At 47.8% G+C, this 109,926-nt stretch overlaps 1 protein-coding gene across 5 annotated transcripts; it reads right to left on the reverse strand.

The window, feature by feature from the left end:
* Positions 1-28,769: 28,769 nt before the first annotated feature.
* On the reverse strand, positions 28,770-54,826 carry TLR5 (toll like receptor 5). Of its 5 annotated transcripts, XM_069544638.1 has the most exons (4): positions 54,355-54,429; positions 47,848-48,128; positions 43,378-43,531; positions 28,770-32,669 (listed from the first exon to the last, which is right to left on the reverse strand). In XM_069544638.1, exon 4 carries the CDS (start codon positions 32,663-32,665, stop codon positions 30,089-30,091), a length of 2,577 nt encoding a protein of 858 aa, XP_069400739.1. In that variant the 5' UTR covers positions 32,666-32,669; positions 43,378-43,531; positions 47,848-48,128; positions 54,355-54,429; the 3' UTR covers positions 28,770-30,088. The 5 variants fall into 5 exon arrangements, with proteins under 5 accessions (XP_069400739.1, XP_069400736.1, XP_069400735.1 ...); XM_069544635.1 differs by lacking the exons at positions 47,848-48,128; positions 54,355-54,429 and adding an exon at positions 54,533-54,826; XM_069544634.1 differs by lacking the exon at positions 47,848-48,128 and having other exon boundaries at positions 54,355-54,460.
* Between the last annotated feature and the right edge of the window lie 55,100 nt (positions 54,827-109,926).

A 109,926-nucleotide genomic window follows, 5' to 3' on the forward strand; every position in this document is an offset into this window, starting at 1 on the left:
GGGTCCGGGAGGGTAGATGGGTGGGGGCAGGTGGAAAGGAGCCTGGGTGACCAGAGGTGACCGTGACCCTGGTGGATGGACAGCACCTGGAGTGTGACCTCAGCCGCAGGAGCTCAAGTGCCCTGCATCCCGTCTTGGCAGTCACTTCCTTCTTTATAAAGACATAGTTTGCTTTTTTGTGGCCTTGGGAAGCCAGCAGATGACAACGCGGTCACAGGCTCTGCAAGGTCTGGGTGACATGTCTTTGGCCCGGGGCAGCATATCTAAGGACATGGGTGCGGCGTGGGTACGCTGCGTCCACCAGCAGCCCGCACGTGAGATGCGTGCCTGGGTTACTGCCTCAGTTCTAAAGGCCATGGCTTATTTATTCAACTGTCGTTAAAAGTCTCCGAGTTCATCGGCGCTGTGTTAAAAATTTACAGCTCAACAATTAGCCTTTAATGTATATTTTTTCCCCTCACAATTTGTTAGGTTTAGGGAATGCTATTTTTGATGTCTTCATGGTCTCTTGTGAAGACATCAGACACAGTTAAATAAAAACAAGCCTCAGATTAGAAAATCAGGACAGCCCTGCAGAACCAATTTGCTTAATGTGATCGGATGGGAGATGAATTAACTTGAATCAACTGCTGCTGCTGCTAAGTCGCTTCAGTTGTGTCCGACTCTGTGTGACCCCATGGACAGCAGCCCACCAGGCTCCTTTGTCCACAGAATTCTCCAGGCAAGAACACTGGAGTGGGTTGCCACTTCCTTCTCCAAGATAAAGACTGCTGCTGCTGCTAAGTCGCTTCAGTTGTGTCCGACTCTGCGATCCCATAGACAGCAGCCCACCAGGCTCCCCCGTCCCTGGGATTCTCCAGGCAAGCACACTGGAGTGGGTTGCCATTTCCTTCTCCAATGCGTGAAAGTGAAAAGTGAAAGTGAAGTTGCTCAGTCGTGTCTGACTCTTAGTGACCTCATGGACTGCAGCCTACCAGGCTCCTCCATCCATGAGATTTTCCAGGCAAGAGTACTGGAGTGGGGTGCCATTGCCTTCTCCAGCATCTCCCATATCTCCAGATGTGCTCTTGGATTTTGCAAATTGCTTGTGTGAGCAGGTGGTGCAGTGGTAAAGAATCCTGCCAATGCAGGAAACACAAGAGACATGGGTTCAATCCCTGGGTCTGGACGATGCCCTGGAGTAGGAACTAGAACTGCACTCCAGTACTCTTGCCTGGAAAGCTCCATGGACAGAGGAGGCTGATGGGCCCTATAGTCCACCAGTTGCAAAGAGTCGGACATGACTGAGCACAAGCATGGGAGTGAGTGAGCAGGAGGCTTGTGCTTCTTCCTACGATGCCTTCGTTTCCTTCTTTGTTAGCTCTTCCCCTAAACTGATTGGAGCTGAAGCATCCTAAAAGACCTGAAACAAAGCAACGGAAGAAACAAAATGTGCGTGTGCGATCTTAATACTCACTAAGTGCCTTCTGGGATTCAACTAGGATTCCCTCTGGGACTCTATTCATTTAAACACTGTTGGCTCGTTCATCTTTTTAGCTTCTTTCCCCATATGGGTCATTACGGAGTATTGATAACAGTTCCCTCTGCTATACCGCAGGTTCTTATTAGCTATCTATTTTATATATAGTAATGAGTATATGCCAATCCCAATCTCCCAATTTATCCCTCTCCCCCTTTCACCCTTGGTAACCATCAGTTTATTTTCTACATCTGTACCCCTATTTCTGTTTTTATAGAAAGTTCCTTTTAGATTCCACATATAAGCAATATCGTGTGATGTTTGTCTTTCTTTGACTTCACTCAGTATAACAATCCCTAGGTCCATCCTGGTTGCTGCAAATGGCATTATTTCATTCTTTTTTATGACTGAGTAATACTCGTTTGTATATATGTACTACATCTTCTTTATCCATTCCTATGCTGATGGACATTTAGGGTGCTTCATGTCCTGGCTATTGTAAATAGTGCTGCTGTGAGCATTGGGGAATAAATATCATTTCAAATTATGGTTTTCTCCAGATATATGCCCAAGAGTGGGGTTGCTGGATCATATGGTAGCTCTATTTTTAGTTTTTTAAGGACTCTCCATAGTGTTCTTTACCAGTTTACATTCCCACCAACAGTGTAGGAGAGTTCCCTTTTCTCCATACTTTCTCCAGCATTTATTGTTTGTAGATTTTTAAAAATGACAACTATTTTGACTGAAGGTGACACTTCATTGCAGTTTTGATTTGCAAAGAGTGAATGTATGAATATGTATAATGATTCGCTTTGCTGTACAGCAGAAACTAACACAACATTGTAAAGCAACTATGGTGCTGGTGCTAAGTCGCTTCCGTCGTGTCTGACTCTTTGCAGCGCTATGGACTGTAGCCCATCAGGCCCCTCTGTCCATGGGGATTCTCCAGGCAAGAATACTGGAGTGGGTTGCCATGCCCTCCTCCAGGGGACCTTCCTGACCCAGGGACCTACCTGCACCTCTTTTGTTTCCTGCATCGGCAGCTGAGTTCTTTACCACTCGCGCCACCTGGGCTTTTTCTTGCACATCCACTATACTCCAATGAATTTTTAAAATTGTTATTTTCTAAATAAAAGGAAATAGTTTATATCAATTAAAAGAAACACCACTGAAAAGCGCACTCTCTGTAGCTAAGGGAGAGCTGAGAGACTGTCCCCCTCCACCTACCCTGCCCCGGGATAGTGTTGGATTCCAGGGACCCACTGCAGTTCTTTTTCTTGGTTCCCTTTTTATGCACAGACATGTGGGCTCAGGGTTCGACAAACATGTCTGGGGTTGAACTGCATTCAGCACACACGTGTGCACAGTCACTGCCCTGGGCAGAGTGCAGATTATTAAGACCCACTAAGGGGATGCGGTTCTCACTGGGTGAAGCCAGTCAGCTCCCAGGGACAGTTGGATCAGGCTTAGGACAGCTGGTTCCATGAGAGATGACTTCCCCCAATGGAAACCAAGTCTCTTTGCCCCTTTTAAATCCAACCATTCTCAAGATTAAATATAACTTGCACTGTTAGCCTATGTATTTCTTCCAGTTGGCTCAAGATGGCTCATAAGCATTCAAGGGTATGGACAAGATGGTCCATGCACACAGAGGAGTTGGGTATTTTCTCCAGCTCAGAGTTCAGAGAAGCTGAGTGGCCCAGGTTCACTAGCTGATGTGGGCTGGGCTGGGCTGGGACTGAATCTGGGCTGAGAGCAGAGTCCGCACTCCTTCAGTACCCCTCCCTGGTCCTGAAGGGTCCCTTGGGCATCCAGGAATGTCCCTAAGGCATCCCCTCCCTGGCCAAGTCTTCCAAACTCCACAGTTCATCATCCAACCACAGCAACCCCCAGTGGAGCTGTGCCCCACTGGGCTTGGCAGGCCCTCCACAAAGTTTTGATAGGAGTGATGTTAACATATCAGGAGTTTATGTAATTATTATTGTTACTTTGGTCTTGACTTCCTCTTGCCAGACATGATGTCTAAACAGGAAAGACCAGTCTTCCTGTTTGGAGATCAGTGACTTCCAGAAGCATTTGGCCTATAGGAGTTCCTCTCATCCCTCCTCCCCTTCATGTGGTTTCCAAAGATTCCTTTTCAGTCTTGAAGATGAGTGGGAAATGCCAATAATAGCCCCTGTGAAAGGAAGGAAAACTATAGTAGGCCAAATTAGTGGACACTGTTGTGGCCCAAGGGACGGGCTATGCTCCAGAAATCTCTCCCTTCCATTCTGCATCCACAGGGTGCAGGGGTGGCTGGCCCGACCCCAGGCACACAGCGCAACCGGAGGGTGGGTGGGGACAAGCGTCCTGGCACCCTGCGGCCTTTCATGGACATCTGTGCCTCGTGCAGTGTCTGCTGGTCACAGTTATGGACAGCGGGGCTGGGTGTGGGTGAGGCCTCTGGCTTAGGGTTCACCGTCTTGGTTCCAGGGAAGGTTGAGGTCCTTCCCCCATGATCTCCACACCAAAACACCTGGGGCTCCATCCATCAGTGTTAGTCGTTCAGTCGTGTCCAACTCTTTTGCTACCCCATGGACAGTAGCCCGCCAGGCTCCTCTGTCCATGGAATTCTCCAGGCAAGAATACTGGAGTGGGTAGCCATTTCCTTCTACAGGGGATCTTCCTGACCCAGGGATCAAATCTAGGTCTCCTTCATTACAGCAAGTTTTTTTCTATCCATCAGAGCAATTATTATATAAAAGACATTGCCTGCAGAAGAATCTCTGAGACTAAGATGAATAGAAGAGTCCTTGCCCCAGATGGCCATAGACACTCGGGTTAGCTGGACACAAAGGCCAGGGCACAGGGACAAAGAGAAGTGGAACTGACAAATGTCGGGGCCCGAGGAGGTGCCAGGCAGCAGGCCCAGCCCAGAGGGCCGCCTGTACCCCCAAGGAGTCAGGGTCCGGCTCTGGCTCACAGGGACCTGTGGGATGGAACTTTCTCTTTCCTAGGAGCACCCTTGGGCCACCCCAGTCTCCCTTCCAGGCGCTCCCAGCCTCCCTGGGTCTGCATGATGATGGGTTGGGTGAGCAGGGCAGAGAGGGAGGGAAGGAGAGCCACTTGCCCTGGAATCCTGGAGATACGGAAGCTGGTCTTAGAGAGATGAGGTAATGTCTGTAACTGCTCTGCCAAGGAGATGGGACACACACAGTCGCACCCCATTCAGACTCTCCCTCCAAGCCTCCTAGGCTCGCTTCGCCCTCTGGCCGCCCCCCACATGCTAATCCTGCGGTAAAGCTGTGAGGGACGGAGAGCGAACAGGATCGATACCTGTGAGGCTTTCAGGAAAGAAACCTGGGGTTCCCTCCATCAGAGCCATGACCTTGCCCGGACATCTCCTTGCTCAGGCACCAGCATTGTGTCTCCACCAGGGCCTGGGCCCCGGGAGGCCAGGGTGGGGAGGCCAGGAAGGAAGGTGGGAGGCCTGAGAAGGGCATTGGCAGGCAGAGGGGCACCGGCAGGCAGAAGGGCTGTGGAGCAGCCACAGAGGACGGAGAGGCCCTAGCAGAAGGAGGGCTGCAGGCTGGGCTGAACTAGGACGGGGCATGACTGCAGAGAAGCCAGAGAGAAGGGGGTGGAAGCTTCTGCCCCATGGGGGTCTCATTATGGAGTGGACCCATCAGAGCTGCTCTATAGCGGGGTGACTGGACTCCCCGGGGAGACGGTGGAAGCCAGAAGGTCTTCTGAAGGCTGGCTCTAGAAGTGGCCAGGTCACTTCCACTGCCTTCTACATGTCAAGGCAGGTCACAGAACCAGTCCAGAGTCGGGGCAGGGAGCAAGCCTCCTCCTCTTGATAGTGGATGCACGTGTGGACAGACCGGGGAGCAGAGGCCGGAAGCCCTCTTTGGAAACTGTCTACACTCAGCATGAGGGTCACCAGGACTCAGGAAGTTCAATGCCTCTGCCCTTCCATGTGGGAGGGTGCAGCCCCGAGGGCCATGAACCTCTCCTCTGCCAGTTTTTGGATCCTTTTAACCCCCAGAATCTGAGATTCCTTAAAGCTCTACCCTCCACCCCAGCCGCTGGCCCTGGATGATTCCCAGGAGTGAGTGTGGCCAGTGGCCTCGGTCCAGTGGCCGTGGTCGCCTCTTGCTTCCTCACACAGCTCCCCCTTCTCCTTAGCAGATAGTGGTTGGTGACCAAGTTCTGGGTCATCCTGCCTCATGGGAAGAGAAGACCCTTCTGTGGAGCTTCCGAGGTGGAATTTGGACCAGCTGGTCAAAATTCCAGAGAGCAGATTTTGCATCAATCAAAGAATGAAGAGTGACCTCTCAATGAGAGAGCAGGCTGATTTATAAAGGAGGGAGCCTCCTGTCCCCAGAAGTATTCAAGCAGAGGCTGGGTCAACCCTGCCAGAAAGACTAGAATAAATCCTAGACTAAAGGAGGTGCAACTCTCAAGATTCCTTATACATTTAACCACCCTTCGTGTTAGCCGTCCAGACCCTACTAGGTGGAGTTATCATTTCGCAAGTCCCGGCAATCCTCTTTTGGGGAAATAGTCCCCAGTCACTGTTGAAACACAGGCTGGCAGGCTGAACTCTCCCTACCCAGACACCAAGTTAACGACCAGCTGCTCAGGTGAGTTCAAGTAGCTTTGAGTGTTTCTATTTCAAGATGCCTGAACAGAACCTGAGCCTCAAGGAGTGACCTTGTGCAGAGCCTAAACACCTCTCTTTGTTTGGCCTTTAGGCTGAGATGCGGCTGAAGGGGACTTGAAGCTCCATTCCCCACGAGGCGCCTTCTGCCTATATGTGTGCCTGTGTTTGTGTGATGTGTGGTGTGTATATGTATGTAGTGTGTGGTGTGTATATATGTGTGGTGTGTGTATGTGATGTGTAATGTGTGGTATGTGTATGTGATGTGTGATGTGTGTGTGTGTGTGGTATGTGTGTGATGTGGTGTGGGTGTGATGTCGTGTGTGTGTGATGTGGTGTGTATATGATGTGTGGTGTGTGTGTGTGATGTGGTGTGTGTACGTGATGTGTAATGTGTGGTGTGTGTGTGGTATGTGTGTGGTGTGGTGTGTGTATATGATGTGTGCTGTGTGTGTGTGTGGTGTGGTGTGTATATGTATGTAGTGTATGATATGTGTATATGTGTGGTGAGGTGTGGTGTGTGTATGTGATGTGGTGCGTGTGTGTGTGGTGTATGTGGTGTGGTGTGTGTATGTGATGTGGTGTGTGTGTGTGGTGTGGTGTGTGTATGTGATATGTGATGTGTGTATGTGATGTGTGTGTGATATGTGGTGTGTGTGTGTGGTATGTGTGCGGTGTGGTGTGTGTATGTGATGTGGTGTGTGTGTGGTGTGATGTGTGTGTGTGATATGTGATGTGTGTATGTGATGTGTGGTGTGTGTGTGTGATGTATGGTGTGTGTGTATGTGTGTGGTGTGTATGTGATGTGTAATGTGTGTGGTGTGTGTGGTGTGGTGTGTGTGCATGGTGTGGCATGTGTACATGTGTAATGTGTGTGGTGAGTGTGTGTGGTACGTGTGTGGTGTGGTGTTTGTATGTGATGTGTGGTGTGTGGTGTGTGTGGTGTGTGTGGTGTGGTGTGTATATGTATGTAGTGTATGATATGTGTATATGTGTGGTGCGGTGTGGTGTGTGTATGTGACGTGGTGCGTGTGTGTGTGGTGTATGTGGTATGGTGTGTGTATGTGATGTGTGGTGTGTGTGTGTGATGTATGGTGTGTGTGTGTGTGTGTGTGTGGTGTGTGTGTGGTGTGGTGTATGTGATGTGTGGTGTGTGTGTGGTGCGTGTGTGTGGTGTGTGTGTGGTGTGGTGTGTGTATGTGATGTATGGTGTGTGTGTGTGTGTGTGGTATGTATGTGGTGTGTGTGGTGTGTGTGTGTGTGTGTATGTGATGTGTGGTGTGTGTGGTGTGTGTGGTGTGTGTATGTGATGTGTGTGTGTGTGGAGGGGGAGGTGTGTGAGTCCCCCTTGAGTGTGGAGGAATTCCAGAAGGAACGTAGGAGGAGGAGGTGAGCCGTTTTCCCAGTCAGAAGGCTCTTTCTGTGAAGACTGCTTGGAGTTTGTTGTCTTTGTTTTTGTGAGCTTATTGCTCACAGAGGTTTTTCTCCCTGAAGCGAATGTCTGGGATGTGGCGTGGCCCTGCTTTCTGGAGGAGAGCGAGTCTAAGGGGAAGGCGGTCCCCTGGGCAGGGGGACAGATGGCAGGACAGGGGGGCCCACCCTGGGGCTGGCCTGTGTGAGTTCCCCCAGCCAGGCTCTCAGCTCTTTGCCTCTTGTGACGTCAGGTGTCAGGGACTTGCTAGATGCCTTTGAGTCAACTGGTTTGGAAGGCTCTAGAAGGCTTTGGAGCGAAAGCCAGGCCTTGAGTTTAAGATTCAGCCTCTTGGTGTCTTCTTCCCAAGGAAGGACTCTGGGGGAGCCTTGGGCTGAGGACGGCTCAGGGCTGTGGTCCTGCAGCGCCACCTGGGGGCGATGAGGAGAATGGCTACCAGAGGAAGAGCCAGAGGGACCATTTGCGGTGGGCGATCAGGGAGTCCTCTCTCTGACCCTGACCCCAGGGGAGAATTCCCAGGCCCTTGGGAGACCTTGGAGATCTGCTTTCTGGTCACATCAGTAAACAGGAAAAAAACTTAGCCCTGAAACTCTCAGATGGCGTTGCTGGGGGATCTTGGAGTAACCGGAAGACCCCATTTCCCAGCCTCCCTGCCCCACGTTTTGTCAGAGTACCTGTTCTATTGAGAGGTGACAATTCTTTACAACAGCCTTTGAGGATCATTTTACAGATAAGGAGGCTGAACTTCAGGAAGGCCGTCTCCTGATGCCCATCCCCGCGCTCCTCCCAACCTGCAATGTGTGGTCCATCCGCCGTGTGGAGAGGACATCGGGCCTCCACAGAGGGGCTCAAGGGACCCCGCTGAGGACCCACAACAATCTAAATGGAGGAGGGCCCACCAAATAAAGCCAAGATAAGCATGGAGCTGAAAGTCTCAGAAGGGGAGCTAGAGCTGCGGGCCTGAGGCGGACAGAATGACCCCAAGGGGCACAGAGGCAGCATTGCTGTTCAGTCACCAAGTTGTGTCTGACTCTAAGAAACACCAATGGACTGCAGCATGCCAGGCCTCCCAGGCCCTCACCATCTCCTGGAGTTTGCCCAAGTTCATGTCCATTGCATCACTGATGCCATCCGACCATCTCATCCTCTGTCACCCTCTTCTCTCTGCCTTCAGTCTTTCCCAGCATCAGGGTCCTTTCCAATGAGTTGGCTCTTCACATCAGGTGACCAAAGTATTGGAGCTTCAGCATCAGCTCTTCCAATGAGTGTATTCAGGGTTGATTTCTTTTAAGATTGACTGGTTTGATCTCCTTGTTGTCCAAGGGACTCTCAAGAGTCTTCTCCATCACTGCAGTTTGAAAGCATCAATTCCTCAGCGCTCATTATGGTCTAGCTCTCACAACTGTGTATGACTACTGGAGAGATGAAAGCCTTGACTAAATAGAGCTTTGTTGACAAAGTGATGATGATGGAGACAGCATAACTGCTGTGAAAGTGTCCAGACTTAAACTCAGGTCCAAGAGAGCTGAGGCTCTGGGGAGCCCAGACTCTGCTGCCTGCCAACTCTGTGGTACAAGAGGGAATGAACACTGTGATAAATTTCATGACTAAATTCCACAGCCTGGCCTCCTTTTCTTCAGCCTAGCCTGGCCACCCTGTTATCTGATGCTCCTCAGCTGTGATCCTTCCCCAGAGCCAGGCTGCTGGGCCTCGCTGGATGCTCTGTCCCCATGCATTGGCTTTTGCTGGGTCCCCTTGCTGGGTGGATGTCTGCCATGCTCCTCTCTGCTGTAGCAGAACACAGCCAGCAGGAGCCCCCAGGGCTGGGATGGGGTGGGGGTGTGTGTGAGGGGGTTGGAGATGGGGGGTGTGATGATGTTAGCTTGCCAGGACTGCTGTAACAAAGCACTGAAGTGGGGGGCTGGGCTTAAACAACAGGAATGTGTCATCTCATGGTTGGTGCTAGAGGCTGGAAGGCCAAGACCGAGGTGTCAGCAGGGTTGACTCCTTTTGAGAACTGGGGCAGGGAGGATGTGCTGCAGGCCTCTCTCCTTGGTTTGTGTTCTCCCTGTGTCTCTTCACCTGGCATTCTTCCCGTATTCCTGCCCATCTCTAAATTTTCCCTTTTTATAAAGATATTGGATGAGGGCCTACCCTAATGACTTTGTTTTAACTTGACTGCCTTTCTAAAGAGCTTGTCTCCCAATGAGGTCATAGTCTGGAAACGGGCGTTAGGAATTTGGCAGAGGACACCGTTTAGTCCATAAAAATCTATTGCGCAGATCTGGCATTTGCTGGGCTCTTCCTCCCGCTAAAGGCCATCTGAAAGCTGAAGGGAATGGATTTCTGAATGGAAATTCTGAAATGGAATATAGTTCAGAGAGCAGCAAGGAGGAGAGTTGTGGGGATGTAAGGAGTGGATAAAGCAACTCATGTAGGAACAGAAACTCCACCAAAGATCAGAGATGGGTGGAAAGAAGTGGTTTGGGGGAAGGTTTTGTTGTTTGGGGGCATTAGATCAATTTCTCTTCCATCTCCTTTGGAAAACTTCAGCAAGGGTTTCCTTCCTTATCCCTAGATTGGAGCTAGGTCTGTGTTGGGGATGCACCGTGAGGATACCCAGGTTGACTCAAGAGCAAGGGCAAGCACTGCTGAGGGGCCCAGGGAGAGCGCCAGTAAATCTAAACCTTACTCATCCTCTGAGGACCAGCTTACAACTCTCTTCCCTGCATAGGTGAGCTGCTTTTGTTCCAGCGAAAATACCCACATTACAGTAAGCAGGTCATCCACACCGTTTCCACCACTGCCAGCCACCAGCGGTTGGCCTTACTCCCCTCTCCCCGCGTTCTTCTTGTACACATGTCCAGAATGGTCAGCAACCTGGCTGCAACCATGAGTCAGCTCTGTTTCTCCCTTAGCCCCACCTGAGGGTGCTTAATACATGCCCTGCACATTGTAGGTCTCAAAGCACGCTTCTGTGAACCGTAGACCTCTGGAAGGCCGACCCACATCATGCCCCTTTATACTAGCATTAACGCACAGTGCTGGATGCACGCATATCTATAGCTCCCTAGACGCTGGTGTTTGTTGGTGCCTAGAATGTTGATGGGAAGAGTGATGCTCACTTTGTACCCCCTCAGTCTGAGAGCAGCCCTGCACAAGGTCCTCTTCAGATTTTCCCCTCTCCCAAATGTTGGCCAACCCCTCGCCCCCAGGGTTTAGAAGTTACTAGAAGGGTCCTGTGTTTAAGAGGGCCTGTGGCTGCTGCTCCCTTTGATCTCAGGCCCAGCCTCAGGCAAAGGAGTCGGGGAAGCATTTGGCACCCCAGGCAGATCTAAACCAGGCTCCGAGGGGCCGTTTGCTGCAGGCGCCGAAGCAATGGAATTTGCCTGATAGTCTCCGGGAATCTCTTTCCACGTAATAAATTCTGTCTGAAAGGAATGGTAATGGTTTCAGGGACAAAGTGTTCGAGATGGATTGGAACAGCGGGTTCACTGCTGCCAGGCCCGCTGACACAGGCTTTGAGTCCGGCTGCGGGAGGACATATGGCCTGTCTAGACCCCGGGACAGTGCACATCCGGAGGTGGAGCAGGGCCACGGTCACGTCGTGCGGGGAAGGATGCGCGAGGATGGCAGAGCCAGAGGACAGCACAAGGGAGGAAGAGGGGGAGGGGGCTCTTTGAGGCTGTTCCAACAGATCAGGTCCAGAGAGCCCCTGGTTGCTGGTGTAGGGGCTCTCCCACGGGGCCCAAGAGTCAGTGACAGGGACTGCTGCCCGTGCTGATGCTGAGGGCTCTGGCCTTGGAGGCCCCCAGGGCTCCAGGCACCCCTATTCTAACCAGGAGGCGGGGGTTGGTGGGGGGTGATGGGATAGGGGAGCCCGGCTATGGGCCTTCCGGGAGATGGAGTTAGCTCTCAGCTCGTTCCCATCGTTTGTTATCGTTCACTCTCTAAGTCATGTTTGACTCTTTTCTACCCCATGCATGCAGCGCACCAGGCCTCCCTGTTTCTACCATCTCCTGAGTTTGATCAAGTTCATCTCCACTGAGTCCGGGATGCCATCCAACCAACATATCCTCTGCTGCCTTCAATCTTTCCCAGCATCAGGGTCTTTTCCAATGAGTCAGCTCTTTACATCCAGTGGCCAAAGTATTGGAGCTTCAGCGTCAGTCCTTCCAACGAGTATTCAGGTTTATTTCCTTTAGGATTGACTGGTTTGATCTCCTTGCAGTCCAAGGGCCTCTCAAGAGTCTTCTCCAGCACCACAGTTCAAAAGCATCCATTCTTTGGCTCTCAGCCTTCTTTATGGTCCAACTCTCACAACCTTATATGATTACTGGAAAAACCATAGCTTTGACTATATGGACCTTTGTTGGTAAAATGAATTTGCTTACTTTATTTATTTTTAAATTTGTCTGCACTGGGTCTTGGTTGTGGCATGAGAACTCTTAGTTGCGGCGTGTGGGATCTAGTTCCTTGGCCAGGGATGGAACCTGAGTCCATCCCCTGCGCTGGGAGTGCAGAGTCTTAGCCACCAGACCACCAGGGAAGTCCCCTAGGGAGTGTACTTTAGATGAAGCAGGTATCATTATCATCATTGCAATTTCCATTTCACAGATAAGAACACTGAGGCTCACAGGAGTTGGGGCTCCCTGAAGAGCAGGGAATTTTTAGTGAATAGTGTTGGCAGAATGTGTGGTGCTGGGGCCTCTGTTCCCGTTATGCCTACATTCAGCTGTTTATTGAACATGTGCAGGATCTCACAACAGCAAAGAAAAACTGAGTCTTGGAGAGTTCAAGTCACTATAGAGCTGAGCTTTGAACTTGGATCCTCTGATCCCAGACTCCACGTTCCATGTGCTTCCTGGCCCTCTGTCTCCTTGGGGTTTAGGTCATCCCAGCCTTACACAGAAGGGGATAGAAAGCTTCTCCAGTCCCTGACTGGGGAGGACTAGGCCATCCTTTATAGACTGACCAGGTCAAGTCTGACCTTTCCTTGTTGGTATGTTGTCATCACAGTTTGTCCTTGGATGTAGCCAAACCATTTTTTAAATAGGAGATCAGCTGTATTTGAATTTTTAGGCACACTTTGGGGAGTCCCATCTGCTGGCCTCCTTGCTTGTTTCATGAGCTCAATAGTCAGCCACCCATCCCCTGGGGTTTACTGTTGGCGCCTTCAAATACCCACATCAGTCCAGAAAAACTCTTGCCATTGTCTCCTGAGTCAGCTGAGGTGTCCGCAGGAGCTCAGGTCTTTGAAATTTGTCCCTTGCCCAGGGTGCTGCTGGGTGATAAATGTTGCTTTGCTTTCTGCTCTTTCTTCTTCTTCTTTTTTTTTTTTCAAGTTTGTTTTTCATGAAAAGAAATGGCAGTTGGCAACATCCCTGAAGTTTTTTAGTGGGGCTCCTATAATGAGGTTTGCTGAAATTCTGGATAGGAAATGTTTTCTCTGTAGGCTCGGAGGCAGGGTTTGAAACTTTTGTGATGTCTGTGGCCTTTTTCCTTTGAGCCAGCTGGGTTTGCCTCTTCAAAGATGTCATCCCCAGCCTTGCCAAGCACAGAGTTTACTACTCCACTGTTAGGGAGTTACGTGAGGGTAAAAATAGGTCAGTGCTTTTTCTTCCCTCTCTTAAAGAAGAAAGTGTATGTTTTCCAACATCCCATCAGTCAAAAACAGCTGAAGCAATTTTAGCTCACTTTTTCCCCCAAAAAGATTTACTCTGAGACTGACTCAGAATGTGGAAGACTTCAAGGAAAAATTTTTCCATGAAAGTTAACTGCAATTAACGAGGAGGGAGCTGTGGGGAGAAAGAATTTGTCAGTGTTTGCTGTGATGTCAATGTTGCTGCTGTCTGACAAACATATACAAAACACAGACCAGATCCACGATCAGTCCCCCTCCACATTCGGATTTCTGTGAGAAGTGAGCATTTCTTTCCATTACAAATCTGCATGGCTTCACTTTCCCAGCTGAAACTTTCAACAAGATGAAATGACGCACACTGGCGCACATTATAGTCTTTGAAAATACAGCTGAAGAAAGTTTCTCAAGGATACATAAATCAAGGAGTCAGTTCAGCCGTGAATACATTGTGCTGTGTGCTAAAAGGGATGGGTTAGAAGCCTAAATGCAAAACAGCTTAAATGCTTTTTACTGACACAGGGAAGGAGTCAGCTTGGGGAAGATTGCGAGCTTTAATCCTTTTTGTATCTGACTTCTGTTTCTTCCAAGTTCAAATGTATCTTTACGGCCTTGTCCATAAGTACAGCCATAGATACTTGCATAGAGGTTTATGAGTTGGCCTGGTCTCAGCCCTCCTCCCCTCCTCCACTCTCATTTTCTACCTCCTCCCACCCTCCCCCAACCCTGTCATTGCCCATTTCCTTCCCTACCCCCAACCACAGACCTCTAATTTCTCCTGGGTCCTCAGCTCTCCCCTCCCTACTAGGTCATCTTTCCATGAGCATGTCTACACCCTGAAGGTGCTTCATCTTAAAACTGAAAAAAAACCTTCTCTTCAGGACATCTTCCTCCTAAATACTTTATCTTCTGCCCTTCACAGCCAAGCTGTTTACTAGAACAATCTACACTCTCTCACTAGTCATCCCCTAAAAACTGTCTTATGGTTTTCTGACTAGTGACCTCTACATAACCAAAGCCAGGGTTCCTTTTATGGGATTTTGTTTTTTTCAATTGAACTATAGTTGATTCATAAAGTTTTATATATACAGCAAAGCGATTCAGATTCTTTTCCATTACAGGTTATTAATACAAGATACTGAATATCATTCCCTATGCTATACAGTAGGTCTTTATCATTTATTATGGGATTTTCATATAGCATTTGATAATGACCACCCACCAACCCATCCATCCATCCATCCATCCATCCATCCATCCATCCATCCATCCATCTACTGACCTACCCAGCCATCCAGCCAGCCAACCATCTATTCATTCATCCACCCACCCAGCTATATATGTGTCTAATTCACCCTTCCACTCATCCTCCCACCTACCTCCACATCCATCCATCTACCACACAGTTGCCTGATGTGTCTCCATTTTCAGGACCAGGGCCCAGCTTCTCACCTGCTGCTTTCCCCGGGTCTACTCCCTTTTCTCCACCCAGCCCTCCTTAGACCCCTCGCCAGCATCTCTTCGTCCACGTGCCCCTCAGATATCAATGTCAACCAGAGCTCTGTCCTTGTCCTTGGGGTTGCTCACTATCCATATGCTTCTACTCTTTGCCTCAACTTCTCCCTCATTACTGATGATGCCCAAAGCAGTATCAGTACGTTAGGCCTCTTCCCGAAGCTCCAGAATCCCCTTAGAGCCCTCCAGTGTCAGACCCTCTGATTCTCAGGTATCTTGTCCACAGCCCAATCTTCATTCTGTGATCAGAGAATGGCTACAGAATCTTGGGCGTCATCCTTGCCTCCTCTTTTCCTCTAGCCAAGTTCGAATCCCTCCCTTCTGGGTAATTCCCATCCCTTCAATGGTTCCTCTGGGCCTTCAGAGAAGGGGGCCCAGCACTTCTGGAGACAGCATCAGCTCGAAGTCCAAGCCATGTGCCTCCACATGCCTGCTTCTCACTGGCCCCTGGGTATTGAAACAACAACAGCAGATATGTCATGAATGCTGATGTGTAATCACCAGGTTCTGGGGCAAGTGCCTGGGAGTTCAGAACTAACATTATTTCAGTTTCACAGATGAGAAAACTGAGGCCTAAAGTGCTTTTTGTTGGGCTTTTCACATGCTTTTCACTTGGCCACATGGGGCTGCCCCTCCTGCTTCACTCCGCAATCCCAGCCACCCACCTCCAGCTCAGATCAGGCTTCTGAGGTCCCACTTGCTGGGGCCTTATTTCCTCTGCCTCCATTCTTTTTTGTCTGAGTTCCCATAATTTTTACTTTTTAATTTTTAAAAGTCTATGAACTAAAATCCTGTGCCCTCGGGTTGTATCTTTCCAACCCCTCGTCCTCACCACAGCAGGATTATTTCTTCAAAATACTAAACTAGTCGTGTCTTTTCTTCTCTAAAACCCTTCAGTGACATGCGTTTGTTTTCAGGGCAGTCTGAACTCTGGGTTGGGAATGTGTCATGGAAGTTCCTTTATATATATATATATATATATATATATATTTATATTTATATTTATATTTATATTTATATTTATATTTATATTTATATAAGAAAAGGGAAAAGTATTAGTTGCCCAGTTGTGTCCAACTCTTTGGGACTCCATGGACTGTAGCCCACCAGGCTCCTCTGTCCATGGGGATTCTCCAGGCAAGAATATTGGAGGGGGTTGCCATGCCCATCTCCAGGGGATCTTCCTGACCCAGGGGTTGAATCCAGGTCTCCCGCATTGCAGGCAGATTCTTTCCCATTTGAACCACCAGTGAAGCCATATATATACATATATAGATATACACACACGCATACCAAACTGAGTCGCAATGATGTACACTTGAAACTTACTCGACACCGAATATCAACTGTATTTTAATAAAAATTGAAAAAATGAAAAGGAGGATGAGTGTGGGCTCATCCACAAGGGAGTAATTTGTATCACTGCATCTTAGCAACTCCAAAATATGTTTTTTCATATTCACCATTGAGCAATCAGGATGCATAATACGATCAGTTGCCACGATTTAAATGGTAGTTTTAAGAATTGTGTTAGTGGTGCATGAAATAAAGGAGTATCTTATAATCAGTGACCTCTTAGATATGATGCATTATTTCCCTTTTATTTTTATAACCAACTTGGAAATCCATTGAACCAGATGCCTGTTGACCAAATACATTGTCATCTGCTTCATGGAAATATTGAAAAGTCTGCCAATGAAGCAAGTCGTTTGTCAGCTGAGGTTTTGACTCACACATTGTTGACGCCCTGAAACTCTGGGTGGGTCTATCCTGACCCTTGGCAGGAGCCTAAGAACTTCTCATGGAGATGGTGACCCTGGTGATGGTTATCCTATTCTCATGGTTGTGCAGGTGCTTAGATGTCATCACTGCTTTTTCTTCTACGTGTTTTCATGACAGTGAAGGGTTTGTGTTGGCTAGGGCAGTGGATTGTAACCTTTACTGGGCAACCACTAGGGCTCGTCCACATTAACATCCATGGTGGTAGAGACTATGTAACATGCTAAGGAGCCCCAGGCAAACAAGTCTTGCATTCCATCTATTTTCTTTGGGGTCATGTTGTATAAATGGATTAAAAAATGGGCCCTGTGTATTGGTGCCTAAGTTGTTGACTTCTGTATAGAGGTAAAGACCCCTTAACTCCACAGTCACCCATACCAAAATCAAATTTTTACACATCCACTGGCTTTTTAAAAAATTTTATTTCACTCAAATATAGTTGATAGCTAAGATGGTAAAGCATCTGCCTACAATGTGCGAGACCCAGGTTCGATCCCTGGGTTGGAAAGATCTCCTGCAGAAAGAAATGGCAACCCACTCCAGTATTCTTGCCTGGAAAATCCCATGGACAGAAGAACCTGGTAGGCTATAGTCCATGGGGTCACAAACAGTGGGACGTGACTGAGCGACTTCACTTTCACTTTCATAGTTGATATACAGTGTTAACTTCTGCTGTACTGCAAAGTGATTCAGGTATATATATGAAAATATATATATACACACACACACAGACACATACACACACACCTTCTGCAGTGGCTCTAGATATAGTCCAAATAAGCATTGTTTTACCCACTTAGTGCCTACCTGCTTTGCACAACCCGTAAGTCATGAAAGAGCACTCAGCTCCGGCTGGCCATAGGTAAAGACAAACGCTGAGGCTAAAAGACCCCACATTCTGGTTGCCTTTCAGAGATCTTTGAGCTAAAGGCTCTGCACTGCGCTGTTGAGTGACCTCACCTAGACATGGGATCCGCTCTCAATTACCTTCTCTGGGAGCGCTCTTGACCTCCCCTCTTCTGGGTGGTGGCCTCAGCCTCTGTCCCTGGAGGACTCTCCCTCCCAGGTGACCTGTTCAAACGCCATCTAAAAAAAGCTCGTTGTGTGCACTGCCACCTCGTGGTCATTGCCTTTTTCCTTCATCAGCCCCCAGACCTTAGCGCTCACACAGGGTGTAACTGTGTAAAGGAGCAGTGCGTCTAATTGTGAACGCTGACCCAGCATGAGGCTTCCCTGGAGTCCAAGAAGCTGGACTGATAACACGGTCGAAACGCCACTGTTACCTAAAGACAATATATGCAGGGGTCAATCATCACATATGCAGAAAGTTTTGAGATTAAAAAAAAAATAGCATCAGCTCCCTTAATGCAAAGATAAACACATTTAGACATTACAGAGCAGACGAGTGAGCAAGAGTGAGGCTCAAGTGAAAGGGCATGGAATGGGATGCTAAGACATCAAGGGAAGATTCTAGTTCTTCTCCAGTGCACAACCAGGCTCTTGTTCCCCATCAGCCCAGACAAGAACATCTTACCCTCCACTGCTCCCTGTAAGAATCGATCCTCCACATGAGAGTCTCCGAAGGGCTGCTGTGACAAATTACTACCATCTGAGTGACTTAAGCAATACGCTTTTATTGACTCACTGGAGGCTCGAGGACCCAGATCAAAGTGTCAGTGGGGTTGACCCCCTCTCAGAGCCGGGAGGGACCGTCTGTTCCAGGCGTCCCCCCGCTTCTGGTGCTTTGCTGGCCGTCTTTGGCCATTCTTGACTTCTGGGAGCATCACTCCGACCTCTGCCTTCATCTCCACAGGGTGCCTTTGTGGGCGTATCTGTGTTGAAATTTCTCCCTGTTGTAAAGACTCTAGTCACACTGGGTTGGGGGCCCTATTTCCCATAAGTCACTTTCTGAGGTACTGGGGGTTAAGAGTTTTTCAGGGAAGAAGTTCGGCCAAGAACACTCCATAACTCGAATTTCTTTTATTTTCTGTGATGGTTTCCTTTCACTGACTGGCCGTGGGGATAGGAGGCCCCCTCACGCTCAAGAGCCAGCTTCTGGGACTTCCCTGGTGGCCCAGGTGTTGGGAGTCCACCTTCCAGTGCAGGGGGACGTGGGTTCAATCTTTGGTCGGGGAACCGGGTCTTACGTGCCACAGGGCAACTGAACCTCCTGACCATAACAAGAAGCCTGCATGCTGCAAGGATCTGAAGCAGCCAAATAATAAATATTAAAAACAAAAAAAGCTGGCTCCTGCCCTCCACCTCCACCACCCCACCCACAGGCTGTAAGGGGTGCCCAGCGAGTGCTGTCTTCTGCCTTCGTGCAATCTCAGCTAGAATAGCTCCATAAGGCAGTGCATTTAGCACAACCTCCTGCCCCAGACTAGTATAGGAATCGCAGATTAAAATATAAATACTAAAACTAGAAAGCTCCCAGAAGAAAACATAGAGAAATATCCCTGTGGCCTTGACATAGGCAACTTCTTTCTTAATATTTATCAGCTAGGACACAGGAACACCACCCATAAAATAAATGGATAGGTTGGACTATCAAAATTAAAAGGTTTTGATTATTAAAGGTACTGTTAACAAAATAGAGGGGCAAGCTGCAAATTATGAGAAAATATTAGTAATATACATGTCCAACGAAAATCTCTACCTGGAATGGATAAAATATATCTGCAGATCAATGACGAAAAGATAAACAGCCCATTTAAGATGGAGGCAAGACTTGAACAGTTCATAAAAGAACATGTGTATGTAGGTAACAAGCACATAAAAGTGTTTGCAATATGTGAGTCATTAGGAAGATGCAAACAAACCCACTATGAAATACCACTTCACACCCGCTAGAAAGGCTATCACACAAAAGACTGACCATACTAAGCGCTGGTGAGGATTTGGAACAACTGGAGCCTCACACATAGCTGGCAGGAGTGTAAAATGTTACACTTTGATACAGACAAGGTTACCTTGCGAGAAATGTTGGTAAAATGTTCTGTAAAAAGAGAAGTGTAAAATGTTTCCAAAATGTTTCCATTTTGGAAACCAGTTTGGCAGTTTTTTTCAAAGTAACATGCACCTACCCTATGACCCAGCAACTTCATGCTTAATATTTACCCAAGAGAAATAATAACTCATCCACAAAATACATCTGTAAAAGAATGGCCCATGGTTGCTTTATTCATAGCAGCAAGTAACTAGAAACAAGCCAGTTTGTTGGAAACAACAAACCTCCACGGGAGACAGGATAAATAAATTGTGGGCAATCCATACAAGGCAGGAAAAAAACAAACACTGGGAGTTGTATCACTGTGGAGAATCTCAAACAATTGTAAGTCAAAGAAGTCAGATGCAAAAGATTGACTGAACATTCTCCTTACCTGAAGTTCAGGAACAGGAAAAATTAATCAGTGTTAATGCAATCACAGCAGTGGTTATCTGAGTTGGGGAAGGGCTGGGTACTGGCAAAAAATGAAAAAGTAAGAGGGCACTTTCCAGAGTGATGTAAATACTCTACATCTTGACTGAGGTAGTGATTACATAGGTGCAGACCACTGTCAAAATGCAACTGAATAAACCACAGGGATTTACTGTATAACACACACAACTATATTTCAGATCTTGTAATAATCTGTAATGGAAAAGAATCCGGAAAAGAATTCACATGTATGTATAACTGTATCATCTTTGCTCTACACCAGAAACTAGCACAACATAGTATTGATAAATCAACCATACTTCAATAAAAGACTGAGTGGATAACCAAATATCATTAAAAAACTTTAAAATATATTGACGCATACACTTTGGATTTTTCCATTTTATCGTACTTTTGAAAAAAAAGACAGCACAGTGAATTTCCTTCTCAGATTTCCAGAACCATTGCCTAGACCTCCAAAGATGTCAGTTTCACCCCAAGGACAAGGAATGGGGTGTCAGAGCAGAGGAAAGATAAGTAGATTCAAGGAACCAGAGACACCTAGATGGTCAGTTTACACAACGTAACCTTGTCTGTATCAACCACTGAGTGTTGGTGTGCATTTATTTTGTGCTAGAACTGTGCAACTTGTTTCTATATACCTTTTAATCCTGGGGGAAGAAACACAACAAACCAAATTCTGAAGCTCCAAGTGTGAGAGGATGCCCACTCAGGACTGTAAGTCAGTCTTGCGATTCCAAGCCGAGCGACTCCGATCACTATCTCTAGGAGGGGCACTAACTGGGGAACTCCTGCCCCAAGCTCCTCTGGGGGCTGCAGTCAGGGGCCTCCATACCAGCTTTCCCTCCTTTGCTGAGCACTAACGCTGAAAGTCTCTCCCAGAAGCAGCAGTGGTCCCCTCTCCAAAAGAGCTCTCTTGTTTTCACGTGGACCAGTGAAACACTGGTGACTTATTTTTGCAAATTCCTCCAGGCTTGGCACAACCAGCAGACCCGAAAGAAGCTGGCCCGACAACACAGCCACAGCTGGAGAAAGAGCTGGGAGCCCATAAATGGCCAAGGTCACTGGAAAAACCATGAAAGTGACCTCCAGCGTTAGGCCCTGAGGGCTGCTTGAGCAGCAAACCCAGGTCGGGGCAGCAGAAAGCTGCCCCGGGCCCCACTCCACCAAAGCACCTGTTTCCTGAAGGGTCTGGGCCCCCGATGAGACATGATGTCATTGATTTTTATCACGTCTCAGTGAGGTGACCTTCCCCGGGAGGAGACGGGAAAACACGGGCCTGCAGAGGTGCAGGGTCTGTACTGGGAAAGAAACACAATCTGCAGCCTGTCGGTCTCCAACTTTCAGGAATAAAGCTGCTTTGTCATACTTGCCTGGACCCGTGGGGCCCTGAGGGGACCACAGAGCCTTAGCGAGTTCCTTCCATGGAATTGTCTGGAAAATACAAACGTGTCATTTCTTAATGGGTCTATCTAAATGGAAGTTATTGTGGCCATGGAGAAAGAAAATCGTTCCTTGCTCAGGAAAATAGATGAAAATTTCTTTAATAATAAGAAAAATAAAATTGAGCAAAACACCATATATATTGTGACGTTTACATGAGGTATATGTGATATACATGTGAATATTATGTATCTTCAACAGTTGAAAGAATGTTGCTTTTCTTTGATGGTGGTTTAATTTTGAAATTCTGGCTAATTCTATTTTCTCTATTTGCTGCCAAAGGCAGAAATTATTATCTGCATTTTATATATGCATTTGTTGACTGTTTATTCTGCCTGTACCAAAGTATTATTGTTGAAATGTTTGCATAGAATTGAACATGAAGTAATACCAAAGACTCATAATAAAAGGTTTGCAGTCCCCCTCCTACTCCATCCTCCTTCTGTCTCCCTAAGCTCCCAGAGCCCAGTCAACTGTGTTTTACCTCTGGTTGGGTTTACAAACTTAGAGGTGAAACTCTAACAAAGATATGGTATTTGGGGGTTTTTATTAAGGAGTAACACCATCCAGAAAAAGTGAACAAATTAGTTGCTGCAGATAAAAAGGATTGTCACAAAGTGGCCACATCCATATCATCACCCAGGCTGAGAAATGGAACCAGCATTGGGTCGCCCCTCTCCAGCGCTCCCCTCCCACGCTCCCCTCTCTTCTCCCCAAAGGATATCATTATTCTCACTATCCTCATACATGAGTTTTGCTTTTTGACATTTCTAAAAAATGGAGTCCCTCAGTATGTCATACAGTTATGCCCCACATCTTTGACTTTACATTTTTGTGAGAGTCATTCATTCATGTTGCTGCATGTAGCTATAAGCAGTTAATTGCCCTTTCTGTGGAGTTTTCAATAACCATAATTTATTTATCCGTTTTATGGCTGATGGACATGTGGGTTGCTTCCAATGTCAGCTACTGCAAAGAATGCTCCCATAACATTTTTATCTTCTGGTGCACATGGATTTCCAGCTATGGGTAGAATCATAGCGTCATAGGCCACATTCACATGGACTGAACTTTGGTAGTTATCAGGGGACTGATTTTTTTTTTTAATTTGTTTTATTGAAGTATGGTTGATTTCCAATGTTGTGTTAGTTTCTGCTGTAAGCAAAGTGATTCAGTTATGCATATATAATGGCATGCATTTGTAATTTTGTTTGCATTTTTAAATTTATTTTTGTCCTTTTTATTGGAGTATAGCTTCTTAACAATGTTGTGTTAGTTTCTGCTGTAAGGAAAGTGAGTCAGCTATACGTATACATATATCCCCTCTTTTTTTGGATTTCCTTCCCATTTAGGTCATCACAGAGCATTAAGTAGAGTTCTCTGTGCTATTTAGTGGGTGCAAATTTTTTTTAAATCCAATTAACTAATGAGAACTGACTGTATAGCACAGGGAACTCTATTCAATGGTCTGTGCTGATCCAAATGGGAAAGTGAAAGTCATGTCAGACTCTTTGTGAGCCCATGAACTTCAGAGGAGCCTGTCCATGGGATTCTCCAGGCAAGAATACTGCAGTGGGTAGCTATTCTCCAGGGGATCTTTCTGACCCAGGGATAGAATCCGGATGTCCTGCATTGCAGGCAGATTCTTTATTGTCTGAGCCACCAGGGAAAGGAAATAAAAGAGAAAGGGGATATATGTGTAAATATAGCTGATTCACTTTGCTGTACAGCAGAAACTAAAACATTGTAAAGCAACTATCTTCCAAATTTTTTAAAATACATCAATTTAACTTCTCTCACCAATAACAGAGGAGAGTTTAAACTGCTCCACCTCTTTGCCTGTGTTTGATACTGACAGTCATATTAATTTTAGCCATTCTGGGGTGTGTGTAGTGCTACTGCAGTGCGGTTTTAATCTGTATTTCCATGATGGCTAAGGGACATTGAATATCTTTTCATTTGCTTTTGGACACTGGATATCTTTTAGCGAAAGTCTGAAGTCTCTTGTCCATTTTTCTTTTGTGTTGTCTTTTTCTCACTGATTTTCAGAAAAGCTTTCATATTTTGGCTATGAGTGCTTAACAGATTGATGTATTCTTCCATACTCTCATTTGCCTATTTGCTCACTGATGCTCTGTTTGAAGAGTAGGTCTCAATCACATTAATTAATTAGTCTCTTGATATCAGTTGATCCACATCTTTCTCCTGCATCTTCACCCTACTTTCTGCCTTATATTTCTCCAATGCCTTTTCAATAGGTTTAAAAAACAGTTTTGCCAGCTTTTCTAGATAGTCCCAATGAAAGAATCAGGCCAAACTCCCTCAGGCAATCACCATGAACTTGTCTAGTTTTTCCCTCTGGCATTTTTATATTTCCAAATTCACACTTTGAATGCTGTTTCTTGGTATAACATTCTAGACACTTTGTATTGATTTTATATCACGGGAGGTGAGCATTTATCTATCTTATCCTTGGGCTCCACATTCTTCTACCCTCCCAGTATGGTTATTTTGTCATTTCAAACTCCCAACTACACGTACTTTACACTATATCAAGACCATCTAAATACTATTCACTGCAGATTCATGGGGCCAACAGAAATTTTCAGTCAGTTGTATGCATTTGAGATGATGAGTGCGATTCTCTTCAAAGTCGTCAGGCGCCCCAATTGATATTGTAAAGTTTCCAGATTCATCTCAATTTCAAAGACAGCAAGCACTCGTCATTCTTACACTGAATAGTTCCCCTTATATAGGAGTGACTCCAAAGGACCATGTGGTATGGAATATACCAACTGACTGAGGCCTGACTCTGAATTGCTAAGACCACCCAGTACCCACATCTCAACGTGTGTGTGTGTGTCAGTCATGTCCTACTCTTTTGTGACCTCATGGACTGCAGCCCGCCAGGCTCCTCTGTCCATGGGATTTCCCAGGCAAGAATTCTGGAGTGGGGTGCCATTTCCTCCTGCAGGGGAATCTTCCCGACCCAAGGATGGAACTCACGTCTCCTGCATTGTCAGGTGGATGCTTCACCACCGTGCCGCATCTCGACGTGGTGCTGCTAGTCCCTTCTCTCACCGTATATGCTGCAACTTCTTGTGGAGTGAGACTTGGAAAAACGGCCTCAGAAAGAATTCCAACTGCTAGGCCTGGTGGTGGAAGAGGAGATGACAGGGGCTGGGGTATATGATGTGAACAGACCCTGCAACAACTCTGTACGGAAATCTCAAAAGGCGTTTTTTCAATGTTTCCTTTGGTTTTTTTTTAAAGAAGAGAATTAGAAAAGGCTGTGGGATAGACTCCTTTCAGAAGTCAAATGTTGTGTTTCAACTTACTGTCCCTGTAAATACCTGCATACTTGTCATTTCACCTGTCCTGGGTTTCACTTGGAAAAGAGAGTCAAAGTGCAGGTCGCCCAAAGCAAGAGGGTACCAGGTATCGAGCTACTTCCTGCTGGTGCGGCAGGAAAGTTCTCACCGAGACAAAGTGGCCTTGCTGCCCTCTTCTGGAGTTGTGGTTATAACTGTTACTTGCAGCAACAGTTTATTTTTAGTTTTTGTTTTGCTGCATTTCTTAGTATGAGGTTCATGAGAAACTTCTTCTCACTCTTTCCCTTCCCCATCCCTTCATCCCTCCAACCGAGCCCAGTTCCTGGCTGATAGTGGAGGAGCGCCAGCCACGCCCTGTCGTCTGAAATGAAGTTCAATAGGTTTCATAGGGCCTGTGGTCTCCTATCCCTTCAGCATCCACGTGGATGTCCCACTCTCCTGGCCCTTGCCCTGTCCCTCCCAGGAGGATCTGTTACAGCAGGCGGGTAGCCCAGTATGAGGAGAGAAGTGGGGGCAGGGGCCAGGTGGCAGGAAAGCACGCATCTTGTAAACAGTGGAGGTCCTCAGGCAGATAAAGGAAAGCAGGACACCTCCAGACTAAGAGGAAACTATACTTTCTGGGTGATAAAGGTTGAAATAACAGATAAGGAGCCACAGAGAGTGATTAAAAAAGCAGAGACATTACTTAGCCAACAAAGGTCCATATAGTCAAAGCTATGGTTTTTCCAGTAGTCATGGATGGATGTGAGAATTGGATCACAAAGAAGACTGAGTGCCAAAGAATAGATGCTTTTGAACCGTGGTGCTGGAGAAGACTCTTGAGAGGCCCTTGGACTGCAAGGAGATCCAACCAGTCCATCCTAAAGGAAACCAGTCCTGAATTTTCATTGGAAGGACTGATACTGAAGCTGAAGCTCCAATACTTTGGCCACTTGATGAAAAGAGCCAACCCACTGGAAAAGACTCTGATGCTGGGAAAGACTGGAGGCAAAAGGAGAAGGGGATGACAGAGGATGAGATGGTTAAAGAGCATCACCAACTCAATGGACATGAATTTCAGCAAACTCCAGAAGGGCAAGAAAGCCTGGCGTGCTGCAATCCATGGGGTCAGAAAGGGTGGGACATGAGTCAGTGACTGAACAACAACACAAAAAGAAAGGTGGGGAAAGGTGAGAATCTCCTGCATCCAAATGTAACCTTTTGCTCACTGTGCTCTCCTCATGATAAGACTAGCTTACAGGTAAGAAGTACTCATCAGGCACCAGGGCTTCCCTAGTGGCTCAAGGATCTGCCTGCAATGTGGGAAACTCGGGTTCAATCCCTGGGTTGGGAAGATCCCCTGGAGGAGGAAATGGCAACCCACTCCAGTATTCTTGCCCGGAAAATCCCACGGACAGAGGAGTCTGGTGGGCTACAGCCCATGGGGTCCCAAAGAGTCAGACATGACTAAGTGACTGAGTGTGTTCATGCGTGTGCACGTGCACACACACACACACACACACGCACCAAAGGCCATGACACTTCTAAGCTAAGCTAAAAGGGGACAGAAATCCCCCCTCCCTTTGGGAAAATAGAGCTGGGCTGAACATCAGGAAAGATGACTTCCTTCCCCAGTGACTATTCCGCCCCTTCATTTGTATGCCCCTCATAACCATCTTGCCAAAGAGGCCTGGTGTGGCAGCTCCTCCCCTGTCTGCCTGTTCTCCCTCTGAGAGTGTACTCTCGCTTAAATAAGCTTTCACTTTACTTTCTTAACCTCTCTGCTTCACCTCCAAATTCTTTTGCAACGAAGAAAGAATCTCAAATTCACCAGCAACACATTTAATAGAAGCAGCTTTGACACCAGGGAGACCTTACAATCTGCTTCATCCATTCACCAGGCATTTATTAACCACATACTCTTGGGCTTCCCTGGTGGCTCAGCAGTCAAGAATCCGGCTGCCAGTGCAGGAAACACAGGCTCGATCTCTGGGTGGGCAAGATCCCCTGGAGAAGGAAATGGCAACCCACTCCAGTATTCTTGCCTGGAAAATCCCATGGACAAAGGAGCCTGGCGGGCTACAGTCCATGGGGTCACAAAAGAGTTGGACACAACTTAGCAGCTATACAACTGGGTCAGGCAGCATACAGAGCTCAGGATGCAGAGATGACAAGACAAGGTCCCTGCTCTCAGGGCTCACAGTTTAGTTGCCTCTGCATATCCACAGACACTACGCAATGTTTTGTGTCTGTGTCAGAAATCTGTGGGGTCACAAGGAATGAATGGCGGTGCTAGGAAATTCACCAGGCAGATGTGGGGGGTAGGGTGGGGAGAAGGAATTCCAGGGGGAGGAAGAAGTATGGACACGTGTAGGTGGGCAAGGCTTGTGTGGTCTGGAAACCATATTGGGCTTGTTATGGCCAGTGAGGGCTGGGCATGTAAGACAGGACATTTTGTCATGGAGCTTACCCAGATTGGTAGGTGGCCAGACAGGCTCACAACTCTCAGAAGAAGCAAGAACTAGTCAGAACTTTAAAAAAAAAAAAAAAAAAGATGGATAGGGCACTAAGAATTTGCACAAAAGGGAAAGAGAATTTGGGGTTGGAGGCATCCAAAGAGGCTTGGTGGGCTGGATGGATTGCAGTGATAGGAGAACATTCCAGAAGAAAGGGGCAGAGTGGGGGTGTGTGTGTGCATAAGAATAATGCTATGGAGTAAGACATGCTCATTCTCATAGATCAGAGGGGCCCCAAGAAGCTGGGATGGCAACAGTTAGTGTGTGAGTGTGTGGTGGTATTAGGATGGGGGGCAGGCAGTGAGGGGAAGTGATTGACATGTGATGTACAAGTCCCAAGCTGGGCTGGATTTGGAGGACACCATGTGGGAAGCCAGGGGCAACTCTGGCACACCTTCCTTGATTTAAGTTGTCTTAGGCAGAGGAACCAGAGATCTAAGTGCCAACATTTGATGGATCATCGAAAAAGCAAGAGAGTTCCAGGAAAACATCTGTTTCTGCTTGATTGACTATGCCAAAGCCTTTAACTGTGTGGATCACAATAAACTGTGGAAAATTCTGAAAGAGATGGGAATACCAGACCACCTGACCTGCCTCTTGAGAAACCTATATGCAGGTCAGGAAGCAATAGTTAGAACCGGACATGGAACAACAGACTGGTTCCAAATAGGAACAGGAGTACGTCAAGGCTGTATATTGTCACCCTGCTTATTTAACTTCTATGCAGAGTACATCGTGAGAAATGCTGGGCTAGAAGAAGCACACGCTGGAATCAAGATTGCCAGGAGAAATATCAATAACCTCAGATATGCAGATGACACCACCCTTATGGCAGAAAGTGAAGAGGAACTAAAAAGCCTCTTGATGAAAGTGAAAGAGGAGAGTGAAAAAGTTGGCTTAAAGCTCAACATTCAGAAAACGAAGATCATGGCATCTGGTCCAATCACTTCATGGCAAATAGATGGGGAAACAGTGGAAACAGTGGCTGACTTTATTTTTCTGGGCTCCAAAATCACTGTAGATGGTGATTGCAGCCATGAAATTAAAAGATGTTTACTCCTTGGAAGGAAAGTTATGACCAACCTAGATAGCATATTCAAAAGCAGAGACATTACTTTGCCAACAAAGGTCCATCTAGTCAAGGCTATGGTTTTTGCAGTGGTCATGTATGGATGTGAGAGTTGGACTGTGAAGAAAGCTGAGTGCCGAAGAATTGATGCTTTTGAACTGTGGTGCTGGAGAAGACTCTTGAGAGTCCCTTGGACTGTAAGGAGGTCCAGTCAGTCCATCCTAAAGGAGATCAGTCCTGGGTGTTCATTGGAAGGACTGATATTGAAGCTGAAACTCCAATACTTTGGCCACCTCATGCGAAGAGTTCACTCACTGGCCAAGACTCTGATGCTGGGAGGGACTGGGGGCAGGAGGAGAAGGGGATGACAGAGGATGAGATGGCTGGATGGCATCACTGACTCGATGGACGTGAGTCTGAGTGAACTCCGGGAGTTGGTGATGGACAGGGAGGCCTGGTGTGCTGCAATTCATGGGGTGGCAGAGGTGGACATGACTGAGTGACTGAACTGAACTGAATGTCTTGCAGAAAGACATTTATTATTAAAATCAATCTGAAAAAAGACAAAATACACACAGATTTTTCTTAAGATAAAAAAATACTAAACATTCTAAGAAATCACAACGGCCTCCCGAAGGCCCTCCTTGGTGTGGGGATCCTCTCATGGCCATTAGGGTGGCTAAAGATAAGATCTGAGACACCCTGACATTCTTGGTGGATTTAACTGTCGTGTCAGCTCTGTGAGTTAGAGAGGGTCACACCTACATACGAGAAAACAAGCCCAGCGAAGGTCCGTAACGCGCTCAAGGCCACACGGCTCGTGAGCAGCAGAATCAGAAGTCAAACCAAGTTCCGGGTCCAGGTCCAGTTCCTTTCTGCAACAGCCTGAGCGGTCGATAAATGAAGTATGGAGGAAAATAAAGCTGAAATAGGCTGGTGCTAAATCCCAAAGGTTCTTGAAAGCCAGGTTGAAATAGAGGTTGCAAGCCAAAAAGAACGTCCATGGCTCACTAGGGTTAGATCCAAGAGGTGAGAAGAAGTGAGGCAATGTGGCCCCAGGAGATCTAGTCATTCTCATCCTGGCTTCTTTGGGGCCCCTCTGATCCCTGAGACTGGGCATGACCTGTACTGAGCAATGGCATTGTCCTCATGGTAATAGCAGGAACCATGCCTCTTTTTCTGTTTGTTTTCTATTTAGTGTTGTTGTGCTAGGCCCTCAGAATCACTGACCAGCCCCTTTCTAGAAATGAATGCTAGAGAAAGGGTGTCGGCCATCTGTAACTTCTCCCAAGGTGCCCTTGCCACGCAGAGGGATATATCCTGTTGTTGATACAATGGGAGAGATCAGTGTTACTGGTTCTGAAAGGAAATCAATGCAGAATAAGAACTGCTGGGGGCAGTTGCAATTTTCTAGAGCTATTACTTTCCATTTGGACATTGGCAAGACAAAACATTGTGTTGCTATGAAAATCAAAGAGATTTATCTTCTTTTCATTGTAGGAAAACAACAACTCCATAAAGGACCCCCAAATGGCAACTAAAGGGCTTCCTAGGTGGCTCAGTGGTAAAGACTCTGCCTGCTAATACAAGAGACATAGGAGATACAGGTTCGATCCCTGGGTCACGAAGATCCCCTGGAGGAGGAAATGGCAAGCCACTCCAGTATTCTTGCCTAGGAAATCCCATGAACAGAGGTGCCCGGTGGGCTACAGTCCATGGGGTCGCAAAGAGTGGGACATGACTGAGCAACTGAACACAAAGGCAGGCAAATGGTAACTGGTGGACATAAAAGGTACAGAGTTATCTGTGGCTTGCAGTAAGTGGAAACTGCTCCTTTGCCTAGGAGACGGTGGTTACACTTTGCAGCTGAATAGCACTGTCTTTCTTCCTTTCCTTTTCTTTCTTTAGAATGCATTGAGAGAGTTTATTGAGAAACCAGTCAACATCCTGGAGATCCTCAGGCCACCTCAAGTACTGCCGTTTCTGGACGAACCCTCTGATGGACTGATGCTTCATCAGATGGAACTGGGACAGGGACCCCACCACCACCATGATGAGGGCGCCGTTGAGGTCAGCTAAGCACCTGCTCTGGGCGTAACTGAAGGCTTCGAGGCACCACCCGTCTCTAAGGAAGTGTCTGGTCACGAGACAGACAGTCTTCCTGCTGCTCCACACGGCATCCTGGATGTTGGCGATGTGGTTTTCCCCGGGCATAAAGTCTCTTTCTTCAAAGCACAGGTTAAATCTGTTTTGGTTGCTGTACTGGACATCCAGGTGTTTGAGCAAAGCGTTCTGCACCCATTCAAAGTCTTTGCTACTGAAGCACAAATAGGCATCGTATTTGTATGTATCTGATTCTCTTCCCTTGATGGGGTCCTTGAACAGCAGACTCTGGGCTTTCTTATAACAGATGAAACAAAACCCCCGGAACTTTGTAACCGTGAGGATGATCACGAGGAACAGGGTCAAGGTGACAGTGAATAAGATGAAAAGGGAAAACTTCAGGGACTCTAAAAATTCTTCTTCTTCGCAACCTTCTGTGGAAAGACTGTAAATGGACACCCCAGCCAGAGAGTTTGGGTACATGCAGTACATGTCTGCTGGAGACCCAGATATTGTGATATTGGTTTGATTGACCCAATGGATAAAAGCACTAAGTTCACAATCACAGATGAATTTGTTATGAGTTATGTCCATGGCACTCAGTGATGCAAATAAATCAGGATCAGGAGAGAGGAGCTGGTTTCCAGATATATCCAGGATCTCTAAGTTAGCAGGTAAGTCGCCAGGAGAAAGAACAGTCAGCCTGTTGTCTCTGAGGCTGAGTCCCCTCAGTGCAGTCAGATGATGAAATACTCCTGGTGGAAGGAAATTCAGGTAGTTTTTATTCAGATAGAGGAGTTGGAGATGAGAAAGCCCCTTAAAAATATCCCAACATGACTCGGTTTCCCAGGCAAGTTGCAACATATTTTCTCCAAGGAAAAGCTTTTCTAGGCTGGGATTCTCTGAAGGGGCATGGTTTTGTGGACAAAAGGAAAAGCGATTTTGATTTAAAATGAGAATCTGGAGATGAGGTACCTGGAGAAGGAAGTAGAGATCATTCAGATTTTCTAGCCTATTCTCTGATAATTGGATCAAATTGGCTGTAAGTGGGATGTTTGGCAAAGTCACCAGCTTATTGCCACCCAAGAAGATATTAGGAATGCTTGGAAGAAAATGAATTGTTTTAAGAGCATTATCCCGGAGGTCCAGGGTATTTAATTTCCCCAGGAATTTGAATGTTTTGTCCTGAATGATCCCAATGTGATTCTTCTGCAGGTCAATATAGGCTACCTTAGGTAGTCCATTGAAATCATGATTATATAATTCCCCAAGAAGGTTATATGATATATTGAGAACTTGGAGGTTGTCGAGTCCATAAAACGCGTTCCTCGAAATACTGTTTATCTTGTTGTAGGCGAGGTTTAGGACCTTCAGCTCCTGGAGCGTTTCAAAGACTCTGGAGTTCAGGGAGAAGATATACCCATGTGAAATGTCCAGCTGTATCATCGAGCTCCTGGCTAGCCCAGCAAAGGTGTGCTGGTCAGGATCCTTCAGGTTGGAGAAGCCAAATGAAGAACCCATAATGTGATGGGTAAGAACCAAAGAGAAAATCTGGCTCCCATTGATGGCATTGCTGAAGTTTCTCATGATGTCCACCCCCCAGCCATTGCCAGAAACATCTAGGGTTTCCAGGACCATGTTTCTGAATGGGTTCAGACACCTCTTCCAGTCCACTGACACCCTGCTGTACAAGTGGTTATCAGCAAGGCTTAAGAAGGAGAGTGTTTTCCCTTGGAGGGGTTTGAACTCCTGCTCACATACAATAGGTATTTGGTTGAGGGAAAAATCAATGGACTTCAAGGAATTCAGTTCCCGGAAAGAGGGATGAAGATGAAGACTCTGAATTTGATTTTTGGATAGGTCCAAGTGAGTCAAAGATGCCAAATTTCTGAAATAACCATCTTTTAATACAGCATCGGAGAGACCACAGAAAAACAGTCGAAGTTCAGTGAGGTGGGGCAGTCCCTGAAAAGCATCTGGATGCAAGAAGTCTATCTGACTTCCACCCAGGTCCAGGATCCTGAGATTGGGCAGGTTTCGGAAGGCTTCTCTGTAAATGGTCAAGGAAGTAAACTGAGTTCCCAGCTCCAGCAGCTGCAACTGCTCCAGGAAGGGGAAGGATGTGGTTCTGACTGTCCTGATATAGTTGAAGCTGAGCAGGAGGCTCTTGGTGGTGTTGGGGACCTGGGGCACTTGGGTGAGGTTGCAGGAAAGATAGATGGCTCTCCAACCATCGAAGAAGCAGGAAGAAATTCCAAGTGCAGGACTGGTCAGGAGTACGACTCCTAAGAGAAGGTCAAGGCAGTCTCCCATGATCCTATGGAAAAGAAGGGAGAGTGAAGACACAGACATCTAAGCTCAAGGTACTGAGCAACAGCCTTGAGGGTGCTTAGGGCCTGGGGGACCCCTCTGTGATGTGGTTGCTTCTTAGACCCTGTGTTCCTCTGGGTCCGTGGCCATGCCTATTGTGTAGTGTAGACAGAACCTTTCTCTCTTTTTATCTATTATGTTGCATTTTTCTACATAGCAAGCGTGGTTGTAAGTACTTCAGAAATACTTCATTCAATCTTTGTGATAACTCGGCATTCATTCATAAGGTTGTGAATTCATTCATTCAAGATTTGCTGATGGAAGTTGGAGAAAACATTAGGAAGAGATATATTTGAACTTCACCCCAGCCAGGGACCCCATTCCTATCCCAAGGCAGCCTCTGCTGAGGAGTAGAAAATAAATCCACTGATTTTTCTTTCCCCTCTAATCTGCCAAAGATACTAAGTCCTCTCTATTTATCCATCCTCACTTCCTACACAGTACAGCTCACCATGTAAAAATTGGGTACACCATTTTTCAGTTTAATAAGGATGTACTAAGCACCAACTGCATGCCTGGCACTTGTGTGACCATGTGAGCGTACAACTAAACAAAAACCAGACTCCTTACCTAGTCCAACAGGTAAATTCACTGTCTGTCTGGGTTGAGCATTTGCTTGTACACAGTGGCAAAAGGTGCCAAATGAAGGTGTCTGGTTATGTTCTCAGTGCTGTGCTGGGAGCTGTGAGGGTACAGATGGTGCATGAGGGCCCCTCAGAGAGCTTCACTCCTACCCACCGGCATGGCACCTCCACCTGGTGCCTGCCAAGTACTCAGCTTGCACTACATGTAGTATCAGAAGGCCTCTGTTGGAAGGTAAGGAAAGAGCTACATGGCTCAGAGGGCAGAGTGAGGGGGAGAGTAAAGAACAAAAGAGGGCACTGGTTTATGAAAACATCCCTGGTTCAGTTTCCATATCCAGGTAGACAGCATGAAGAGGCATGGCACCAGAGCAGGCGCCGGCCCTGGATCACCTGCAGGCTCTGAAGAGGGTTTGTTGTGTTGGGGGTGATTTGCGGTAGGGTTTCCACAGCACCTTGGAGGCTCTGACACACAGTTTACAGCTGATCAGAAGGAGACATCAACTCCTGAGTTGACCCAAAGTATCAAAAGCAGGCCACATCAGCAGTAGGGCAGCAAGACTTCCCTGGTGGTCCAGTGGTTAGGAACCCGCCTGCCAGAGCAGGAGACGGGTTTCATCGCTGGCCCAGGAAGATCCCACACGCCGTGGGGCAACTAAGCCCGTGTGCCACAACAACGGAAACCACCTGCGGCAACAAAGATCCAAGGCAGCCAAAAAGAAATCAACCCATTAAATCAAAAGAAAAGAGTGGGGAGGGCATGGCATACTTGTGTATACCATCAGGTGAAAAAAACTATTGCCATTTCACATTTGAAATTAAACAATTTCCAGTTGGTAGTAATTAAATATAACCTACTATTAAGACTAAACCCAAAACCAGGCACGTAAGAATCATAGGAAAAAACTAGATGAGCATGTTTATCAAGGCTCTTAATTTCTCTGCCATTTCCACCCATGGGCTCAGGGTAAAGACAGCAGAGTCACCTTTGTTCTCTGAAATGTCACCCCCATGTTAGCAAGTCATGTCAGTTTTACCTCCCAAGCCTACTCTGTTCAAGCTCCCATCTCTTGAGAGTTCTCACTGATCTCTCTTATTTCCAGTCTTACCCTCCGTTTCCCAAATAGCAGCCAGGGTGTTCTTTCAGAAACATAACCCAGAAGATACCACGCCTCCGCACAGACCCCCTTCCTCCTCCTCCCACAGCTCTGGGAATAAAATCCTGCAAAGACTTCCTTCATCTGGTTCTTGCCTGTCTCTGCCACACCCCCCTCCTCAATAACTTACTCAATTAATTTTTGCTGAGCATCTGTGTCTGGCACTGTTTTAGTGGTGAACACAATAGACAAGCCTGACATTTCACTCTCCAGAAATGCACATTTGCAACATAAACCAAATTTTGTACCTGAGTTCAGAGGGTTCACTGTTCTCCTGAAGGCTACCCCTTTCGATCTCATGAGGAAAACCCTTGGTTTACATATAATAACCACCAGGTTTTACATTCTAGAACAGGGCTTGGGAAACTTTTTCTGTAAAGGGCCAAATGGTGAATATTTTAGGCTTTGCCGTCCAAATACCATAGTTTGTTAACCTCTGTTTTAGAAGAAAAGAGAATGGAGACTTTGATTTCACCAATGAGGATTTTAAGTGACTGCAAGATAAATGTGTTCTGATACTGAACTGATATTTGCAGGAAAGAACTATCTTGGCCCCCAAGCTGCTGACAGTTTTGCGGCTGTTGTTTTATTTAAACATCAGAATGAATTCTCGTCTTATGTAACCTGACAGAAAAATCCTTGCAGAGACATGGGAGTGAGAATACCAGTTCAGAATAACAGTTAAGATGTCTAGTTTCAATTCTGTCTTTTTACGGACCACTCAGGGCTGGCCTCCAAATGTCGACACTGTACTAGGCAGCTTGACCTTGAATTCATGGTAACAACAAGTGAAAGAAAGTCCCAGACAACACATGTTCAATACACTGAATTTTCAAGTCTATAACAGGGAAGCTAAAATTAAACAGTAAGACAGATAAGGCCAGTTGAACAAACAGATATTAAAGAGAATCATTTGGGTTCATGTCATGCCACGAAGACATACTACAGACCTATCTTCTTATGAAATACAGCAAAGTGTGAAATAGCTACATCTTCATCTCGGAAGCAGACTTCTACAGGTCAGGTAGCAGGACACATGAGGAGAGGAGCCAGGTGACCTGGTGAGCCAACAGGAGTCTGGAGGGGTTATTCAGGAAGACAGAAGCTGGGAAGAGGGACCATCTCAGGAGGGGGTGTCCTGGAATGAGAACCAGGATCCAAAATGGGTAGAAACAGTCTAGTTTCAAGGTGAGAACCAGGCCATGGAATTGCTTCAGCCAAATGTGAGAAAGATGAGCTTCCAGAGTGAAGGCAGGCTGTGAGACAGGGTGGGCAGCGGGTGTGGACTCGGGGAACCCAAGAAAAAAGATCAAGTGACCTAAAAGTCCAAACCCTAAGAGGGTTGAAGCCAAAGGGAGCAAGAGGGATGAGAGTGTGTTGGGGTAAGGCCTGGAAGAAGCCTGTGCCAGACAGTGCTCATTGCTTCTTGATCCCAGAGCAGCTGGTTGCTGGCAGCAGCTTCCGACCCCGCAGAGGAGGGCCCCCCCCCGGGGGTGTCTGGAGTGAGTTCTCAGCGGCAGCAGATAGAGCGGCCTGGCAGTGTGCTCCTAAACTATTAGTAAAAAGATGGTGAGAATCGACGTGTACTGACACGTTCCGCCATCAGGCGATATACTCAGTCCTTCCTAAAAATCGCTCAGCTATGCAAAATCACACAATAAAACCACAGGACTTCTGGGGGAAAAGAGGGCGGCATACAGCAGCTCGGGGGCCAAGATAGTTCTTTCCTGCAAATATCAGTTCAGTATAAGCACTTCATCGGCAGCACCTTAAAAACCTAATGAAAACAGTAGCACTGTTTTATACACGTATGTGGATAAGAAATTCACACACACACTGCAAGAAATAGCCCTTTCCTTGAAAAAGGCCTGGGGGTTGCCACTTGGGAGCTACTGTGAGGTGCTGGAAGGAGGGGGCTATTTGGTATCAGGGGAAGCGGAACACCAGTTGGCGATGGGTGTCGGCTCAAAACACGCACAGAGTGTGAAGGTCGCTGGCAGATTCCTGAGATCTTTTCCCTCGTCATATGTAGGTTGGTTTGGCTGGGTCGTTTTCTCCATGAAAGCTTAAGAAACGGCACATAAGCAAATGTAAATTTCACGTTCACTGATGTGTTCATGTTGTTCCCTAATGTATGAGTAATCTTCCCTAATACAGCAATACTGTTCCTTAAGATGTCAGTCGTGGTGGAACAAAGTTGTTATTTCACAGCAAGCATTATAACGGAACACTCGGTTCTCATTCAAGGCTAACGGTTCAAATTAAGAGTAGGACAAAAGGAGGTTCCGTATATGAGCTACCCTCTGCACCTGTGTGGCAGAGTTTGGAGAACTCGTGGGGCTGGCTCAGGAATCAGCTCTGGGGACCAGTGCAGACTCGGGTGCCAAAGGGCTCAGAGCCTTGGGCAGAGAGTGTCACCTCCAGCAGCCTCGGCAGTTTCCTGTCTCAATGGGAGACTGAATGCGAGGAGCCGTCCTCAACTCTGGTGACATATGAGAACTGCCTGAAGAGCTTCGAGTGCTGAAGCTCAGGCTTCCCAGAGACCAGTTAAAAGAGACTCTCAGGGGTGTGCACTCTTAACAAGTAACTGAATTTTGTACACACCCAAATTTTAGAATCACTGGTATAAACCCATGGTTCTCTAACTTGGCCATACATTGGAACCACTGGGGGAATTAAAATAAAATACGGGAACTGGGTCCCATCTGTGGGTGATTTGGCTGGTCTAGGGTGTGGCTAGGGCATCCTGAGTTGTCAAATCTCTCCTGATGATTCCAGTTTCAGAAGGTTGGCTCACATGGCTGCAAGTTTGATGGTACCTTAGAACTGGTACAGGTATTTGCACACCACACTCATAACACCATTATGCACAACAGCCAGCAGGTTGGAATGACCCAAATGTCCACTGATAGATGAGAAGATAATGTGGGACATCCATAAAATGGAATATTACTAAAAACAGAGGAAAAGCTGGCACACGCTTCAACAACACGTGTGAACCTTAAAGATACTCTCCATGAAATAAGCGAATCACAAAGGACACATACTGTTTGATTCCACTTATATGAGGGACTTAGATTAGCCACATTCAGAGAGACAAAAAGTGAATAGACGTTTCCAGGTGTTGGAGGGAGGGGTGGGGAATTATGGTTTTGTAGGTTCAGAGTTTCTGTTTGTGATGATGAGAAATTTCTGGAGATGAATGCTCAGTCGTGTACAACTCTTTGTGATCCCACGGACTGTAGCCCACCAGGCTCCTCGGTCCACAGGATTCTCCAGGCAAGAATACTGGAGTGGGTTGCCATCCCCTTCTCCAGGGGATCTTCCCAAAACAGGGATCGAACCCGGGTCTCCTGCATTGCAGGCAGATTCTTTACTGTGTGAGCCACCATCTACAGTATGAATGTCCTTGATGTCAAGTATGGGGCTTCCCTGGTGGCTCAGTGGTAAAGAATCTGCCTGCAGTGCAAGAGCTGCAGGAGAGGTGGTTTCGATCCCTGCATCAGGAAGATTCCCTGGAGGAGGGCATGGCAACCCGCTCCAGTATTCTTGCCTGGAGAATCCATGGACAGAGAGCCTAATTGGCTACAGTCCGTGGGGTTGCAAACAGTCAGACACGACTGAAGTGACTTAGCAAGCATGCACAATGTCAAGTATATTTGACCACAATCAGAAAACAAAATTAAAGAGAAAAAAGCAATACCACCACTCCTAGAGTCTGACTCCTGGAGATTCAGCTGGATGGGTCTCATGGAGCTGGGGAAGAGCATTTTATCACCATATCCCAGATACTTTGAGAAGAGGGGTCCTCAGGCCACGCTCTGAGAAACCCTGGTCTAAAGGACCCCCTCCAAGTCAGAAACCTCATGCTTTTCTTAGAGAAAGAGGGCTGGAAAGAAATTCAGAGGGCTGTTGAGAATTGGGTTTTTATTACTGAGGCTCACTTGTGTCCAGGGCTCTGAGGGGTAACAGGAGCAGCTCGATCAATGCAGGCCTCAATACTCCTGCCAAACACTGTTAATTAAGATAATGAGACCAGAGGGAGAAGGGCCGCAGCCCTTTTCTTTGAGTTGAATTCATTTAGCTTTAATCCCAGCCGTCAGCAGAGCGGGTTCCCTTTCTTGACTTAATTGCCTGCCCAGCAGAGCCGCTGGCCTCGGCGTGGGTGAGTTACCAGCCTTGGTGTCTCTGCGGGAAGCAGGGAAGCCTACCCAGGGGCGTCTCTGCTCCCCGGGCACCACAGTTGGCTGGCAAATCCTGCTGGCCTGGGCCAGGACTGCTCCTGTGCTAATTTAATACTTGGTTCTTAACAAATAATACTCATAATGGGCTCTTTGGCTGCACCTGGGATTCCGAGCTTGGCCGCAAGGCTGGAGAAAGGACGTTTCTCCTGGCAGGTGGTGGCCCACATCTGGCAGAAGGCCGGGGCACTGGGCATGGAGAACCAATCGTTGTCTGAGCAAAAGTTAATTCATTTCCAAATGGGTGCTGGGGAGGGTTTCTCCCGGGTTCACAGAACAATAAAAATCATGGACAGAGTCCACATGGGGAGATGTTCTAGTTCGGCCTCGGGAAAAGGCTCAAGGCCAGTGGACACAGTGATCTTCCCAGGGCAGACGTGCTCTCCAGATGCAGGACACAGCATCACGTCATCGGAACAAGCCAGCAAATGAGCACTCTGGAGCCAGCAGTGTCGCCAGGGCCATGGTCCTTCCAGACCAGCATTCTGCCTCTGACAGCAGTTCCAATAAATGCATGGGTGACTGCTTTGCTGTGAACCTCAGCGTTTGCTCCCCAGATACAAGTCCAGCTTTCGCACAAACCACCATAACTTCAAGGCTCTTCCCACGTGACCTCTTTTTCACTCAATACCACCTCTTCTCATGGGACCAGCTGCTGTATTGAGAATCTGTGCTTGTCCTGGAGTCACTCTTCCCAGGCCAAGACCCTTGCTCTGTGCCGGTCACTGCTGGATCTTGGGGGTCCTCTGCCTGCCAAGGTCTCACGGTCTGTAGAGACTCTAGAGCAGTGATGCCCAAGAGGTGTCCTCGCACCAGCAGCATCAGGGCTACCTGGCCCCCCTCCCCTACCTCCTGAATCAGAAGCTCTGGAGCATGGCCTGGCAGGCTGTTCTATCAAGCCCTCTGGGTGGTTCTGATGCACATTCACATCTGAGAACCACTGGACTCGAGTCTGGAGGGAGGAAAGAAGTATATCCTAATAACTACAATACCACAGAGTGGATACCTTTGCCTACACGCTCATGCCCACAGAGCTCTGAGCTTCCTCCCTTTCTGCATCCTCCCAAGTCTTTGCGTGCGCAGTTGCTTTAGTCATGTCTGACTCTTTGCAACCCTATGGACTGTAGCATGTCAGGCTCCTCTGTCCATGGGATTCTCCAGGCAAGAACACTGGAGTGGGTTGCCATGCCCTCCTCTAGGGGATCTTCCCAACCCAACCCAACCCAATAGAACCGGCATCTCCTGCATTGCAGAGGGATTCTTCACCCACTGAGCTACCTGAGAAGGTAGATTATACACATGAGAAAACTAAGGCCCAGAGAAGTTAAGTAGCTTACTTAAGGCCACACAGCTCTGACTCCCCTCTAAATCTAGTGCCTCTGGTGTGGCTGCACAAGGAGGTCAGTGTGGGAGTACTGTTGCAGCCCACCTCTGGGTCTTCATCTGTGGATCTGTGGTCACTTCCCCTTAGTCACAAAGGGATGGGCTCCTGGGGAAAGGTGAACCTCTCAGCCCTTCACCCCCTTCAGCTCCAAGTGAAGGTCCACCTCACCCCACAGTCACTCCTTCCCGAGATGACCCCCTTGAAAATGCTGAGTTCTCGCCCACGCTCTCAGCATGACCCTCTACCTTCCAGGTCTCCTGGGCCCTTCCCTCCACTAGGCTGACTCTCTGATGGCCTCCTGGTCCCTCTCAAACCTTCTCTGCTCTTCAAATGCATCTGCCCTTTCCACCTCCCCATCATTCTACACCCCACGGACCTTCTCTTCAGACGCTCTGCCAACACCTTCAACCCGGCTGCCTCCTCGCTCCTCTCTCCCATCTGTCTACACCGGCTGCCTGCCCGCTGCATGCCTACACCCGGTGGCTGCAGTTCTGTTGGGAGGAACCACACTGGTGCTCACACAAATGGGCAGAACCCAACCGTGCGGTCACCCTCTCTCCTACCCCCAGGGGTGATTGCAAAACTCTGTTGGTTCCCCTGCCCATCTTGCCTGGCCTCGGCCCTCTCAGAAGCCGCTGAAACCTTGCTTCCTATTTCTAGGAGAAAAAGGCCTGGCTCCCTTTGTTTTTGTAAACAAAGCCATTTATTTACGGCTGCACTGGGTCTCCACCGCGGCACACAGGCGTTCTCTAGTTGCGGCGAGTGGGGGCTGCTCTTGGTCGTGGGGCACGGGCTTCTCTCTGCAGTGGCTTCTCTTGTTGCGGAGCAGGGGCTCTAGGGCACTCAGGCTTCAACAGCTGCGGGGCATGGGCTTAGCTGCCCCACGGCATGTGGGATCTGCCCGGATCAGGGGTCAAATCCGTGCCTCCTGCACTGGCAGGAGGATTCTTATCTACTGAGCCACCAGGGAAGTCCAGGAAGGCCTGGCTCTTGACCTGGCATGTGCTGCAGCCACCCAGGGACTCCCTGTGTCCCCCAGCAAGGCCCACCGGGGGGCTCAAGGCCCGTCCGGGTGGGAGCACCACGCATAGCCACTGGGAGGTGGGCTTTGGCGTGCAGAGAGCGTGGTGGGTCCGAAGCAGAGCCCGCTCAGCCTGGTGCAGCCAGAGAGGGAGGCTCGCTTGTACATACCTGGGTGCAAAAGGGGCTCCGCTGGCAGGCCCTGGCAGTTCATTCATGCAAACAAAAAGGAAAGTGTGCTCCCCGCCCATCATTCTCCTCAGACCCATTACACGCGTGAGCAGAGACAGTCGGCAGCAGCTTCCGTGGGCATCATGGATTAACACAGCAGGGCAAAGCCTGGTAACTGATGACTGTTCTCCAAAGAGGAAGCAGAAAATCAGTGCAGTGGGTCTCCACGCGCTGGTGTGCCCTCAGAGAACGGTTTACTGACTCGCTGGCACCTGGCGTCTCCTTAGGGTCTGTTTGCATCTCTCTGTCGCATGATGCCTTGATACAAAGCTGGTCTCGTACGTCTAGCCCAGCAAGAAACTTCCCTTTCATGTGTCGTGGGGTGGCAGGGGAGATCACGAGAGACTCAGTCAAATGCCTTGCTGCATTCCCAGGGCTGCTGGAAGCTGCTAACGCCGTCAGGATGGAAATGAGCTGAGTCTGATACGACTTGCTGGTCTAGAACCTACGCGTACCTGCAGGGGTTCCTGCCACCCTTCGTCAGAGCTGCAGTCCTGAGGCCAGATCTCTTCCAGGAGACTGTCCACATCAGCTGCCAGGCTCAATAAACACCTTGTGCTGTGCTCAGTCGTGTCTGACTGTGACCCCGTGGGCAGTAGCCCGCCAGGCTCCTCTGTCCATGGGATTATCCTGGCAAGAATACTGGAGGGGGTTGCCATTTCCTCCTCCAGGAGATCTTCCCCACTCAGGAACTGAACCTGTGTCTCCTGCATTGGCAGGCAGATTCTTTACTACTGAGCCACCTGGGAAGCCCTCAAGCTCACTGGTTTGTAGCTTATTTTGTAAATATCTGCTGAATGAATCAATTTGTCACATTCTGCCTCTGGGTCCTCCTCTGTCTTCATGACCTGTAGGGCCAGCTACCAGGGTGCTGAGGGCAGGTCTGCACTCTGGGTTCCTTGGATGGGCTGGTCCAGGTTGGGGGAACCTGGGGCCCTTTGGAGCAGCCTCATCTCATCTGCTCTCTCCCATCCTACCTGGGAGCGGTTATCTGTGCTTACAATAGCCTCTGAGAGGGAGCATGCCCCTCCTTCTTCTTCCACATCTGGACATAGCTTGAAATATCCTCTTGGGCATCTGTAGCATTTCCTCCACATTCAGAGCACTTGGGGCTGTAGCCTTTCTGACTCATCAAACACTGTGCTCTATTCATCTTTGGTTGTGGACCCTTATTTCCATCTTCAGTACATACGAAACTCTAAAGAGGTGGGTAAAGTCAGATCAGCTTCCTTAATCCCCCACTGAAAGAAGCCTCAAGTACAGCAGTGCCGATGGTGGCCAGTCCTGTGACGCTATCTCAGGACACCACCACCAGCATCAATTCCCCTCATCTCCAGCTGCTTGGGTTGCTGCTCTCTCCTGTCCAGGTTGCTGCAGCGACTGACCCCCTACCCACCCCCACAGCAAGTCTTACCCCCAAACCTGCATCTCTCACTCAGCCACATGAGGGAGCTTGTAGGAGGCACGGCTCCGACCAGAAACCTTCTGGTTCCTCCTGACCACAATGATCCAGCTCTTCAAGGGGCAAGACTCCACATGGACTCTAATCTATGCCTGGAATGGCTGATTAGGGGGGTCCCTTAGTGCCTGCACCCTTTCACTGGCCAGAGGGGGAAACTCCAGACAATCTACCTTCTGGCTTTTCTAGTCTTGCCTGGGCTCCGGGGATAACTCGCCTTCTCCCAGTGTGGCCTCCATCCAACTTCTCTGCTTCTGCTGATCCTGAGCTTGGAGTGCTTGTCCCCATCTCATCTGTTTACCCAACCCCAACTCACCCCTTACAGGCTACCCTAGAGGCCAATTCTTCCATGAAACATTTCTCATATTCCTACAAGTGCTTTATCTCCTGCCCTGGTTCTGTGGACATGTCCACGATGGCATTTTCATCACCTCATTCCTCCTCCAGCCTGCCCATCTCCTGAGGGCAAGGACCCAGTTTTGCTCAAGCAGTACCCCGAGGCACACAGCACAACTGAAGCACCTGGTGAGCTGTTTCCCATTCATATTCTGAAGGAGGCTGATTTTCATCAGGAGTACTTACCTCCAGTCCCAGCACAAGGTGTGTTCTTATTCTAGAGACATGAGGTCCCTGATTGTTTAAAGGCTTTAGTTCCTAAGACTCTGCCAACCTCCTCGCAGTGAAGATGGTGGTCAGTGGTTTTTCTGGTGAATTAGGAGAAAGAGTTTTTGCTTTCCTAAGGGAGAACAGGAAAGCTAATTAGGAGGGAGAAGCAGCGAACATTACGGAGATGGTTTTCTATGCCACACAGCGATTTTTATCTGTGGGGGAATTTAAAACATTCAGTGTGTCCCTGATTAAGTGGAATTGGAAAAGCCTTTTGTAAATTAAGGCATGTGGGACATCAGAGCTGAAGGGACCTGCAGAAATCTCAGGTCCAGTCTCTGGGTCAAGAGGTCGGGGTGGGGGGGAGGCTCTCTCCCTTGACACTCTGTGGAGGGAACTCCACGCTTTCACAATCCACTCCCTCTTTATTGACATGGCGGTGGGGAGGAAATGCCTCCCCTGGACCCAGATGTCCCCTTCAAGACAGTTCTGAGGTCATTTGCCAGGGGCTCACACAAAGGATGAGGATAGTCCATCATCTACTCCACAGAGAGCAGAGAGCTTGCAGGTTTTTAGGGAAAGAGCTCAGTTTGCCATCAGAGTTTGACATTTCTAAGCAGTACAACTAGGTAAATTATGGCTGATCTAGGAGACGTTGGGCAATTATCGAGTCTCAGATTTAGGATGAGATGGGTCCTGAAAGTTAAGGGTGCCATATAGTTCTTTTCACTGTTTTATAGATAAGTAAACTGTGGCTCAGAGGTTAAGTATGTGCTTAAAGTCACATAACCATCGCATGGCAGAGCTGGGATTTGAATCCAGCTGTAAACTTGTCATTTTGATCTTCAAAAAATAAAAATTGTGGACACTGCAAAAGAGATACAGAGCCTCCAAAGATGATTTGCATATGAATCACCCAGAGATCTTGCGGAAATGCAGATTCTGACTCAAGCTGGTCTGGGGGAGGACCTGAGATTCTGCATTTCTAACAAGCCTCCAGGTAATACTGATAATGCTAGTTCAGTGACCATGAGCCCTAAGGACTTGAGAGCTCTATTATGGCCCTCCCTGCTCACTACTGAGGCCACCTCAAACCCCCCAGGAACGATGTATGAACCGGATGCTGCGTGATCACTTTGGAGAAATGGGGACCATACATTCACTCCCAATCCTTCTCAGTCCTGAAGACTGAAGCATCGGATGGTTGCTCGAGGAGGGTTATTTGACGTTTCAGAGGGAAGGGAGCTGGGCAGGTCACATCATTTTACTTGGAGCTGAGGAAACGACTTAGCAACTAAGCAACAACAACGAGGAAACAGGAGAGCTTGGGTACCGTTTCTCAGGCTCCAGCACAGGCGCCTCTCCTGGAGACCAGCAGGGGGCGCACAAAGGGCGGAGACCGAGGCAGGAGCTCTCCGAGGGCCTCCGGAAAGTCTGGGCTGAGGAATGTGGAGGCCACAATGGCTCGGAACTGAGCCCTGCGGAGAAGTTCCTATTGCTTGCTGAAGCTTAGAGAGCCTGCATACGCTCCTGGCAGGCTGGCCATTCCTGGAGCATAGGGAGAGGAGGCTGCGACTGAATTTCAAAATAGGAGTGTGATGTATTTTCTTTCTTAGCACGGATGTTAGAAGGAATTATCCACTCTCACTCCCACCCCCACATCCTTTGAGATTCTGAATCTGTTGGGCAGTGTACACAGTTTTGATTTGCGGGGAAAGGTCAAAATGACAACTAAGTGTGTTGCTGCTGAGCTGCTAAGTCACTTCAGTTGTGTCCGACTCTGTGCGACCCCATAGATGGCAGCCCACCAGGCTCCCCTGTCCCTGGGATTCTCCAGGCAAGAACACTAGAGTGGGTTGCCATTTCCTTCTCCAATGCATGAAAGTAAAAAGTGAAAGTGAAGTCGCTCAGTCGTGTCCGACCCTTAGCGACCCCATGGACTGCAGCCTACCAAGCTCCTCCGTCCATGGGATTTTCCAGGCAAGAGTACTGGAGTGGGGTGCCATTGTGTAGCTGGATTCAAATCCTAGCTCCACAATTTAATGGATGTGTGACCTCGAGGAAGTGCTTAACCTCTCTGAGCACCAACTTAATCATCTATACAATGGCAACAATAACAGTTTCTCCTTCCCCGGGGAAGCATATTCAGTGGCTTCTGAGGAGACTCTAGTGCCCGCACAGAGAACCAGTTATTGATGCATAATCCTCTAATATTTCTTGCTTCTTTAGTAGACAGACATCATTTATCCAACTGCACCTCACCAAAAATGTATTCCTTTTGGAAGCCACTCAAGGGAAACAGGGAGAGAAGGAAACAGAATTTCTTAGTACACTGGCGTGATTTGGTGTTTCTCTTTTCTGCACTCATGGGAAATTAATGCAAAAGCTTTCCTTATAGTCTTCACTATCTCCAGGTGGTGGTCCCCACAAACCATTCAGAGGCACTGAGACAGGATGAAAACCAAAATGGTTCAGGTAGGAAACGGTTTCTCTTCTGTCTGCTCACTATAAACTCTTTAGCACCCAGTTTTAAAGCACCTGACTGCAAAAAATAATTCCATCTGAGCAGTTATTAAAACCTAACAACTGGCATGACACACCTAAAAATCCTTGGGAAAAGAGCTCACCAAGGCATTGACTTCCCTGGTGGCTCAGACAGTAGCGTCTGCCTTCAATACTGGAGCCTTGGCTTCAACCCTTGGGTCAGGAAGATCCCCTGTAAAAGCGAATGGCAACCCCCTCATTGTTGCCTGGAGAATTCCATGGACAGAGGAGCCTGGTGGGCTACAGTCCACAGGGTTGCAAAGAGTCTGACACTTAACAGTTATTGACTTAGTTGCCTTTCTCAGGCAGCACAACATTCTCAATTAGAAAATTAACATATAAGACTGACAGTCTCCCTGAAAGCAACTTAGCTAAACTCTGAGTGTTCATGGGCAAAATAAACTGCCAAGAAAGATAGGCAGCTGCAAGGTCAGGAGCCTGAGCAGAGAGCGAGCTGGGAAGTCTGATACTGGATCCCCTGAAAGTAAAGAGACAGACAATCCGCTAAGTGCAGCAAAAATCGTTTGGATTGTGATGTAAATTGGAAGCAGTTGGGGAGAGGCATGGTGAAGAGAAACCTTATTAAACTATGATCCCTTAGACACAGAGGATGGAAATGTGAGGAGAGAGTAAAAAGCACTTCAGAACTGTCCAGGGAGGGATCTGCAAGCTGTGCTAGGTTAACAAAAGCATCATGAGAAACCTCCCGGGCTGGTAGAATCAAGCCTGCTCTGCAGCTGAATCAAGCCTGGGCAGAGATAAGGGAAGGGAGAGGGAGGGAGCTGGGCCAGGCAGAGGGGTCCCCCATCTCTGGGCCTGCCGGGTGCAGAGGAGGAAGGGTGATTTCACTGGTGGTGCCCCAAGACGGGGAGCAGGACAGGCAGGGCTGGGAAACACACCCCTGTTATAAGGACACATTCTTGCCATGAGCCCGGCATCCAGGGACCTCAGGGAGGTCCGTGGAGTGTGGAAGCAGCCTGGACCAGCTGCCCAAGGTGGGCTGTGTTCCCCACTGAATGAGGGTGGAGTCAGCAAGAAACTGGGCTCCTCTGCCCTGTGGGTGATTTTTTAAAAGATGCATGAGATCACTGGTCTGGGATCACTGGGCAAGAGCTCTGGGCTAGGAGAAGGGAAAGCTGGTTTCTAGCTCTGCTTTGGCCATCACCTGGGTATCCTTGACAAGTTTAACTTTTCTTGTCCTGTTTTGGTATGTGTTTGATGGGCAGTTTGAACTAGAAGCATTTTCATAGCCTGGAAACCTTCAAATTATCTAATGAGATTTGCTGAGTGCCATGACAACAATCACAGACCAGGACACATCACCTCCCCTACTTTTTGGCAAATTTTTGAATCTATTATAGACAATCTTGAAAATATCTATGGAAAATAATGGTTTTGTGAAAGTCACTCAGTCGTGTCCAACTCTTTGCAACCCCATAGACTATATAGTCCATGGAATTCTCCAGGCCAGAATACAGGAGTGGCTGGCCTTTCCTGCCTCCAGAGGATCTTCCCAACCCAGGGATCTAACCCAGGTCTCCCACATTGCAGGTGGAATCTTTACCAGCTGGGCCACAAGGGATCTACCAATAAAATGGATAAAGAAAATGGATTTACATATATCTGGGGGCTTCCCAGGATATAGCAGTAAAGAGCCCACCTATCAAAGCAGAAGATAAGACATATGAGCTGTGGGTTCGATCCCTGGGTTGGGAAGATCTCCTGGAGGAGGCATGGCAACCCACTCCAGTATTCTTGCCTGGCGAACCCCATGGACAGAGGAGCCTGTTGGGCTACACTCTATGGGGTCTCAAAGAGTTGGACACGACTGAAGGCACAGTCGTGTTGGACACTTAGCAGGCACACACGAATATCCCGGCCTCAAACAGCAACTTTTCCCACCTAGAAATTTGCTCTCAGAGGGGACTGCTCCTGTGGCTAGATCATCTTTCAAAAGTAGAAAACTTTCTCCCCTCCATGTATTTCCATCCCCTGCCCACTTCCATCTTCTACAGTCTCCTGACATCACTGCCCCAGGGTAGGGATGTAACAGGACTGTCCTCAGGAGTAACTTGCGGAATCTTCTGGCTTTCATTTCCGAAACGGGGACTTAGGTCCAGGACACAGAGGCTTTTCCAGGAGGTCTTGAGTGGTGTGAAGTTGGAGGGGCAAAGCAGGGAGGTCTGGAAGAAACAGGAAAGGAAGAGAGGTCTGGGGGTCCCGGGAAGACAGGACTTTGGCAAGCCCCTAGAGTCTGGCTGGCCAGTCCCAAAGTAGCAGAGACCACCAGGGAGGCGGGGTCAGCAGCCTTCTCAGCGGTAACCTGAGTGGATCGGACTGGTGAGCAGGATCCCCTGCAACCCCACCCTGAGCTCTCAGCACTGCTTAAGATCCGGATATCGTGACACCACCCTGGGTGTTTTCTATTCTTGCCAGCCTGGTGAGACAAAGGCTGCAAACTAATATTAAGTTGATCTCTACAAAATAAAAGGTGGGGCAGTATTTCTTGCACAACTGAGCACGTTACTGATTCATACTCGCAAACCTTGTGTGTGTTGAGAAAGAAAATAAAGTTAGCCTTGGAATACTCTAGAACCAGTTAAGTCTCTGACCATGAACCTCAGAACATGGAAACTTAGGGCTGAAAGTGGTTTTCCATCTTGCCTTCATTATGAAAAGTGAAAGTGATGTTGCTTAGGCATGTTCGACTCTTTGTGACCCCATGGACTGTAACCTATCAGGCTCCTCCAACCATGGGGTTTTCCAGGCAGGGATGCCATTTCCTTCTCCAGGGGATCTTCCTGACCCAAGGATCGAATCCAGGTCTCCTCCACTGCAGGCAGATGCTTTATCAACTGAGCCACTAGGGAAGCCCAAAAGGGTCCACACCCAGGTTCCTGTTGATGTATGGCAGAAACCAACACGATATTGTAAAGTGCTTGAAAGTGAAAGTCACTCAGTCATGTCCGACTCTTTGCAACCCCATGGACTATATAGTCCATGGAATTCTCTAGGCCAAAATACTGGAGTAGCTAGCCTTTCCCTTCTCTAGGGGATCTTCCTAACCCAGGGATCGAACCCAGGTCTCCCATATTGCAGGCGGATTTATTATGGCCTTCATTATGGCCACCTTCAAATGCTGGCTCCGTTGGCCTGTCTACAGAATAGAGTGGTTATGAGGATTCAATGAGATGACACATATAGGTCATATTTCTGGGTCCCTGGCAGTGTCCTGCACGTGGTAGATATTTACTGATGATTAAATTATTTATGACTAGTAAAGCTAGTCTAACCCACAATGAATAGACAGACAGATAAACGGATTTGATGACCTTGGATAAGTCATGCTGTCAGCAGCACCATGACTAAGAATTCTGCAATAAAGCTGGAATCACAAACATCCATCTACAGTAAAGCATGAGCTGCTCACCCTAATTAATATAGTGGTTTGAGTACTCTTGCCTAGAGAATCCCATGGATGGAGGAGCCTGGTGGGCTACAGTCCATGCGGTCGCAGAGTCAGACACAACTGAGCAACTTCACGTTCTTTTCACTTTAAGTATACAGACCCTGAAGCCAGACACACCCAGTTGGAACCCTGCTCCCCCCTCACCACTGTGTCATTGGGTGAGCTCCCTGGGCCTCATTTTTGTCATCAGAAAAATGAGAACAAGACCCATCTTACAAGGACTCAGAGCAGTGTCTGGCTCAGAGTAAATGCTGTTTGTGTGTCTGTTATTATCACTGGTGTCATGAATTTGTGCACAGTCAAGGAGAAAACATCTGGCCCACACCATTATGAAGCAAAGTCAAGTTTGGGGCACTTGAGATGAGTTTACCATGGGTCAGGGAGGTGAGGACGAACTGCTTCCTGGTTGCAACATCATCTCCTTGGATTTGGTAGTACCATGGCTTGGGAGCTTACCCCAAATGAGAGTTCCCTGGGGCAACTGTTGGGGAGCAAGGTTAAATGGAACACAACCAATGTGAGCAGGGCAATTCATCCATATTCCTTAGCATACATGGGCTCTTCCCTCCTGCATGGAACTGTGGTTAGATCTCTTACAAAACAAACAAAACTATCCTTTCTTGACATGACCCCTCCCCACTTCCTGCTGAGAAAAAAATCTATCCTTTTGCCGTGGCCAAATTCCACAGATGTGAGGTCTGAAGACTCCGCCCAATGTTTCCACTGCCCATTAATCAGCCTCTTTTGACCCCATGAGATCTGGCTTTCCTATGGGAGTGCCACTCTCAAAGCTCGTCTCCTTCTCATCTGTTTTGTTTGATTCGCCGTTCTTTTTGGCACAGACAGCTTTGGCCACGCATCTCTTCTTGAACTATCTCCCCCCACCCTTGGCTTCTTTGATTTTCTTCTCTCTTTCTGTTTTCCATCAGTTCCTCTCTCCCACTACCCACCCACCCAGAATATAGGTTCTCCCCAAGACCTCAGCTTAGTTGCTTCTTGCAGTGACTGCATTTGCTTTCACAAGCTGGACCGTCCTCTCTGAGCTCCCTTCACCTCCCTCTAACCCTGATCACATCTGCACTCAAAGTGCACACTTCTGCTGATTAAAGGACATCCCCCCTTGGGCATCCTGCAATAACTTTAGATGCAGGAATACCCCAAGGTGACTTAACAATATTTTCGAAAATCCTCCAGAAAATGGAAACATTTTTGCATGGCACTCAGAGTCATGAAGTGGACCTTCCCTGAGTCCAATTCCCCCCTGCCTTGCAGGATTATATGCCAATCATCTCTTTTCCTTCTTCATATTGCTCATCACCAAGTCTTACTTTTTTCCTTTCAAACATCTCTCGTGTTGTCCTTGCTTTTACAATTCCAACCAATGGAAATGGCATAAACAGGCATTGGATGGATGGTTCAGCTTTCTATCCAATGCCTGTTTATTGGGCACTTTCTACCAAGAAAGTTGTTAGCTGAGAGGGCTTCATCAAGGACAAACCTAGCCCAAGTGACCTGGGTCAGGAGCAGGAGGCAGCCACAAGAGGGCATGATGCTGTGACAGAATGTGCTGGCAGGCAGTGAGGCCCAGAGGAGGACATGCAAACCCAACTTGAGGGACCTCTACACTCAGGGGATCCAGACGCTGAGTGCTATGGATGGGGAAGGGTAAGCTCTCAACAGCTGTGGGCCTTCCTGGCAGAGGCTGTCAAACAACAGAGTCAAGGGAGCCGGGGCCTGAGTCTGCTGTGATCCAACTGGTTCATAAGATGGAAGTGTAAGTTCAAGGTGTGAACTGGTGGGGGGTGAGGCTGGAGAGGACACCCTGGGGCCAGATCAAGAAGGACGTTGCAGTCCATTCTGAGGCAGTGGTGGTGGTGGTTTAGTCACTAAGTCATGTCTGACTCTTGTGATTGGATGGACTGTAGCCCACCAGGCTCCTCTGTCCATGGGGATTCTCCAGGCAAGAATACTGGAGTGAGCTGTCATTCCCTTCTCCAGGGGCTCTTCCCAGGGCTGCTAAGGGCTTTAAGTACTGCCACCGAATTAAACCCAAATTCCTCCACCAAGCTTATCCAGTCTTTAAATTCCCAGTAATAGCACTTAACCCACAAGTAAGTGAGGTGCTTCCTGGTGCCCACATATGGCTGAATTTCAATCAGGAATCATTTACTGAGTGCTGTCTGCTATGTGCCAGACACTAAGCGGACTGCTAGATGAGTAAGACACAGCCCGGCCTCAGCTGGTGCGGCAAAATCCCTCAAGCCAACTGGGCAACGCAGAGTGCATAGGATTCAGTAGATGTTTGGTCATGGGGCAGTGGAGGGAAAGGAGGAGCCCTCCAACTCTGCCTGAAGTCTAGGGGAGCAGCCAGCCAGGGAAGTCTTCCTTGGAAAAGGTGCTATTTGAGATGCTATTTATGCTTCCTAAAAACCGGAGGATTCTGGGGACTTCCCTAATGGGAAATGTTTGTGTGTGTGTATGTGTGTGTGTTTGTATACATGAAAAGAACATACGCATGGAGAAGAGGGACTAGCCTGGTGGTTCAGTGGTTAAGACTCTGAGCATCCAATGCAAAGGATGAGAGTTCGATCCCTGTTTGGGGAAATAAGATCCCACGTGCCATGCTGTGGCCAAAGAAAAGAGCCAAAAATATGCTCCCTCCTCCCAAACAAAAAACAGAGGATTTCCCAAAAGAGAGAATCCTGGGCACAGGACAGCAAGTCCAAGGAGAGAGAGGCATACATAAGAAGCCTGGCCAGAATGGCATGAGAGGTCAGTGTGGCAGAGGGCACTTGACACTGGCAGGAGGCGGAGCTGGGAAGAAAGGCAGAGAAAGTGGACTGCATGGCGGAGGGGAGAGAGAGTGCCGTTGCCTATTCTGGGCTTCAGGGGCTTTCCCCCCTTTGCCTTGCCTGGTGCCTGACCATTGTTTCTAAATGCAGCTGAAGACTAAGCAGCTCCAGGAGCCTCTCTGCCTTTTCCAGACCACACGGGCTATCTTCTTTGAACCAGCAGACCATGCCACACAATTTCACTTGATTGCTCTGTTACACAGGTGCTGGTTTCTCTCCTCCTCTGAACCTCGAAGCTTCTAAAGGGCAGGAACATTCCCTCAACCAACCTGAGTTGGTCCCATAGAGCTGAGCACAATGTAAGTCATAGCCCCCATATCAGGGAAGGCACTGCAAAAACAGAACTGGGAATTCCCAAAGCTTGAGACCTGGCTGAAGATTTCCATCTGCTTTCTGCATTCTTTCCCACAAAACAAAAAGGGAAACAAACACAGTAGATTCAGTCATTTCACATTTCAGTGTTTTCTTGCTCTCCGAGTCTGTGAGCAGGAATAGACAAACAGGCTTATTTTGATTTCAGCACTCAGCAACCCAAACTTCCGGAGACAGGGAAATAAACAAAGAAAGCTCTGGGATACAACTTTCTCGGAAGCCTTGCCTCCTTAGAAACAAACCCCCAAAGCTGGCAGGGATGGCTCTGCATTCAAACCACAGACTCTAAAAGATTCTCGATCTACTCAGAGCTCTAATACCCGAGGGAATGGATGATTCTGCGCAGTCATTTAGAACAGGAGCACCAGAAGGCTGATATGCAGGGGTGTGGTCAAAGGGATTGTTAAAATACACTCAGTAACTAGTGTTGGCCTGGTTCCCTCCTCTGGGAACCCTCTGGAATGTCCTCACAATCCCACAACTCCGGGATCAGCATCGAGCACCACAGACTTTCTCCCAGGTTCCTCTTCCAAGGTTTCCTTTCTGATGGGCTGTGCCCTCCCCAAGTCAGGAGGGAGGGATGTGGGATGCTGGGCACAACGGGAAGCTGCTGGCCACTGCCTTCTGTCCACAAGCACAAGGATGAAGTGAGTCTGAGAGTCCAGGAGTCCCTGGACAGATTGGTCAATCCTCAGCCTGGCTGAGTAAGTGCAGGGAGAAGTGATCGAATGACACATACTTGGCCAGGGCCTGGCTGCTCCCCGGGGCAGCTCTCCAACGTCAGTGTGTGGTCACTATCAGCCTCTTTCAGGCACTGAGCAAGAGGGCAGCATCCCAGACGCGCCTGACGACACTATATGCACTGGGTCATCGCCCAGCAAGGACACCTGTCTGAAGGACACTGGGATTACCTGCTTGCTTCTGGGTCCAGGTGCTGGCCAGGTGTTCGAAACACCAGGTGACTACACAGCTAGCCCACTGCAAGGGAAAGCCCCCGCCATCAATTCCCACCCAACACGGCCTCAGCAGACTTCCTGGGACAACACCCCTCACCCCATGACAATCCACTATCTCCGTCCTCATCCCTTAAAAAAATATCATTCCATCTGTGGTTTCCCAGGAGTGTTGCCACTAAGCTCTTATCTTCACAAGCAGATTTTTCATTTTAAACTATTTACCTCAGAGTCTTTGCCAGGCTGCTCTACCTGGTGTTATGGGAGTGGAGATGTGGGGGTTCAAGGCCTTTTGTTGAGCAGCTCAGTAACTTTCTGGGATTTCCAGTGGTCCTTCTGAAGGTGGCTATTTCCCTTTTCTAAGGAAGATAGTGAAGCCACCTGTCCCTCTCAGGGTGGGGACGAAAGTGAAAAGGAGAAAGTCTGATAGCACTGTTCCGAGGTGGAGGTGCAAGTGACTTCCTCACAGCCAAAGTTTCCAGAGTCCCGCTGGCAAGGTATCCATGTGCTCCCCCTTTGTCCCTTCCCCCAGGGATGCCCCTCAGGAAGCCAAGAGCGAGGTCCAGGGAATGGGTCCAGGGAATGGGCACCTGGGGCGCAGGAGGAGAGCTGTGAACAACCCAGGACACCTCTGCCAGTGGAAAAGGCGCCCGGTGGTCACAGGTGGCTGGCTCCCCGCCCCCCTGGGGGCTCCAGGCCCCCGCCCCGTCCCTGCCGGGGGCCAGCAGCCCTGACCTGCCCTCGTCTGCTGCAGAGCTCTCACCTCCGGGGAAGTCTGCCCGCGCCTCGCACACCTCGGCTCGCTCCTCGCAGCCGCAGAAGCTGAGCCCCACGCGGGGGCCCCGGAAGACCTCGCCGGCCCCGCCCCCGGACAGGCCCCGCCCGCCAGGCCGGCTCAGGCCCCGCCCCCGGTCCGGCCCCGCCCCCTCAGCCCAGGTAACCTCTTTGTTCTTTCTCTCTGGCGAGCGGCCCTCCTGCTCGAATCTTGAGGCTCCTCGGATGTGCGCCGCAGACCGTGCGGCTGCGGGGACAGGCGAAAGTGTCCGTTCGACGAGGAAGAATATAGCGGAGCCAAGGACTTGGGGGGTCGGGAGGGAGGGACGCGGATGCTGGGTGCGTGCGGCGCCCTGGATCCAGGGAGAGGGGCCGTCTATAAGGGCTGCGGGCGTCCGGGGCTGGGAGACCCGCAGAGCTGCCGCCTCGGTAGACTCCCAGAATGTCCCTCGAGATCCTCCAGGGCAGCTTTCGCTTCCCTTTCTCTTCCCATCGCACAGGGGAGGAGCTCGTGCCCGAGGAACTGGAGAAGCGGTTCGGAGACACAGTCAGAAGCTGGCAAGACCATGCCCTCTGACTCCGGCTGCAGTGCTCCTTCCATGGAGCCAAACCTCGGGCTAAAAGCGGAACATTTTGATACATTTCAGCCAGCGAGTGCTAGCTAGGGGCTGGCGTGATTTGAGGAAGGAAGCCCGGGGTTGTCTGAAGAACCCAGAAGACAGACCCTTTCTGTCCTGAGAGCAGTGATCCTTCTCTCTTCTTTACCCCCACCTCCTCTGGGGCTAGAACCGGCTCCCCAGAGGCCCGTGCAACCAAACGGTTAAGGAGAGGTGCTGATCAGAAAGTGGTGGAGTGGCTCTCTGGGAGGAAACCCAGTTGGGGGGACAGACGTGTCCCTGTCTTGAGCAGGACTGGGGCGGGGGGAGCGTGAGGGTGGGTGCACAAACTGCGTGGGTTGTTGAGTCCCAAATCCCCACTAACGAGGGGAGCTCGGGTGTAATCAGAACAGCTGGCTCCCACTCACCGGGGAACTGGGTGATAGGATCGGCAAGGTGTGAAAGATCCGTGTAAAACCCTGGCACTTAATTTCAGCGCAAGGATCTCTATGTAGAGTCTTCCCGGCTCCCGTCCTTGACTGGCAGCCTCAAGTGTGAGTGACAGGTTGTCTCAGGTAGGTCTGAAGGGCCGCTGTGCAGAGCGATGGAGCCGCCTTCCTGCTCAACCCTAACCCCCAGTGGGGCTGCGGAGAAGGAGGCGCGCTGACACTAGGGCTGCCAGGAATGGGTGGGAGGTGCGGTCTGCAAGAGCATCCAGTGAGGGCTGAGAGCTGGGAGCCCCAGCCGCCAAACCTGATCGGAAACAGATCAGTCTTTTTTTTTTGTTTTGTTCGTGGAACTGAGAGCACGTGGAAGAGCTTGGTTCACAGCACATTTACCCTGCTTTGTCCTGGTGGACCTGCAAGGCCAGCGGGGGGCCTTGCAAATCGCAGGAGCAAGGGTGCTGGGGACAGATAGGGGAGGAGGGAGAATGTTCCAGGCTGTGAGGTCTCCCCAGGGACAATGAAGCCCTCTCCCCAGGCTGGCACCCGGCTTGGGTACTGTTTCCATCCACCTGGCTTCAGGGGACTCATGTCAGGCCTGAAAGGACCCTTACGTCCTGACTGCCTGACTGTGTCTTTCGACAGATGCGGTCATTTGAGGGAGATGACAACTTTCACCTGAATGGCCAGGACAGCTTAGGACCTTCTCACATGTGTCCTTTGAAGGCCATCTCTCCTCAGTATGCCAGGGGATTGGGAAGGTGATCAAAGTCTTTGCTGATTTAATCAGGACTGAGGGCTCTTACTTGCTTTTCTGTCCATTAAAATCCAGAATGGTACACAGGGTGCTCACAGACACAGCCCTCTTAGAGATTCTTGTCACTCCCCCGATTAACTTTCAGTTAGTTCCCTCTTCACTGAGATTAGTATCCAGTTTGCAGACCAAGGCCCTGGCAGCTTCTGCAGGCTCACTTCCCTAACCATCACTTCCCAGACTCCAGCCTCACCAATTGCCTTTCTCTTGCTTAGGCTCCTTACATACACTGCTCTTTCTGCCTGTGAGGTCCCTTCCCCATGACTTTGCACAACTCACTCCTGTCCATCCTTCGGTCTCCCCTCAAATGGCCCCTCTTCAAGGAGAAGTTCCCATCCCCTCTATCTAAGGATGCTCCTCCTGTAATTCTTTCTCCTCGTATCCTGTTCTTTTTCTTCACAACTTTCCCCCCCAATTTGTAATTTTATATACCCATTGTGTTTATTGTGTTTACTGGAACATTCTCCCCTTAATACTTAAAAAAAAATTTATTGACATTTTACTGATTTACAATGTTGTGTTAATTACTGCTGTACAGCAAAGTGATCCAGTTTCATACATATATATATGTGTACATATATGTACACAAATATATGGGCTTCCCTGGTAGCTCAGGTGTTAAAGAATCCACCTACAATGCAGGAGACCCCAGTTCGATTCCTGGGTCTGGGAAGATCCCCTGGAGAAGGGGTAGGCTACCCACCCAGTATTCTTGGGCTTCCCTGGTGGTTCAGAGGGTAAAGAATCTGCTTGCAATGTGGGAGACCTGGGTTGAACCCCTGGGTTAGGAAGATCCTCTGGAGGAGGGCATGGCCACCCACTCAGCATTCTTGCTTAGAGAATCCTCATGGACAGAGGGGCCTGGTAGGCTACAGTCCATGGGGTTGCAAAGAGCTGGGGACAACTGAGTGACTAAGCACAGCACAGCAGACACACAGACACAGACACACAGACACACACACACATACATCCTTTTTATATATATTCTTTTCTATTACGATTTGTCACAAGATAGTGAATATAGTTTTCCATGCTATCCCTTTACTACTTACTAGACTTAATAATTTGTGAACCTTATAAGGAGAAGAGGCTTGTCTGATATGTACACTTCAAATCCAGTATTTGACAAATGTCTCCAGATAAACATTTATTGGTGGTTAACAGATGAATGAATGATATTGGCATTATTCATTTTAAAGGACAAAATTTGAACTCAATAAACTTGTAAACCCAAGCATTAGTGACTATTTCTATTAAAAAGGTAACAACCAAAACAAGATTTAGGGAAATACAAATTCCAAGGTTTAATAGGTACTTCTTAAACTAACCATCCATTCAGTAACCATATATTAAGCTTCTACTATAGACCCTGTTCTTCTGGCCAGGAATACAAATCTGAATAAGATCTGGCTTTCAGCATCAAGGAACTCACAGCCCAGTGGGTAGGGTGGATGTGTAAACAAATGGTTATAGTATAATTTGATAAATGCTACAGTAACATGTGTACCTTCAGTTCAGTTCAGTTCAGTCGCTCAGTTGTGTCTGACTCTTTGTGACCCCATGAATTGCAGCATGCCAGGCCTCCCTGTCCATCACCAGCTCCCGGAGTTTACTCAGACTCGTGTCCATCAAGTCAGTGATGCCATCCAGCCATCTCATCCTCTGTTGTCCCCTTCTCCTCCTCTGCCTAAAATGCCTGCATCCAGGACCTGATGTCATTGCTGCAACTGAAGATAATAACAATTTTGTCAGCCAGATAGAGCAGGGAGAGGTCATTCTAGGCTGGGGGAACAGCTAGAAGAACAGAGGGGAGAAGGAAGGTGGCTTCTTTGTGGAGCTGTCACTGGATGGTGTAACTGGAGTGAGGGGGTGGGGGCCAGATCACAGGAGTCCATCACGTAGGCTCTGCTAAAGAGTCTGGATTTTGCCTGGCTACCTGTGGAGACTGGGGATCACTGGATGGTGTTAAGCAATGGAGTGACACCATACCTTCATATTTGTCTGTTAGACTTGTAACCCTAACATCAGTGTGTAGAATGGATGGGGTAAGGGATGGGGGAGTGTCTCTCAGAAATAACCCCAGCCAGGTGGCTATTGCTATTGTCCAAGCAAAGATAATAAGAGTGTAAATTAAAGCAGTGGCATTCATCCACTTCAGCCAATAATGTTTTTACATTTATGAACCAAGCACTATGTTGGTGGTAGGATATGATATTATTAATAATAAACAATGTTTATTGGGTGCTAATGCCTTGCTCTATTCAGAGCACTGCACAGGTACTAACTGATTTTATCCTCACCACAATCCTATGAATCAGGACAATTATCATTCCCATTTTGAAACTGAGAGAGAAGAGGTCATATAACTTACACTTGCTTACACAGCTAGTAAATGACAAAGCTAGGATCTGAACTCAGGTAACTCGGCTTTGGAATCCATGCTCTTAACCATTATCCTATACTGATAAGATGGTAATGCAAAAGCTAGACAAGGTTCCTGGTCTTGTAGAACCAACGTTCTGGCCCTGGAGATGTAAAGAAGACAGATTAGAGAAAGATTTAGATTATAGAGTCAGCAAAACATGTTTCCTGTGAAAGAAAGAGATGTCAGGGTAATTTCACAAGATCCTAGCTTTGTGATTGGTTAAGTATTCTTTCCTGGAGAATCCCATGGACAGAGGAGCCTGGCAGGCTACAGTTCATGAGGTTGCCAAGAGTCAGACACGACTTAGCGACTAAACCACCACCACCACCAGGGCTGTGCCAGTCACAGAGCTAGGAAATACAGGGTTAGGGCGGTAGTGTGTTCATAGGTGGACTTGGAGGGGCAAGTTCAGTTTGGGGTAACTTGGTGTTGAGCTGTCTATGGGATGTGTAGGTGGGGTCATCCAGCAGGCAGTTCAAGACTTATATCCAAAGAATAGAAGAAAATTCTCTCTGGAGACAGAAGTGAGAGGCATCAGGATAGAGGTGATAGTTGAAATCATAGGTGAAAAACTTTCTAGAGGACAGGCAAAGTCAAGGTCCAAGAAACAGAATAAGTTCATAAAAGATTGACAAATTTAACTGCATTAAAATAAGATCTCTGTTCATCAAAAGACATTATGAAAAGACTGAAAAAATAGGAAGCAAAACTGGAGATGTTTGTAACACATATAACTGTCAAAGGGCAAATATTCAGATCATATAAAGACATCATGAAAATCAGTAAGAAGACAAAAGAAAAATGGACAAAAGATACAAGCAGATACTTCCCTGCAAAGGGCTGCTATGCTTCATACACTTTTATGTATGTATGTTGTCCTTCACATTAAATAACTGTAAAAGAGAGACAGCAAGAAACAAAGAAAGTGAAAAGAAAAAATAGGAAAATTGAGAAAGCAAGGAACCAAGAAAGTTGTATGAATGTCAAGCATGGAAATGGTCAACTGTTCTAGAAATCACATACCAAAAGGAGCAACATCTTCCCATTGGACTGACAACTCGTGAATGTTTAGGCAGAATTTTGGACTTCCCTTGTGGTGCAGTGGTAAAGAATCTGCCTGACAATGCAGGAGACACAGGTTCCACCCCCGGGTTGGGAAGATCCCCTGGAGAAGGAATGGCAACCCACTCTAGTATTGTTGCCTGGGAAATCCCATGGACCGAGGAGCCTGGCGGGCTACAGTCCATGGGGTCAACAGAGAGTTGGACAGGACTGAGCGACTTAGCACAGGAAGAGCTCTGAGGTGGTCTCCAAGACTCTCAGACCCTGGTGCACCCACCTATGTACTCCTCTCTTCTCGAGTATGGCTGAGACCTGTGACCCCTTCCTGATTAGGTTTTGTTATAGACGTCTCCATCTTAGCAGCCTGTTGAGTGATTCACCTAATGCCCTTGAAGTAGCAAACAGTCTGTTGTGAATAGCCTTATGGAGGGGACCACATGGCTAGGGCCTAAGGACAGCCTCTAGGAGCTGAGAGTGGTCCCTGGACGTTCAGCAAGAAAGAAAACCAGGGTTCCCATCCTATAGCCACAACCCCAAGCTCCAGAAAGGAACATAGCCCCGCTGATGCCTTGATTTCAGGCTTGTTAGACTCCACGTGGAGAACCCAGCCATGTCACTGGATCATGAATCCATAAGACTGGACTCTACCATGCTTGAACTTCTGACCCACAGAAACTGTAAGGTAGTACATGGGTGTTATTTTTAAGCCACTGAGTTGGTGTTAATTAGTTATGCAATGATAGAAAGCAAACACAGCCGATCATTGAGGACTTCAGCATCAAGCTGGTCTCTGAGAGAAGCCTTTAAAATAAGTTCCATGTCCCTGTGGTCCCTTGCTTAGATTCAACAAACTCTCCCTCACTCTGCTACCTGACAAATTCGGCTCAAATAGAAGCTTTCTTCCACCCTATGCTGCCATCATTTGCCATCTTGTCATCAGTGTCACAGTTTTCCCCTTGAATCCAATTTCCTCATTCATCACTCGGCTAGGCTGTGAGCATCGAGAAGGCGGCTCTCTTTGTAGTTTCTTTATCTTCACCTTTATGTCCCTGGCCCCTTTCTCCAGCCATGACACATGGTGGATGCTCAGTAAATGTTGGCCAAAGGGGTGAAGTGATGAACGGCGAAAACCCATGTCATCTTGTTATGCCTGAAGGGAACCAGGCTTTGGGAATGCAGGAAGCTGGCTTTCTCTGTGGCAGTTTCGGGCTGTGGAGTTCTATGGGGCCATTGCCATGGCAGGTAATTTGCAAGCCCTGGAGAGACCCTTATGGGTGATCATGGTTGTCCCCTCTCTAGAGCCAGTTGTCCACGTACCACTGAAAAGGAACCTACGGAGGGGCTGCTGCGATGGCCCTGTCTACTGATGGTTTCGGAGATCTGAGCTGTAAAAAGCTTCTGAAAGCCCCTGGGTAGGGTTATTTTATAGCTCTTCAGGATGGCCAATTATTTGAGGGCCTGAAACAGTTGGAGGGCTCAGGAATACAACAGAGGCTGTGTAACCGCAGCTCTGCAACTGAACTTCAGAAGAGTCCTTTGGCCAGTACTCTAGCTTAGGAAAAGAAATAGCAGTTTGTCACATTCTGCTAAGGTGAGTTGACATTATCCCTCTGGTCTAGTGCTGGATTTGAGCTTTCTGTTCTTTTGGAAATGTCCCTCACTGGATCTTAATTGCTTCCTTCTCCTCCTCCTTTTCCCCACTTCACTTCTTTTCTCCTTTCACCATGCAAAGCTTTTTCGTTTCCAAGACACTTGTGAGGATTCACCTCTCTCCTTTAGATCAGTAGTCCCCAACCTTTTTGACACTAGGGACCAGTTTTGTGGAAGACAATTCTTCTATGGACTAGGGGAAAGGGGGATGATTCAGGATGATTCAAGCACATTACGTTTATTGCACACTTTATTTCTATTATTATTTCATCAGCTCCACCTCAGATCATCAGGCATTAGATCCTGGAGGTTGGGAACCCTGGTCCTTAAGTAGGGCTTCCCAGGTGGTGCTAGAAATAGAGGAACCCAACTGCAAAAGCAGCAGACGAAAGAAATGTGGGTTCGATCCCTGAGTTGGGAAGATCCTCTGGAGAAGGTCATGGCAACCCACTCCAGTATTCTTGCCTGGAGAATTCTATGGACAGAGGAGCCTGGTGGGCTACAGTCCATGGGACCACAAAGAGTCAGACACGACTGAGCACCTGAGCACTGCCCTTAAGCAGTCAAACTCCTCCTCCCTTGATCCTAGGTAGAGTCTGACTGTCTCTTCCTGGATCCTCTTGTTTCTCCTCTCCCTACGTCTTCCTCCTCCCGAGTCCCAGCCAAGGTGGAATCCTTTTACCTTGTTAGTTACCGAATGCCAAGCAGTTACAGTGAGCAGTTCATCTCCTGGGATGCACGCTTGCATATCTGAGATCTCAGATTCAGGCATAGCTGCAGGGCTGCTAAGACCTCTTTGCTGCATTGTGCCTGTTGCAGCTTTCCTGGTTGGTTGGCAAAGGGGAGTGAGAGAGAGGGGCGTGGGCCAGAGGGAGGCATATATTGGCAAGGGAGCAGGCACTTCTAGCAATGTTCCTTTCTGCTGCCTGGCAACACCAATTATAAGAAAGTGAGATACAAGAAAGCGAGTTTCCATCCTCTTCTGTTTATGCCAAGAGCATGAATTATTTTCTTTTTCTCCAACTTTATTGTCTGTAAACTCCTTGCTGCATTTCTATCAAAGAACAGGTCTCTGATGTATACACTTGATACTATGTATAAAGCAGATAACTAATGAGAACCTACTGTATAGCCCAGGAAACTACTCGGTGCTCTGTGGTGCCCTAAAAGGGAAGGAAATCCAAAACGGAGGGGATTTATGTATACGTGTAGCTGATTCACTTTGCTGTACAGCAGAAACTAACACAACATTGTAAAGCAACTATATTCCAATACAAATTATTTTTTTTAAAAAAAGAACACATCTCTGAAAATCTCGAGGAGGGCCTGGGGAGACCCTATATCACACATTTCTACTAATCCCCAAAGAGCAGTCATAAGGTTAAAATGTGGCTCCCTACAGGACAATGGCAGGCACAGCTGGAGTGCTGTGTTCCTGCTGTGGGTTGGAGGGAGCCTCTCCTTTTGGGTGAGCTGCCAGGAGACTCAGGAGTCTTCTGTTATCTGGGTCTGGGGAGAACTCTGCCCACCGTGACTAGAAGCTTCATGGCTGTGTTCTGCCTTCCTCCCTTGTGGCTGCTGAGCATCTGGGGTGGAGGATGTGTGTGGGTGGACATGAACTTCATGACCTTATTTGACCCAGTTTGATTCTCTTCTCCATATCAAGCTGCAAAATTTTCTTAGGTGGTATTGCAATTTTGATTCCTCAAAAGGTGGCAAGTTTTGTTTTTAATCCATTTGAACTCGAAGAAGCAGTTTGATCTCATTGAGAGCCATCTGCTCCAAGCTGTCTTCCCCTTTTGTTTCTGTGACGCATCCGAGTCACCTCTGATCTGTTTGAACAGGTCCTTGAGTTAGACCAGAAATACCATCTTCTTTCTTAGGGCAGCTCTCTACTCCTGGCCACTTCCATGACCTGACTGTCCCTCTGCGCTTCCAGTCACCTGGCCGCACCATGCTGAGGCTGTCTTGAATGATTGCTTCCTCCCTCAGTTAATAGGCACCGATGTTCACTCAGATTTTTCACTCTCTTTTGAGATTTCTCTTGCAACCAGTTCTTTAGTCTCATCAACACCTGCCCTCGTCCAGGATCTCATCTCTTCGTCCATTCATTCAACACATATTTAGTGAACCTGTACTCAATAGCGGTGTGGGCTAGGGAGCCTCCTAGCCCAGCGTTCAAAGCCCTGCTGTCCTATTTCCCAGTTATGCGAAATGGATGCATTTCTCAGTCTCTCTGAACCTCAGTTTCTAATCTGTAAAGTAGGAACAATAATACCTCCCTTATCAGGCTATTGTCAAGACTGAAATTATACATGTCCTATACATTGCCGAGCAGAAGGCTGGTGGTTTGTAGGTGTTCAATTGCTACCTGCCAGTTGCTGTGTGTGGCATCGGTTAGGGGTGAATGAGGCTGACCTTCTATAAGAATGAGATGGACATGCACACGGCAAGTCAATCATGGGCTACAGTTGCAGCCAAAGCTATCTGTAGGGGAGGCGAGAGGATCAGGAGCCTACCCGGGAAGGATCAGATGGGAAGCACAGGTGTGCGGATTCTTAGACGACCGCCAGCTGAATCATGTTTGCCACAGTACCATGTCAAGCCCAGCATCTTCCACCAGGGGTGGTCCTGACCCGGTGACCCCTCTTGGCAGTCCATCTGCTCCTGTTCACTCTCCATGAGTAGTGAGAGTGACCTTTTGAGACATAATTCATGGGTCATTAAAGCCTTCCAGTGGCTTCTCCTTGTACTTGGAGTCCAGTGAAACTCATCTGTATGGCCGGGGAGGCCCAGAGTGACCAGCCTGCTGCCTTCTAGCTCAGCTGCTGCCCCTCTGCCTTGCCCATGGCTGTCTTTCCTGCCGTCCTTCCAGCCTTTGTCCCTGCAGTACCTCTGCCTGGAACACCTTCCCAGGGCAGCTCCTTCCCACCCTTCAGGTCAAAGCCCAACCATGACACCTTTGAGTCCTTCCCTGCTCCCCTTGTCTAAAGCAGAGATCCTTCCTCACTGTCTCCCCCTTGGTTTTTGATCAGTATCTTGTTTATTTCCTCCACACCCCTCCTTGGCTATCTGCAACTAGCTGTGTATTCTTCGGTTTGCTTGTTTCCTGTAGGAGCTCCCCATACGCTTAATTTATCATCTGAACTCCTCGTCCATCGTGTCTCCCATCTGAGGCTTTTCCTGATCATTCCTAGGCCCATGATTGGATCGTGGCTGGCATTCAGTAAGCATCTGTAGGTGTATCAGTCAGCTGAGAGGATCGATTTCATCGTGGCTGGAAGGTTGGCAAGACTGGACTAGCAGGACCCTCTGTATTCCATGGCCTTGATCCAGTCAACTCCAGATACAGTCAGGCAAACTGTCCTTAAACCCTCTGTCTTCATGTCCTCCTCCACTGCTTGTTGCATCTAAAAGTATCATTCTTGATTTTACTTAGAACAATTTTTTCCATTTCAAAATTGACACCTGGTTATTGTAGAAAGAATGGAAGGATGGTTATTGTAGAAAGGAAGGAAGGAAAAGAGATTACTCATAGTTCTTCCACTGAGTTATAACCATTGCTAACATTTAAGTGAGTTTCTTTCCAAGCATATTTGCCATGAATATTTTAAATGCAACATCATATGGCAAATATAAAATTACATAAATTGATTTTTAAGAAATAATCTCTCTTTCCTGACTATAAAAGTGTACTCATTTACAGTGAAATGTTACAGAAATGAAAATATAAAGAAAAGAATTACCCAGATTCTTCTACTTTCTTTTTATTTTTCAGCTGGGCTGCTCGGCATGTGAGATCTTCGTTCCCTGACTAGGGAATCCCCCTGCATTGGAAGCATGATGACTTAACCACTGGACTGTCAGGGAAGTCCCTCTTCTACATTCTTAGTCTTTTCATACACACCCACACACACCCACACCCACACCCACACCATACTTGGTATTTCATTGTATCTCAAAACACACGTTCAACTTTATCACACATTATGGAGGACTACTTTGTAAAACACTATGTTGAAACACAAGGAAGACAATTCACATCACGTTTTATCCAGCAGAAGCTTGTTTAAGTTCCTTTTTCTCCTACTGGTCTCTTTCCCAGGCGGTAAAGAAGAATGCAAAGCAATGAACACGGGTCCTGCTGCCAGACTTGCTTGGTTTTATTTATTTATTTATTAGGCTGATCTTCCTCTTAGTTGCAGCATGTGGGATCTAATTCCCCGACCAGGGATTGAACCCAGGCCCCCTGCTTTGGAGCATGGAATCTTAGCCACTGGACCACCAGGGAAGTCTTTAAAATTGTTTGGTTTGAGCTCCAAGTTCTGCTGCTTACTAGCTCTCGGACCTTGGATGAGTCACTTAATTTCCCTGAACCTCAGTTTCCTCATCTGTATAGTGGGGAATAGCACCTACCTCACAGAGTTGTTAGTACTTGAAAAAGAAATGCTTTTTTTTTTGCACATAACGAGCTGTATTCTCCTAGTCTCCTCCAGTTCTCTCTGTGTTTTGGAACAATTCAATTACCACTTCATTTTGTATCCCATACTCAGCAAAGCAGAAGTCTCATGGTTGGAAAATGTAAGCAGATGTAATGTGCCCACCTGTGTACATGGGCGCATATGCGTGTACATAGCTCCATCCGCCCTATGGCTCACTAAGCGAAACTTCTAACATCAGCAAATATTTCCATAGGGAGTGTTTCTGCAGCTTGGGAAATAGGATTCATTTTTGTCTTACTTTCTCGTTCATGTTCTTCCAATCTCTCTTTATATATATGCCTTTTGTGTGTGTATAAGTGACACAGCCAAGATCCCGCTACATATATTTCTTTAGAGAGTAATTAACACAAGAACATTCTTAGATGACAACAGACGATATGAATAGAGACGGATGACCTTATATTTGCTTCTTGGTGTTGCGTTACTTTTTAAACATCAAAGATACAACCAAAAATCTTGTACCACTCACAATGCGGAAAAATCACTATTGAAGTTCCTTATTATTATGTGGCCATATTTAACATTTTTTAATGGAAGGCAAAAAGAGATTCTTTGTTTAGTGTTTCTCCTGGCACAGTCTTCTACCATGTTAATCATTTATAGCAGTTCATAACTGCTGGAACAGAACACCAGCAGTTATTGTTTTGTTCCTATCAAACCTGGCAGGAGATACAGTCCCAAGAATGGAGTGATACATATGGCTCAAACCACACCTCCTGGTGCTAGAAAAGCTGTGGAAGCAGAAGGCGGGAAGGAGATGAGGGGATTCTGCATGGTCAAGCCTTGCCCTAGGGAGACACAGAATCAGACTAAGATTGGGATTCAAATTCAGTGAGAAGGGACACATAAATACGTTTATATGTGATTTTACCAGTCATGTTCTGAAATTTAGCTTTCAGTCAAGTGGAACATAAGTTTGTGTAATTTTTTTCACAGAAGTTGTGTTTTCCATGAGCATATGACTATTTTTCTGCTACTTCCATATATTGCAAACAGTTTGGATGGGAGTAAAATTCTCAAATCTTTATTGAGTTGGCCAATAGGTTCTTTTGGGGTTTTCTGTAATATCTTACTTTCTTCACTCAAAATACTCTGGATATAACTTAAAAAATATTTAGCTTTGCTAAGAAGTCTAGGCTGTATATTGTCACCCTGCTTATTTAACTTATACGCAGAGTACATCATGAGAAACGCTGGACCGGAAGAAACATAAGCTGGAATCAAGATTGCCAGGAGAAATATCAATAACCTCAGATATGCAGATGACACCACCCTTATGGCAGAAAGTGAAGAGGAACTAAAAAGCTTCTTGATGAAAGTAAAAGAGGAGAGTGAAAAAGTTGGCTTAAAGCTCAACATTCAGAAAACGAAGATCATGGCATCTGGTCCCATCACTTCATGGCAAATAGATGGGGAAACAGTGGAAACAGTGTCAGACTTTATTTTTTTGGGCTCAAAAATCACTACAGATTGTGACTGCAGCCATGAAATTAAAAGATGCTTACTCTTTGGAAGAAAAGTTATGACCAACCTAGAGAGTATATTCAAAAGCAGAGACATTACTTTTCCAACAAAGGTCCGTCTAGTCAAGGCTATGGTTTTTACAGCAGTCATGCATGGATGTGAGAGTTGGACTGTGAAGAAGGCTGAGTCCCGAAGAATTGATGCTTTAGAACTGTGGTGTTGGAGAAGACTCTTGAGAGTCCCTTGGACTGCAAGGAGATCCAACCAGTCCATTCTGAAGGAGATAAGTCCTGGGGATTTCTTTGGAAGGAATGATGCTAAAGCTGAAACTCCAGTACTTTGGCCACCTCATGCGAAGAGTTGACTCATTGGAAAAGACTCTGATGCTGGGAGGGATTGGGGGCAGGAGGAGAAGGGGACGACAGAGGATGAGATGGCTGGATGGCATCACTGACTCGATGGGAGTGAGTCTGAGTGAACTCCAGGAGTTGGTGATGGACAGGGAGACCTGGCGTGCTGCGATTCATGAGGTCTCAAAGAGTCGGACACGACTGAGCAGCTGAACTGAACTGAACTGAAGAAGTCTACAACATAAAATCCATTCCTTTGCTTATAATGCAAATAAAAACTTTCCATTTTCTGGATAGTTTTATTAGTGTCTTGCATGCCGTATAAGTAAAAACTATTTCCTAAAGATTTCTAGAAATGGGTCAGATATTTTATTGTACCTGGAATCCAGACTATGCTTTTGTACTTTCAGGCAACTTATCAATTCTGTAACTTGTTTATAAATTATGTCGTTGATTATTTCTTCTGGTTGTTCTAATGTCTTCTTCGGGAGCATTTATTATTCCTATGTTGAATCCCCATTCTCTTTCATTTCTGCTGCTCGGAAAATAAGATTATCTTTCTTATTTTCTTACTCACACCCCCTCAGGTGCTCCCGCGTTCTCTGTCTGCTGTTGCTCTTCAGCCACTCAGCCATGTCTGACTGCCACCCCACGGACTGTAGCCTGCCAGGCTCTTCTGTCCATGGGATTTTCCAGGCAAGAATACTGGCGTGGGTTGCCATTTCCTTCTCCAGGGGATCTTCCGGGACAGGGATTGAACCTGTGTCTCCTACTGGCGTGGGTTGCCATTTCCTTCTCCAGGGGATCTTCCGGGACAGGGATTGAACCTGTGTCTCCTACTGGCGTGGGTTGCCATTTCCTTCTCCAGGGGATCTTCCGGACCCAAGGATTGAACCTGTGCTTCCTGCTTGGCAGGCAGGTTCTTTTTACCACTGAGCCACCTGGGGAGGCCCCCTCCACCACCGCCACCAGCCTCGTCTACATACCTGTTATCGTCTTTCTCATAGTCTTCATGCCTGCGTCTTTTCTTCTGCTTTCTGGGAGTGCTTCTCAAGATTGTGGTCACATGACTGATTGAGCAGATCAGAGTGAGTTCTGCTCTTTATTGACACGTTGTGACTTCCCTGCAACTTTTTACAGCTTTTAACTTTTAATGAAAAATTGCCAAATGAAAAATTGAAGAATAATTTAATGATCATCACATAGCTTCAATCATCGTTTATATTTTGTTTATTTGTAATCTACGTATATTTAAAATGCTGACCCATTTGAATATAAATAGCAAATAATATAACATATCCTCTTTGAGTACTTTGGCATGCATCTTTTAAAAGTGAGGACATTCTACAACATGAATGGACATGGAGATCATCATACTACGTGAAGTGAGAAAGACAAGTAACATATGATATCGCCTGTGTGTGGAATTTAAGTGTGAAGTTATCTATGAAACAGAAACAGGCTCACAGACATAGAGAACAGACGTGGTTGGCAAGGGGGAGGGAAGATGGGGGAGGGAAGATGGGGGAGGGAAGATGGGGGAGGGAAGATGGGGGAGGGAAGATGGGGGAGGGAGGGACTGGGAGTTTAGAAGATGCAAACCATTATGCATAGGATGGATAAACAGCAAGGTCCTACTGTATGACACAGGGGCTATATTCAATATCCTGTGATAAGCCACAGTGGAAAAGAATATGAAAAGAATATCTGCGTGTATAACCAAATCATTGCGCTGTGCAGCAGAAATTAAAACAACATTGTAAATCAACTCTTTGTTGTTGTTGTTCAGTTGTTAAGTGGTGTCCGACTCTTTGGGCGCCCTGGGACTGCAGCACACGAGGCTTCCCCATCCTTCACTATATCCCGGAGTTTGCTCCTGTCCATTGAGTTGGTGATGCTGTCTAACCATCTCATCAATTAAATAAATTTTTTAAAAAATAAGGACATTCTCCTCTATAATCTGAATACTTTAGCGTATTTTTAAAACATCTAATATCTGGTGCGTATTCAAACTTCTTCAAATGTCCCCCACAAGCCCCCTTTTCCCCAAATCAGTATGTAACCAAAGTTAATACATTGCTTTTTGTTGTTTTGCCTCTTTAGCCTCTTAATTTAGAAGAGTTTCCCCTTCTCTGAGCATACTTTTCCTCGATATTAACTTGTACCTTCTCCTACATTCTGGATTGTCTGATTATTTTCTCTTGGTGAATTTAGATTGTTCCTCAATTTTGGTATTTGCTGCAAAGTGGAAACTTGCTTTGCAGGTGTGATTGAGTCTGCCTACACATTTTTGTCAAGGAAATTCATAGCAACATTATACTCTTCATATGGCCCAATAACCTATCATTCATGATGCTAAGTTTGATCATGTTGTTAAGGTAAGAACAATCTAATATATTTCCCTTTTGAGATTAGCAAGTGATATGTGGGGTGATGTTTGGAAGAAACATGAATTTTAATTCCTCCACCACATGTTATTTAATTTCTCTGTAATATTTCCTTATCTTCCTCTTCATATAATAATACCTACCATCTTTTCATCTCAAATCTTTTTCTCTTTGCACTGCTTTATGAAGGCCATATCTTTTCTTATCCCTTAGAGAATGCCAAGTACTATTTCTCAGTTTTGCTTGTGGAGTGTGCGGGAAACCATGTCCACAGATCTCGGCATTCTCTAAGTCTTAAGGATGATGGATGCTTTCCCATGGTCCTTGGTCCATTTCCATAGGTCCTGTCTTGGCTTCTGCTTTATTTCCTCCTCAAAGTAGCAAGGACCTACCCAGACATTGTGTATGTCCACAGAAGAGTGTGTGACTCATTGTAGCATCTATTTGTTACTTACCTTTTTGTCAGATTTCCTTTCCAGATTCACCTCTGGGCAATAAGTCAAGGGGCAGAGCTCTCAGGCCAATTCCTCTGTCAGTGGTGCTGTGTTCTCCTCCATTCCACTGGACCAAAATGCCTCCTCTCAGCTCCTCTTACCTGACCTCAGACTGTGCGCAATGGAGCAGTCTTCAGGGGTGACTGCCACAGGGGCTCTTCTTGACAGGCATCCCCTTTTTCCTTACCTTTTTCACTGCCTGCTCCATTAGATTAGGAAGTGGAAATATATAAACAGAAACATAAAGAGCGAAGGGCTGGGACTTCCCTGGTGGTCCAGTGGCTAAGACTCTGAGCTTCCAATGCAGGGAGCTCAGGTTTGATCCCTGGTCAGGGAACTAGATTCCACATGCCTCAACTAAGTGTTTTCATGCACAGCTAAAGATCTTGTATGCTGCAACTAAGACATATAGCCAAAATATAAATATTTTATTAAAAAATTAAAAATAGTAAAGAGAAAAGGGCTAATGGTGGACAGGGGAAGAAGGAACAGAGTTCTTTGCCTGCTTCTGAAAGTAGCTGCTCTGTGGTCTGATTGCCCGGTTTTCTGGTTCATATAGATTTTGTATCTTGGACTCAAGGTCAGGCAGCAGGGGAAAGGATGAGGGGCCCTCTCTCTGTATTGATTCCGACATTCTCACATCTGCCTTTGATTGGGCTTCTCAATCCAGTTTTATAAATGTTGTAGTTAGTAACTGGGGACAGATGGACCGTTGGACCTAATTTTTAGTGAGTACTAATGTTGCATCTTCAATATTTTAATGGGAAGTTGGGAAGGTTATGTGGGTGTCTGACATCCAGGTTTCCCTGGAAACCCTCTGTCTGGCGGTCATGATCCTTTGGAGTCCAGCCCTATTTTTTACCCAGTTTATTTCCACTCACCCAGGCCCTTTCCATCCCAGTTGGGATAACATCTCTGCTGTATCCTGAACACCAGGCTCATCCTTGCCTTCATCTAGTTAGTTCTTCTCACCTGAGACCCCTTTCTTCCACCATCTACTCCTTAAGGTATCCCTTACCTTTGCCTTGAGTGGTCAGTCCCTCATGGGTCCATCTTTCTCTGAATTCATGTGGCATGTAGTGTCTGAGTCACCCCCTTTCAACCCTGATTCTATTTTCTGTCTAGTCTGTCTTTTCAATTCACGGCTGTCATCTTTGTTGCCTGAACTAGCCTGAAACTCCCAGAGGAAAGAGATGAAGAGCGTGTCTTTGTGCCCCCTTAACATCCCTTGAAGCTCTGAAACACCCTCTTCAGGCACAAGACTATGAGATCAGGCAAGTCTCCATTTCTCACAAATCTGATTTAATTATCTGTAGAGTGAATAGAATAGTGCCTCCTCCCAGGGCTGGTGTGAATATTCAGTGAGTCCACGTGTGTGGATGTGTGTTTTGCTCAGCGCCTGGAATGTAGGGGGAATAGGAAATACTTGAATCTAAGGCAACATTAATGCCTTAATACCTATTCATGTACAGCCTGTCTTGGAATTCACTATATAATCTACTCTTTTCTTTCCCTCTTTCTTTATCTTGTCCTTTCTTTTTCACCTTTTGCTGCCCCCATTCTTTCGCTTTCTTCTTTTTTGTTTGTTTTTTTTTTTCAGCCACTCTACTTCTGCACTGAAATGATACATTTTTTCTGGCTCCCATGGCATGTTTCCTTGACTTTCTGAACAGTTGGGGTATATACGTATCTCCTGTCAATACCCCTCTCCTCTGCCCTAATTCATTTATTTATTCACTTATTCATTTGTTTGGTCATTCGCGCATCCAAACATTCATTTATTTTTGGCAAATGCAATAGCTCGGAGAGAGTGTGTGTGTGCATGTGTGTGCATGTATGTGTGTGCATGTATATGCGTGTGCATGTGTGTAAAACTGCAACCACCTACTTGTCGCCATGACACACCACAGGATGAAGATGGGAGAAAGACGATGAGCAAGCAGAGCAGGTAAGTAACCAGCACAAGTACACGTTACACAGACATGCTTTAATTATAGTAAAATGTTCTCAAAATTCCTTTTTATCACATTAGGGAAATTTCCGTTCAACTCCTATAGCTTTTGGGAAACGCATCAGAATTCACAGAACATTAATATCCTCTGTGGGTCTCAGATTAGTTGGGCTAAGGACTCCAGAGAAGTGGGGTCTCAGCCAGGTGGGGGCTGGGAGCAAGTGAGGGGTAAACTTGTTGACTCCCTGGGGAGGAATGACACCAACAATCTGCTAACTGCAACAAAAAGCCATGTGGACTGTGATATACATTAGAGTTTGGTGAAGAAGAGAGGCTGGGAACAGAAAACCTGTTAAGCTGCAACAGTGGAAGTACAGAGGACGAGGCTGTTAGGAAAGGCTACAAAACACTGGAGAAATGGCCTTAGAGGGGCTGCTGGTCCGTGCTGGGTGGAGAGGATAATATGGGACACCTCTTGGAGCCTGAAGTTTCGAGTCAGCTCAACCACTGGTTAAGCTCACCTGGTGGTGGCGAGGGGGAGATGGTGACTTCAGGACACAGAGACTGCAGAGGAGAGAGGAAAGAGCTCACTCGAGGCACCTGAGGAGGTGTGTGAGCAGAGGTGACGATCTGGAGGAAATGGCCCTCTGGAGGTAAGCTGAGCACCGTGCTCCCTGTCCATCTCGTTCCAAGAGCTGGCTCAGCCTTGCAGCCGTCCTGGTTCAGCCTCACAGCCGTCCTGGCTCATCAGCTGTGGATTCACTAGCCCACTCAGGGACCCTGGGACCCCTTCTTGCCTGGATGGACACAGAGCCTCTCAGGACTCAGCGGCCCCCTTCCCCAGTCCTCTCTGAGGTGGACCATGGGCAGACAATTCCCAGTGTGGGTGGGACCAGCTCAGTCCTCAAAAGTTAAGATCCACCCTGAACAAAGATTCAGAGATGCTTTCATCATGCCCAGACCTGTGAGTGGTCTGCACCATCTTCCATGTGACCCTTGGGTTTTCAGACTTGGGGGCCTCCCACTGTCCAAGGACAGAAGTCTTTTTAGGCATATTAGTTGCTATGGCCAGAGAAGCTCCATTACCCTGGGGACCTGAGCCCGGTGGAACTCTAGAAAAGTGTGCTGTTCAGGACTAGCTCAGTGCGGGGAGGCTGACAATCCTCCAACTCGCTTTCTTCTTCCTCTCCATGCCTTTCCTCTTCACCAGGTTGGTCCGGAGAGCTACAGGCTTTCACCTCCCATCCTTGGGATGTGGCCAAAGTAGGCTTGCACATACACAGTCTGAAACTCTTGTTACCACTAGACAGTAAAAGGAAGCAAGGGATTTCTTTAACAAGATACAAAAAACCCATAAACTTTAAAAGGAGGAATCGATAAAGGGTTAAAGCATATTGAAACAAAAACTTCAGCTTTTAGGTACTTCTACGTCATCATAAATAAGTGAAAATGCCGCTCAGAGACTGGGAGAATACAGCAGCAATGTGTATTGCCAACAAAGTTTAGAATTCAAAATATATAAATAAATGCCTACAAACCTATAAGATAAAGACAGACAGCACCATGGGAAAATGCACAAGAATAGGAAGATGCAATTCCAAGGAAATAAAGCTTCAGTGGCCAATAAATTCATAAAAATTTGACTGGTTCAACCCCAGTCATAATCGAGAAATGGAACTGAAGACAATGAGATGCCATTTCACACTGGCTGGAAGAAAATTATTTCTTCTCCGATCCTGATGTTTTCTTTAAGAAGGAAGATCCACTCCTTAAATGTTCATAGCCTCTGAGTAAGTAAGTAAGTAAAGTCACTCAGTCGTGTCTGACTCTTTGTGACCCCGTGGACTGCAGCCCACCAGGCTCCTCAGTCCATGGGATTCTCCAGGCAAGAATACTGGAATGGGTTGCCATTTCCTTCTCCAGGGGATCTTCCCGACCCAGGGATCAAACCCGGGTCTCCCGCATTGGAGGCAGAGGCTTTAACCTCTGAGCCACCAGGGAAGCCCTCTAGTCCTAACATTTCCCCTCTCCATGGAAAGGGAATGAGTTACCTGGTTGGGGTGGGGGTAGGGGGGGGCTTTGACCCACATTTTCCTCCTGGATGCAACTTATCTAAAAAAGATCCTGAAGGCAAGGAGTTTAGCTGCTTTCTCTCTCCCTCTTCACCTGGTCCAGAATGATCCAGCAGCCTTGGTAAGTGTGATTACACTGCAGATTCAATCCTCCCAAGAGTGGGCTGTTCCAAGGCCTAGCAAGTTCTTTCTGGGTCTTGCGCTAGCCCAGCTTTTAAAAAGGTGTTTATTTATTTGGCTGTGCTGGGTCTTAGTTGCAGCACATGGGATCTTTAGTTGAGGCATGCGAGATCTAGTTTCCTGACCAGGAATGGAACCTGGGGCCCCTGCATTGGGAACACGGAATCTTAGACAGTGGACAACCAAGGGACGTCCCTAAGCCAACTTCATTGCTGTTTGATTCTCTATCTGCTGGAGAAACAAAAGCAAAACAAGAACAAAAGCAGAATAACAACACCGAGTGTTCTTAAGAAGGCTGAGCAACAGGGCCTTCATGTCCGTCATCCTGTGGCCCCTGGCTTAAGCGTTATGAAGCTCTTTAGGTACCTGTTCTAGTTCACTTTCCATAAGCAGAATGCCTTAGGTCAGGTTCTTCAGAAGCCAGCTCTGACCACCTGGGTGAAAGTGGTTTATTAGGAAAAATGTTCCCTGGAGAAATGAGCAAGCAGTGGGGCAAGAACGGCTGTGTCCTACAAAAGCACTGCTGTGTCCTAACTATGTCCTCCAACCCCCCTCGAAATTCCTATGTCAAGGTCCTAACCCCCACTGTGATGGTTATTGGTGGTGGGGTGGGGGGAGGTCTTTAGCAGTTAACTAGGATTAGAAAAGATCATAAGGGCAGGGCCCTGGTAATGGTATTAGTGCCCTTATAGGAAGACCAGGGGCTTCTCAGGTGGCTCAGTGGGTAAAGAATCTGCCTGCAACGCAGGAGACAAAGGAGGTGTGGGTTTGAACACTGGGCCAGGAAAATCCCTGAACGAGAGCATGGCAACCCACTCCAGTATTCTTGCCTGAAGGGTCCCACGGACAGAGGAGCCCGGTGGGCTACAAAGAGTAGGACACTACTGAGCAACTGAACACAGGAAGAGACTAAAGAGCTTGTTTATCCCTCTCTCTCTCCATCATAAGAGGGCACAGCAAGGAAGTAGCCACCTACAAGCCCAAAAGCAAGTTCTCACCAGAACCTACCACGCCAGCACCTTGACCTTGAGCTTCCCGCCTCCAGAACAGGGAGAAATAACTGTTGCTTGAACCACCCAGTCTCTGCTGTTTTTGTTACATCAGCCCGTGCTGACTAAGGCAAACAGGTTGAGGCAAAGTCTCAGGCAAGTGGTGCAGAAGAGCCCTGGAGGGTAAATGAGGCCTCAGAAACTGCCTGAGGGAAGAGTCAGGGGAACCAGCCAGCTGTTGGAAGCACAGTCTCACCCACGGTGGGAACCAGAGGGAATTCCGGGAGCAGCACCTGCTACACCCGGGAGCGGGGTGGGGGAAAAGGGGTGGAGGAAAAGGTGGGTAGCCCTGTGCTCCTACCCGTGGGTCACCCCTGTCGCCCGTGAACTCCGAGAGTGGCCAGGATCCCGTTGCATAGTTTACCTTTGTGGTCGAGGTTAAACTCAAATCCACTCACTGATGTCTGAGTCCAAAGAGAATTGGGAAGTCACTCATTTATTCCGTTTTTCGTCACACAGACTATATTATAAACTGTTGCCTGAAGGAAAATGAAAACAACTGTGAAATTTCATGCAACTCTGTGATCTGTTTGCAGTGGCAGATTTTCCATCTTTCTTAGGCCAACAGCATCACAGTGAGACCCCCCTCTACCTGTGGGACTGTATGGTGCAAAATACCAACTTGCACCTGTGCTTAGAGTGCAAATCCTTTCTCTGTGAGCCTTTGGCCGTATCTGCGCATGTGCTCAAGATGTTTCCATTCTCAGTGAACTCAGATGCTACCTACTTTCCTTGAGAATACCTCCCCCAAGCTCCTTCCCAGGAACTTGTAAAATCTTAGTCTTTTTCTGAAAAGTTTCGCACGAATTTGGTTAGTTTTTGCACATCTACATCCTAGGATACGTGCAGCCTTAAAGACGTTCTTGGGGATATTAAGTTGATGATGATGATAGAAAGGTAGGTAGATGGATAGATAGATAGATGATAGATAAACAGAAATTAGCATGTACTGTGCATAAAACTAAAGTGAAACATTTCATATTTTACCCTTTAAAATTGTCCTTAAGAAAATAAAACACTTGAATTTGATAAAAAGATTTTTTTCTCTAAGTTGTTGATCTTCATTAGTGTCTGCATGTTAGGGTGAAGTGAAAGAAAGCGTTAGTCATGTCCAACTTTTTGGGATCCCATGGACTATGGTCTGCCAGGCTCCTTTCTCCATGGAATACTAGAGTGGGTTGCCATTCCCTTCTCCAGGGGATCTTCCCAAGCCAGGGATCGAACCTGGGTCTCCTGCATTAGAGGCAGACTGTTTACCATCTGAGCCCCTAGGCGTGTATAGGATACAACCATCTAAATTGCAATGAGACCTTGTGTGGCTGCTCCTGCAGCATTATCATCCGCAGTAAAGAGTGTGCCTTTGACACTGGAGAAAACAGAAACTTCCTCTCTCTTTGCTCTGAAAGAACCAACTGAAAAACACTCTCTAAACATTGAGGAAATAATAACTCATTAAACATTATTAAGTGAAAAAAATCATGATACGGTTGTATAGGAGGTCACAATCTTATTTAAAAAAAAAACCAACACAAAATTCGACATACCTGGATCTGAAGATATTTGCATATGAAGAAGTCTGAAAAGAGATGCACAAGTGTAGCCCACAGTGTATCCTTCCCTTCGATGCCGGTGCCAGCTCTATTCTTGGGGACTCACAGGGAACAGAAAGACCAGGAAAACGCAAATGACAGCCCAAACACAGCCTAGGGATGCGCTGAGCAGAGAGCAGCGGTGCTGGCAGAGAGTGGTTCATTGATTTTGGTGACTGACAGGCCTGGGTTAAAATTCAGATCCTGTGACTCATCAGATGAGAACTTGGGTGAGTGACTTTACTGCTCTAAGTCTCAGTTTCTCCATCTTAAAAGTAAGGTTCATAATCCCACCTTACAGTGTTGCTACTGCTGCTGCTAGGTCGCTTCAGTCGTGTCCGACTCTGTGCAGCCCCATAGATGGCAGCCCACCAGGCTCCCCTGTCCCTGGGATTCTCCAGGCAAGAACATTGGAGTGGGTTGCCATTTCCTTCTCCAATGCATCAAAGCGAAAAGTGAAGGGGAAGTTGCTTAGTTGTGTCTGACTCTTAGCCATCCCATGGACTGCAGCCTACCAGGCTCCTCCATCCATGGGATTTTCCAAGCAAGAGTACTGGAGTGGGGTGCCATTGCCTTCTCTGACCTTACAGTGTTATCTGGCCATAAAAGTTGTAATGTCATAAAACGCTTAGCAAAATGATAGCAACGGCAAAGTAAATGGGAGTGGTATCAAGTATCAACTTGATTGAGGTATAATTTACACACAATAAAATGCACTAAGCCCCGCAGACTCTACAGCTGTAGCCTATCCTACCATCACCATAAATTAGGTTTGCCCTTTGTATAGTTTCCTGTAAATGAAATCATAAGTATGTACTTCTTTCATTTGGCCTAACATTTTTATGATTCAGTTATGTTGTTTCGTGTATCATTATTGTTAACGGCCCCAAACTGACGACACTCCAAATGTCTGTCTATAGCAGTAAAGAACCTGCCTCCAGTGCGGGTGATGCAGGTTTGATCCCTGGGGCGGGAAGATCTCCTGGAGGAGGAAAGGGCAACTCACTCCAGTATTCTTGCCGGAGACATCCCGTGTACAGAGAAGCCTGGTGGGCTACAGTCCATGGGGTCCCAAAGTCTCAGACGGAACTTAGTGACTAAACATCAACAAGGTGAATGATGTGCAGTGAAGAGTTATCCAAAGTTCTGGCTTTTGCCTTCAGCAACTGGGAGGTGATCTTTGGACCCCTGGATATCCCACTTCATAGGACTGACTTTGTTTGCTTAGGAGCTTGACCACCCATCAACTTAACAAAGTGCTTTATGATGGATGAGTCTTTGGGACACTCTGTATCAGTTCTGACCTTTAATGGACTGGAAACTAAAGATCAGCTATGTGGCAATATGTTATCAAGCAGCAACAAAAAGCTCTGGGTACCAAAGCATGGGTTACCTTCCTGGATTAGTAATAATACTCTGCATTTTGCTACACACTGATACCAACAGGTGTAACATCCCTGAGGACATGGAAACTTCACGTTTGCAGCCTTCCCATACTCGGCCCTATGTAGTAGAACACTGGTTGCTTCTAATTTATATCATTTTGCTATAATGAAATTGTAATTCTAAATATGGCACGTTCCCTGAGTTCTGTGAATTGTTCTAGCAAATTATTGAACCTGAGTGTGCTTGTGGAGACTCTCCAAATATGTAGTCAGCTCAACTGAAGGGAGGGTAGCACCAGGGAAACCCAGACTTGTGGTTGGTGCCTGAACTGAGGGCATCTTATGCGGATGCTTCCTTCAGATTTTGCAGTTTGGCATATTCATTGCACGTGGATAAACTGCAGTGTGTACCATGGAAGAGTACTCGGTGGTTAAAGAAAGGAACATGCTACTGTTGCATGGAACAGAGAGGTGAATCGCAAAAGCACTGTGCTGTGGGAGTATGGATTTTAATGCAGTGATTCAGTAAGTGACCCAGACAACCCATGACCGGGGCCCCCTGGGCTTATTGCGTAAGAAATGCTGTGCTTTTATAGGAAGGCGAAGTGCCATGGCCCTTGGGCAAGGAGAGCTTCAGGCGGAAGTGAAACATGGGCAGGACCTGGAGGACAGAGAGTTGTGGAAGCCAAGAAGAGCACTTCCGCCCTACACAGATGAAGGTTGCCTCCGAGAACAAGACTGGTGGGAGCACAGACACTGAGGACTCGGAGAAGATGTGGCAGGTGAGGCTGCAGGCTAGGGGCCAACAGGAATTCGGATTCACCTGGTAAAGTGTGGGATGACCCCTGTGCTTTCAGAGCTGGAAGAAGGTTGCCATGTGATGAAAGCAAGGTGGAAAGAATTTGTTTGCTATTGTAGCAGATTGAAGAAGTGGCAGAGGAGGGGAGGGGAGGGAAGGTGGGGATTGATTCCATGAGTCCCCACTGGAGGATAATTGCAATGGTTGGAGAGTATATTTTCTCTGAATACAGCAGTCAGCAACTAGTATACATTTCAATATCCAAAAAGTGCTTTTTAAATTTTTCTAGACAGACACCCATCTGAAGAATACATTTTACATTGATACTCAGTACACAGGCACAAATGAAACAAAGTTTCACCAAACAATATATCCTCTTATAATGTGCAATGCATTCTGAAATTTCATATTCCATTTTATTCTATGATTTCTTTTGTAAAAAAACACTAAATTTGTTCCCTGGCTGAATACTATTCCCTTTGACTCCTTCCACCTCCGGAGAGGCAGCGACTCTTCTGGGTGGGCAGAGGACATTGGCATTTCTTGGGAGCCCTGGGGATGGGCTGCAGTGTGGGTTGGCAGTGAACCTGAGTGGTTCACTCAGTGGTGGAGGGGGGTGGGCGGGTGTGAGGACTGTCTCTGCCTCTCGGGTAATGTGGCCTGAGTCCCATCTCATCACCCCTGGCCCCTATTGCCCACTCCTCAGAGGGACTGACGACTCCTGCCCTGCCTCAGAGGAGATTACATACTTTCAGGAGTGAGATCACATACTTGGAATCATCTTGGAGCTGCCATGAGCTACTTGATTTTGCAACACTTTCCCCATCCTTCCCCACAGACATTTGTCTACCACTGCAAGTGATGTTTATCACAAAGTAACCATGTGGGTGTCACAGTGTAGGTAATTTTAAGTCTCAGCATTCACCCCAAGCCAGGTGGAAGCTACACATTTTAGATATGTGGTCTGTTCAGTTCAGTTCAATCGCTCAGTCGTGTCTGACTCTTTGCGACACCATGGACTGCAGCATGCCAGGCCTCCCTGTCCATCACCAAATCCCAGAGTCCACCCAAACCCATGTCCATTGAGTCAATGATGCCATCCAGCCATCTCATCCTCTCTCGTCCCCTTCTCCTCCTGCTCTCAATCTTTCCCAGCATCAGGGTCTTTTTAAATGAGTCAGCTCTTTGCATCTGGTGGCCAAAGTATTGGAGTTTCAGTTTCAACATCAATCCTTCCAATGGACACCCAGGACTGATCTCCTTTAGGATGGACTGGTTGGATCTCCTTGCAGTCCAAGGGACTCTCAAGAGTCTTCTCCAACACCACAGTTCAAAAGCATCAATTCTTTGGTACTCAGCTTTCTTCACAGTCCAACTCTCACATCCATACATGACCAATGGAAAAACTATAGCCTTGACTAGACGGAACTTTGTTGGCAAAGTAATGTCTCTGCTTTTGAATATGCTATCTAGGTTGGTCATAACTTTCCTTCCAAAGAGTAAGCGTTTTTTAATTTCATGGCTGCAATCACCATCCGCAGTGATTTTGGAGCCCAGAAAAATAAAGTCAGCCACTGTTTCTACTGTTTCCCCATCTATTTGCCATGAAGTGATGGGACCAGATGCCATGATCTTCGTTTTCTGAATGTTGAGCTTTAAGCCAACTTTTTCACTCTCTTCTTTCACTTTCATCAAGAGGCTCTTTAGTACTTCTTCACTTTCTGCCATAAGGGTGGTGTCATCTGCATATCTGAGGTTATTGATATTTCTCCCACAATCTTGATTCCAGCTTGTGCTTCCTCCAGCCCAGTGTTTCTCATGATGTACCCTGCATATAAGTTAAATAAGCAGGGTGATAACATACAGCCTTGACATACTCCTTTTCCTATTTGGAACCAGTCTGTTGTTCCACGTCCAGTAAACCTCACCAAAATATTCTTAGCCGGAAATTAGAATCCTCATCTTGAGGATGAGGAAACAGAGGCTCAGAGAAATGAGGAAGTTGCTTGTGATCACAAGGGTGAGACAGATTTCAAAGCTCAGATGGTCTGCTCATTGGCTTTGCTCCCCCTGCCCACCCACTGCGCAGCCCCTGGCGTCTGAAGGCCAGGTCCAAGGCATTTATGAACCAGCGCTGGCTGCAGACACTCCTGCAATGTACATCGTGGGTCTGAGCTGTCCTCAAGTGGGCCAGAGAGCTCTCAAGTATACAGACAACTCTCTGCTGTTTGGATCTTATTTTCCAAAATTATAGTGGAATCTGCTAACACTCAGGGCACCAGGTTCAGCTCTTTGTGATCAGTGCCTCGATCCCTATGGCAGGCACTGTCATGACGCTTGCTTTACAAAGGATGGGACTGGTGACATCACTTGCCCAAGGTCACATGGCTAACAAGTAGCAGAACTGGGACTTGAACTCAACTTGACCTCCAAACCGCCAATGATGTCAACCACTGTGTTTTGGAGATTTAAGGAAGAAGAAAATGGAAAGGAAAAGAGAAGGCTGATGGTCAGTTCTGAAGATATCCTGATTGTTCTCAAGGAAAGCCAAGAAAAAAAGAAGAAAAACGTAGACTAACAGAGCTGGATACCGACCAAGTCAAAATGTACAAAGCAACCAAGATTCCAGTTCCAGTTCCTTTCCTGAGGTAGGAGATAGGCCCCTGGGCTGGACAGCTGATGTTTATCAAGCGGAGTAAAATTGAAGCTTTGTTTCCCTCGCCCCACCCAAATACTCCAAGATCAAAGCTGGAGGCAGAAGTTGAGCTTTGCTGGAGGAAGGAGATAAGGTACCCACTCCTGGGGTCAAGGAAAGCGTCTCTGTTTGCACAAGTGTAGGAAGGTCCCTTGGGAGTCAAAACGAGAGAGGGAGACCCACCCCATAATAAATGTGGACATGTACCCACAGGCCTCAGGTGGGATCCATCTTAGCAAAAAATTGTTCATGCATGTTGGAGAGAGTTCTAGGGCCAGTCAGGTGTGAAAAAAAAAGATACAAGGTAATTGGCCAAAGGTAAATAAAGACCTGGAAGAACTTCCTGTACAAGAGACTTGAATCACCTCTTTACTGCTCCTTTATACCTCCTCATCAGAGAGGACACCCATGCCCTTAGTCTGCGTGTGTATTTCTCTGCAACTTCTGCCTTAAAAAAACAAACTGTGCTCTCCCACGTGTTATGCTGTGTCTCTAATAATAAACTTGGTTCCTATTTTTTTACAGGTTGGCCTCCTTGAAACATTCCTGCTTTCAAATGGGGGAAAGAGCCAGGGCCACTTTGCTTCTAGCTTCTAGCACCTGGTGGTCTGGTGGCTAGGAGTCCTGGTTTCCATCCAGGCTACCCAGGTTCAATTCCTGAGCAGGAAACTACCATCTCTCTTCAGGACTGCTCACTGTTCTCCCTCCGAGATCACTCTCAGAAAGTGTTCTATTGTTCTCAGAATGGCCACGTGTAAAAAAACCGGCCCCTGCAGACAAGAAAGCAGAAAGGCCAACCCTCCCTGCCCCCTCAGGAATGGCGACTCCTCCCCCTCCCCGCCCCCAGCGTGGCTACCAGACTCTCACCCAGGCAGGTGGATTTTTCATTAAGACTTTGCTTCTTGTCTAGAGGAGAAATAAAATTATACTCAGGGGCTCTGATGGTTTAGTGGGCCAGGAAAGACAGACTCACATGCATGGCTGGGTCCCTGGAAGCCTGCAAGCCAGGGGAGGGGATGGCAGAAGAGGGGCGAGGGACTGGCGAGAAGGGAGAGGCTTTATAAATTACTCTTCCTCCCTCTGCCTTGAAATCACTGCACCGTGACAGACTGTGAAATTAAATGAAGGGCAGGCAGGGCCCTGGAGAAGCTAAAGCGCCAGTGAGGAGAGAGGGTGCAGAAGGGTGATAAGCTGGAGAGGCAGGTTAATGATAACGCAGTAAACAGGTGGCCTCCGGGAGGAGTCAAGAAGCCCTGGGGTGTGCACTTGTCTGAGTGCATGTGTGTGTGTGTGTGTGTGTGTGTATACTTGTATGTGAGAAAGGGATATACACACAAGGGGAAGGAGGGAGGGAGGGAGAGAGAGAGAAAAGCCCATGAAATCCATGTGTATTTCAGCCCTGCCTCCCTTTTAACCTAATGAAGCTGGTTTTCCTCCCCTACATGGAGGCTGTGTGGGCCTCCACATTGTTCCTGCCAGCCTGTCCCTTACTCTTATCCCTGAAGGAAGGCCACTATAAACTACTTTGTACCTTACTCTTATCCCTGAAGGAAGACTACTTTGTAGTGAAGGTATCTTTAAAATTTAACAGCCTGTACCGCCCTGGGCAGGAGTGAATGGATGATTAGGCAACCTGGTCCCAAAGAAGGGGTGCCAGAAATGACTGAACTAGGTCTTCTAGAAAGGGGACATCCCCCTTCCACAGATCCCAGTCACCTCTCACTGATCTGCATCAGGAAATCGCAAAGAAAAGCCTCAAAATTGCACCCTGAGTTGTGCCTCCGAGGTAACGAGCACACTCCCCCAAATCCTGGAGTACAGAACCTATTTGAGGGGCGGGTGGCCATTCTCTCAATGAGATGAAGCATTTCCTACCCCAGCTTTACTCTGCAGCTGTTTCTTAGGTTTCCGCTTCCCTGAAAGTCCACTTCCCTGCTGAAGCATTTCAGAGCTTCATGATCCCTCTCCCCCGGTGGCTTCTCTGGTCTGAAGTTGACCCTAGGAATTATTATGTCGTAGATTGCATTGTGTCCTCAAATTCACATGCTGATGCCTGAACTGCTACTGCGATGGTGTCTGGTGGTAAATGGGGAGACAGCAGATTAGATGAGGTCATGAGGGTGAGGGCCTCATGGTAAGTTTAGAGGTTTTAAAGGAGAGGAGGAGAGAGAGCTTGCTGATTCTCTGCTACACGAGGACACAGTGAGAAGGCAACCATCAGAAAGCCAAGAAGAGGGCTCTCTCCAGGGGCTGCATTGGCGGGCACCCTGGGCTTGGACTTCCCACCTCCAGAACTATGAGAAATACGTATCTTATGTTTAAGCCACTCTGTCTCCGGCCTTTTGTTACAGCAGAGGCAGCAGACTACTGCACACTCCAGATCGCTGTCAGATGCTTTCACGTTTGTATAGCGTTTATCCAGGGCTTCCCCATTAGGGCTAGTGGTAAAGAACTTGCCTGCCAACGCAGAAGACAGAAGAGATGCAGGTTCCATCTCTGGTTTGGGAAGATCCCCTGGAGAAGGGCAGGGCAACCCACTCCAGTATTCTTGCCTGGAGAATCCCACGGACAGAGGAGCCTGGCGGGCTACAGTCCATGGGGTTGCAAAGAGTCGGACACAACTGAAGGGACTTCGCACTCGTGTTGAGCCTGGCATGAAGCTGGGTACTAGACAGAGTTGAAGTCTGAGAGGCTGTCCAGTTTGCAAGGATCTGTGGTCTGATTTGTGATACAAGACTCACCATGAGGCAGACAGACATTCATATGTAACCAGGTCTCTGAGCAGGAGTGGGTCAGTGTATTCGGAGCACATTTGGCCCAAGGACATCCATTACCAAATATACACTCTCTCACCCATACAAACACACTTTGCTTCCTCAGATCCTTGGTAGATAAGCTGTGTGACCACATGGAATGAAGTCAAGAGAAGTCCGCAGCCTGAGTGTGTTTCTCCAAGAGCTCACAGTGTGACCTTGACAAGTGGCGTCCTGTGAGTTAAGCTCACAAACAAAACCAGCAGCTGCTGTTCCAGCGGCCACCATAGCTGTGTGGGAGAAGACATGTTCAGACCGGGACCTTTCTATAAATCTGATTTAGATTGAGCCCAGCCTCTTTCTCTGGATGATTTGGTCTTCTTGTTCACGGCTTTTTTTTTTTTTCACTTTTTCAAATATTTGTCTTATATTTTTGCCTACTCTGACTGGGGTGAAAGTCTTGCTAACTTAAGGATAATCCTTGAATGACATTGCCCTCCACAGTCCCTTCTAGAAATGGGAATTTCCTCCAAAGACCTGAGATTGAGGTTTTCACCATCTCTTCTAGGATTCCCTTACAGACAGAGGCTTCCTGTTGCTAGGCTTTTCCTTCATATTAGGGGATAGTTGTTATAGACCGATGCAAAGCCGTTCCAGAACACATGCTACCCACTACCAGAAATCTCCCTGAGCTACCTAGATTAACCAAAGTCCATTTACTCAATACTAACTGAGCGTTCTCCACACACAGAGAACTTTAACATTCCCAGATAAATAGCTCTGCAAGGAGAAAGTGCAAATTACGGCTTAAATCCTGCCTCTATTTTTGCACAGTGCATACCAATGTGGCTTTTCCCTTTAGCTAGGGCAAAGTAACTACTACTTCTTTTATGCAGATCTATACCCTGCATAAATTTGTTTCCTGAGACTATTAGAAAAATAAAGACCATTAGCCACTTGGTTTCCCCTTCATAAACTCAGCAGGCACAGTAGGGTTAGATGTGGCGTGTTTAAGCATGAGGTCACTTAAGGCATCACTTTGAGCAGGACTGAGTAGGTTAAAGCCAGTTCAGAGAAAAGTGAAAGTCGCTCAGTCGTGTCCGACTCTTTGCGACCCCATGGACTATATACAGTCCATGGAATTCTCCAGGCCAGAATACTGGAGTTGGTAGCTTTTCCTTTCTCCGGGGGATCTTCCCAACCTAGGGATAGAACCCAGGTCTACCACATTGCAGGCAGATTCTTTACCAGCTGAGCCACCAGGGAAGCCCAAGAATACTGAAGTGGGTAGCCTATCCCTTCTCCAGCAGATCTTCCTGACCCAGGAATGAAACCGGGGTCTCCTGCATTGCAAGCAGATTCTTTACCAACTGAGATATCAGGGAAGCCCAGTTCAGAGAAAGGGGGCAGGCAATCAAGTAGTTTGTAAGGTGCCAAGCTTATGCTGGAAAACTTTTATCATCAAGACTTTGCAATCAAGATCTGATAACAGGCAGAGAATCCACACAGATGAGGAGGAAGTGTAGGAAATCAATCAGAACATCAAAGAATGAAATGTGGAAGGCATAAAGTACAGCACACCAGCAGACAAGAAGGAAAATTAGTCCTAGAAATTGAGCACTGGGAAGATGCAATTGTAGGAGGCGGATGCCTAGAGGGAGCACAGGATCTCTGTGGACCCTGAGCCGTAGGTGGATTCCTGCTGCGCTCAGCAAGCCCAGCCTGGCCCCACAGATCTGAGACGTAACGGTGAATGAAGTAGGATAGAAAGACTGATGGGCTTAAAATCATTGCCTAGTAGTTCTGCTAAATATGATCAACTCTCCTGCAGTCTTAAACTTTAAAAAAGGAAAAAAAAAAAAGGGAGAGTGCAGAAGAAAGAAGAGAGTGAGGCAGGGGAAGGAGGGAAAAATGAGACAGATGAAGATAAAGTAGGGCGTAAGTGAAAATTATGGTCTCACAGCCAATATTAAAATGACTGCAGTTTGCATCTCTGTGTGTATGCGTGTGTGTGTGTGTGAGTGTGTGCGCGCGTGCACTTCCGTTTCTGGGAAGATGTAATAGACATCCGTTTTGCACTTCCTCCTGCTAAGAACAACTAGGAACTCCAGACAATTTACGTAAAACGAACACGAGAAGAATCTGAAAAGTGGAGAGAAGAAGTAGACGAGTAAGTGGCTGTAGGGTCTGAGGAATGACATGGTGATAAGCTTCCTGGGGGTCTTTTTGGCCCACCGATCCCAGACCAGGAGCAGAGGAAGCCAGTAACAGGTGCAGACAAGGAAAAGAAACAAAAACAAGAAAAACCTGTCTCTCGAGCCAAGGGATGAGGAAAAAGGCAGACTAGCAAGACACAGAACTTTCAGACAATAACCATTCTATTTCAAATGCTACAGAAAACAAACAACCTGTCACCAAAGTCCTAGTAGGGAGCACAGACTTCCACCCTTGGGAGACTATCACCAGGTGCCCCCAACACCCCTGCCAAGATGGTGTCAGAAAAGGTCAGGGGGAGAGCCAGGACTGTTGTCTCTCTTCCAGCTCCTTGCTCATCTGTGTCCCCACGCAGCCTCAGCACAACGAGACACTCAGGGTGTTGGAGGAACTGGCCTGCTGTTTTCAACCAGGGCATGCGTCTGTGCTAAGTCGCTTCGGACGTGCCTGACTCTTTGCAACCCTATGGACTGTAGCCCGGAAGGCTCCTCTGTCCATCCAATTTCCCAGGCAAGAATACTGAAGTGGGTTGCCATGCCCTCCTTAAGGGGATCAAACCCCTGTCCCTCAGGTCTCCTGCATTGGCAGATGGGGTCTCTCCCACTGAGCCACCTGGGAAGCCCTTGCCAATTCTGGAAAAACTGCCAGTGAGAAGGTAGGAGGTAGACAGTTGCTCTCTGAGAATCTCTGGGACATAAGGACACTCTCCACACGCCTCCCCTGTTGCCCGCCTCCTTCCCTGAGGGGCATAGGTAACTGGTGGTGCAGGTAGTGGAGGAGGGAAAAACAAGAAATATGCTGTTCTGGGTGGACCTGCTTGGTTATTACAAAGGGTCAGTAACAGCCAATCTGTCTTGACTGGGGAACTAGAGGTGCCATAGGGTCAGAAAGCTCCAGGCTAAATATTGATTGCATGCATCCGCAAGTTGCCTTTTTGAAAAAATATTTATTTATTTGGCTGTGTCGGGGCTTAGTTGCCTCACACAATATCTTTGATCTTCATCGCCACATGCAGGCTCTTTGGTTGTGGCATGTGGGATCTAGTCCTCTGAACAGGAATTGAACCTGGGCCCCTGCATTGGGAGCTCAAAGTATTAGCCCCTGGATCACCAGTGAAATCCCCTTGTGTTGCCTCTGAGTGTTGGACCTGTGTCCCTGGCAGACGGGACCATGACCCTCTCTCCATGTGGCAGATTAGGCAGTGGACCCAAAGACACCTTGATGGGGCTTCAGTAGGGAGATGGGGATAGGATAAGTTCACATCATTTCTCTCCGCCTGACCTGGCTCAAAGGCAAGCCTCCTGGGAGCTGCGCCTGGACTAAAGGACTCCCAAGGTTCCTGCCTGTTGTAGGATTTTGACATTTCCACAGCTCTCCTGGGGAATAAGAAAAATAAGTACAAGAAGTAATTTACTTACCAACATGAAGCACAGGATGGCAAGTGTGCCAGCTGCACTGAGAGCAGCTTTTGCCCCATCTCTGTCACAAGGCACCCCAGCCTCCCTTTGCTACATTGTATCTCTCTCTTTGGCTACCTGATGTGAAGAGCCGACTCGTTGGAAAAGATCCCGAGGCTGGGAAAGATTGAGGGCAGGGGAAGAAGGGGGCAACACAGGATGAGATGGTTGGATGGCATCACTGACTCAGTGGACATGAGTTTGAGTAAACTCTGGGAGATGGTGAAGTACAGGGAAGCCTGGCGTGTTGAAGTCCTTAGAATTGCAGAGTTGCACACGACCGAGCGACTGAACAATAACCTTTCTCTGTAGCTCCCCTGGATTAGCAAGGTTGCTGAGTAAACTGACTTTGGGCTACTGAGCCCCACAGCCAGCAATTGCGCAATGAATCTAAGATGTGTGGGGAGTGTGGGCTACAAGGCTATCGTGGAGTTCTCTCCTTTAGATGGCAGGATTTTCTGTTTCCAAAATGACCCTAGTCTCCCATTGTTTTAAACTTTATAACCACAAAAAATTTACGAGTTTCATACTGTCTCAGAGAAAATAGAAGTATGATTTATGCCTCACAGTTTATGGACCCAATTTCATAGCTATTTGGTAGTTCTAGCATATGTCTGACAGGTACATATTATTTTTTCCCCTAAGAAGTTGTCGAGTGCAGATAGAAACTGCTTAAACATGAGAAAGCCTATTTCCTAAAGACTAAAATCAAACATTTTACTAAATGGAAAAATGCTGAAGTCATTTATGTTAATTCAAGAGCAAGATATAGTGTCTGCTGTTGCTACTATTGATCAACACAGGTTTGGACGTTTTTAACTAACAGTAAAACAGGAAAATGGGGAAAGATATTGAAAATGGAGAGGAAATATCTTTATAGATAATAGGGAGTATACCTAGGCAGCTTAATATATTTTAATAAGATAATAGTAAAATGAATAAGAGAACTTGATGAGGTAAATGGATAAATATATCAAGTTTTGATCTATGATAGCAATAAACATTTGGGAAGGGAAATGGAACAAATAGCCCATTCATAATAGCAACAACAGAGAAGGCAATGGCACCCCACTCCAGTACTCTTGCCCGGAAAATCCCATGGACGGAGGAGCCTGGAGGCTGCAGTCCATGGGGTCGCTGAGGGTCGGACACAACTGAGCAACTTCACTTTCACTTTTCACTTTCATGCATTGGAGAAGGAAATGGCAACCCACTCCAGTGTTTTTGCCTGGAGAATCCCAGGGACAGGGGAGCCTGGTGGGCTGCCGTCTATGGGGTTGTACAGAGTCAAACACGACTGAAGCAACTTAGCAGCAATAGCAACAAAAACTATAGCATTTCTAAGGGTGTAATTGTTAATACAAGAAAACATATGCCATGTATGCAACAGAGTGATGAAATTGTATTGAAGGATATAAAACAATGCCTCAACAAATGGAGATGTACAAGACATGTTTCTGTGTGGAGAGACTTAGTATCACAAGCATGTCAGAGCTTAGAAAAGTGATACATAAATTTGAACTCTGGGAGATAGTGAAGGACAGGGAAGCCTGGCCTGCTGTGGTCCACCAAGTTGCAAAGAGTTGGACATGACTTAGTGACTGAATGACAACATAAATTCAAGAGATTAATAAATCTCTTGATAAAATTAAAAATTTTATATGAAAAATATATGAAAAATATTTTATAAGAAAAATCCAGAAGCAAAATCAAAGAGTGATTATGAAAGGTATTTTCACTGGATTGACAAATGACAGATAGCTGGATAACTAGATGGATGAAAGGTTAACATCTCTTGTGTTGAGTGCCTATAAATTAATTGTATTTCTGAAACATAGGTTAAAAACAGTAAGAAGATGGTGAGGGAATACGAGCTGCCAGTTTGCAGAAGAGCAAATCTGAGTCCATCGTATTGTACTTAGTTGCTCAGTTATGTCTATCTCTTTTGAAACCCCGTGGACTGTAGCCTGCCAGGCTCCTCTGTCCATGGGATTTTCCAGGTTGGAATATGGGAATGGGTTGCCATTTCCTCCATCAGGGGATCTTCCCAACCCAGGGATGGAACCTGCGTCTCTTATGTCTCCAGCATGGACAGGTGAATTCTTTAGCACTAGCACCAAACCTAGGAAGCCCCTCCCCCTTCCCAGAGTCCAGTAAATATGTAAAAAAAGGCCAACCTCATCAACTGTCAGAGAACAAGTTCAACAAATGAGGAAATGGGGCCACCCAAGGTTTTAAGGTAGCCAACTTGTCCCAGTTTGCCTAGGACTTTCCCAGTTTTGAAACCCCTCAGTCTTGGGCAAATTGGGATGGTCGCTCTGAGAGAAGGAAGAAAAACCTGGAGAGACAGTTTGAATTTTGGATCAAACATTTACTCAGTGAGATCAAGTTAACTGAAACAGGAAGAGAAAAATCTGTTTTTTTCTGTGCTCATTCATTGCCTGCCTCCCAGTCCCCTCCAGTACTTGGTGGTTTGTAACATTCTGTCTGTGTCCATTCCCCTGGTGAACATGAATCCACTTTGAGTTATAAGGGCTGGAGAAGCCAAGAGCAAGACATTGGAGAGTATAATGAACTGTTCATGAGAAATAGATGGGGAAAGAGTGGAAACAGTGTCACACTTTATTTTTGAGGGCTCCAAAATCACTGCAGAGGATGATTGCAGCCATGAAATTAAAAGACGCTTACTCCTTACAAGGAAAGTTATGACCAACCTGGATAGCATATTCAAAAGCAGAGACATTACTTTGCCAACAAAGCTCCATCTAGTCAAGGCTATGGTTTTTCCAGTGGTTATGTATGGATGTGAGAGTTGGACTGTGAAGAAAGCTGAGAGCGAAAGAATTGATGCTTTTGAACTGTGATGTTGGAGAAGACTCTTGAGAGTCCCTTGGACTGCAAGGAGATCCAACCAGTCCATTCTAAATGAGATCAGTCCTGGGTGTTCATTGGAAGGACTGGTGCTAAAGCTGAAACTCCAGTACTTTGGCCACGTCACACAAAGAGTTGACTCATTGGAAAAGACTCTGATGCTGGGAGCGATTAGGGGCAGGAGGAGAAGGGGACGACAGAGGATGAGATGGCTGGATGGCATCACTGACTCGATGGACATGAGTTTGAGTGAACTCCAGGAGTTGGTGATGGACAGGGAGGCCTGGCGTGCTGCAATTCATGGGGTGGCAAAGAGTCAGACACGACTGAGCTACTGAACTGAACTGAAAGTTCACCTTTTGAAACCCTAATCCCCAGTGTGATTAGTATTTGAAGGTAGGGCCTTTGGAAGATAATTAGGTTAAAAGAAGCCGTGAAAGTGTGGCCTTCCTGATGGGGTCCTTTTAAGAAAAGACACCCAAGCTTTTTTCTTTCCCTGCCACGTGAGGACATGGTAAGAAGGTGGCCGTCTGCAAGCCAGAACAAAGGCCCTCACCACAACCCAATCATGCTGGTACCCTGATCTCACACATTTAACCTCTGGAACTATGTGGGGGGAAAATATCTATTGTTTAAGCCACCTGTTGCTGCTAAGTTGCTTCAGTCGTGTCCAACTCTGTGCGACACCATAGATGGGAGCCCACCAGGCTCCCCTGTCCCTGGGATTCTCCAGGCAAGAACACTGGAGTGGGTTGCCATTTCCTTCTCCAATGCATGAAAGTGAAAAGTGAAAGTAAAGTCGCTCAGTCATGTCTGACTCTTAGCAACCCCATGGAGTGCAGCCTACCATGCTCCTCCGTCCATGGGATTTTCCAAGCAAGAGTGCTGGAGTGGGGTGCCATTGCCTTCTCCATTAAGCCACCTCGTCTGCAGCATTTTGTTAGGGCAGCCCCAGCAGTCCGAGAGACGGAATGGAAAGGAGGTCAGGGAAATCAACTCCAAGTCCAAAGGAAGCATCTGTTATTCAGATGCCTGGGCACATAGTGCCAGCCACACCTGGGAACTTGGGAGAAGAGCAAATTCTTGGCCTCACTCAGACCTCAGAATCAGACACCCTGGAGCTGAGCCCAGCAATCTGCAGGTGAATAGCTCGCCAGGGGATTGCTGTGCACACACAAGTTGGAAATCCACTGCTTTAGACTCTACCTGGTAAGGCTCAAGCTTGCCTCTCCAAGCTCTGCCATTTCTGGGGGACTGAAACACAGGGCTGTAAGGTTGACCATGAGCTGATGTTACAGGGACTGGAGGACACCGAAGCTTCTCAGAGACAAGGTGGCATAGAAGCTTTGCACTCACAGGCAGGCAGAAAACATACAAGCCATCTTGCCAGCCTCCCCTCCCAAAGGCTAGTGAAGACGTATGGGAGGAGCGGTGGGGAGGAGGGAGTTCTAGCCCACATCAGCTCCTCCCTGGTCTCCAGTTCCCCTCCCTCCCTCCCATTCTGAGGTGGTTAGAAGTTAGGCCATCAACATAGGAACTTTGACAGAACACAATTCAACCCATCAGAGTAGCTGATGATGTAAATCAGGCATCTGGTTCTACCCTTTACTTCTTTACCTCAGGTCATCTGCTGCAACTTTGTGAGAAAAGTGCTGTGTTCTACCTCTTCATTATGAAGAATTTCAGACAAACTGCAAAGTGGAAATAATTTTGCAGTGAAGATCCCTAGCTTGCGTATGTCCACCACCTAGATGCTAACATTAACATTTTGCTGTGTTTGCCCTGCCACATAATCTCGTCCAACTATTCACCCTTCTAATCCACTTTATTTATAGATGCTTTTAAGACTAAATGGTGAGCATCAGTATACTTCCCTCTAAATTCAGCGTGAAATCACTAACTAGAGTTCAGTATTTTTTAAACAGATATTTCTTTGAGGTAAAATGTATCTACAATGAAATACTCAAGTCCAATTTCTTGAGTGGAGACCCAGCTATGTAATGCAAACCTCTGTCAGGACCTAGAGTGAAAGTGAAAGCCACTCAGTCACATCCAACTCTTTGCAGCCCCATGGAATTCTCCAGGCCATACCAGTGGAGTGGGTAGCCTTTCCCTTCTCCAGGGGATCTTTCCAACCCTGGGAAAACCCAGGGATGGAACCCAGGTCTCCTGCATTGCAGGCAGATTCTTTAGTTAAACTGCCTGCAATGCAGGAGACCCTAGTTTGATCCTGGGTTGGGAAGATCCCAAGGAGAAGGGATAGGCTGCCCACTCCAGTATTCTTGGGCTTCCCTTGTGGTTCAATTGGTAAAGAATCCATGTGCGATGCGGGAGATCCCGGTTTGATCCCTGGGTTGGGAAGATCCCCTGGAGAAGGGAAAGGCTATCCCCTCTAGTATTCTGGCCTGGAGAATTCCATGGACTGTGTATTTCATGGGGTTGAAAAGAGTCGAGCACAACTGAGCGACTTTCGCTTTCATTTTCACTTTCATCAGGACATAGAACATCACCATTATCTAGAAAGTTCCCTCATGCTCTCTTTCAGTCAGCCCTTTTCCCCTACTCCTCAGGGGTAACCACCTGATTTTTCTCCCATAGGTTAGTTTTGCCTATTTTAGAAGCTCATATAAATGGAAAGAACACACTCTTTAACTTAAGGTTCCTTCCTCTGGGCAAGTTTTCAAGGCTTATCCATGTTGAGTGGATGATGTTGCGTGTGTCATTAGTCCATTCCCTTTATTACAGGGGAGCAGTCACTGTGTGGCTATACCACATCCCACTCCATTGGTACTTGGCTTGTTTCCAGCATTTGACAACTTGGGATAATCATGGAGTCACACCTGCGTTTTGCAGACGAGGAGAGTGGTGCTTAGGCTGCTTATGTGACTTGCTGAGGGACAGAGCTGTAAGGGGCAGCACCAAGATCTGAACTCAGCCAGATGTGTCTGATGCCAGGGCCCCAAAAGGTAATTATTATTAGTATGCTGTGATATCCTCTTTGGCTCTCCCTGGCCTGGGTAACTTAGGAAATAAAGGATACTCTGGTATGTGTGTTTTTGCATCAGAGTTGGGCGGTCTGAAGAGTGGCTGAGAGTCTTGCTCTGCCCTTTACCATCTGGGTGCCCTCGACTGGACTTGCCTCTGCCTCTACTTTCCCATCTGTAAGATGGGTGATGACAAGATACCTTTACAAGGTTGCCGTGAGAGTTCAATGAGCTAATATGTATAAAGACCTGGGACTGTGCTGGGCATATGGTGAGTGCTGTATCAATGTTCTTTGTTGCTAATGTGACAAGCATCTATTCGGCTTTGTCTCTAGGCTACTGTGCCAAAGGGTGAGTAACATGCTGTATCAGACTCCTCTTATCTGCTGCTCACATACTTTGGACACACACTTTCCTCCTGCCATTGATGAGGCTATCTCACACAGTCTACCTGTCAGCATCTTTCTCAGGACCCTGCCTGGCACTCACGGTGGGCAACCTGGATAAGTGACACTGTGAACAGCCCAGGGGACAACTCTGGACCAGTGGAGCACAGGTGCCAATTCCATCACTGGGATTCCCAGGCACGTTTTTCTGGGCATCTCAGAGGGTCCCTGTGGGACCGAGCTCCAGGTGCCCCCCAGCAGTGACAGCTCGAGAACAAACCCTGCCTCACCTTTCCCTCCTTCTGTGCTTCACTATTGTCAGGCCCAAACTTCTGCTTGTTTGCAGGCGGGTGATTCAAGGAGGTGATGTCAAGGCATCATTTCCCCCAAATGAACCACCTGCAAATAAGCCCTTGTTTGGGGCTCTGTTTTTCAGGGAGAAGCTGGGCTGAGAAAGATTGTTGTGGCTCACAGGCTGGCAGGGAAGGCAGGTGAAGCCAGTGCTGGGTCAGCCCAAAGGGTGGAAGCAACCCAGATGTCCCTGAGCGGATGAGTGAATAAGCAAAATGTGGTCTAAAACACACAATGGGATGTTATGTGGCTTTAAAAGAGAAGGGAATTCAGGCATGCTACCTGGATGATCCAGGAGGGCATTATGCTAAGTGAAATAAGCCAGACACAAAAGGACAAATGATGCATGATTCCACTTATTTGAGTTACCTAGAATAGCTAAATTCGTAGAGACAGATTGCCAGAAGCTGGGGTGAGGGGAGAATGAGGGAGTTACTGCCTAAGGAAGAGTTTTCAGCTTTGCAAGATGAAAGAGTTTGGGAGACGGATGGTGGTGATGGTTGCACTACAATGTGAATGTACTTAGTGCGTTGAATTGTGCATCCCCAAGTCATTGAGATGGTGAAATTTCATGTCGTGTATGCGTCCTCAGTCACTCAGTGGTGTCCGATTCCTTGTGACCCCATGGACTGCAGCCTGCCAGGCTCCTCTGTCCATGGAATTCTCCAGACGAGAATATTGGAGTGCATAGCCGTTTCCTTCTCCAGGGGATCTTCCTGACCCAGGGATCAAACTCCTGTCTCCCACTTTGCAGGCAGATTCTTTACCACCTCAGCCACCAGGGAAGTCCCCATGGTATGTATATTTTATCACGATTGAAGAGAAAAAAATACTTCTAAAAACTGTTCTAAATTTTAAAAAATTCTGTGCTAATTTCTCGCTTCTGCTACTGACCCTGGTTGTGAACCTAAATGGTTCTCTAATGTTGCAGATGACGCAGCCTCAGGGAGATGTTCTGGGGCGTGAGAACACATCTTATAGTCGATTTCTCTGCCTGTGGGTCTGGATGACCCAGCAAGGGGAAGAATGAGTTTCCCCCAGCCTTTTTTCCTAGTCTGTGAGAAAGCAGGGAAGGAAGGACCAGGTAGAGGCAGCCCCTCCACCACGTGTGCCTTTCCAGGATGGCAGGGGTTCAGGTGTGGCCTCCAAGCCCTCTGTTGCACCCGCTGTGGGTAGGCTCCCAGGCCTGAAACACCGTGTCTGTCAGGGAAGGACTGACGGGCTCAGACACTTGGGTCTAAGTCACGAGGGCTCTGGGGTTCTTGGATCACTGCATACAGGCTCCCCGTCAGGGGAATGGGGAGACGCCTCCTTCTGGAGAGGACAGATTCCTCTTGGCTTGGTCATATGAAGTCTGAGTCAATCCCCAAAGCTCTCTATGGCAATTTACACAAACATCTGCTCTTTGTAATGAATCCTCAGAAATCATTCATTCACTCAAAGAGCAGGCACTATCTCCCAGGTGGCAGACACAGAGCCGAGCCCCAGGACAATACATATGATGGGGACAGACCTGCCCTGCCTCCCAGCAGCTTCCAGAGCAGAGGATGGGGAGGACAGGAGACCGGAGGTGACAGAAAGCTGGGTGAAGCCTCTGATGGGGGAGGAGGGCTTCGGGCACAGCAGACAGGAAGGATGCTTAGTGATGCCCAAGTTGAGATTTGAAGATTGAACAAACTTAGCCAGGCAAACAGAGAGAGGGGCAGGCGTGTTGCAGGCAGGGGAATGGCGTGCATGATACCCTGGAGTCCAAAGGCAGGACCCAAGCAAAGTGGAGTTTAGGAGAAACACATGGTATGATGGAAGAGGTGTGAGAGGCTCCTGGCGGCAGAGGCCCTGTTGGTTGTGTGAAGCAGACTGGGCCACATTCTGAAGGGGGTGAGAGAGCCTGGAAGATCTGGGCAGGGACTGTGAGGTGGCTCTGCAGCTGGCGGGGAGGTTCCCCTCATTAGCCACAGCTGCCAGGCTCTCAGCATCACCCCCAGGCACCTGTCCAGCCGGCTGGCTCTCAATGCTGGCTTGCTCCGTGCCCAGCCAGCATGGGAGTCAGAAGCCATTGAATTGCTTCTTCATCCAGGAGCCTGTGAGCCCACAGCCAGACCAGACCTCAGTCTCTGCAGTGGAGAATGTTAGTCCCTAAGTCGTGTCTGACTCTTGGTGAGCCCCACGGACTGTGTGGCCCACCAGGCTCCTCTGTCCATGGGATTCTCCAGGCAAGAATACTAGAGTGAGTTGCCATTCTCTTCTCCAGGGGATCTTCCTGACCCAGGGATCGAATCCAGGTCTGCTGTATTGCAGGTAGATTCTTTAATAGAAGCAGGTGGAATTCTGAGGGTTCCAGATAAACCCACATCTGATTTCCTGAGTAAGTCTGCCCAGGGTAGTGTTCCCCGGGAACAGTGTCCCTATGACCCAACATCCTTTTGGTCTGGATTAAGACTGAAGGCTGATGTGGGGACTAGGTCTGTTCAACTGTGCCAGGACCCACCTTCATCTCCCTCTGTGTGTGCAGGAGGACATGTGCACACACACACGAACACACACACACACACACATCACGCACAGAGTCTTGGAAGGTGGGCCTGGCTCCTGTGCACCAAGGGCTAAGGGGATCCCTTCTGTGGGCAGCAAATGGTCCTTTGATGGGAATTGCAGAGACTGGAGTCCTGGGGCCACGAGGGACCCCAGAGTTCATCTCTCTATTCCCGTAGTTCCCAAACTTTGCTCGTTCATCACGCTCACCTTCTTTGAACATGCTTTATTTGTTGATATTTTTCTTTAAATTGATTCTTTTAAGATTAAAAAAAATTTAAAAAAAATTAAATTAAATGTACTGATTAAAAAAAAAAGAATGCATTCTTATTGGCTAATGAAAAGCTATTTGCACTTTCCATAAACAGAAGTTTAAAAAATAAAAGCCTACATATCTGAAGAAGTTTGTCCACATACTATGTCAAATCATTTGGTGTTCCCCAGTAGGTAGGTGTTGGTAAAGAATCTGCCCTCAAGGCAGGAGACTCAGATTCGATGCCTGGGTCAGGAAGATCCTCCGGAGAAAGGAATGGCAACCCACTCCAGTATTCTTGCCTGAAGAATCCCATGGACAGAGAAGCCTGGCGAGCTACAGTCCTTGGGGTTGAAAAGAGCTGGACATGACTGACCAACGAATACTTAACTTCACTTCAGGTGTTAAGGTAGGTGTATCCCAGTTGGGGATTTTCTTTGGATCTGAGAGCATTTTTTTTTGAAGCTTTATAAATCTTTAAAATTTTTTTATTTTATTTAATCTTGGAGTATAGTTGATTAATAAGCTTCAAGATCCTACTTGCTGTAATGAAGATGGAAGACCCGTATGCTGCAACTAAGTCTCGGCTCAAAGAAACCCCAGAGCTCTCACATGCTTCCTGTTCCCTGAGGGGTGATGCTGCCTTCCTCAGCATGGCCACAAGGCCTCTACAGTAGGCAGCAGGTTCAGGGTCCCAGTTCCAGGCCTCTTGAGCCCACTTTTCTTCCCCCGCTCATGGCAGGCAGTGTCTGATTGCATTTACTCAGTGCTTTTCTCCAGACTGGAGCATTCTAAGGGCTGGCCGTGCCACTCATGTTGACTTCTGTCCCCAGGGGTCTCTCTCTATGTCTGGAACAAGGCAGGCACTCAATCCATGTTGTCAAATAAACCCCAGGCCATGGAGAGCTCATCAGGGTGAACATAGCCCTTCATGCCCTCTCCTGCAGCTCTGAGGTCAGGCTTGCATCTCCCTGAGTGTCCCTGGGAACTAGACTGAGCCCCAGCCTTGGGAGGAATGAAGCACCACCCAGGGGCTGCCAGTTCACGGGGATTTTTTGCCACTTTCGGACAGACTTGAATTCGAGCACAACGCGAGGCCTTCCTTGGTCAGGACCTCCCCTCACGTTCTGGGACCCTCAGATTCCACGAGTGGATGGCATAAGACAAAACGGCTCCTCTTCTCACTCTCTCCTCCCTCGCCCTCTGCAGAGTGGGTATCCTGCTTGACTTTCAAAACACTGCAAGTTTGCTTTAACCATTTTACAATCTAGGAGGCTGGTCTACACCACCTCTAGCCCTTCCCGCCGACATCCAGGAGTAGACCTCTGCTTTCATCTCACCCCTGGAGTTTCTCTCAAGCCACAGAAGGACCCAGGGTGAGGGGCACCTGAGCTGGCCTCACACTGCACCTGGCAACCTGAGGACCCGGCTAAGCCAAACGCAGCCGGGGAAATTGCTCAGCTGACGCTGGATTCTTTCTCTAATACCATCACTCCCATTTCTCCATCGTCACTGTCCTCGGCTCCCAGACCTAGCCAGGTAATCCTGGATATTAGTATCTGTGCTTTGCATCTCTTGTGCCATGTTATATTCCTTGTACTACGGGAACTGGATTTGAGCCTCTGCAGATGCAGAGTGAAGAAGGTAGCAAATTCAGAAGGGACCCCCAGAGTCATGTGTTTGCCCCTTTCTTGTAGAGATGAGGAAACTGAGGCTCAGTTTGGTGAACCAGGAGGAGTCATTTTTCCCCGCCACCCATCCTGTACTCTCCCCGGTGGCTCAGGCTGCCTCCCCAGCTCCTTGCTGGAGCACCAGACCTGCCCTGACCTGTGGGGTTGAGGGGAAGGAAATCAAGAGGGACACGAGTGAGGCTGGACTCTGACCTCTGAGGAGGGCAACACGGAAGGCTGTGTTTCTCCCCACAGCACTCCATCAGCTTTCAGAGAGGCAGCGCTGGCTTATCTACAAGAGTGAAGGACTTGGCAGGGAATCTACCTCCCAGCCCGGCTGGCAAGTGAGTCACAAAGAATGGAGCTGCCTTGATGATCAGACCTGGAAGAGAGAGGGGGACTGGAATGCAGAGCCAGTGGCCAAGGTGCCCTGTCTGTTTGCCATGAGATGCCCAGGGGTGTGGTGGATGGGGGCTCTTTTCTCTGCTATGATCCACCCTCTCTTGCCCACATATACCCATCTGCCCTCCCTATTCTCCTCCTCCTGGCTTCCCCGTTTCCCGACTCTCTGCTTTCTCTCTGATCCCCGCCCCTCATGTCCCGACCCCGGCCCCTCCACACACCTGGACTGTGCCCTCCACCAGCCCTGTCCTCTGATGCTGCTCTCCAGAAAATGTTTGCTTCCTCCTCTGCCCCTCCTTTGTCTGCACAAGAAGCTCCAGTCGCCATGGGCTGGCCCTCCTCTCCTGAGGGTGATGGGGGCCCTCTGGGTCCCTGTGCAAGGTGGGAATGGGGAGGGAGGCCTAATGTCAGGAGAGGGAGGGAGGAGTTGGGACTGATGGGGAGAGGGAGCAGAGAGATGCAGGTGATCTGGGAGGGCAGGGGTGAACGCGACAGAGCAGGCCTGCTGGGGGTGTGCTGAGAAGGAGCCTCTCGGCAGCGCCTGGAACAAAGGGCTCTCTGTGCTTGTTGAATGGCTGTCTGAGGGAAGGAAGGGCCGAAGGAGTGGAAGGAGGGTGATCAGAAGCCTGGGGCTCCTGGCACAGGCGTTCCGCCCTGTCCACCATTGCTGGGCCACCTGGGCAGACTCCAGGGGTTGCAGATCCTCCTGGGGTTCCTCCTTTGGGCACCACATCCCATGGCCTCTGCCCCAGAGAGCAAGGAGAGAGCTTGATCGTGTTGACGCTTCTACAGAAAGTCAGCAGCCCAGGGAGGCCCTGGCGTTCCTGGGCGAAGATCTGGAAGCGGTCCACTGTGCCCTTCAGTGGTCATGGTGCCCATCCCTGCCCCTGTTGGAACCAGGAGCAGCATCACCTGGTCTGGTTTGGGCTGTATCTTTCACCACGAGAGGTCCTGGGTGCACGGTGGGCCTGGCGGGAGGAGGGAGGCTGTCCCCGCAGAGCTGGCATCAGAGTTGTCTGAGGGCAAAGAAGTGAACCCATGTCCTAAAAACACTGGCATGGACAAGTTAGAACTTCTCAAACCAGGGTTATGCCAACCAGAGGTTACCCTGTCTTACCCAACAGCTGCAGCTTCCAGTGTTTGCTCTGTGCCAGGCGTTGTTCTAAGCAATCTAGGTCCTCATGGTATTTAATCCTGACAACAGACTACAAGGTACGTGCTGTTAGCAGCCTTTCTAACAGTTCTAAAAACCTGCCACTTTTCAGGTGACAGATCTGAGGCTTTGATGTCAAAATATTGCCTGACTTTGCTTCTGTAACTGACAGAGCTGAAATGTAAACTCAGGTCTGTTGGCTTTCGATGCCCAGGAGTTTAAGAAGCAGGCAGTATTGCCCAGATAGGGAAAGAGCTCTTCTCGGGATGGTACGTGTAAGTGACAGAGGCAGGTCTTCTGGTTGCACCACGTGATGCCTTTTGGTCCGTGAACAGTCAACTAAAGATATGGTAGCAATGGGTACCAGGTAACAGCGCAGAGGAGCCCCAGGCTGGGTGGGGATGGGGCAGGCACAGCAAAGGCCAGAGGGGCAGTTCAGGCCATGGGAAAGTTCTCAAGTTTACTTACACGTTGGTTTTATTAGGCTTTTAAAAAATTTTTTATTATTTAGGCTTATTATTACAATGTGCTCAGTTGTGTCCAACTCTTTGCGACCCCATGGACCATAGCCTGTCAGGCTCCTCTATCCATGGGATTTCCCCACCAAGAATACTGGGGTGGCTGCCATGCCTTCCTCCACAGGGTCTTCCTCATCCTGGGATCGAACCCACATCTCTTGTGTCACTTGCTTTGCAGGTGGGTTCTTTATCTGCTGAATCACCAGGGGAGCCCTCAGTTTAGGCCTATAGAATGATTTACCTACATACCCCAGAATTGTTGGGAGAACTCAGTGAGATAGTGGACATAGAAGTACTGTGAAAATCTGATAACTCTACAAATATTAGCTCTTATTATCACTTTATTATCAGAGGCTGGCAGTCCTAACATCTGGGACTTAAGGAGACTGATAAAATGACAGAGGGGGGAAGGGGTCGAAGAAGCCCCCCAGACACCTGGCTAACTCTCAGAGAGTCTTGGGCAGGGGAGCCCAGAGTCTTTTGACCCTCTTGAAGAAGAAAAAAAAGGCAAAACTACAAATGTGATGCTAATACAAAAATGAATATTTATTTAGAATGAGAAATCATAACAAATGACACATTTCAAAAAGCTGACAACACAAACATCACCAAAACTGAGACACAAATAAGATATTTTATAAATCATTTTTATTGATCATCACTGTCACTCATCTAGAGTACTTTTATCCTACACATTTTGTCTGTATGTTCTTTGATCTCCTCTTCCTGGGATGATAATTGGCATTGTCATTTTCTATAGAGAGAATAAAAAGATAACTCTGCCTTTCCTGTATGCATGGTTGATGTCAATTTGTTTTTATTGTTGATAGCTTGAAAACACGCATCTTCTGACTTCCCTGCTGGGTACTGGTGATGCTGCCTCTGAATTATTCTCCACCTGGGCTGCCCTGTGAGCCAGCTCCTGGTGGGGGTGTGCCCTCTGAGAGCCCCAGACTCTGTCTCAGCAGCTGCTTCAGCTGGGCCACCTCTTTGTCCAGCTCAACACCCAGCAATCTTGGCTTCTGCTGATCTAGTCCTGGGTGGGGGCAGGGTGGCCAGGATGCCTGGGTCACAGTTGTCTCTAAATGGGAGGATGAGTGGCATCTTATTCTTCCTGGGATCAACATGTATGTGGCCTTGGTGAGGTGCCCTCAAAACAGGTGGGTGCCAGCCTTTAGGGATAGAGCTGGATGGCAGTCCTGGGACCTTGCTGGGGTGGCGTGGGAGCCCAGATGGGGCAGTGTGCCCACCTCATCTGGATCCGCCATGGTTTCCTAGCTGCCCAGAGGAAAACGTGTTGGGACCATCAAGGCCTGTATGAGTGCAAGGCTGTGACGTGTGGACTCTGTTGGCCATGGGAAGCCCAACATTGCCATTTCCAGAATAAAAACTCTGAGCCGTCCTTCAGTAAGGATGCCCAACAATTTGCTTAACAGAATGGCGTCCATTAGTCAATCAATTGTGTCTGATTCTATGCAACCTCTTGGACTACAGCCTGCCACATTCCTCTGTCCTTGGAATTTTCCAGGCAAGGATACTGGAGTGGGTAGCTATTCCCTTCTCCAGGGGATCTTCTGGATCCAAGGGTCAAACCCAAGTCTCCTGCACTGTAGGCAGATTCTTTAACATCTGAACCATCAGGGAAGCCCCTTGCTTAACAGAACTTTGCCCAAATTTGACCTCAGAACCCTTTTACCTGATATCTATTAGCATCCTCGATTTTGGGAAATGTTTCTGTATAGAGACTTTTTCAGAGAAAAGTGAGGGTAGTTCATGTTCAAGACCCTCCAATGGGTCCCACAGCAGCCCCTGCAACTGGTTTCCCCACCAGGAAAGAGATGGGTCTGAGTACATCCTACAATTTCAGTAAAGGGTTGGAACCAGCCCTATACCTCCAGACAATTATCTTTGGGGCGGGGGTGGGGAAGCAAGATCCCCCCCATGCTAGACTCACAGTGTGACATCTGAGGGTTATTTGAGGGTTCAGTGCTGTGACGCCTCAATGCCTGAGCACTCAATCAATGAGGCTTTTCTTTATCCTGTTTTCATTATGCCTCTAGATTTCAGTAAGTTCAGGGTCAAGAGAGACTGGTCTCACGGCCTGAGATGCCACAAAGAAGACCCTCCAGAGTGCTGGGTGGGGAAGGGCAGGGGCCCATGGGTGCCAGCGAGGAGTGGCCGGACCTGAAGGATGGAGGCTCGGGGTGGGGGTGGGGGTGGGGCTAGAAACAGGAGTGGCAGGAACACACTGGGCCCTGTTGGAGGGTGTGGGGCTGACAGCCTTTGGTTGCTGTTTTAATATTTATTTATTCATTTGGCTGCGTCAGGTCTTAGTTGCGGCGTGAGGTATCTTCAATGTTTGTTGTGGCGTGTGAACTCTCAGTCGCGACATGTAGGATCTAGTTCCCTGAGCAGGGGCCGAACCTGGGTCCCCTGCATCAGAAGCGTGGTGTCTTAGCCACCGGGTCACCAGGGAAGTCCCTGGGGCTGACCATTTTGATTGCTTTATAAGACAGAAGGAGAAAGAATAGAGTCTTGAGAGCAGCTGCAGGTTCAAGAGTTTACTCAGTGCTGGGTGTTGTTCTAAGCAATCTGGGTCATCATGGTTTTTAATCCTGACGGCAAACTACGAGGTGGGTGCTGTTGGGTGCCTCACTTTCCAGGTGACAGATCTGAGGCTTGAACATCAAAATCTTGCCTGACTTTGCTTATGTAACTTACAGAACTGAAATGTAAATGCAAGTCTGTTGGCTTTCAACACCCAGGAGTGTAAGCAGCAGACAGCATTGCGCAGCGTCCACTCCAAGCACCCAGGAAGCACGAAGCTGACCCTGTGAAACCGGCGTTAGGAGCCCGTGTGGAACTGCGGAGGTTGGAACAACCCTGAGGCTGGAGATGCCCACCTGAGACAGTGCTCGGTCAAAACAGAGAAGATGGGGCTGGGCCCCACGGACTGGTGAATTCAGTGTCGATGGTAGACGAACACGGGGTTCAGTTACTAAATAGATGACTTGTCAGCCCTTAGATACGGAAGTGGCAGTAGATAAAAATCACTGTGAGAGCCGACGTTAACAGAGAACAAGTTATGCCAGACCGACTTCATTCCTCATTCTGACTTTGCCCTGCCAGCCTGATTCCATCCTTCTTTACGGCTTTGCCCTTCTGATGGTCTTGGGGTGGTGGAGGGGGACCTGCCGATGATGGCTTTCTTTGAGCATCTGCTCCCATTTCTCCCGACATTCATGAGGACACTTCTGGAAAATGAGCTGGATGATACCAGGGTGGGCTGCTTTCTGATGCACTGAAGACCTGAGCCCCAAGGGCCGCCTTTAGCCACGACAAGCTCAGTGGGAGTCTCAGGAGGGAAGTGGAGACGGTTCAGGAAACAAAGAGGAAAATGTCACCATGACCTGACTGAGGAGAAAGCAGACACCATCGAGTGGGCAGGTTTAATTCCATGTCTGGGATATCAGGGCAGGGAGCCAATGGTACTATCTGGGTGAAACATTAATGGTAAGAGCATCTCTTTGAGTGTGTGCTCCGGGTCAGGCATGACTTGAATCACTGTACCCGGATTCACTCATTATAACAAGCCTATGAGATAAGTCTTATTATTTTCCATGTTTTACACTTGGGGAAACTGAAGCAGAGAAAGGTCATGATCAGCAGACTGATGAGACTGAGTTAGACTGAGACCATCCTCTTCACTGGGGAAGAGCAGCTAGTGTGTGCACATAAAGATGACCCTCTGAGCTCCTATCCCCCTCTGGGAAGCCTTCCCTGGCCCCCCAGATGGGGCTGGGGGCCCTGCCACATACTTGCTAGGCTGCACGTCCACCTGCTTTATCATTTCCTGTGTGTACGTGTCTTCTCGTGCATTTAGGGACCCTCAGGTGCAGCTCGGTAAGGTTTCAGGGGCCCCCATTAATACTGATGAGGAGGTGGACAGGACTGGAGAACAGAGGGCTGGAAAGAGCTACTAAGCAGGGCGGAAAGAAGGAAGTCCTGGGGCCCTGGCGCCTGAGCGTTGGCAAAGGTCTGCAGGGCACGTGGGCCCCAAACTCAAGGCCAAAAGGATGAGGTGATGTAAGCAAGATGTTGTCATCCCCCAGAATGTGGTCTTGAGGGAAGCTGTGGAACATTCTCTCTGAAGTCTTTGGGTGGTCCGGGGAGGGGACCTGGTGATAGACTCCCTGGCCTCTCACATTCTTCTCCAGCCCACGAGCCAAGAAGCGCCTTTGAAGTTTCTAGTTGTGAAAAGCAGCTGCCTTCCCTGTCCTTTTAAAAGCACAGAGATCTAAAATACATAAAGGAGACTTACTTGCATATTTCTGAGTCTGCTAAAAGAGAAGCTACTCTGCTAAGGCTACATACAGTATGATCCCAACTATGCGACATTCTGGGAAAGGTAAAACTATGTAGGCAGTGTCAGTAGAAAGATCAATGGCTGCCAAGGGTTCAAGGGAAGGAAGGATGAGCAGGTGGCGCACAGGGGATGCTCAGGGCAGTGAAACTGCTCCGTGTGACACTGTCCGGGAGGACACGAGACATTGTGTATTTGTTCAAATACAGAGAATGGGTGACCCCAAAGTGAACCCTGATGTAAACTATAGATTTTAGTTAACCTGGAATGTGAAGTCAAGTGGGCCTTAGAAAGCATCACTATGAACAAAGCCAGCGGAGGTGCTGGAATTCCAGTGGAGCTATTTCAAATCCTGAAAGATGATGCTGTGAAAGTGCTGCACTCAATATGCCAGCAAATTTGGAAAACTCAGCAGTGGCCACAGGACTGGAAAAGGTCCGTTCTCATTCCAATCCCAAAGAAAGGCAACGCCAAAGAATGCTCAAACTACCGCACGATTGCACTCATCTCACATGCTAGTAAAGTAATGCTCAAAATTCTCCAAGCCAGGCTTCAGCAATATGTGAACCATGAACTTCCAGATGTTCAAGCTGGTTTTAGAAAAGGCAAAGAAACGGAGATCAAATTGCCAACATCCTCTGGATCATGGAAAAGGCAAGAGAGTTCCAGAAAAACATCTATTTCTGCTTTCTTGACTATGTCAAAGCCTTTGACTGTGTGGATCACAATAAACTGTGGAAAATTCTGAAAGAGATGGGAATACCAGACCACCTGACCTGCCTCTTGAGAAACCTATATGCAGGTCAGGAAGCAACAGTTAGAACTGGACATGGAACAACAGACTGGTTCCAAATAGGAAAAGGAGTACATCAAGGCTGTATATTGTCACCCTGCTAATTTAACTTTTATGCAGAGTACATCATGAGAAACACTGGGCTAGAAGAAGCACAAGCTGGAATCAAGATTGCTGGGAGAAATATCAATAACCTCAGATATGCAGATGATACCACCCTTATGGCAAAAAGTGAAGAAGAACTAAAGAGCCTCTTGATGAAAGTGAAAAAAGAGAGTGAAAAAGTTGGCTTAAAGCTCAACATTCAGAAAACAAAGATCATGGCATCTGGTCCCATCACTTCATGGAAAATAGATGGGGAAACAGTAGAAATAGTGTCAGACTTTATTTTTCTGGGCTCCAAAATTACTGCAGATGGTGATTGCAGCCATGAAATTAAAAGACGCTTACTCCTTGGAAGACAAGTTATGACTAACCTAGATAGCATATTAAAAAGCAGAGACATTACTTTGCCAACAATGGTCCATCTAGTCAAGGCTATGGTTTTTCCTGTGGTCACATATGGATGTGAGAGTTGGACTATAAAGCAAAGCTGAGCGCTGAAGAATTGATGCTTTTGAACTGTGGTGTTGGAGAACACTCTTGAGAGTCCCTTGGACTGCAAGGAGATCCAACCAGTCCATCCTAAAGGAGAGCAGTCCTGGGTGTTCACTGGAAGGACAGATGTTGAAGTTGAAACTCCAATACTTTGGCCACCTGATGAGAAAAGCTGACTCATTTAAAAAGACCCTGATGCTGGGAAAGATTGAGGGCAGGAGGAGAAGGGGACGACAGAGGATGAGATTTTTGGATGGCATCACCGACTCGATGGACATGGGTTTAGATGGACCCCAGGAGATGGTGATGGACAGGGAGGCCTGGTGTGCTGCGGTTCATGGGGTTGCAAAGAGTCAGACACGACTGAGCGACTGAACTAAACTGAACTGAACTGAAATGAAGGTATCAGTTGCAACAGGCGGGGACTTCCCTGGTGGTCCAGTGGTCAACGCTCCCTGCTTCCACTGTAGAGGGCATAGTCTGTCTCTGGTTGAGGAATTAATATCCCATATGCTGAGTGACACGGCCAAAAACATTGTGGCCAGCATATCACAGTAATGCAGATGTTAATAGCAGCAGAAACTGCCCTGAAAGAGGTGGGATATAGTAACTCTATACTTTCCATTCAACTTTTCTGTAAACCTTTGACAGCTCAAAACAAACAAAGTCTATTAAAGAAAACACAGATGTCTGTCCACACCAGCAGCATAACCAGGAAATATTGGTGGTACATCCTTGTGAAGTCTTGGGCATCTGAAAACTACGGGGAAGGGCGGCCTCGTCACTGCTGGTGACAGGTGTAAAAACAGGCACAGCCAATGCGAACCTGGCTCATGTCTGCTTCCTTCCGACCCCCACCTCCGAAGTGCACAAAGGGTGAGCCTGCCTCTTGAAGGGACAATGCTACACAGGTGTAAAGAAATCGTGGGCAAAACCAACGTAATAGATTTGTTTGGGCTTTTAGTTGCCTCAAGCCATCATAGCGAGATGGACTCTGTGAAGGCACACTGGCCATCTGCTTCTGGCCAAGGGGTCCGGCAACCACCATAGGGGGCCAGAACTGTCACGGTCGTGTCTCTTGTTTCCTACCTTGACTGCAGAGGAGGCTGCAGAGTTTCTAGAGGGTGGACCCCCTCCTAAGGGGTTGCTGGGTGGGGGAAAGCTCCTGGGCTCCAGGTGCTCCACGGGAGGAGGAGCCGGGAGGCGGTGGGACACTGTAGGTGGGGGAGGGGCGGGAGCGGGCGCTGCTAAGGGTGATCCCGGGATGGGGCTGGGTGACATTTGACTCTGAATTTTTTTTAAAAGTCAGGAAAGAGAATTTCACCCTGTCACAGCTGGAAGGGCTCTTTGAGACCACCAGCACTGAGGAGCTGAAGGGTGTTACCTGTCCACACCTGCAGCAAGGTGTTACCCTTCCCTCCTCCCCCCGCCAGCCTCTCCTCGAGACCCAGTGGGTGGCGCCTTCATCTGGATTCCAATGTCCTGGACTCCTGGGCATGCCCCACAAAATTGAGCGGGCCTGCAGAAGACTCTCAGACCCGCCCTGCCCCATCTCACTCCACCACTTCCTGCTTCACACCTGCCCTGGCTTCCCACTCCCTAAAGAGAGCCATCATCTGCCTCCTTCACGTGGCACCAGGCTCTGGCGTCTGGTCCTGAGTTACCTCTCCAGCTCCTCACCACCCGCGCGCCTCCAGGCCCCCGAGCACAGACCTCCTCTCCTATTTTCCCACCCTCAGCCCTCCTGTATCTCAGCACAGGCCTGTGCTCCTCTCCCAGCTTCCCTGAGCACTCCTCTCAGCCTGCTCCCAGCCTGAGGGCAGCCTCTGAGAGCCCAGTTCTGGGTCAGGTGTTTGGAGCTCCGGGTTTCTAGCTGCCAGTTTCCCAGCCCTTATTTCCACTGGACTAGAGTGCACAGAAACTGCCTGGCCTGTAGCAGGCTCTTAATAAATATTTATTGACTGAACAGGGTCTATACTCTTTTGAGCTCCAAGAAGACAATATTAATCTCTTTCCCGCAGACTCTAGCCCATTCCCCTTTGTCCCAAGCTCTTTAAGCATCTGCCGGAGTTCAGATTTCTCTATCCCAGGGTCTTGGAGGACCAGGATCCAGGATTCTTAGAGACCCTGAACACATGGGACGAGGTGCTAAACAGGGCAGGTTCGGCTTCCACGCAGGTAGCTGGGACCTCCTCTGGCCACTTAACAGTGTGCACTGCAGGTTCCCAGGGACTGATTTCTAGTAGTTAAACAGGACCCAGTGAGGCCGCACACTCTGTGTAAAGTTTTATGGTTTCAATGCGACAGTGTTCAGCATCCGCCTTCTCCGACAGGTAAATGCTGCTCCCCGGGGCCCT

The sequence above is a fragment of the Ovis canadensis genome, chromosome 12 (genome assembly GCF_042477335.2).
Source record: "Ovis canadensis isolate MfBH-ARS-UI-01 breed Bighorn chromosome 12, ARS-UI_OviCan_v2, whole genome shotgun sequence".
In the NCBI taxonomy this organism is placed as follows: domain Eukaryota; kingdom Metazoa; phylum Chordata; class Mammalia; order Artiodactyla; family Bovidae; genus Ovis; species Ovis canadensis.

What these genes read in the sequence shown, in the direction of transcription:
- TLR5 (XM_069544635.1), bottom strand. Translation starts at nt 32,665, where the DNA reads ATGGGAGACTGCCTTGACCTTCTCTTAGGAGTCGTACTCCTGACCAGT.